The 144,179-nt window shown below is 42.6% G+C and overlaps 2 protein-coding genes and 1 long non-coding RNA gene across 10 annotated transcripts; 1 reads left to right on the top strand and 2 right to left on the bottom strand.

The window, feature by feature from the left end:
* Positions 1 to 181: 181 nt before the first annotated feature.
* LOC147602684 (microtubule nucleation factor SSNA1-like) lies at positions 182 to 3,893 on the bottom strand. 2 transcript variants are annotated; one of them, XM_086797734.1, is made up of 5 exons: positions 3,871 to 3,893; positions 3,486 to 3,568; positions 2,970 to 3,169; positions 667 to 734; positions 182 to 342 (listed from the first exon to the last, which is right to left on the bottom strand). In XM_086797734.1, the coding sequence occupies exons 2-5, from the start codon at positions 3,559 to 3,561 to the stop codon at positions 279 to 281; spliced, it is 408 nt and encodes a 135-aa protein (XP_086653860.1). In that variant the 5' UTR covers positions 3,562 to 3,568; positions 3,871 to 3,893; the 3' UTR covers positions 182 to 278. The 2 variants fall into 2 exon arrangements, with proteins under 2 accessions (XP_086653860.1, XP_086653859.1); XM_086797733.1 differs by lacking the exon at positions 3,871 to 3,893 and having other exon boundaries at positions 3,486 to 3,856.
* Positions 3,894 to 44,971: 41,078 nt separating this feature from the next.
* On the top strand, positions 44,972 to 108,978 carry LOC147602683 (uncharacterized). 7 transcript variants are annotated; one of them, XM_086797510.1, is made up of 17 exons: positions 44,974 to 45,106; positions 57,325 to 57,408; positions 57,502 to 57,558; positions 57,740 to 57,796; positions 57,906 to 58,110; positions 58,214 to 58,276; positions 59,715 to 59,775; positions 59,908 to 59,947; positions 60,034 to 60,096; positions 60,336 to 60,379; positions 92,357 to 92,419; positions 101,000 to 101,115; positions 107,640 to 107,753; positions 107,879 to 107,925; positions 108,015 to 108,042; positions 108,243 to 108,346; positions 108,428 to 108,978. In XM_086797510.1, the coding sequence occupies exons 1-17, from the start codon at positions 45,050 to 45,052 to the stop codon at positions 108,506 to 108,508; spliced, it is 1,284 nt and encodes a 427-aa protein (XP_086653636.1). In that variant the 5' UTR covers positions 44,974 to 45,049; the 3' UTR covers positions 108,509 to 108,978. The 7 variants fall into 7 exon arrangements, with proteins under 7 accessions (XP_086653639.1, XP_086653636.1, XP_086653634.1 ...); XM_086797508.1 differs by having other exon boundaries at positions 60,324 to 60,379; XM_086797509.1 differs by having other exon boundaries at positions 59,899 to 59,947.
* Positions 108,979 to 128,310: 19,332 nt separating this feature from the next.
* Positions 128,311 to 130,192, bottom strand: LOC147602682 (uncharacterized). The gene is made up of 2 exons (XR_015265744.1): positions 129,362 to 130,192; positions 128,311 to 129,178 (listed from the first exon to the last, which is right to left on the bottom strand). It is a non-coding gene; the product is annotated as an uncharacterized LOC147602682 (long non-coding RNA).
* Between the last annotated feature and the right edge of the window lie 13,987 nt (positions 130,193 to 144,179).

Here is a 144,179-nt window from a genome sequence, read left to right as displayed (position 1 = left end):
TTTCCATTTGGATACTATTCTTAAAAAATAGAAAGTTTGTGGTATGTTTACTCTAATTTTTGGCTAAAATACTCTCGTATTAGTTAAAGTTTATATTCTTAAAAAATAAAAAGTTTGTGGTATGTTTATTCTAAATTTTGGCAAAAATACTCTCATATTAGTTAAACCATACAAAGCTTCAATACAATAAAATGGTCATCAAATTCACATTTTTTAAGATAATGTTGTTTGATATTTATGATAAATTTTGTCTCAAATGATATTCTTAGTAAGTTTTTCTAATAAGGCAGCTCATTAGGAACAGACAATCTCTTAAGATTGCGATCTCGAGATGGTGAAATCCTGCATAATAAATTTTTTTGAATATAATGGAGAGATATAATCTTTTTTGTATGTTAAACATATGCATACAAGGATGCATACACATACACATGCACATGCACATGCACCATGACATATGTCTAGGTGCATGTGCACAACACATGTAGAGAGGTGTGTGCATGTATGCACACATGCATTCACACATGTAGACACTTGGGGACACACATCTGGATGTGCATACATGTGCACACATGCATCTACACACACATGTATGTGCACACATGTATCTCTACTTACACACACATACACAAACTTAAATGACATTAAATTGAATTACATGCATACCTCTTATTGGTGATTTGAATTGTTTCTGTCTTGAGAACATGCAAGAGAGCTTGAGAACTCTCCAATATCTGCACAAACGATTAATGATTAATTTGTTTCCATTTAGCTACTTGATCAATATTAAGAAATGGAGCCAAATGTATAGTATGGATATACATATTTTTTCTACAAATATACAAATATAGATATATTTTCAAAGGTATATCCTATGTCTCTTCTATGTGTAAACATATAGAGTTTTTGGGTAAACTTGTCTCCACACTGTTGATATGCTACACATGCATACATGTGTGTGATTGATGAATATTTAGGTGAAATATAGGGAAGTCATGGGCAATCAATTTTACATATATATTTAAAAGTACACCACTTCATTAAGTTCATTTGCATCTACCTTATGATACATTGCTTCAATATACGCCTATAAAAAGGACATATCAAATTTCTAATATTCACCTTTCCAATCATCTCCCATTTCTAAATTAGCCTACTAATTGGTTGGCACATTAGATATTAATATAATTTATATTGTACTATGAGTCCCTTGCATTTATAATGTACTCTAAGTCCTTTGCATTTATAATCATTGGTAGATATGTCACATAGAGGTGTTTTCTTGTGAGTTCACCTTTACGAAGGTAAGGTGCTCGTAATTCAATGGTCCTCAAGATACTTTTTCTTTGATAAAAGCTCAATAAAAATTATATCACAAGGTATTTTTGGTGGAATCCAACATAATTTTATATGTTTTATAGAGGCATTTGTTGTTTGAGGAGGAGGTTTATAATGTGAAGGAAAAAATAAACTACCTAGCCACATATCTCCTAGTGCTTACCAATATGAAATAGGGCACCCAAAGAAATGCATTGGCTGATGTTGTTTATCATTACACACAACAATTCATATTGTACCATATAAGTTTAGCACTTGGGCCCCTCATGTTCCAAAACTACCATAAACATGATTAATCACCCTTTTCATCATTTTCCATTTTTGGCCTTGAAAAGCCCCTGACAAAAGATTGATGGATGCCCATGAGGTAGGAACCATGTAGGAGATAAGCCACCTGTCTTTTTGGGTGGTGTTAACATGATAAAGGCCATGGTAAAGATTCATTGATTACTCACATTGTATCTTGCAAAGACCTTGGTGTTTCTTTAGGCAATGTGTAATGTGCCTAACACATGTGTGTGTATGCATTCCCATGGAATGAGCTGGCATGATGTGATTGGGGAATTTCTTTTGATCTAAATTGCTAGCTCATTTCATGGGAATGCATACACATGTGTGTATGCGAATTTCCCATGGAATGTTCTCGCACAATGTGATTGGGGAATTTCTTTTGATCCAGATTGCCTACATCTCATTGGAGAACAAAATGAGGCCCCGCTTCACCTACTAAGTATTTGACCTTGAAGAATATAAGTGATCGCTTTACCATCATGGTGGCTACATCAATTGTGTGCATGTTGATTAAATATGAGTTAAAAGAATGAGAAAAAGTGGAGCCTCAACAAAAAGTGGTGCCCATGTGGTGGGGTCTACACGTAGGTCTAGTTGAGTATGTTAGCAATAAACAGACCCGACATAAAATTATCCTCAACACATAGTGAGGTTGGGGTTGATACTTTAGTGCCTTTCCATGGGCATAGTAAATAATCATGGAGCATCAGGTGTAGTAAACATTTTTTCTAACTGTCTTGAATTGGAAAATTATGAGTGTAATTTGGCTAGCACGTCATTACCACTCTCTTACCACCTCAGCTTGTATGCATGAGAACTTAGAAGAGAAGAATCGATTCAGAATAATCTCTCCTATAATGTGCAGACACACAATTATTAAGAGAATGCTCAAAAAAACAACCACTTTTACTCGCTAAAATTATGAAAAAGTGCCTAAGATTTTTAGTTGCCCTCATTTTTCATGTATTTTAGTTATAAAACTGGCATGTAGTATACATTTTGTGGGAGCTAAAATCGGGCAGATTAAGAAGTTGTCTTTATTTAGATTGGTTGAAAAAAAAGTCTTTATGGAGCATTGCTTCAAATGTGCATGTCGCCTTGGAAGTGAAAAAGTTATACACAAAAGAGACAAACCCACGAAGAATGAGGTGACATGGGCGACTATGATAAAGTGTGCATTCCCTATCCTTAAAGGGAAGGAGTATACTTGATTTATTATGATAAAGTGTGCATTCCCTATCCTTAAGGGAAGGAGAATACTTGATTTTTGAAGGGCACCCTTGCCCTTGGGTTAGTTGAGATATTAAAATTTTGCATGCCAAAATCCTCGCAACCCCTACCTTAGCATAGGCAGCCTCGACCTCCTCGATAGTCTTGTCATAATTGTTGGCGAAGGCATATTTACGGGATAAACTGTCGTCGATCTCAGCTAGCCTCTTGGTCAGTACCACGACGTCCTTTTGGATGCCCGCTTTCTCCTCCTCCTCCGCATGCACCTGCACCTTCATCTCCTCCCTCTCCTCCCGCAGCTCCTCGATTCCTGCTGGCCGCCTCATCACATACAATTAGCATATATATATGCTTAATATACTACTCGATCATCTATTATGAATCTCCCTCTCCCTCACACGCGCACACACGCACACAGAGACACGTGCAAACGTTGAAGCAGCAGCTCAATTGTTGGGGGACACCCCTTTCATCATCACATAGAATTAGCATGCTTATACTCTATTATGAATCTCAATCTCTCTCCCTCCCCCCCCTCTCTCTCTCTCTCACACACACACACACACTCTCACACGTGTACACACGCGCGCGCGCACACACAGAGAGAGAGAGAGAGGGGTGCAAACTTTGAAGCAGCTCGCCGGTGCAATTGTTGCCTTTCATCGTGAGCCTTTTGTTGGTGCCGTTGCACGAGCACTCCATCAGCGTCCTATCAGACATTATGCCCACAAATCTTGTGATCAAAGGTTCATGCGCGTCTCCATATTCTTCCCCACTCAGTACGTCATATTATATAGGATGTGTAGCCCACCACCATCCCACATGATCGCCACAAACACAAACTGTTTCACGAGAATGGCGCAGACTTAAGAGCTTCTAGTCAGTTGATGAGAACATCCGCCTCTGGTTAATGGAAGCACATCCCTGCTTTGGTTTTAATCGGTTTGCTTTCGAGACTGCGGTTTAATTAGTTTGCATACAAGATTGATGATAATTATAATTTTGTCTTACCACGCGGACCAGCGTCTTTGATACGAAAAGGACTAGCCGCCCTTCGATTGACCCATTGGTTAAGCTTCAAAAGAAGCAGGTATGTGCAGGGAACGTCGCTTCCGCAACAAAAAGCCAGGCCCGACCACGCAAAGGTTTTGCTCATTTGTGTGTGTGTGTATAGTCGAAGAGACAACCTGCCTTTCCACGAAACGTCAAAGAACCGTTGGACAATGAAATATAAACGTGTGCTTACGTTGATTTTCTTTTTATTAGCCCGAACAGAAGTTCCGTCCTAAGTGAATATGGTTGGAAAGAAAGGTGAAGGGGGGAGGTGTCACACTCTTTGGAAGATGTGGCTTCAACGTTTCACCTCATACATATCCTGGTAATAAAAAGAGGTAAATCAAGGAAAAGAGGTCATACTTGTTGATAATGGAGATGTCGGGATGGATTATGAATAGTTAGAAAAACCAACAAATTAAATATCTCCACAACTATCAATGATTGAAAAATCATGCAAAGGCCTTCTTATTGAGGGTAGAAGTGAACACATGAAAAGAAGTTACAAATAGTTGCAATGCACAATATGCTTTGCCCACCTCCAAAACCCTCCAATCTCTCCTTGTGCTATGGGGAAGGGATATGAGGAAATAAGGGAGAAGAAAAAGAAAGGAAGGGGGTGGGGGGGTTAGTGAAGGTGAGGGTGAGGGGGGGAATAAGGTGGAAGGTGGAAAGTTTTAGGGCAAGAGGTGCACACATGTCAAGATTATGGGCAAGCTAGGAGGAAAGGATAAAAGGGGGAATCTTAGGTTGGTAGGCATAGGCAAGGGGTGGGGGAGGGGAGTGTACCTGGTGTGTAAGGACTGTGTAAGGGAGAAGTTAGCATGATTCTTACAAGGGTTATTGATTACAAGACCTAACATGCAATGAGTGAACTTTGGAGCATAATGTTGTTTGCAAATCCTTCATAGATCTACTATTCTACTAGGTAATGCCTCCCACATACTTAGAAAAACACTTGCAAAAACCTTGTGCACCTCGAGTCACTTACTCCACAACCAAGTGATAAAAAGCCATGTAATATAGTTTAGGATTCTCTCTACTCTCTCTAATCTCACTAATCTAGCATGTGTGGATGCGATTAGGATTAGGATTATGAAGTTCATTCGATATAGTTTAGTATTCTCTGTAATCTAGCATGCATGGATGTGATTATGATTAGGATTTGGGCACACTTTACATCTCCTCTTACTTATCCTTCTCTTCCCTCTTTCTTGAGTGGTTAGGCATGGCATAGTGATCAACTTATGTGAGTATTGCTATTATGAGCTTTTAGATTGGTAGTTACACCACCCATTAGAGGAAGATCAGCATCAGGTGACAATAGTGCAAGAAAAGTGCGGCAACAAGGAGCTCTCCATATGCAAGTGTGAAGTTCTTGAGCTCAACTAGCAATTCTCTAAATTCCCCACATGATCCTTGCTCCAACAAAACTAACCACTTTTGGTTAACGTGGTTCTTCACCCGACAATGTTTGTAAACATTGTTTCGAGGGTCTTCACAGACAACGTCTATAAACATTGTTCCGAGCATCTTCACATATATTATAATTCTTATCATTTGAAGTTATCCCAAGTCTTATAGTTCAAGGTCATAAAATAAGGAACTCAACTAGAAAGGCCAGCTAAACACTTATAAAAGCCAACTAGAAAGGCCAACCAAACACTTATAAAAGCCTTGTAATTAGTTCATGAGTTCCTCGAGTCACTTACTTATAAGTGGCCAAGTGAGAAACGGCTTATGATGTATAAAAGCCAACTTCTCATATGTGTAAAAGGAATTCTCCCCATTCATACATGAAGTTTAGTGTTCTCTTTACTCTCTCTTGGATAAGATCCCTCTTACCTTATACCTGATTTTAATGTAAAATTTATCAAACTATGTAATTATTATAGAGAGAAAGTGTGCAAAGCAGTGTGCTTTGTATTTGTAGATATACAAACTCTTCTCAAAGTTTAACAATAATTTATTTAGCATGGAAAGATTAAAAATGAGAGAAAATACCATGAATTACATGCTGATAAAATAAATAAGGCCTTGGGAACCTACGTGCACATGTGTATGCATCCCCAAGCATTAATAAATCCCAATTTAGAAAATAAAAAAATTAAGTGAAATGACATGCACAATTCCCTAATACAAATTTTAGGGCTAAAAAATATTAAGGTTCGCATGCTAAATAAATAAATTAGGGCCATTATAGGTGTGTGCACATTATTAAATTAATTGGCAAAGGGTTAAATACCTAAGGTTAGGAAAAACCATGGTTTTGCAAAACTAAGGGTAGATTTGGATTGGTGTGGTAAACAACTTGTGGTTTTTGGGAAGTGTAAGTGGTCAATGGTTTGCCCAAAACTATGTGTGTTGTGCCTATCTTTATTAGTTAACTTGGAAAAAGGAAGCTCACCCATATCCTAAGGTTTAGTCTAGTCCACAAACAACTCAAGCATGGCCTACAAAATCTTGAGTTAATTGAACCATGAGGAGAGCCCACCATTTTAGTCTAGTTGCCCACAATTAAGTATAGTTGAATGGTAGGCTAAACCATCCACTTGGCATAGGTGGTTGTGCATGCTAGAGGTCTAAGTTGGGTTATAAAAGGATCCCTCTCCCCTTCATTTTTCCCATAGCTAGTTCTAGAGCCTAGAAGCTATCATTTTTATCATCATTGTGATCTACACTAGTACGCATGGTACTTTACTTCGCATAGGTGCTTGCTTCATAGTCAATTGGCTTGTACACATCTTTACTGAGCCAATTTTGGCTCTAGAAACCAAGCAAGAAAAACTCATGGACTTTTGGAGAGCTTGGAGGTCTACATATCACTCCCTTGTGGCATGTGTTGTTAGCAACCCAACCCAAGTAGGTGAATTCAAGCATGGTATTCTACAAACCATATGAAAATGATGGTGCTTTTATTAAAGACCATGGAGATTCTACTACAAAGGTAGTGAAGCTATTGTGTGTAAGCAAGGGGGCTAATATTCTTACTATTACCTTTGTACCAGAAATTGTACATATAACATGCTTTTATCTTTCATATACATCTAGCCTGTAAATACCATGAGATAAATTACAAGAAGTAACAAGTGTATTTCCATCACTGTGATCATAAACAATACATGTGTTATCCATAAACTAAACCACTAAGCTAGCCTTAGTAATGGCAAAGATAGATAACAAGTTCTTCTTGATCCTTGGTACATATAATACATCTAAGAGAGGACGATTATTCCATCATTTGTAATAGTGAGAACAATTTTACCAACTCCTTTTATATGATATGAGGAGTTGTTTACACATGTAACAGTTGTTTCCATCATTTACAATAGTGAGAATAATTTTACCAACTCCTTTTATATGATATGAGGAGTTGTTTACACATGTAACAGTGTTTCCCTATAGAGAAGATTCAAGTGATGTGAACAAACTGTGATGAGAAGTAAGATGCTTACTAGCACCACTATCAAAATACCAAACATGTACATCATATCCTTATACAAAGGGTCAAAATTATATTGCACACTGAAAGCCCAATCATCATGTGCATAGTTTGTAGATTCGTTGTTTTTTGCTACATTAGATGTTAACGCATTAGCATAGCCATGCCTAAGTGTTTAATTTTTTCCTTCTCCAGCAGCCCACTTCTTGCACTCATTAATGTAGTGACCAAGTTTCCTGTAATAGTTGCATTTGTCCTTTTTCTTTGGCTTATCTACAGGCTTGCTTGATGATTTTGATTTCTACTTGTAACAACCTTAAGGAAAGAATTTACCTTTTCCTCTTTGTTAACTGGCAACAAAAGCTTGATCTCCTATATGCATGATAGATCTATTTTGCTTGGATTACTCTTCTTTGCAAGAGCACAGAAACCAACTCCTCAAACTTCAAGACATTTGGATTGCCTTTCATCATGAGTCTGATGGTAGAGAAGCAAAACTTTGATATGAGTCAATAATGTATTCAAGACAGTAGGCACTAAAATGATGAACTATTAGGATATACTTCATCAACACTAGCCAATTGCTCCTTAAAATCCTTGATTTTTGTAAGGAATCTTTTTCCATGGAGTCTCCATTATTTATATGCTCTAACTCTAATTGCTTACATAGATAAGCAATGTGTGCTTCATTATGTAGCTGTGGTATAATGACACAAGTGCATTCCAAGCATGTTTAGTAGTCCTACATGATTGAATGTGCATAATAGTACTTCTCTTAACTAACAAAGCAAGCAACGCATGTGCATGCGCATCTCTTTCATCCTACTTTGTTTGTTCCTGTGTATGAGGTATGCTATCTTGTGGTAACGTGTACCATGTGAAACTAAGTTTGTGCATCATGTTCATTAGAGGAACCAAGACATTTCTTAGTACCAACCACAACGTGCTTTATTATGTAGCTATGGTACAATGACACAAGTGCATCCCAAGCATGTTTAGAAGTCTTGCATGATCGAATGTGCAGAATAATACTTCTCTTAACTAACAAAGCAAGCAACGTATGTGCCTGTGCATCTCTTCCATCCCACTTTGTTTGTTCATGTGTATGAGGCATGCTATCTTATGGTAACGTACCATGTAAAACTGATTTTGTGCATCATGTTCATTAGAGAAACTAAGAAATTTCTTAGTACCAATCACAACATTCTATAGCCCTTTAGATACCATGGTATACATGCCACATCATATAGGAGAATAACGGGTAGTTGGTCCCAACAAGCTTATCCTCTTAACGGATAACATACAAAATACATCATTGTCTGCCATTCTTGATAATACTCAAGCAAGTAATACTACAAGTGCTAAGTGATCCTTTAATGCAACCAAGGTGGCCGCTAATAAGTCCACTGATAATGGATACCCACAAGGTGTATGAAAGAAATGTGAAGTGAGTATAAATTTTACTTGTAAGATGTAGATTGCTGAAGTGTGGCTCATAGACAAGATCCAGTGTGGTGGTGAGTGTCTGATGGTGTTTTCACATGTATCTACACAGTTCAAGGTCCTCTTTATTCTCCCAGAAGGGCTCCTTGATCCAATTCAAGAAGAAGATAGGTGACTCAGGGTGAAGTGTAGGCAATAACACAATAGGGATGAGGAGCTATGCTCTGATACCAAATGTTGGAAACAGGGTTGTAGGAATACACACACACACACACGCACAGTGGAGAAGATCAAGGGAGCACACAATGAGTTATAGATAGATAATAAATGTGTGATGTATAAAGATGATAAGTATACCCCAAGACAGGTGTGCTGTACAAGGATGCTAAGTATACCCCATGATAAGGATACTAGCACAGGGGAAAAAACCTCCTAAACAGGGAAAAACTACCTCGACTAAATATGGCTACACAAAGAAGGTAATGGAAGAGTGGAAATAGTCATGTCTTTTTTGTTGGGAGTAGAGCTTACACCATATATAAAAATTTATGAAGGCATATGTGAGGAATGAGCACCTCGCAATGTGTGAAAAATGGAGGTTGTGCAAGACAGAGGAGAACGCCACCTTGCAATGTGTGAAAGATGGAGGTTATGCAAGACAAAGGAGGAGGCCACAAACAAAAGCAAGAAAATCAAAAAATGATGGCATTCAAGTAATGTCCAAGATAATAATACTTCATCAATGGACATATGGTTGAGTTGGTGGGAGCTGCAAGTGGCACTTTGGCGGTAAGATTCATGACCACATCTTTCATGGTATTACTTTAAAAATCTATAAAATTGACTAATATTTTCTCTTGTTAGTAGGTGGTGAAGAGTTTAGAAGATACATGTACTCCAAGAACAATTCTAGCCCCGAGAGCATGCATGGGAGCTGGCTAGGAAAGGTGGTGAAGAGTTTAGAAGATACATGTACTCCAAGAACAATTCTAGCCCCGAGAGAGCTGGCTAGGAAAGGATATAAAACTAAGATTACTCTCTATGATGCATGTGTCTATGATATGGCCTTGATATGGCAAATGCCATATTATAAAAGTGCTAAGGACTATGCTTACATGATGGGTAGGCATGTTGGTGACAGTCCTAGCTTAGAGATCTTAATTCAAAGAGTAGCATCAAGAACACCAACTCCACCATAGGTTGTGTGCATAGTACATGAAGCAGTGGCAGTGGCATGTACCCTTATGTTCAACAGGCCAAGACCTCTGCATGGGGATAGAGAAAAAATTTAAAGGAAGAGCAGATGCAGACAATAGCTCGCATATCACCTAGGATATATTATCAAAAACCAAGTAAAGAGAACAACTGAGGAAGGTTAACTTCCAAAGATAAGGAGAGAAGAAGGTGGCGTGGCTAGTGTAGAAATTCAAAGGGGTAGCCAAATGGGTCTTGTTGTCGAAGAGATGGTCCATAAAACTTTTTGGGCAATTAGAAGAATCCCACCCAAATCAAAGGTCAAGTGTTTTAGCTTGATAGATGGGAAACTAAAGTGCAGACCGATACATTCAAAACTATGCCAAAGACATGTCAGCTCCTTACTTCTACTTTAAGAGGAAGCACCCCCAAGATCATGAGGACCTAAGACACAAATGATGTAGTTTTTTAATGATGATGTTATACATACTTGGCACATAGATCATAACATCATACATGTTCTCGAAGAAGTTCCATCGGTGTGGAAGGTGGAGGCAAGAATAAACATCACAATGATGGAAATAAACACCTTAGTCAATGGAAGTTTTAGAATGCAAATGATAAATTATTCCACTCCCCCTCCAAGAGCATCAAACTGTGTACAACATCAAGGACGTGCATCATTGCCAAATGATACATTTTTTTCCAAATGATGCACATCATGGACCAACATCAACACCCGTGACTAATGGAGCTAGCCATAAGACATCAACACCCGCCGTGACTAATGGAGCTAGCCATAAGACAACACGATGCTCAAGGTGGACACCTATGATATCCAAGGAGGCTGAAAAAAGAATCAAGAATGCTTAGGATATGTGAGATGCTATCATGGAAAAAACTATAGTAGAACCTACACAACACGCTATCTTTTATGTGGCCACATTTGGCTCTCAGAACAAGGGGGTTGTATATGAAATGTGTGTAAAGACGGAACCATTGTGCATATGCGTAGATTTCTAGAAAAGAGAATCTTCCAACAAACCATACCTAGCATGCCAACATTCGTATTACATTTTCTTATGTGTCCTTGGGCTTAAGAAAAATGAGCACATGTTCATACATCAGCTTATGCTTTTAGCTCCAGAAGTTCATTAGCACTTATTTCAGCTACAAAAGTTTCATTAGTACTTGCTCATCCTACAAAAAATGTTTAGTGTCAAAGACCAAATACCTTGTTGCTTAAATTTTGTTATCAACTCTTACATCTCCTTGTCTATGAAATAACCATTAATATTATGTAATCGTCAATCTTGGTTATCCTTTAGCTAAGTTTTGGGTGTCTCACTAAAAATTTTGGTTTTAAAATACATCATAATATAAAAACATGTACATATGAGTATGATTTTTTTAATAGATGGATCATGTAGGTAAGTTGGCAAATTCCAAAAAGCTCACAAGAAAAAGCTTGCGAATTAATCTTGTCTGGTAGGCAGTGATTAGAAATGTCTACGTGTATTGAAAAAGTTCTACGCCGACAAAATGAAATTTGTGTGGGATTATAACTAATTGGGGGCTTGAGATTAATCTCTCTTTTAATCAGCTTGATGCTGATGAAAGCCTCATTTAAGCACATATTTTCTAACATTAAATCTACTCCTAATTCTAGCTAGTTCTTAAAGAAGCTTAATCTGCTCTAACAAGCTATAATAAATCCTTTGAAGAAAAATGGAAGCATCCACCAAATCCCTCTTCTATTGGCCTACTAATGGATTTAAACCATTTTTTAGCTCAGACTTTGCCAATGTAAACACAAAACAAAGTACAAAAATCAAAGTATAAACACACACAAAAAAACTTACAAAATTAACATGAAAAACAAACAAAAAAACTTCCAAATTTATGCTGCAGAAACGTCACTATATATATTTAGCCTTGTTGGAAAAAGGGTCATATGGGAACTTACCATATCGCCAAGTTGCTTGAGCCGAGCTCAAGCACTTCACCCGCGTATCTTTGATGTCATGCTTCTCCCACACTCATTGTCACCCCAAAGTGGATCTTTCTATAATGGGTGGTGCGAACACACAACTGCTCTATTCGCAATGGTTTGAGTGGAAATGCTCATGTGAGACTATTGCTATGCGATGCCTAATTGCTCAAGAAAAAGGAAAGAGAGAAAAAGAAGGAGAGCCAAGAGAAGACAAGCCAATTAGTGCAAAGCAAGCCCAAACCCTAATCTTAATCATATCCACACATGCTAAATTAGAATTGCAGGATGTGAGACTCCTACCTCTAATAACTATAGTGAAAGACTATAACAAGGGTAGAGCGACTCACTCAAGACCTCCATACATTAATCTCCTATTGCTTACTTTCTCAACTTAACTGGACTCGAGTAGACCTTACAGTAGGAATTGAGTATGATTCCTCCAAATCAATGACTTCTTCATAGTTCTCACAAATAAGAGTCATCATCAGCTCCCCTTGGCTCAACATAAGGTCTTATTCCTCGATTATGAAGTTTACTATTCTACCTTATTTTTAGCTTAAAAATGTGTTACAATCTAAAACTAATTCCTAGTTCTTCCCAAGTTTCTACATTTACAGACAATTTTGGTCTCAATTTGGAAAGCACCCATAATCTCAGGTGCACCAACCACCCGCTTTCTGGTGTTTTAGTCTTTTAATAACTTCAACCATGTCCATAGGTTAAGCCTAGCCCCTTCCAATCCCTTGGGTCTACCTTGTTGCCCTTCCACTAGGCTTATGGAGTTGGTGCAAACTCAGAGATTCTCTTTTTCGTTACTCATATAAACCCTAGTTTGTTGCTATCATTTGTAAGATCCTTTGAGTTTCTTGCATTCTTGGGAAGATTCTTGGTTGCTGTACAATTTTTTGTGAAAGATTTATCAAGGAAGACGCTAATTATCAAAGGAATTAGAGACAGATTGTAAATATTACAGATTTTGATACAGTTTTCAAGAAGAAACAATGGATTGAAGACCTCTTACAGAGTTATTATAGTTTTCTTATAGATTTGAGTAAAAAATTCAAGATCAATGCAAAGTTATTGTTCAGATTACAATTATGTGCAGATTATTGCCAATGTGCAGATTTACAGTTGTGTTACAAATTTTAAAAGTTTATATTGCAGAATTGTAAAGATTTCAAAGCAAAATTCAGATTGGAGCAAATATTATGTACTCTTTGAAGCTTTGAAGAATATTGCTACATATTTATAAAGATTACAAAGGCATTGTGCAAATCGAGTTTTATGTATGGATTTGGAGTAAAGTTCTACTACAAATCAAGTCTACAACAATTTCAGCAAATGAAAAGCTTGAATAGATTTCAAATCTTTGCTTAAAAGAGGTGTAAACGTCTAATCTCTACTGCCTATTACCACTTATGTTAATCTGTGCAACATCTTTAAATCTTGATAAAAATTCAGATACAAAAGCTAATATAAGCAGTTTGTGATAAAGAAAGTGATTACAATAAATAATAGATTAATGTTAATCCTTGAAAGATTAGCAATAAGCATGATAGTAAAATCAAGATTGAGTTCTAGAGCATAATATAGGAGCCTTTTCATCATTGAGCTCTGGCGAAGCTCTCATTAAAAGAAGACAAACAATTGGACAATGGATCTCTCTTGGAGATTACTTAAGTTTATCCACTTAATACTGTGTTTAATAACTTAGATGATGTACTTGAAGACATCAAAGAGGCTGGTTCATTGCCTTCTAAGAGGCTAAACAGATTGAAGATAGCCATTTGCTGTGCTTCCTGGCCCTTGCTTTGCTTCACGGGGCCATGCTTATGCATAGACTGAAAGGTTAGGAGAACGAGAGAGGCTTGTGATTGCTGTGGAAGCCAAGCAGATGACATCTCTTTTCACCTTGCAACAAGGTGAGCACTGATCGGCCGTTTGATTTGAGGAAGGCAAAACAAACAACAGCTTCATTTTGGCTCTGCCACGTCGGCTCAGTCAGCTCCCATACGAGAGCAACCAGCAAGCGCAGACCATCACTCAGGAGGACGAATCGTGCACAAACTAGACTGCTTTCTTAAGCTCAGCCAGCATCACTCAGGCCAACTGGTTACGTGAGAAGACCACGAGTGCCGCTTCTCTGAGGTCCAGCGGCGCAAATGGGTGAGTCATAATCAGCTTGCAATGGCCCAACTTTACACAAGAACTTGACACTAGGACTGGACTAACTGCCTGCCAACACCATTACAGAGCTTCTATCTCATGTTCAAGCTCTCAGTTCCAAGCGCAGCTTCTGGTGTTTTTGGCTCATAGTGTTTCAGCACAAGACAAAGCTAAAATCAGCGCACCCTTGCTTGGTCTCAAGAGACAGAAGGCACAGCACGCAGTACCCATAGTTTTGTGAGCGCATCAGTTCATTACATTTAGTAGCACATCAAGTTCAGCAGATCATTCATTACATTCAGCAGCGCTTCCTTTGTCGTCTCTCTGTTTCACTCATGGAAGTGGAGACTGAACTAGGCAGGCTTCATCGCCTTTCTTTTGGTTCAGCCAACGCAACAAACCACCTTTCTTTCAGCTCAGCCAACGCAACAAACCAAGAGATCATTTTCCATTCAATCCAAGTGGTTAGACGGCCATTGCTTTAGAGTCTACATAGCTTGGATTTCTCTTTTATCGAAGTGGATGTGGATGTGTAGATTACCTCATCTTCTGCATAACACTCATATCTTTTTCATTTGATCTGGGAGGGCACTCGAATAGCTTCGTCATCGACTATGATCCCCTATCTTTTCCATTCGACCCTAGAGGATACACGGTTAGCTTCATCATTGACGATGGTTTCTCATTCTCTTCCCTCCATCCAGATTGTTTGCAAAACCATTGTCTTGGAGTTCACATGCCTTGGATTTCCACGTGATCCAGGTGGATACTTCATTAGATGGTTTCTCATTCTCTTCCCTCCATCCAGATTGTTTGCAAAACCATTGTCTTGGAGTTCACATGCCTTGGATTTCCACGTGATCCAGGTGGATACTTCATTAGATGGGAGTCCCTCATCCTTTCCATTCTACCCTAGGGGTCACATGACTATTGTATTCATATCTGGGTCTCCCATGACACCGACACTATGCCATGGGCGTGATTTTTGGCTTTTTTATATAGCCTTTATGTTTGATTTTTGCATGACCACCCTTTGATTTCAAGGACGAAATCATTATATGAGGGGATGGTTTGTAATGAAGCAACAACTTTAGATTAGGTCTAGGACCTTGGTCATGGGCTTTAGTATAAAAGGGGGCTCAAGGAACATCGTTGTACTTTTTTGATATCTTATGATATTTGGTCATCTTGACTCTTGGAGCCTCATGGCTTTCATACCTTGGCTTGTAGAAGGATATTTCCATCTGTAAGATCCCTGTCCCCCTCACGCAACGAATTCAGGGGTGCTAGCAGCGGAAGTAGTACTTCTTGCACGGGGTAGGTTCCCACACTCGGGGCCTCACCCACAGATATCCGGACAAGAGACTAATCCATCGGTTCTTCCAAAACCGAACTCGAAAAAACTTTCCTTGCCCGGAAAGCACGGGCGATTCCTCCAGGATAACTTTTCTCTAACGTAGTCAAAAGTTTTAACTAACAGAACTGATCTGACTGAACCCGTAAGTCCCATAATCAAATCAGGGAAAAGATTACACTTGGATCATAGAGACCAACGCTTTTTTCCTCATTGAGAGGCACAGCCGTTGATTCTTTTCTATAGAATAATTACTATCCGGGATTTACTTTATCTATCGTATTATAACATAATTGAGTCTCAATTTATGGATCCATCAGCCTAGCCTTACCCCATCCAGTCCCATGGGTTAGCCAACCGCCCAACCACTGTAGTGATGGGATCCAATTTAGAAATTTGGTTAGGTTTTGTCCCGGGTACCAGAGAAAAGAGTTCCCAGGCCCCCTAGCCAGATATTCATACAAACATAAAACTAGTCACACCACTTACACACCCAATATGAACTTGCCTTTTTCTCAAATTCAACAATCTTTAATAAAATAATCATTTAATGAAACCATAGTGTTACTGATCATAATCTTCTAATTATCTAGTTGAATCCTAATTTTTCATTTCTTTCCTTCATCGGTGTTCCTATGGCATCATTGGTAACCATTACGCTCATCACCTGTTTACGCAAGGGCCTTTTTAATAGTTCCTAGCTCATAGTACCTGATAATATAATCACATAGAAATATCCAGATGGAATCTCCGTTGAAGATCAGCAAAATCAACCAACAGTTCCATATAAAAAGAACCATGGACTCATTCGTTGAGGACCAGCAAGGTCAATCAACCGGATCCATGTCCGAATTCAAAAAACAACTGTTACTCCTTGTTCCAATATCTTCCCCGACGTACTCGTGGGTATCTTCGGCGACCCTGAGTTCGAGCACCGTATGGTCATCAGCACCCTCTAGGATCCTTCGCAGGTCACCTAGCGCTTCACTCATAGGCCGTTTCCTTGGTCCCTCATCCACTATACCAGAAGCTCACCATTTAAATCAAACCGAGGCTGTCAAGACCTCGGCCGACCTTGCTACGCGAGACATCCTCCAATGGCTCTCCGTCATCAGTAGTTGCAACTTTAACAGATAGGTCTCCACGACCTCATTCACAAGACGGTCAAAAATGCTTCCCCAGCATTCTTGACATAAAACAGTCATTTAAAAACAGATTTCACATACAATTATAGTTCATACAATATTTCCATCTTTTCTCATTACTCCATATCTTTTCACACTAGACCCCATCTTTTTTTTTCTTACCATAATTTTATTTTCTTCATCGATCCCTATCACATCACGTTATTCCCACATCAAAATCACATTCAATCATATCATCCACGCATTAGTCCACATCATCCATACATCATCCATATCATCAACATCAATCCACATCATCCATGCATCCATCCACATCATCCACATCATCCATACATCCATTATCATTCACATCTTGATTCTCATACTACTAACACATTCATTCACATCCTATATCATTCATTCACTTCCCGATTCACATGTTTACATCCTGATTCACATGCTATCACATTCATTCACATCCCTTATCATTCATATCTATCCAATTTACATCACATTCGCCTCAATTCTCATTCATATCCATCACATTTACATCCACATATATTCTCCCACATACATCCATATCCATACTTATCACATACACATCCACATCTATCCTTTCACATACATCCACATCCATACTTATCACATACATCCACTTCTATTCTTCACATACATCCCCATCCATCTTTTCACATACATACATCCACATCCATTCTTTCTCATACATCCACTTTCATCCTTCACGTACATCCACATCCATTCTTTCACATCCATCCTTTCTTTCACATACATCCACATCCATCCTTCACATACATCCACATCCATCCTTTACATACATCCACATCCATCCTTTCACATTCATACATCCATATCCATTCTTTCACATACATCCACATCCATCCTTTACATACATCCACATCCATCCTTTCACATACATACATCCACATCCATTCTTCACATACATCCACATCCATCCATCCACATCCATTCTTTCACATACATCCACATCCATCCTTTACATACATCCACATCCATCCTTTACATACATCCATGTCCATCCTTTCACATACATAAATCCACATCCATTCTTCACATACATCCACATCCATCCTTTCACATACATACATCCACATCCATTCTTTCACATACATCCACATCCATCCTTTACATACATCCACATCCATCCTTTCACATACATACATCCACATCCATTCTTACACATACATTCACTTCTATACTTCACATACATTCACTTCTATTCTTCATATACATTCACATCCATTCATTCCCATCTTTCTAATTCGCATCAAATCTCATCACATCTATTTACCTCTCATTCTCATCACATCTATTTATAGAATGTAAGAGAATTCTTATTTTTATATAAAGATTCTTTACACATCTATTTATGCATAAGAACAATTTCAGTGGGAAATAACATTTTTATAAAAATCCATTTATGCATAAAATCAATTTTAAGGAGAATAACACTTTCAAATTAAAAATAAATTTCTTTATGCATCTTTTTATGCATAAAATCAAAATTGATGAGAATAACTCTTTTGAAATAAAAATAAATTTCTTTATGCATCTTTCTATGCATAAAATCAAAATTGATGAGAATAACACTTTTGAAATAAAAATAATTTCTTTACGCATCTTTTTATGCATAAAATCAAAATTGATGAGAATAACTCTTTTGAAATAAAAATAATTTCTTTATGCATAAATTCAAAATTGATGAGAATAACTCTTTTGAAATAAAAATAAAATTTTTTATGCATCTTTTTATGCATAAAATCAAAATTGATGAGAATAACACTTTTGAAATAAAAATAAATTTCTTTATGCATCTTTTTATGCATAAAATCAAAATTGATGAGAATAACACTTTTGAAATAAAAATAATTTCTTTATGCATCTTTTTATGCATAAAATCAAAATTGATGATGAGAATAACTCTTTTGAAATAAAAATAAATTTCTTTATGCATCATTCTATGCATAGAACTTTGTACCCACATCATCAATGTCACTAATCATCTCTTTCTCATCTTCATACCTGGCTCTTGATAGCATATCTGCAACTGGATTATCTTTTCCCGCAATATGCTCAAACTCAGGATTTAGTGACTTGATATAAGCAATCCACCTAAGCATAGCAATATCTGGAATTTAAAACTCAATTGCACATGTGAATTAGGCACCTCCTTGAAGGGACTCCCCTTCCTTACACATGTGTCAAAATGGAATCATTATACCCAAAATATCTCATATTTTTAGTAATACTCATAGTCTTTTACTAATAAACCTTGTACATAGTCAACTCTTTATCTTATGTGGGCATTCACTCATTTTTGGGTATCTTCTTTTACAAATTGGATTTATCTCCTCCACACACATGGATTGATCCTATTGGCCCATAGGAACCTTAATTGGACCATAATCCAAAAATTTCTGAAAATCTAGACCCTTAGGCTAAGGTCCTTTATACCTATTTCCAATTAATTCCAATTGCACATTGGAAAGTTCTTTTTGAATTTTTGTTTCAGGGAAACCCATTTTAGACACTAGGAGGATTTTTATATCCAAAAATATCTCAATTTTGGACTACCTCTCTCTAGACATTTTCTCTCTCTAGGTCAAAACAGGGTAAAATAGAATCTTTCTTTTATTTCAGAGAGGGGAATAATTATAAGATCAGAATGGGAGGTTCTTACACCTGCACACCTCAAAAAGCTGGAGGGAGGAATCTTACACCATCCTCTTGGTGGTGGGAGGTTAACTCACTTAGGCATCATGGCCATTGTGTGAGATTATCTCCTTAATCTTGCATTAATCCATGGTGATTGTTTCTTATCTCAGCTTTATGATCCCTCACTCCATTTCAGTGAGGAACACCAAGTCCTAGTAAAAGTTGAGCTACAATTTCTAAATCAAAAAGGTGTAAGCAAAAGAAAGCCTTGGCTAAGGTAGAGTAGGAAACCAAGAAGATGTTAGCCCAAAAGGAGGCCAAGGAAGATGAAGTATTGAACCTAAGGCCAGTCCATGATCAGCATATATAAGTGATGAGCAGACAGTTGTTCACCTTAGAGCTCAATGCTCTAAGGAAGGGTAAGAGGGGATCCCTTATGATGGACCCGTTAAAGTCAAGGAAGTGGACCTAGTTGACCCTATAGTGGAGGCCAATCCAGTATTCATTACTAAAAACCTAACCCTCAAAAAAGAACAAGAACTGGTAGAGTTGTTAAAGGAATTTAAGGATTGCTTTGCCTGAAAATACAGGGACATGGAGGGTACAATACATGTGTTGGTGGTACAATACACAATTTATATCGATGAGGGATCAAGGCCAACCAGGCAAAGGCCTTATCAAATGAACCCCATGTATTCTGCTATTATGTAGGAGGAAATTAACAAGCTTAGTGTAGTAGGATTCATCTATGAAATTGAGCACACTGACTCGGTATCACCCATTATCATTGTGTCAAATAAAGATAAAAAGCTATGAGTGTGTGCAAACCTAGAAAAGTTCAATGTGGCCACATGGAAAGATTACCCATTGCCATATGCAAACACATGTTGGAAAGAGTAGCTAGCAAAGAAGCCTATAGCTTCTTAGATGGCTTCTCTAGATATAACCAAGTATTTGTCACACTTAAGGACCATCACAAGGCTGTATTCACAATAATGGGATACATGTTTCCCTATTGAGTTATGCCCTTTAGACTAACTAATGCTTTTGTAACATTCTAGTGGCTAATGTGTACAACTTTTAAGGATTATCTATAGAACTAGTTGTTGGAAGTCTTCATTGATGAGACGACCTGTGTGCTCACTCTAAGTGGAAGGACCATCTAGCTTGCTTGAGAAAAGTATTTCAAAGGTGCAATTGTATTGAATATCTTTGAACCCATTGAAATGCTAATTTTGAGTCAAGCATGGTATTATATTGGGACAAATTATGTCCAAAAATGATATCTCCACAACAAAGTGAAGTTGATCTTAGAACTTTTACCTCCCATGAATTTTAAAGGAGTACAAAGATTTATGGAACATGTCAGGTACTACATAAGCTTTATAATATTTCATGCTGAGATTACACGGCCATTGTATCGACTACTTATAGTCTTTAAATGGACCAAGGAATGTAGCAAGCATATGATGAACTCAAGAAGGCTTTGGCTAGAGCACCAATTTTGAGACCCCCCAATTGGGACGTAATCTTGTGTATACTGATGTATCAAACTTTGTCATTAGGTGTGTGCTAGCACAATGAGGGGAGCACAAGTTGGACTACCTAGTTTGTTTTGCTAGTAGGCAACTCAATGAGGTGGAAATGATCTACAATACCATAGAAAGAGAAGGGTTGGCCATTGTATATAATGTTGTGAAAAAATAGAGATACTATCTTTTAGCCAATAGTTTTTTTTATTTGTGGACCAGGAAACCTTGTTATATCTTATTAATAAGCCTTGTAAAATAAGGAAAGGATTACAAGATGGTTGCTCCTACTCTTGGAGTTTGACTTTACGATTGTTTTATGAAAGGAAACACAACTTGTATTGCCTAATCATTTGTCTCACGAATTCCTAATGATGAGCCTACCATAGGAATTGATGATGATGTTTCGGATGCATGCTTTTTTCTACATTAACATTGTAATGAAGCAACAACTTTAGAGTAGGTCAAATGTGCATGGATTGAATTAGGGTTTTAGGTTTCTATAGAGGAATTATCAAAGTGACTCCAAGTAGACTCCAAATGTCTTCGAATTGCATTAGGCCATCCTCCCTTGCATCATTAGCATAATGAATATTCCAAAGCACATCATAACCACCATATTTCTCCTTTAATCCCTGTTGTGCATAGAATTTTTGGAACAATTTCGACATGGTATCCTTTGTAATTGGAGCCAAATCTGAATTTTCCTATTGCATCCAATCCAGTATTCAATCAATCATCAACTCAATAAAACCACAATGGCATGTAAATGTCCATGAATGATCTTATAAGCATATAAATGGCTTCAATATGTAATCCAAAACATCAATGGTGCATCCATAGCATGTATTGTCTTTTCAACACATCATTCCTTTTACAAGTGACAATCCATAAGCTTGAAATTCCATTCAATGATACCACAATAAGCCAAATCTTGTCCAAATGTCCAAAATAAAAGCCTATCTAAGCATTATGGCATCAACAATACTTCCATTAGCCCTAATGAGTTCCCAATGATAAGAGGGAATGGCCAATTTTTGAGAGATTAGGGTTTCTTGAATAAATCCCTAAATGCCATGGAAACTTGCAAGAAAACAACCATGGAATCAAAGTTTGGCAATAGCTACTCACTAATGGTCCTTAGGCATCACTAATGCTTAGAGTTGATGAAGATTTACCCTCTCTTTGTGCTATTCTCTTATGTTGTTCACTTCAAGAAAGCTCCCAAATCTCCAAGATCTTCAAGAAATGCACCAAGAGTGTTCCATTTGGCCTTCCAAGATCATTAGAAAAGCCACCCTTGCTTGCACTAAGCAAGTTTTTAATGAAAACAAAGCTCCCTGTAGGGCAAAAATTGCTACCAGCTTCTATGCTCCTTTGAAGGAGTTGCACAAGTATATCATGCTCCTAAGGGTTTCCCAGTGAGATGAGGGTAGAAGATGTGAATGAAAGCCTTTGATCACTTTGAAAGCTTGGGAGTTCCATTTCTAGGGTTCCTTGCTTGAACACATGGGAAGAGGGAGAAAAATCAGATAATCCACCTTTAAAATACCTCAAATGGTGCTCTATGTGTAGCTAAAAATGTCCCCAGCCGAAGCCCCAAGGTTGTATGTGCAAATGGCTACTATATGATGAACCCTAGACATGGAAAGCTTGAGGAAAAGTGGAAGAAAATTTAAAATGTGATTAAAAGAAAATTAACAACTAATCACTCCCACTTAGTTTAAATTTGGTCCACAGCCTAAAAGGGATTTGGTCTTGTGCTCAGATTTGGTCCAAGAACCATAGTTCTAACCAAAAGTGGGCAAAAATCAATGGAACCATGGATCAAAACACAAGAGCTGTGATACCAATTGAAATGGAGAATCACTAATACAAGATTAAGAAGCTAAGTATGGGATAAATCATCATGTAGATTAGCATCATGCAATCAACAAGAATCACACACATATCACACATAATGGCTAAGTGGTTTAATTTCCCACCATGAGAATGGAAATAGTCTTTCATAAGCCAAAGTGTGGTAGCTCAAGGCTCCAAGGTTCATTTAAATGTCAAATGATCAAAATATGTAATAGTAGCCTATGAGCCCCCTTTTATACTTGAGCCCATGACCATATTCCCTAATTCTAACTAATGAAGTTACTACTTCATTACACTCACTCGAAAATGTGATCTCTTACTTGTCTCTTACTTAAATAAATCTATGGTACTATGAGTGTCCAATTATAGAAATCAAACTCCTAGATCTATGATACTATATGCCTAGTACCAAAGCGCTCAAATCGAAGTTTTAAAAATGGATATCATATGCTCAATGTTAAAGTGCTCAAATCAAATGGATATCATATGCTCAATGTTAAAGTGCTCAAATCAAATTTCCATTTCTAAAATACAATATCAAAGTTTCCAAAATATATATCATGTGCTCAGTACTAAAGTGCTCAAATCAAAGTTCCAAAAATAGATCTTATACTCTCAATACTAAAATGCTCAAATCAAAGTTCCAAAAATAGATCTTTTATTCTTAATACCAAAATGCTCAATCAAATTTTCATTTCTTGGTTTATATATTCTTCCAAGAAAGATGATTCCTTGGATCTTGTAATTTTTGGAGAGAGGTGAGCCAACTCCACCTAAATCAATTTGTGGTTTTAATAATTATGTATTGATTTTATGTAAATATACACACAAATTTATTCGTGTGTTTTTATACTTTGGATTATTCATGCAAGGATTCCACTTAGTGTATATTATCACATGATGCATGCTCAAACTTTGAGGCTTAAAACTTACATCGAGGATAGAGTGGCACATATCCTTGTAGTAGTGGATAGCGAGAGTATGCATAGTTTTGTCAATATTAAATCCTTGCAAAACCTGAAAATCTTTGGACTCTTTATATATAGTGAAAGTGGCCAATGGGTCAAACATGCAATGTAAAATGTCATGTCAAATGTGGGGTTAATATTTGACAAGGATTAATCATGCATGCAAAGCTAAATCATTGGTCATGCATATGGGTCCAATTGACCTTATCTTGGGATGTGATTGGCTGGCCAATCTTGGTTCATTCACCACCATTAACATACAATAAGGATTTATGACATCCTTGCATATGCTGATAAGATATTTACCTTGAGAGGTTCATGTGGGTCAAAGATGGTAATGATAAATGCCATACAACTCAAGAGGGAGATAAGTAAAATGGGTCAAATCTTTGTATTACAGCTTTGCAATGATGAAGGCAATGAGGAAGATAAGAAGGTTTTACATAAGGACATGGTAAAACTTTTGAAGGAATCCAAAGATGTATTTGACATGCTAAAGTGCCTACTACCAAAGAGGAAATTAGATCATGCTAGTTAGAGCCAAAGTGAAGTTTATCAATATACCTCCATATATGCCTTCTAAGGTGAAGAAGGATGAAGTGGCTAAACAAGTTCAAGAGTTGATCAACATGGGTTAGGTCAAGATAAGCCACTCTCCAATCGCTTCACCCATTCTACTTGTGAAGAAAAAGGATGGCACTTTTTCCATGTGTGTGGATTTTAGGAATGTGAACAAGGTTATGGTTAAGAATCATCACCCTATTCAAGGGATAGATGATCTCATTGATGAACTCAAAGGTGCATGCTTCTTTTTTAAGACTGATTTGAGATCACTCTACCATCAAATCAGAATGAAGGAAGGGGATGAAATCAGAATAAAGGAAGGGGATGAAGATTGATTTTTTAGATCACTATACCATTAAAGGAAGGGGATGAAATCAAAAAAAAGGAAGGGGATGAAGATTGATTTTGAGATCACTGTACCATTTAATCAGAATGAAGGAAGGGGATGAAATCAAAACAGCATTTAGGATTGAGAGAAATCTATTTCACTACATGGTGATCCCTATTAGTTTATGCAATGCTCCCACTACCTTCCAAGCATTGATTAATGAGATGCTTCAACCTTATTTATTTAAATTGATGTTAGTATTCTTCGATGATCGTCATATTGGTGTATCGATATATAACAAGAGTGAAGAAAAGCATGTGAAGCATGTGCATGAAGTTTTGGAAGCTTTGAGGACCAATTAATTTTATGCCAAGGAGAGCAAATGCACATTTATGTCACAAGAGGTGGAATACCTTGGGCATATTATTGGCATGGATGGTATTAAGGTGAATAGTAATAAAGTTGAATGTGTCAAGAATTTGCCAACACCATCTAATATTGCATAAGCAAGAAGTTTCTTAGGTCTCTCATCTTTTTATCAAATATTTATTTCTTGGGCTAGTAAGAAAGTGGAGTGTTTCAAGAGTTGGCCAATACCATCTAATACGTTTCTTGGGCCTCTCATGTGTTTATCAAAGATTTATTAAGAGAGATGCATAAATTATAGCCCCATCTAAATAAGTTGAAGAGATTCATTTTTTTGGTATGCAATGGCAAATAAGAGTTTTGAAGACCTTAAAAAGAATGCTTACTTCAGCCCCTATTCTCGTATGCTTAAAATTTTCCAAGCCTTTTTACCATAAGGGCGGATGCATGTGGAAGAGGGATTGGTGTTGTTTCATATCAAGATCATGGGTAAGAGCTTATCCATTTTATACACATTCTCCAACTTCCATCCTTCTTGTGCTTCAAAAGTACCGATGCTCCCCAAGGAGATTTACTCTTCCCATCTAGAGATATTTTGACAACTATCGAGCAATATCATCCTCTTCTAGCTTGTAAGGCACAATGCTCATATGGTGAGACCCTAGAATTAACTTAATCTTATGATCAACCGACCTATTGTGTAGAAGAACATGAGGTAATTCAACAACATCGACAAACTATGCCCTGATACTCTCTAAAGCATGTGTCTCCCCATACATGAAGACTAACTAAATTAAACTCACAATTAGAATCAGATGAACACATCGAAAAACTTCATAATTAGAATCCTTTACTATATTACAAGGCTCAACTAAGTTTATAAAAGTAGTGGATGGGACATCAAAATCAACCTGTAGATAAAGTTGGACACCATCCATGATGAAATGTAGCATATAACCCTTCCAATTTACAAAAGTAGTAGATGGGACATCAAAATAACCCTGTAGATAAAATTGGACACCATCCATGATGAAATGTAGCTTATAACCCTTCTAGTCTGCTATTTGTACATCTTGGTTATGGAACCACTCTTTTCCTATAGTAACATTTACTCTCTCTAGATTCATAATCATGAAATCTAGTGGCTCTGAGTAGCTCTATATAGTTATCAAACCACTCGTGTTCCTATAATAATAATATACTCTTTTTCTATGAAAAAGAATGGTTATGGAACCACTCTTTCCCCATGTAATTTCATCTACTCTATCTAGATTCATAATCATGAAATCTAGTGGCTCCAAGTAGCTATGTATAGTTATAGGCAAATGTGACACCTACCAATCCTAAAATATATGTGCCCAATGGCATGTTGACCTAATTACACTAATCAACTTAATTTATCCTATGGAGGATGAAGCCTAATTACAAACATAATGATGAACTAATTGAACTAATCAAGCTTCACTCAAGTTCATTTAGGTTACAAGATGGAAACTTGTACTCATAGAAGTAGACCATCTAGTTTTAGAAGTGTGGCCTTCATTACTCAACATTTTTGGCACTTCAATACATAATCTTGGACATCCTTATCCACACTCGTTCGGAAATAAAAGGGTCTCTTTAGAAGAGCATAACTCTTTTGTATTCTTGAATGTTAAATGCTCGGACTATCATGACATTCATGTGGCACCTATTTATCATGATCACGTGGTATACACTTTGTAGAGAAGATACCCTTCTTCAATGGGTATCTTCATATTCAATGGGTACTTCTTCAATAACAATTGCAAGTGAAGATGGAATCGAATTGAAGAAGTACCCATTGAAGAAGATACCCTTCTTGAATGGGTATCTTCATATTCAATGGGTACTTCTTCAATTCGATTCCATCTTCACTTGCAATTGTTATTGATGCAACTTCACATCATCTTTGGATAGTATTGTCATTTACATTTATCCTTGATGTAACTTCTATAGGATTAGTATCCATCCTCGATGCTTTCATGGGGGCCTCTTTATGACTTATTTCCAACCTTCATAGTAGATGGCATCAAGCTCACATCTACCCTTTTGGACTTAAAGAATTCACTATGAAATTGAGTGAAGCTCAGTTCATTTACCATTCCCATTTAGTTAAGGGAGTGAAGTTCATTTCATTTACCATTGCCATTTAGCTAAGGGAGTCGACCCACATTATATCTCCATTTCCACTACTTATGTTAAGGATACCCTACCCTAACTGTGTCGTGGGAAGTTGCCTATTTGTTGAGCTCGAGCATGGCTCAAGAGCTCCACCATAGCCGCTTGTCACCGTTGTTCTCCCACACTCGTTGTCACATTGAGGCGATTGCTCTAATCTAACGGGTGATGCAAGCTCTCTCACGAAGATCATGTGGGATCTCCACGGAAGAGGATCACGTTGGTTAGCCTAATCACGAGAGAGAGAGAGAGAGAGAGAGAGAGAGAGAGAGAGAGAGAGAGAGGAAGCAAGAGGGAACAAAAGTGATTAGCACTCCCAAACCCTAACCCTAAGCACACCACACATGCTAGATTAGCACTCCCAAACCCTAACCCTAAGCACACCAAACATGCTAGATTAGAGTTGCAAGAGAGAGAGGGAGAGAGAGAACACTCCACTTCTATTGCACAAATGGGAGAATGAGTTACAAACAAGAGAAATTTGCTTTTATAGTTCCAAACCTTTTCCCACTCAGCTGCCCGGGAGTAAGTGACCCGTGGTGCCCAAAACATAGTTACAAGGCTTTTCTCTATGGTTTGGCCAACTGACCAAGATCCTCCTCCTTTGAAGCTCCATACTTGGGAGTAAGTGACCCGTGGTGCCCAAAACATAGTTACAAGGCTTTTCTCTATGGTTTGGCCAACTGACCAAGATCCTCCTCCTTTGAAGCTCCATACTTGGGAGCGTCTTTAGGGCGTTTCCCTCATCACATGACATGATTTACAATATAGCACGGGTGCCCATTACATAAGTGTGCGGTTATAGTTGTCATAAGAATGTGAACCAATATGTGGTTAACATATACTCCCCGTCTTGAAGTCGATCGCATCCTTGTTGTGATCGATGAGGGGATGTTGAGGCACGCAGGGAAGTGTCGCACTGGGTTGGTTCTCCTGTCTCTCCGAAAATAAGAGGGGGTGACAGAGTTAGTGAGATGGAAAGAAGTTAGTGAATTACTGACAATTAAGTACCAGCTAGTCTGATAGGCTCTTATGAGTTTGCTTTATTGTATGTGCCTAATAGTACTCTTTATTTTGTTTTTGGTGCTTTTTTTAATCGCCTTTGTGGCAAGACATCCTCATTAGAGGAGTCAGAGTACTTGAATGAGTAGACTAGCACGAAATACTTAATGACCAGTATCCCTGAGGGGTGGTAGGTGGTATGATTAAAGAGGAGTTCGTAAAAAAATGGGGTTAGTAATCAAGTGGTGAGGGGGGGATTTCGGAGGGACAAGGAGGCAACACCACATGGAGACTGCTTGCGCTCCAAAATGTTATATGTCAATGGCAATGTTCATGAAGCTCTAGCATCTTTGTTAAGACACCGTGATGGGTACCTTAGCTCTCGTGGATGTTGAGACATCAGGTTGCGGTGTTCTCTCTTTTCTTTTTATGCTTTGTGTTCTCTCGGAGATCTGGGATCCTGTGCTGATAGGAGTGGTAGTTGATGGCAAGGATCCATAGGTGTTGAGACGAAGAAGAAGTTTTGGGTAGGATTGATTAGACATAAAGCATAATTATTCAGGTGCAGTAGGGGTGATTAAGAAGATCCAGGCGATGGGGTGTACCATGGACCGGGCTTGCACCCACCATGGTCCCCCCATCTAGAGATGTACCTGGATGGCTATCGATGATGAAGCTTTATACGGTGTGTGCACATAGGACAAAGCCCAGTGAGATTTGCACGTGTTGTGCATGGGCAAGGGCAAAAGGTGTGCTCGTGGTCCTAATCACCTAGAGACTCTCTCTCTCTTTCTTCTTCTTCTTCTTTTTTGTTTGACAGAGGTGTTTATTAGTCAGCACCCCTAAAGAGGGTTTTGTACTAAGTGGCCCATGTGGCTAGAGTTGTGAGCGTACCTTTCAGTGGTTGGATAAGCTCAGCCATTTATAGCACTGCCCCTTGGTTTGGTGATGAAGTCAAGGGGTGGGTTGGAGTGTCGTGGATGAGGCTCTGTGGGTTGAAAGTGTTGGGCGAATTAAGCTTTAGAGTGCCCATGGGTTGGGTGTGGTCAAGTCCGGAGGATTTTGTTAAGGAGGAGGGGGCTTGCCTACCCATTGGTCGCCAAACCATCTTTGTCAATTGGACAGGTACTGGCATGGTGGGTGTGGTTTAAGGGGTATGCCTTGGGAGCCAAATGATTGAATTACCATCATGAAAGCCTTAGGATTCTAAGAGACATTTGGGCACCCAACGCTGTCAAGTGATGAAGGTCCGTGGTTGGCGAGGCTTCTGGCTTTTTTGTTGACGAGGCTTTAAGCTATGAGGCGGTTGTCAACGCAGAGAAGAGGCTTTTGATTGTGGCTAGGGGAGCCACAAGTGTGTGTTACCTTCATGGAAGCCTTGTGCTTGGAGCACATTGGTAGGCACCCAGCGTTGTTGGCTTCACTGTGCTTGGGGTTGCCGAACTTGTTGTTGTGGGACCTTTTGTTGTGGCTTCTTGGGGAGTTGTGGTGGATGAGTACAAGCAGCATGCTTGGGTAGCCAGAGGCGAGTTTTACCTTCATAGTAGCCTTGTGCTTGTAACAGGTGATCGAAGGACTAGCCAATGTTGAAGCTTTGTCTTAGGGTTGGTGTGTTGGCTTAGTTGACTTTTTACGCTTGGGTTTTAGAGATGGCCATCTGGGGATCCATAATTCTGTGTAGCCATCGTAGAATCCCTCATCAGTGGTAAGAAGATTCTTCAGCACCCACCATTGATTGTCATGATAAAGATATGAGGTCGGGGTGCTTGTAGTGTGGGTGGTCAAGGATGTAGAGTTGAGGGGCAATGTTGACGACGACGAGGCTTGTTTGTCATTGGTGGGTGGTGTCGACAGTGGCCAATCAACCAACTTAGGTGAGGCATCGATAGGGGAGACTACCGGTGATGAGGAGGGGGCGTGAGAGGCATCAAGTGGGGGAATAGGGGAGACTGCCGGTGATGAGGAGGAGGCGTGAGAGGTGGAAGGGCAGTCGGGGGTGAGGGTGTGTGTATGATTTCCTCTTGGGGACACAAGAGGATGGTGGCCTTTTCCCATTGATTTCCGTGGTGGCCATTTGTTTGTGCCAATTGATTTGGTAGTTAGTGGCATCAATCCACTCCTTTCCAATGATAATCCGGCCTTGGAGTGCTCCTACATCTATAACATGAAATCTGCACTCTAACTGGTTATTTCCAATAGATATTTTAGGAATGAAAGACCCAACACTCATTAAATGCATTTCATGTGAAATTTGAATATAAGTGTTTTCTTTTGTTAGTGTGGGTTTTCCAAGACCTTTCCATGCCTCCAAGAATATGAGATTGGGGTGGACCATAGGATATATGTGGGCTTGCCACCGTTGTAGACCATTCTCGGTCAGAAGTCCAATCCATAGGCGTGGTGGGTTGAGTTCTAGTGGTAGTTCAGGGGTAGTGGAAGACTTACCAGTTATTGTGGGGGGTGAGGGAGTACCCTTTGTGGAAGCAGTTGGTGGGGGTAGAAGATCAGAGTCGATGCACTCCCAGAGGAGCATTGTTACCTTACCCTGGGGAAGCTTGAGAGTAGTTGTGTTGTCAGCGAAGTTGATTATACTTATAGCATTCTGGACCCAGATTCCTCCCAGGATGACTACTTATTTTATCTCACGTGTGGGAACCACATAGACCTTACAAGTCAATGGGTTAGATACAATATGTATAGTTTGTGTAAAAGACCCAAGGCTTTGTATGCGTTGTCCACTAGCAATTGAACTTTGGCATAGGTAGTTTTAACAGAGGGTTTGCCCAGAGAGACCCATGTTTCACATGGCAAAAGATTATGGCTACTATGGGAGACAGCAAGGCATGCTTTCTTTACATGTTTGTACCAAAGGAGGGGAAATCTATCCAGACCCAAAGGGTGGTTGTTTCAGATAGTGGAGCTACACTTACACTCAGGGTGTTAAGCGAGGCAATGGCTTTGTAGGGTTCATGAAGGGTCTCGCCATTTGGAAGCACGAATTCTGTGTCGAGTTTGCGACCTTGGAGGGTGGTAAGTGTATCAAGGGTTTTAAGCCAATTGTGGTCGACTTCGTCACTACTATTGACAGAAGCAACTGTGCATGGCACCCACATATCATCAAGGGCTTGATGACAAGCATCGCAAACCAAGAGATCATTGGTCCTGGCAGTAGTCACAGAGTCTTCAACAAGGGGAGATTTGGCCATGGGATGTGAGTGCCAAGTATATAAGTTGACTTTAAGGCTCAGATTCATATGAGGAATTTGGAGCTTCCTCGTCCACATAATCATGTAGTTTGTGTTCCATCCAATCTCAAAGGTCATTCCATAAATTCAGACTGCCTTTTAACAAGGTTCCAATGGGCATTTGGATTTGGGAGGAAAGGAAGGCAGAGAGGCCGGCCAAATCGCATTGATGAGTAGAGGCTTCTTGAGGAGTAGAGCCTTAATCATAGAATGGACCAACAATAGTATATGGAAGTTCAATTTGGTCCTTATTTGACATGTATGGAGGTCGAGAGGTAGTTGCAGTAGGAGGATAAAATACCTCAGCAAATTTGGTGTGTGGACCTCGTGAGTCTCTGTCAGACTCTGTGGTGTCAGTGTTCGCATTCGAGTTGTTCGATATGTGAACATGGGATTTGGGCTTGGCCGTTTGTGGAATAGGCATAGGAGGATGAGGAGGCACATGAGGGGCAAAATCGTCATTTGTCAATATCATGTTGGCAAACGGATCTTCCTTAGCTTGGAGCGGTTGTGGGGGCTCCTGCCTGACCTGGTGCGGAAGTTCAGATTCAACGGGAAATGGTGCACTTAGGCATGGGGTCAAAGGTTACGAAAACAAGTGACGGTTTAAGTTGAGCTTGGTATTACTCTACCAGTGCTTGGGTCTCCTAAAGACGTTGCTTCTCAAGGATGGCAGCATTGGGATATTTGGCTAGCTATTTTTCCCGTTTGGTGAGTTTTTGCTAGGTTGTAGGGGGGAGTGGCAGTTCGACACGATCATCACTACCGGAGGAGGAGGATGTGGTCTTTGTTGAGCCCGTCCAGATGCTAACCTGATCGTCACCATGGCCAACGTGCTTAGAGCATTGTTTCTTTTGGGATGTGGCTTTCTTTAGCTTGGCCTGAACTGTGTGACAACATTCAATGGGGCAGTGGATATCTTCCCATGTTAAACACTACAAGCCAACGCCCCATGGCTTTAGTTTGGAACGACCGTGGCAAGTGTGGAACGGTTGTTTGATTTTTTTTTTTGAAAAAAAAGTTTTTTTTAGTACAACCGTACGCTCACAAGCGAACGCCCGTGGCTTTAGGTTAGAACAGCAATTCAAATTATTATTATTATTATTTTGGAAAAAAATGTTTTTTTGGTACGGCCATATGCTCACAAGCGAGCGCCCATGGCTTTAGGTTGGAACGGTCATGTGGCAAGTGTGTGAAATGGCTCTTCGAATTTTTTATTTTTTATTTTTAAGGAAAAAAAGTTTTTTTTGGTACAGCTATACGCTCACAAGTGAACGCCCGTGGCTTTAGGTTGGAATGGCCATTCAAATTGTTTTTTTTTGTACGGCCATATGCTCACAAGCAAACCGTGGCTTTAGGTTGGAACAGTCGTGGCAAGTGTGGAATGGCCATTTGAAATTTTTTATTTTATTTATATTTTTAAAGTTTTTTTTGTACAATTGTACGCTCACAAGCAAACACCCATGGTTTTAGGTTAGAACGGCCGTAGCAAGTGTGGAACGGCCATTCAAATTATTATTATTATTATTATTTTGGTACAATCGTATGCTCACAAGCAAATGCCCATGGCTTGAGGTTGGAACGACCGTTGGCAAGTTGGAATTTGAATTTAAATTTGAAATTTGAAATTTCAATTTCAATTTCAAATTGGAGGGAAGTGAGTGGCAGAGACAACTAAGACGCCCTCATTAATACTAGGTGGGTGGGATAGGACTAAAGCTAGAGGCTACCTCTAAATTAGTGAATTTTGACTAATTTAGAGATTCTCTAGCTTAACTAAAGATTAATTCTCTTAATCCCATTGTTAATCACTCCTTAACCCTCTTCTTTGCCCTCAAATTACTCCTAATTAGTGAGGAGTTTAAGCATGGGGATTTGATAGGTGGATTAGCAAGGTTTATGCTAATCCAAACATGTGATTACTCCAAAAGAATTTCACTAATTAAGTCACTACTTAATCCACTCAAAAGAGAGAAAATTAGGTAAAAGATACCAAATTAGTGCTAATTCTTACAAATTAAGGCCTAATTGGAGTGAACTAAGCATAGATTTGAGTCAAGGAAAGTGTTTAGAACACTAATGCCACTCCAATTAGTTTAATTGAAATTAATTAAGCTCAATTTTTTAGTTTTTTGCTCTCTTTAAGTCCACTAATCACACTAACCAGTAGGGTAGTAAAAATTAAGAGATAGTTTAAGTTTTTTTTTGTTTTTTTGTTTGATTAGTGTTATATCTAGTAATGCTAACCTACCTATGCAAATGAATTAAACAAAAGAAAAAGATTACGCTACAAATTTAAAAAAGAGTATAGGTTTAAGCAAAAATCCTCTTGATTAGGTTCTCTAATCACCCAAATCACAAGTTTTTTCACTCAAATAAGTAATAATCCTACTCTAAACACAAAGCTATATATGAATCTTAACAAAAACAACAAATACAACAAAAAAAATATCAAAATATAATAAAATTTCAAAAACTGCATTCCAAAGAACCTACCTAGCACCAGGCTATGGGGGCTCCGTCGGATTCGAATCAAAGATGGCGTAGACAAGTAACGGATGGCGCTCCCCGACAGCGATGCAAAAAATGCTAAGGATACCCTACCCTAATTGTGTCGCGGGAAGTTTGCCATCCGCCAAGCTCAAGCATGGCTCAAGCCACTCGTCATCACCATCCTCCCGCATTCGTTGTCACATCAAGGCCGTTGCTCTAATCCAACGGGTGATGCAAGCTCTCTCGTGAAGATCGTGTGGGATCTCTACGGAAGAGGGATCACATTGGTTAGCCTGATAGAGAGAGAGAGAGAGAGAGAGAGAGAGAGAGAGAGAGAGAGAGAGAGAGAGAGAGAGGGAGGGAACAAGTGATTAGCACTTCCAAACCCTAACCCTAAGCACACCACACATGTTAGATTAGAGTTGCAAGAGAGAGGGAAAGAGAGCACACTCCACTTTTATTGCACAAATGGGAGAATGAGTTACAAACAAGAGAAATTGGCCTTTATAGTTCCAAGCCTTTTCCCACTAGGCCGCTTGGGAGTAAGTGACCCGGGGCGCCCAAAACATAGTTATAAGGCTTTTCTCTATGGTTTGGCCAAGTGACCAAGATTCTCTTATCTGTCCTTTTAAGCTCAATACTTGGGAGCGTCTTTAGGGCATTTCCCTTATCAAATTACGGGATTTACAATATAGCATGGACGCCCATTACATAAGTGTGCGGACATAGTTGTCATAAGAATGTGTTAACCAATATGTGTTTAACAACTTCATTCAAAAGAAAACTCTTATAACATCTTAACATGCATCTGGCCTTCTTGCCCCACGAAGGTTAAGCCGATTTGATACTTTCAGTTAGGATTTTAAATTTGATACTTTCATGAGTGATTAATTAGCATTTCAAATTTAGCACCATACCAATAGCTTCTCTCTTTATTCAAAACATGAATGATTTTAAAAAATGATATTTTTCAAATGCTATATAATTTTATTATGTGCGGATTAACTTCTTGCTTTTAAAAGTAATTGGTCTTTCTCTTTGAATAAGGACAGCTCCTAGATCATAACTACTAGCATCATCCTTTCCATAGAGAGAATTATCTCTAAGCAATTGAAACACAGCGCGGTTTTTAACTTCTTGCTTTTAAAAGTAATTGGTTTTTCTCTTTGAATAAGGAAAGCTCCTACTAGCATCCTCCTTTTCATAGAGAGAATTATCTCTAAGCAATTGAAACACATTTCTTAGATTTCCAATATGCTCTTTCTTTTATCTTCTATTGTAGATTAGAATATCATCAAGAACCACTACAAACTTCCCACAAAATGGCCTAAAATGTTATAGTAACTAGCCTTGAACTCCAAATGTCCATATAAAGTCCTAAATGTTGTTTTGGATACATTCTTAATTGTAACCATCTTTCTTGGAAGGGGTGCATAAAAAATATTCATGCCTTTTTTGTTGGGGAAACTAAGCCAAGCCTTAGCAAGGTGACTATGGGGAGTTCACATGGGCATGGGCGACCTATATAGATGAGCGAGTGTATGCCTTGATGTAGAGAGGAAAACAGAGGACTATATAGTAGGCCCAAAATCGCATGTAGGGACTACAATATTGATTAAGCATGCCCATACATGTAGGGACTACCATCATACTGATTATGGTGGGTGGGGCTATGGCAGGTGAGGCTTAGAAGAGATACATGTAGGGACTACCATACAAATTATGGTGGGTGGGGCCATGGCGGGTGAGGCTTAAAAGAGATACATCTATTTTCTCTAAAAAGCATGCTTGTGAAGCATACGTGGGTTCTATTTTGAGGGCATAAAAATTTAAAGCTTAAGTTTTGAGCCTTTTGGTGCCAAAAAAGGATCAAGTTGAACTCATAATATTTTTGGCTTTCGTGAGTGCCCATCTCAGCCCTCTTCACTTGAAGGAGTGTAGGTTGTGGGGTTGACCAACTTGGGTAATAAAGAGCACATGTTTCCCTCTTACAACAATGGGCAACCTTCTTCTATAGAGACCATGTTTTTTTGCTTCTCATGCACGCTTCATTGTTTCAAGCTTGTGCTAGTAACCTTCATGCACTATTGGGACTATTGCCATGGCTAAACATTGAGGTGGAGTGGCTATGGTTGTGGACATACAAGATGGTCTCAATAGGTTCAACCGCATGTTCAAGAACTTATGGGCAAGGTTGCTACTCAGGCCAAGTGATTCTCAACAATAGTCCCAACAACTTCAAGTAAAACCCCAAATGCAATTACCTTTTCGACCACTCAAGTACCACTCAAGTACCATCTCAATACATAGGAGAGCCGGTTTATGTGGTGATGTTGGGTAATGACCCTAATGTTTTTTTCATACATTTACTTAATATTCTTAACTATATTAGTAATATATTGGATTTATTCAACCTCCTCTAAAATGTTTTTTTACTTAATATTATTAGGCATATCAGTAAAATATATTAGCTGTATTCAACCTCCTCTAATTCAAACAGCCATCATCACCTACTCCTAATCCTTTAGCTTTTACTCAATATTCTTAGCCATATCAGTAATATGTTGGATTTACGCAACCTTCTCTACCTTCAAACAACCATCACCTATATGGAAGAGCCGATTTATGTGGTGATCTTGGGTAGTGACCCTAATGTTTTCCATGCTTTTACTCAATATTCTAGCCATATCATTAATATGTTGACTTTATGCAACCTCCTCTACCTTTGAATATCCATCACCTACTCCTAATCCTCTTGGATCCCCTTCATCTCTTGTGAATATGTTGTATTCCACCATTCTTGATTTGCAGAAACAATTACAAGAGATATGCTTCCAAGCTCCCTAAGCAATAGTAAACTCCCCATGCAAGTGTCTTTCTACCTAGATCCCTTTTCAGGAAAGCGGAATGAGTGTGAGAGACTTTACTTTTATAGTTGGCTTGGGAAGTGGAATTCTTTTTTTGATTTATATAGATACAATGATGATCAACGTATCAGCTAGATATACATCATGCTTTAACATAAAGCATTCACCTAGCATAAAGGTCACAAGCAAACACTTATGGTTTTTTTTTTGTATAATCGTACGCTCACAAGCAAACACCCATGGTTTTAGGTTAGAATGGCCGTAGCAAGTGTGGAACGGCCATTCAAATTATTATTATTATTATTATTTTGGTACGGTCGTACGCTCACAAGCAAATGCCCATGGCTTTAGGTTGGAACGGCCGTTGGCAAGTTGGAATTTGAGTTTAAATTTAAAAAGTTGAAATTTCAATTTCAATTTCAAATTGGAGGGAAGTGAGTGGGAGACAACTAAGACCCCCTCATTAATACTAGGTGGGTGGGATAGGGCTAAAGTTAGAGGTTACCTCTAAATTAGTGGATTTCAACTAATTTAGAGGTTTTTTAGCTTAACTAAAGATTTATTCTCTTAATCCCATTGTTAATCACTCCTTAACCCTCTTCTTTGCCCTCAAATTACTCGTAATTGGTGAGGAGTTTAAGCATGGGGATTTGATATATGGATTAGCATTGTTTATGCTAATCCAAACATGTGATTACTCCAAACATGTGATTACTCCAAAAGAATTTCACTAATTAGGTCACTACTTAATCCACTCAAAAGAGGGAAAATTAGGTAAAAGATACCAAATTAGTGCTAATTCTTACAAATTAAGGCCTAATTGGAGTGAACTAAGCATAGATTTGAGTGAAGGCAAGTGTTTAGAACACTAATGCCACTCCAATTAGTTTAATTGAAATCAATTAAGCTCAATTTTTTAGTTTTTTGCTCTCTTTAAGTCCACTTATCACACTAACCAGTAGGTTAGTGAAAATTAAGAGATAGTTTAAGTTTTTTTTATTTTTTTGTTTCGTTAGTGTTATATCTAGTAATGCTAACCTATCTATGCAAATGAATTAAACAAAAGAATAAGATTAAGCTACAGATTTAAAAAAGAGTATAGGTTTAAGTAAAAATCCTCTTGATTAGGCTCTCTAATCACCCAAATCACAAGTTTTTTTACTCAAATCCTACTCTAAACACGAAGCTATATATGAATCTTAACAAAAGCATCAAAAACAACAAAAAAACATCAAAATATAATAAAATTTCAAAAACTGCATTCCAAAGAACCTACCTAGCACCGGGCTATGGGGGCTCCGCCAAATTCGAATCAAAGATGGCGTAGACAAGTAACGGATGGCGCTCCCCGACAGTCCCCGACAGCGATGCAAAAAATGCTAAGGATACCCTACCTAACTGTGTCGCGGGAAGTTTCCCATCCGCCAAGCTCGAGCATGGCTCAAGCCACTCGTCATCACCGTCCTCCCGCATTCGTTGTCACATCGAGGCCGTTGCTCTAATCCAACGGGTGATGCAAGCTCTCTCGTGAAGATTGTGTGGGATCTCCGCGGAAGAGGATCACGTTGGTTAGGCCGATTGAGAGAGAGAGAGAGAGAGAGAGAGAGAGAGAGAGAGAGAGAGAGAGAGAACAAGTGATTAGCACTCCCAAACCCTAACCCTAAGCACACCACACATGTTAGATTAGAGAGAGAGAGAGAGAGAGAGAGAGAGAGAGAGAGAGAGAGAGAGAGAGAGAACAAGTGATTAGCACTCCCAAACCCTAACCCTAAGCACACCACACATGTTAGATTAGAGAGAGAGAGAGAGAGAGAGAGAGAGAGAGAGAGAGAGAGAGAACAAGTGATTAGCACTTCTAAACCCTAACCCTAAGCACACCACACATATTAGATTAGAGAGAGAGAGAGAGAGAGAGAGAGAGAGAGAGAACAAGTGATTAGCACTCCCAAACCCTAACCCTAAGCACACCACACATGTTAGATTAGAGAGAGAGAGAGAGAGAGAGAGAGAGAGAGAGAGAGAGAGACAGAGAGCTGCAAGAGAGAGGGAGAGAGAGCACACTCCACTTTTATTGCACAAATGGGAGAATGAGTTACAAACAAGAGAAATTGGCCTTTATAGTTCCAAGCCTTTTCCCACTAGGCCGCCTGGGAGTAAGTGACCCGGGGCGCCCAAAACATAGTTATAAGGCTTTTCTCTATGGTTTGGCCAAGTGACCAAGATTCTCTTGTCTGTCCTTTGAAGCTCAATACTTGGGAGCATCTTTAGGGCCTTGAACTCCAAATGTCCATATAAAGTCCTAAATAGTCATGCCTTTTTTGTTGGGGAAACTAAGCCAAGCCTTAGCAAGGTGACTATGACCAACGTGGGGAGTTTACATGGGCATGGGCGACCTATATAGATGAGCAAGTGTATGCCTTGATGTAGAGAGGAAAACAGACGACTATATAGTAGGCCCAAAATCACATGTAGGGACTACAATATTGATTGAGCATGCCCATACATGTAGGGACTACCATCATACTGATTATGGTGGGTGGGGCTATGTAGGTAAGGCTTAGAAGAGATACATCTAGGGACTACCATACAAATTATGGTTAGTGGGGCCATGGCGAGTGAGGCTTAAAAGAGACACATCTATTTTCTCTAAAAAGCATGCTTGTGAAGCATACGTGGGTTCTATCTTGAGAGCATAAAAATTTAAAGCTTAAGTTTTGAGCCTTTTGGTGCCAAAAAAGGAACAAGTTGGACTCATAATATTTTTGGCTTTCATGAGTGCCCATCTCAGCCCTCTTCACTTGAAGGAGTGTAGGTTGTGGGGTTGACTAACTTGGGTAATAAAGAGAACATGTTTCCCTCTTACAACAATGGGCAACCTTCTTCTATAGAGATCATGTTTTTTTGCTTCTCATGCACGCTTCATTGTTTCAAGCTTGTGCTAGTAATCTTCATGCACTATTGGGACTATTGCCATGGCTGAACATTGAGGTGGAGTGGCTATGGTTGTGGACATACAAGATGGTCTCAATAGGTTCAACCGCATGTTCAAGAACTTATGGGCAAGGTTGCTACTCAGGCCAAGTGATTCTCAACAATAGTCCCAACAACTTCAAGTAAAACCCCAAATGCAATTACCTTTTCGACCACTCAAGTACCACTCAAGTACCATCTCAATACATAGGAGAGCCGGTTTATGTGGTGATGTTGGGTAATGACCCTAATGTTTTTTTCATACATTTACTTAATATTCTTAACTATATTAGTAATATATTGGATTTATTCAGCAACCTCCTCTAAATTCTTTTTTTCATGCATTTACTTAATATTATTAGCCATATCAGTAAAATATATTAGCTTTATTCAACCTCCTCTAATTCAAACAGCCATCATCACCTACTCCTAATCCTTTAGCTTTTACTCAATATTCTTAGCCATATCAGTAATATGTTGGATTTAGGCAACCTCCTCTACCTTCAGACAACCATCACCTACATGGAAGAGCCGATTTATGTGGCGATCTTGGGTAGTGACCCTGAATTTTTCCACGCTTTTACTCAATATTTTAGCCATATCATTAATATGTTGACTTTATGCAACCTGCTCTACCTTTGAACATCCATCACCTACTCCTAATCCTCTTGGATCCCCTTCATCTCTTGTGAATATGTTGTATTCCACCATACTTGATTTGCAGAAATAATTACAAGAGATATGCTTCCAAGCTCCCTAAGCAATAGTAAACTCCCCATGCAAGTGTCTTTCCACCTAGATCCCTTTTCAGGAAAGCGGAACAAGTGTGAGAGACTTTACTTTTATAGTTGGTTTGGGAAGCAATAGTAAACTCCCCATGCAAGTGTCTTTCCACCTAGATCCCTTTTCAGGAAAGCGGAACAAGTGTGAGAGACTTTACTTTTATAGTTGGTTTGGGAAGTGGAATTCTTTTTTTGATTTATATAGATACAATGATGATCAACGTATCAGCTAGATATACATCATGCTTTAACATAAAGCATTCACCTAGCATTAAGGTCTTTGTGTAAAGCTGACGACATGGGTTGATTTTCAACTTGTCTTTAAGGCAACTTTTGTTTCTATAGACAAATTCAAAAAGTTATTTAAGCTTGAGATGAGGAGGAAGAGCCTTGACACCTATTTCCAATAATTTAAGGATTGCAAGGCCTTGGAGGAACCTCACGTGTTGGTTTATATGCTATATATTTGTTCTTCCTCCAGATTACCAAAATGAGCTTCTCAAGAACAAGATTTATTGACTGGATGGCATCTATCACTATGGAAAAATAACTTTGATGATACCCTTGTTGTTAAATGTAGTGGTGAGTATGTAGGAAACCCTGTAAGAACCAAAACCCCTCGAAGAACAAAAGCCCCACACTGGATGGTTAACCACAATACAATCCCAAGCACCACTCAAAGGGAAGTAAGAAAAGATATGTGATGCTATCCGTGATGTTGTGATTTGTGAGGTGATGTGGTAAAGGCGCAGAAGGATGATCTATGCTTTGAATGCAACCAACCTAGTCATCATCAACGAACTACGAGCTAACTCTTTGATCCGTGAGGTGATGGTAAAGGCACATAAGGATGAGCTATGCTTTAAATGCAACCAACCTAGTCATCATCAACAAACTACAAGGGGTCTCTTTGATCTCATCTATTAAAAGTCATCATTTGGATAGTACTAGAGCTACCAAGGTCGTCAAATAGTAAATCTGTCTTTGCTTACATGATGATCTCCTCCGAGCTCAATGATCTATGGGCGCCCCCATCGATTGCTGGTTCTATTTGACAAAATGGTTCTATTCACAAATTTTATTTCTTTGCATTTGTGCAGACACGCTCTAATAACTACCCACGATGGCAAGTGACCATCACTATGTGGTTAGGCTTACCATGGGTGCAGATATACAAAAGTGTCAAATTGAATGGTGCCTAGGTTTAAATTCAAGACTACCATGAGGCTTTGGGCTTCCACATCATAAGCCTAGATAGGTTCAATGTTATATTATGGATGTCCTGGTTTTTTGAGAAGAGCAAGATGACAATACTAGATTATCATTCTCATGATTGTTAACCATTCCGATCAACATTGCCTTACCTATCCATCTTATCCATATATGTAACAAAAGTTATCGTTTATGATACAATGCCGGAATATATGAAGCGGCCTTACTCTGTGCTTAACACCAAATGGGAAAGCCTATAACTTTGTATACACACTTGATTAAGGCTAGACATAGTGACCATGGACTAATCTTAACTTAGTGTAAACACTAATTTATGATCGGTCAAGTGTGAACACTAAGTTATGATCGATCAAGTGTGAACACTAAGTTATGACTGACCAAGTGTGAACACTAAGTTATGACTGACCAAGTGTGAACATTAAGTTTTGGCCAACCAAGTGTGAACATATAGTCATTTGTATATAAGGTATTTTTTACATTAAGCAATACACAATCATTCCCTTTGCAATAGAATACTTGTGAGTTGTCTTTCCTCTTCTCCCCATTCTCTTGCTTGTGTTTTATTGAATTCATTCTTGCTTGATGAATGCTTCCTTGAATTCTATTGAATTCATTCTTGTTTGATGAATGCTTCCTTGAGTTCTATTGAATTCATTCTTGCTTGATGAATGCTTGCTTGGTGTTAGAGGTGTGGGCTAATTATGGCTCTTAGTTTATAGGAGGCGTATATAAGTGACTTTTAAGCTTTTTAGACCTAGACTCGAGGCCAATGCAAGCATACACTAGAGCCGTACACCATAGTGATGTGGTATGGAACACTGGGGCTTTGCATATGGAGCCATGTTTTTCTCTTTGAATAAGGACAGCTCCTAGATCATAACTACTAGCATCATCCTTTCCATAGAGAGAATTATCTCTAAGCAATTGAAACACATTTCTTAGATAATTTTACTATGCACGGTTTAACTTCTTGCTTTTAAAAGTAATTGGTTTTTCTCTTTGAATAAGGACAGCTCCTAGATCAGAACTACTAGCATCCTCCTTTCCATAGAGAGAATTATCTCTAAGCAATTAAAACACATTTCTTAGATTTCCAATATGCTCTTTCTTTTATCTTCTATTGTAGATTAGAATATATTGTAAGAACCACTACAAACTTCCCAAAAAATGGCCTAAAATGTTATAGTAGCTAGCCTTGAACTCCAAATGTCCATATAAAGTCCTAAATGTTGTTTTGGATACATTCTTAATTGTAACCATCTTTCTTGGAAGGGGTGTATAAAAAATATTCCCTTTGCAATAGAATACTTGTGAGTTGTCTTTCCTCTTCTCCCCATTCTCTTGCTTGTGTTTTATTGAATTCATTCTTGCTTGATGAATGCTTCCTTGAATTCTATTGAATTCATTCTTGTTTGATGAATGCTTCCTTGAGCTCTATTGAATTCATTCTTGCTTGATGAATGCTTCCTTGAATTCTATTGAATTCATTCTTGTTTGATGAATGCTTCCTTGAATTCTATTGAATTCATTCTTGCTTGATGAATGCTTCCTTGAATTCTATTGAATTCATTCTTGTTTGATGAATGCTTCCTTGAGTTCTATTGAATTCATTCTTGCTTGATGAATGCTTGCTTGGTGTTAGAGGTGTGGGCTAATTATGGCTCTTAGTTTATAGGAGGCGTATATAAGTGACTTTTAAGCTTTTTAGACCTAGACTCGAGGCCGATGCAAGCATACACTAGAGCCGTACACCATAGTGATGTGGTATGGAACACTGGGGAGCCATGTTTTGGATGCTTCTAAACCTCCATGCTTAGGAGGAGTGAGCCTGGTTGGCTCTATGGTTGGGCGGCGGGCTATGAACTAGATGCCAATGTCTATGTGTTCCTTTGTTTTGCTTACTAGAAGTGGGTCTTAGCATTAAGATTGATAACCATTGGTCTAAACCCTTGGGAAAAGCAAATAGGTAAACTTTTTCGGCATCTTTTTTTCGATGAAAGTAAACTAGGGAGAGGGTTAGATAGAGAAAACTAGTTAGAAAAGTAAACTGGGGAAGTAAACTAGTGGCCTACAATTTAAACTAGGATTTGTTAATAAAAAAAAGAGGGTTGACAACGTGGTGGTAATAGTGAATTAGTTAGAGCTTTGCTCTTTAACCTTGGGGTCTCGAGCTCGATTCCTGGTTACACCTACCAAATGTAAACTTTACTCTTTAAGCTTGGGGTCTCGAGCTCGATTCCTAGTTACACCTACCAAATGTAAACTTTTTGGATTTTGAGATTTGTGAAAATTTTTGGGCTATGCTCGACTTGGAGGTAAACTAGGAAAAAAGTAAACTAAACTCCCTAGTTTACTTTCCTAGCTAGTTTACCCGTGAAAAAAGACACGTCGAAAAACTTTATTGGCCGCTCTTAAGTTACTTTTTTTAGATTCGACAGCTCTAAAATGGTAGCGATACGCGACGGAATGTGAATATGTCCCTTACATGCTCTTTTTCTATTAATTAATCGAAAACAGGTTACGGAATTTATTTTTCTCAAAGGGTTTACCCTTTATTCCCTTTTTAGTAGTTTTTCTCAGAAATCTAGAACGTTAGATATGGCTTCTCTCTTTCTTTCACATGTGTCCTCCATGCTGTCTAAGTTGCCCTTTCTACCTTACATGGTGTCTTCAATTATAACCCTCCCTCTTTGTTCTATGTTTTGCACACCTTCTACGTCTCTTCCTATCACAGTAATGGCCACCTTCTTTGTCTCTCTATAGGTGATGCGTTGCAAACCTTCCACCTCTATCTACATACATCTTCTATGTTCTATCTACATACATCTTCTATGTTCTATGTACGTATGTCTTGAACTGAGGACATGTCCTCCCCCCCCCCCTCTCTCTCTCTCTCTCTCTTGATCACCATCTTTATGTTAGGATGGTGACGATAGGAGGTGCGAGGCAGCCCTGTGAGGGCAGATTCTAGCTCCTAGAGGCAAGAGAGAGAGTCCTGGCCTATGATTCAGGCAAAGGTTCATAACCTTTGATTAGCTCCTAGAGGCAAGAGAGAGGGTCCTGGCCTATGATCCAGGCAAAGGTTCATAACCTTCGATTAGCTCCTAGAGGCAAGAGAGAGGGTCCTAGCCTATGATTCAAGCAAAGGTTCATAATTTTCAGTTGGGTCCTAGAGGCAAGAGAGAGGGTCCTGGCCTATGATTCAGGCAAAGGTTCATAACCTTTGTTTTGTAAAGTTGCATTTAATTAATGCATACTGAATTAGTATTCTGAATATATATTGCTGAGGCTAGATGATTGGATGGCACGCCCACGACAATGGCGAGGTACTGGGCTTCGTGTTCTCCAGGTTTACAATTTGCCCTCATTGCAGAGGTATCCCGGTTTTCCTTTCGCATCTTTTTTCTGGAGAGAAAGCGAGGATCGTATGTTCGCCTACATTGCTGTCTGCCTGTGCAACGCTGTTCTTGTTGCTGAGAAGGCGGCATCGCGTGCCAAAATCACCAAATTGTCGTTCATCCTCTTGCCAGAATTTTGTCTTACACCCGTTCCTTGGCCAGAAAATTTGAGAAGTGGGGTTAGCTCGAAGTCATAAGTGGGTAGATTGAAGGCGTCGGTGTCTGCAGCAGGGCTCCTGTTGACTCCTCACTGAAGTGCGAGGTTTGCTATATCATGGACTTGTAAGCTGGGAGGAGATTTTGATCATCTCCACGGGGTCCGAGAAGGGCTGAATTTTGTGACGCACCCGAAGAAGGCGTAGTCCACAGTCGGCCTTTGTAGAAAAGCCAACCATCGCGTATCAGAAAGTGGCATGGTCCTGTGGCATCCAATGCCTGTTCCCACTGTGTATCGAATTCCTCGGAATCCGCGTACGTGTGCTTTATGTCATCAAGTCTTGTACCAACAAGATCAAGTCTAGTGGTCTGAATCGTAGTCACCTGTCTCTTCCTGCTCAAAGCATCGGCCACTGGATTGGCCTTTCCTGGAAGGTACTCAATCATACCACCGAATTGCTGGAATATTTGACTCTAGCGGTGTTGTCGATCACTCCATTGTGCACTTGGCATTGTCTAAATCCAGCGTAATGCCTGATGGTCAGTGCGAACCTCAAAGCACGGCCATACAGAAAATGTTTCCAATGTTTCAAGGCCTGTATAATTGCTAGGAGTTCACGATCATAGACTGAGTAGTTTTTCTCTGCGGGCAGTAACTTACGAGACATGTAAGCTATTGGATGATCATTCTGTTGCAATACACCTCCAATTGCGATGTTACTCGCATCGGTGATCACCTGAAATGGTTCGTCCCACGAGGCAAGTGCTAAACAAGGCGCTTCTGATAAAGTCACCTTGAGGTTCTTGAATGCCTCCAACGCTCGTGGAGTCATTCGAATCTTTTACCTTCTTGTCTTCACTTCCTTTAGCAGATCGGTGAGATCTGTCGAGAGGTCAGAAAACTTGTCGATGTGGGTGGAATATGCCTGGCATATACCCACAAATGATCTAATGTCATAGGCTGTCTGAGGTATTTTCCAGTTGACAATCGCGGTCACTTTAGCCGGATCAAGTCGAATGCCTTCAGCACTAATTATGTATAGTCAGCTTGTTGAGTGCATGATAATCGACACACAAACGGGAAGACCCATCTTTCTTCTTGACAAATAAAATCGGTGCTGCAAATGGCGACACGCTGGGGCGGATGAAGCCAGATTGCAACAATTCTTGGAGTTGGCAGTCCAACTCCGATTCCATTGCTTTTCCTTGGAAAGGTGATACGGAAACTTGCTCGGGGATTCCGAGCCTGGGAGGAGGTCAATCTTGTGGTCCTCCGGTCTGGATGGGGGGAGCTAGGGAGGGAGGCTGTCCCAAAGAAAAATCTTCTGGAACTTTTCATGGAGAACCGAGTACTTCTCGGAAGCACTGGCCACCGTCTGGGCTGTCTGGATGTAAATCATCGCACACTGTGCGCCTTTCCTGACTGCTCGCTTAGCTTGCAAGTGGCTTATGAGCGGAAAGTTCGGAATTCCTGGCTCACACTTAATGGTCACTGGACATTTGACACATTCCGATTGATCTGGAACGTGTGCTTGTCGCACTTGACATCAGGAAGAAACTTGTGAAACCACTGAATGCCCAAAATTATGTCTGCTCCTACAAGAGGGGCAACCATAAAATCACGCACAAATTCTATGTCCTTAATAACTAACTTAGCACCTAGAGCTTCATACTTGACGCCCGTTGTCATGCCTGTGCTACAACCCTCAACCTGTTTGTCCACCGAAGTCAGGTCGAACCAGGCACGCCTAGCGGCCTGTTCCGTGACCACATCCTCCGTGCTGCCGCTGTCAAACAAGACAACGACTCTCTGGCCCCCTATGTAGCCAAAGGACTTGAGCAATTCGTTGCGCTCATACTCCAGGTCATGGGCGTCCTTCTGCTTATCTTCGAGCTCCCGGCTAATAATTGCTTCTGAAGCACCGGGGTTTGAAGAACTAGGGGTAGCCGCTGGGGTCTGTGTGGGAGCTGAGCTCACCATGGAAGTTGTGGAGGCAGCGGCGGCGGGCTTTGGAGGCTTCTTAGGACAATCCTGAGAAGTATGTCCTTTTGTATGACAAAAGAAACATCTACCCTCCTTCTTGTACTGAGAAAGCTCCTTAGCACTCAACTTGCCACCTGTCTTGCCTGCCTCCGCTTTTTGGTCTGGAGTAAGCTTAGATGTATTGTTCGAGTTCTTGGAGCCAGAGGCTCCCGGGCTTTGTCTTGGGAAAGACCTCGTCTGGTTCTGGCCTTTGCCCCCCGAGGCGGTAGCCCTGGGAGAAGCCGGCTGGGAAGTCTTGGGCTTGCCACCATTATGTTTCATTTCTGCACTCTGCGCAAGCGAGAGTGCGTCTTCAAAGGTGGCTAGCCTAAACATACGCACCTCCCATTGGATTTGCGTATCAAGGCCATACAAAAACTGCCCTTTCTTGTCCGTATCAGATAAGCCTAATTGCAGACATAAAGTCGAAATTCTATTGGCAAACTGAAGGACTGGTTGTGCATTCTGACGCGCTCCCCTGAACTCGTCTTCGAGTCGCTCAAGGTAGTGGGGCGGTAGAAACCGCTCCTTAAGGTCGCGGACAAACTCGTCCCACATAAGCTGCCATACCTACTCTGGTGTGGGCATGAGCCCACTGAGTCCACCAAGGAATGGCCTCACCTTTCAAGTACCAACTGGCTAAGATCACTCTGTCAGTATCTGTCTTTCTAACTGCGGCAAAGTAAGCTTCAAATTGATGCAACCGTGAATAGAGAGTTGTGGGGTCGAGTTTACCATTATACTTACTGAAGTTCTTTTTCTCGGGAAAATGATTTGAGGGCGCCGCTGGTGTCAATTTGGTGTCCAAAGCTTTGAGGTAACGCTCGTGTTCCACGTGTCGCATGGCTTCGTCTTCTCGTTGTTGGATCTCCAATGCACGCATCTGCAACTCAAGCAAAGAGCTCGATTGCGGCTGTGACCCCGCGAGAGGGTCCTTGTGTCGAGGATCTGGAATCTGGGATACGGAAGGAGAGGGAGGAGGAGATGGAAAACGCGATGCTGGAGAACGGGTTCGCTCTTCCAGAGTCAAGATCTACGCCTTCTGCTCGTCCAACTTGGTTGTCTGTTCTGCGATTGCTCACATCATTTGCTGGAACATGTCTGTAACACTCAAGCCTGGTGCCCTAGCTGGGCTGCCCGGTGCACTCTGGTCCCATGGTTCTTGGTCTCTCTTGTCGTCGAAGCTCGCCATAGTAGGAAAATGCACTTCCTTTCCGGAACGCAATCTGACCATCCACTATCTGTGTGGGAGACGTCCGGAGGCTTCCGGAGGCTGAAAACCAACCATCCTTCGAGGGACAGGAGAGGGTAGTCCACCTGCGTTTGAAAACCAACCACACGAGCGAGAAAAAATTCTGGTTTCTTTGCTGAATCTTTGCACTTGAAGTAGGCTCTGATACCACTGTAACATGTGGAAGCTTCGGAGAAGAATCGGTAACTTCAATGCTCAAAAATCAGCACTCTTTTCACGACGGAATTAATGCACAAAACTGAATGAAGATGTGCAGAAAAATAGAGAGAGAGAGAGAGAGAGAGAGAGAGAGAGAGAGAGAGAGAGAGAGAGAGAGAGAAATGAAATGAAATGTTATATTAACGTCTTCAAAAGGCCATAATGACCTATGAGACCAAAAGTTACATCATGGTGGATCTGATACAATGTCTGGATAAAAAAACCCAGAAAATGAAAAATAAAGATGATACTACTGGCACCTAGAAAATGAAACTGGAACTGGAATATAGTGAGGGGAGGGTACGCTATGGAGGTGAGTGGAATATAGTGAGGGGATACAATATCATGTGGGACGGAGGGGTACACTATGGAGGTGCCTCCATCTCATAATATGTGCCGCATCGGACACTGGCGGATCTCCTCAATATCCTCTGTGGTCAACATCCTGACTGGGTGTCCGGCATGCCTCGCAAGAATAATCCGAATCTGCCGCTGCAACCTCCGTCTATGCTGGGATGCCCTCCTCCGTAGTCGTGGGCGTCTGAACCACCCAAGCTCAGTCGCACGATCAATCAGTGTACCCCTGGTGTGGGCGGTATCCATGTCCTGCTGCTGCTGTGGTCCATCTGGCGCAGTGATGGCTGGACTAAAGAAATCTGTAATGTGCCTCTGAGTCTAGCTCTCTGTGCGCCTAAGCAGGCTATCTCTATGTCTCCGCAGCTCCAGCAAGAACAATCCCAAACACCTCTGGTCCTGGTACCCCATGACTCTGGAAAGTGGTCCAAAACCCTCTCTGAATAAACAGTGGAAACGACCACGTATCTCATAGTATGCAGTACAATGGCATATATAATGCAGCTCTGTCTCTGGCTCCCCATGGCATACTCGGCATATCCTGGCCTCAGCTGGTATACCTCTATATCGGCCAATCTCAATCTCAAGCTGGTGTGAGGATGTGCGAATCTGACCAATAGCGCATCGTACTGCATGAGACAAGTGTACATCCATGTAACTGGGTCTGATCACAAAACCATCTGCTGTGAGCTGAAGAAAATGCTCTCTGTAGAAAGCCATCTTCGTGCCCAGCTCCTCAGTCGGCTGTATCCATGTCCTCCTAATGTCCAGCTGAACTAAATCCTGACGGATGAGTCTGGTAATCTCTGTCCGTGTGAGAGTGAGAGAGGGTGCCTCCAGAGAATACTGAGAGAGAGAGAGAGAGAGAGAGAGAGAGAGAGAGAGAGAGAAAACTATATTAACGTCCTTTAGAGGCCACATCTGACCTATAGGACTAATCAGATACATCCATGTGATTACATTCCACTTCGGGGGCAACAAAATGAAAATAGAGATAAAACTAAAAATAGTTCAAATTCCCTACATGACCAAATTCCCTACATGACCGTAGGAGAATCCTAGATAACATGAAGGATTTCTCTAGCAGCTACTCTTCATTACTACCATGTTTGGTTGTCCTGAAATCTGCAATAACAGCTCTACCTCTACGGTAGACTACCCATTTTCCTTGTTTCCTTGCTTCGTATACTTTATTGAGTTCTTGTTTCTTGTTTTTTAGTTGTGTGGCTATGAGTTCATCCGCCATCCACACCTTCGTTCCCTTAAGTGACCTTGTTTGCTTCATGACTTTAATTTTGTCTTTCATATCTGCGTACCTCAAAATCACATGTTTTCCTTTGATTGCCACTGAGGGATCTCCAATGTCGATGAAAGGGATAGCTCTGCACAGCTTTCTTTGTAGAATCTCGCATTCCGGGACATAAGTATCATTCGCAATCTCCTCGTCCTCCAATACCTCCACCTGTTCCCAACCCTCTGACAAACCACCCACCCTAATTTCTTTTGCAATCCATTGCTGCTCGTTCTCTTCATTAATATGTGATATTACTTCTTTAATGAGAATTTCTTTAGGCTGTGGATCAAGTAAATTTACCTGTGTGATTTTCTCCCTGTTTTCTTTTTCGTGTTGTTGTTCCTTAATCTGTTTCTCCAGGGTTGAAAGATGTTGTTTTGTCTGATGTAGTTCATTTTGCAAGGCTGAATTTGTTTGCTGAAGATGTTGAATCATGCTCAGGAGGTACCGCTCCCATGGTGATGGTTTTTCATTGGGTTTGGTAGGAGGGGAGATAAGGGTTTCGGAGAAGGTTTTCTTGCTGGCCATGTCAAACTGCTGGACTGTTTGAGAGGTTGCTCTTCACGAACCCCACCCCCATGAGGTGCAAGCCCTTACCTGCTTGGAGGTGGGTTACAACCCTACCCTACAACTAAGGTGCGTAGGTGGGCAATAGGTGCACAGGTGCGTATGTGAGCAGCAGGAGAGATGGGGAACGGGAAAGAGAGAGAGAGAGAGGGAGAGTTATGTTGCTGCCTTGGGGGCCTGAGCAAGGGCGGGTGGTGGAGGCGAGCGGCACTAGCAGCAGCAGCGAAGAGAGGGAGAGAGAGAGAGAAGGCGCGCACAGAGAGAGAGAGAGAGAGAGAGAGAGAGAGAGAGAGAGAGTTATGTTGTTGCCTTGGGGGCTTGAGCAAGGGTGAGTGGGAAAGGGGGGCGGCACCAGCAGCAGCGAAGAGAGGGAGAGAGAGAGAGAAAGCGCGCAGAGAGAGGGCGGGTGGGAAAGGGGGGCGGCACCAGCCGCAGCGAAGAGAGAGAGAGAGAGAGAGAGAGAGAGTGAGAGATTGACTTGGGCGATGAGCGCAGCACGACAGCAGTGAAGAGAGGGAGAGAGAGAGAGAGAGATGGAGAGGACACAGTATTGGGTCCCAAATACCCTCTGTAGGGCCCCCACCACGGATGGTGTATTTGCTTTATTAGAATGATGTAAATCTGAAAGAAAATACAGAAATCCTTGACCTTTCTTGGCTAGAAATTCCCTGCCCTTGACCTGCAGTCCTTCACCCCTTTGCTTAGCACCTTCTTGGCTTGTCTAGCCTCTTTATGCTTGAGCTCTTGGTGAGAAATGAGATGAACAATTGGGATTATGGACTCTCCTATTTATACTACTCCATCTAGAGCAGTCGGCGAGTTCTAACCAGGTGGCCAGCATAAAATACTCCCACGACTGAGTTTTCAGCATTTAATGCTGAAATAAATCACATAAAATGCTGTGTTTTTTTCCTAACTGGCTGGGCATCATGCGCGTGCTTTTGGGTGGCTGGACAGTGCTTTTGCAAACCTCTTGAGGGCTGGGCAGCCTGAATGGGCTGCCCCATACCTGCCCTACAGCCACACAAAGGCTGTATCTCCTGAAATGCAGTGCGTTTAGCTTGCCCCTAGGGCTGTCCTACAGCCCCTCCATGGTTGGTGGGTTCAGCTAGGGCCTTCGTGGCCCTCATGGGGGTGGTTCCACACTATCCCCATGCCCACACAAAGACCCGTATGGGCTGGCCCCTTGTTCTAAACGCAAACCCTAACTAACTACTCAGTGATCTGGCATCCGGTACCATACCAGATACACAGAATCACTGACATCATTCCAAAGGGAGACACACAGCGCGGACTGGCACTGTTTGATGTGCAGGACAGTGCACACCTGACCTTCGGACAACTGAGATGGATCCTTGGCTGACTCGTCTCGGACCGGGCTCACATGGGACCAGTTCACCATCCCAGGTCCTGCACCTTCTGTATTGATATGTCCACGTGGCATCCAAGTGCGGGATGCACGTGACAAATGGGGCCACGACGTACGGCAAAATCATATCCTAAAGGGTCCTCCAGCTGTATAACGATGCACTGATGATGAGCCATCTTGTCACCATGCACTATAGTGTAGAGTGCATGTGACACCCAAAGCCTCAATCATGCAAAATCTGAAGGTTGATGAGAAAAATTGATTTAAGCCCAATGCTTGCAATGGAGAAGTGTATTAGCCGTTCAGAGCAAAAGAAGTAACCGAGAATATAGATGCTTAGATGTGAAGAAAAATAATACATGAGCTACTCCACTCTAGAGGAAAATGAATGTATGGAACTACTACATAGCAAATAGCTTTTCAACAAGCTTGGGGGCAAGCATAAAATCAAGTTTGGGTACTCTTGTTTGATCCAAGGTATGGAGAATCATCATATTGTAGTTGTCTAGACTCCTAAGGAGCACAGAATGGATGGGGAAGTGGACCTTTTCTTCTCTTTCGGGTTGTGACGTCTGATGCTGTAAAGGAAGCCAAAATTGTGATGTCCAATGTTTAGAGCTTGGGGCATGATAGCTTAATGGCACTTAATTTTCTTGTTTATCAATATGGAAACTCCTTCACGAAATGGGATTGTCACCAACTTAGACATAATCCATGGCTATGCCAGAGTTCAGATTAATAGAGCTTGGGTCATGACAAATTAATGGCACTTAATTTTACTATTTATTAATATGGGAACTCCACCTAATGGGATTGTCACCAACTTAGACATAATCCATGGCCATGAGAGATGCTCATAGAGTTTTGATGGTTATCCAGACTAGGGTTCACACATGTGGATTGGCTGGACTCTCATGCTAGGGTTAATATGGCCAAAGTTCAGATTAATAGAGTACAAGCTTGGAAGGTGGGAGATTGTGCAATCAACAATGCGTTTGCATTAAGCATGTTTGTGTCGGAATGACTTGCACGTGTGACACTTGGCCGACAAAGTAAAACAAAGCGACCAATAGCATTGGTTCATATAAACATGTGGTAGCCAATCATCATAATCATCTACTTTCCTTAGTGTTGGACTTCACAAAGTCTTCAGAGGGGGCTACTAGTTCCTAGTTGGATCTTGTGGAAAGGTGCTTGAGAGAGCACATGGATTGCTTAGCTACAGAGGTTGTTTGAGACATAGCTTCTTTGAGGCAGACATGGGTCCCCCCTGCACGAACAAGGAGGACAAGCTCAGCGGTTCAAACTATGATCACTGGAAGCTACAGATGAAGGTCTGGTTCACACACAAGGGACTCTGGGAGATTGTTCAGGGCCACGAACGAAAGCCCGAACGCCCTACCAGCTCTAGGAAGTCGACTCAGGACCAGGAGGATGCCTTTCTTGCAGAACTTTCAGCTTGGGAGAATCAAGACTCAAAAGCTCACTCTGCACTTGTACGAGCCATCTCACGAGAGGTCTCCCCCACCGTGCAAACATTGGATTGTGCTGCTTCTATTTGGAGAAAGCTGACAGATCTATATGCATGGGACTCTACAATGCGATCTGTCAACCTATTGGGTCAGCTCTTTTCTCTAGAGTTTACCGCAAGGACTTCCATGCAGTCGTTTGTGATGAAGGTTAAGGTAATCCATGACCAATTAGTGGCAATGGGTACTGCCTTTACCTCTTCTCAGTTGCTGCTCTCCTCCTCATCAGGCTTCCTGCAGATTATGACATGGTTTCCTGAACTTTGAGGGTTCAGATCACAACACGTTCCCTCGAGTTTGTTGATCTGTGTACTCTCCTCTTGGAAGAGGAATCCATCCTAGTTTCACAGGGGAAATTGAAAGTTTTATCGTCTATTGGACCTGATCAGGCACTCGCGACGGTGCAGAAGAAAGTTCGGAGTCAGTGTTACAAGTGTGGGAAGAAAGGCCACCTGTCAAAGGATTGTCAGTCAAAGGACAAAGGCAAAGCCAAGGACAAGGGCAAGTCTTCAAAAAAGGGCAAAGACAAGTCACAGGACACTGACACAGACTCATCTAGTGATAACCCTAGCTCTCCCAAGGCCTTACAGAGTGGAGAGAACATGACTGGTGTCCTGCTCTAATCCTAAGGGCACCCCCCCGCGTGCTGTCTTCCAGAAACGGCTTGTTGGCGGGAGAGGGGGCTTTCATAAGCTCTCTTATATTAAATCTGGAGCATGGGACCCGTGTGTCAGAGTTCCAAGTATAAAGACAAACAAGTTCACTTGATGGTCCGGATGAGTTCTAGGATCAACCAAGTTTCCTTCATGGTTCGGATGAGTTCCAGAACTATTGGTTAGGAGAGACTATGGACAGGATGTGTTCCATGTTCATTTGTTTGAGGTTATTAGATGTAATGTGTTCACAGTTCTACCTGGAGTTTGGAGCCAAGTAGATTTTCTTTTGCTCTTTACAGTGGCATTATGTTTTGTGAAGAAAACAAGCTGACATGTGCATTTTCCGAGGTGTACTCAGTACTGGCCATGCTGAGGTGTCATGGTCGCACCTTCGTCATCAGTTTTTTTTTGACTTTTTGCACACTTCAAGATGCAGAGGGGGTGTTAAAATATTGCATCTCTTTTGTATGCTTTTATTCATTGTATCATCCAATAGTGCCCTATTTGCTGGCTCTTGTACTCTGTAACCTCAAGTTAGTAAAGGTCTTGTTCTTGCTTGCAATCTTTCTCTCTCTCATGTTTATTTGCTTCCGCTTGTGCACACACTCTCACACTCTTGGTCTGGCAGTCATCATTCTACACTTGCACGTAGTTAGCATGAGAGATGCCGTTTGCGTCACACCAACGGTCTCCTTTGTGGAGTCCTTCCATCGGATTCATTGGATATTTTCCGTTTGCGAGCTTGATGTCAGGGTACTACTGGATTGCCGAGTTCTTTGTCCATGCCTCATGAGGAACGAACTCAGTTATTGAAGCTTCTAAAGCCTCCCAAGTTCAACGGGAAGATGGATGGAGAAGTCGTCACCAATTGGGCCGGCGAGATGGCTGCCATGTTGGTGGCAACAGGTGTTTTTGATGTTTTCAGCTCCATTTGGTGCATATGGCTTTGACAGGTGCCACCCTCTATTGGTGGGAAGACCACCTTCGGCACCACTCTGCTACTTGTTGGGGTGATTGCCGCAAGGCGGTCTTGAAGCAGTTTATTGCTGCGACTATTATCGTCAGCTTTGTAAAGCGGCAATGGGAGCACTTTGCCCAGAAGCAAGGTGAGCAAGACTACCATGCACGTTTCTAGAAGCTTCTGCTCATGATCTCGAGTACCATTTGACAGTTAGATCAAGTTGAGCGCTTTGTGGATGGTTTGAAACCATCCTTGCACATAGATGTTCGTGCATATCGGTGGTGTGATCTTTTGGACATAATTTTGTCTTGCTATGACCCTCAAGATGCGGGAGAGTTCCAAGTCTGGAACTTTGCTGAAGTCCAACAGAAAGAGGGCAAGGAGATTCTTGAAGATGGTGCTTCTCAGGCCATGGAGCATAGCAATAGTTCTAGTGGAGAAGAGTCGTAGACATGACTCCTCCAGGAGGAGTTCCGAACCAAGCGAACGGTCAGTGTTTCGAGTGTGACTCGACCGAGCACATCGCGAAGGATTGTCCAAGGATCTTGGAGGAGCAATCCGAGGAGGGGGCTTCTTCATAACCGGAGGAACAATCCGAGGAGGAGGCTTCTTCATAATTGGAGGAGTAGTCTGAGCGGGAGGCTTCTTTAGAACCAAAGGATGAGTGTGAAGGAGATGCATAGTTGTCAGGTACGATACCGTACGGGAAAATATGGTACGATATAAAAAAATGTCTTATCGTACGATAAAATACGGTGTTTTAAAAAAATACTTATAAACTTAGGTATTTCCAAGTCCAGATATGGAGTATTTTAGAAAGGAGGGAAGCATCATAGTACAGAGGAAGCTCAAACAGCCATAGATAAGCAAAAAGACCATTACCTCCCAAAAAATTTTTTTTTTTCGGGAAAAATTTGATTTTTGAAATTTTTTTTTTGGGAAAATAATTATTTTTGTTTCCGAAAAAATCCATATGGTACTGTACCATATTCCGTACGATAAGCCGTCGTACGCCGTATGGAAACAACCTTGAGGAGATGCATGGGTGTGCGTCTCATTTTTTTCCATTTCTCAGGTTGAGCACACACCAAAGGTGCTTCATTGCATTAGGCCATAGGCATGAACGGAGGAAGTATTCAGCTAGGTCTATGAGAGTCTTCATAGTTGCCGTGTGCGCTAGGTGGAGAATCTTCTTAGTGGCGGTTGCTTCAGTTTCGAGATCCATCATCAGGCAGGAGAGGGTGGCCGCAAGATCTGAAACAGTGAAGAGAGGCTGAGAAGAAGAGGCCTCCATCGTGCATCGGTGACGTGTAAGGATCACATCGATGAAGAGAGAGAGAGAGAGAGAGAGAGAGAGAGAGAGAGAGAGAGATGTAATAAACTCAAAAGGGAGAGAGAGACAGTGATTTGCATGACTCAATGATGCTGTTGATTGATAATGAACCTTACATCAAGTACATGCTTTTATAGGCTTAGAAGCTTTATCTTTTGACACATCACATGCATGGGGCAACGACACATGGCTAAGCCTATGACATCACTGCTTATCACATTCACACATAAACAGCTATAAGAGGTTTTTCACGCACACGTACTCACTTACTCACATAAGTGAGTGTTCACACACACATGCAAGGGCTGTTCACATATAGACACAAAGAGGGGTACGCATACACAATGGAAACACACATATGTGAGTGTTCACACACACATACAAGGGCTTCTCACATACAGACACAAACAGGGGTACACATACATGATGGATACACACATAAAGACTCCAACAATAGATGTGTTCAAGTCAATGTGCAATAACTTTTCTCTCATTTGTAGCAGCTGCAAAAATTGGAACATACTGATATAATATGTGATTCCTTGATTCTTGGAGGGGTGGTTTTCTCAACATTATCAGAACCAACGGTAAGGATTTTTTGGCTTATTTACTTTGATTTGAAAGGTCTTACTGTTACATGATTTGATATTCACAATTTGTGGTCCATATTTTTTTCTCAGGAAGTTCTCAAGTTGCGCTCTGCTGATAATGTATATGCTTTTGTTGGAAATTTTCAGGTTATCCTGTTTTACTTGGGAAATTGCATATGTCTAGACACACATACAAGTGTATCAAGAATTGAGTTGTAGAGTATCAGATAGAAAGTTCAAGACTAATGATTTAAAAGGCACTTAACACATTGAGGTTCATGAATTCAAATATTGGAGCTTAGAATTATGCATTTCCAAATTTCTACAGGGTCTTCCTTTTGAGAGAGATGCTGCAGTAATCTACCTAAAAGAATTATCAGGATTGGTAAGCAGAGATAAAGTGCATCAAGACAATGAATTCCTTTTTTATCATTTCAAGAAATTATGATAATCTAATCAAGCACTTGAGTGTAGTGATTATTTTCCTTCTGCAGGCTGATTGGAAACTCCCTTTAGATCTATTTTGGAAGTGGAAAAGTCACACAAATGAAATTTCACCCGAAAAAGGCAAATCTTTGCTCAGCACCGCAATGATTAAGGATAACAAGGTGGACTGTAAATCAATATCATTCCGTGTAAGCTGTGATAGAGCATGCGTGATGATGAAGAAACATGGCTTCACATCTATGGAAGCAGCAGGTTATATTTTGCCACTGCGCACTATCTTACTTGTGTCTTGTTTTTTGAAACAACTTTGAGTATAAGGGCAGCTATATTCCCTGACTGTTTCCCTCTTCAACAGCTGCTTTAGGCGAAGGTGTCTGCGACCGTTTTGGATGGCCTGGAGATATGCGCTGCTATGATCGTAAGTACATTGGTCAAATTCTGAAAGAAGAAATTAGGCTTAGATTTTTCTGGCCGAAGGCATAGATCGAATTTGTTGTCTTTTTGATGGTCTTTGAATACTTAATAATGATAATGCTTTTCAAAAGAAAAGGACTTATGAAAGGGATTCAGAACAACAGGTCTTGCGTCTCAGAGCTGCTGCTAGATACTGCCCTGTATTTGACACCTCTCCGCATGCTATATATTTGATGCACAATGCAAGCGCTGCCCCGCACGCAAAACCCAGACCCCCCACCATAACCCACCCACCCCCCCCCCCCTCCCCCGCCGGCGGAACCCACACTCCAAATGTTGCCCCTCCCTCCCCTTCTTTCTGCCTTAACTGTCAAATCCTGTGAGAAGATTGAACATTTGTGTATAATAACAAGGCAGTGTACCAACAATATGAGAAGAGCCTGGTGGAGTTGAGATCCATCTCAGATGACACACGTGTCAAATTAGGTGAATGAGAGTTCTTTGATCTATGATGTTCGAAGGGAAAATGCATTTGAGAGGCATTTTATTTCCTAAAGGACGTGCTCGTGCTTATTCGAAGAGATTGCTGGTTGACACAGCCAATAAATAGAATTTAGGGGCCTTGGTTGGGATTGTTGTAGGAGGAGCCATCCCAAGATTGGATGCTCCTTTAGTGTTCGCCAAGTTTGAGGAAACAGGGGCTTTTTGTTGGTGAGGAAAACATAGTTCGAAGTATTAGTGGTGTAGTCATGGGAAATGTGGATAAACAGCACTTTTAGGGGACTGAAATGGGGAATCGCCGTGCCAACAAGGATGACTCGAGCATGGGGCACGGAAGGAGGAGAACAAAGAATGGAGAGGAAAGCAAAAGAGAGGAGAGGAACGGAGGAAGGTAGAAGTCTGTAAACAAGTTACTTGACCTAAACTGAACTCAAAATCTTTACTTGACCTAAACTGAACTCAAAATCTTGGGTACATGGGAGAAATGGAACGCGTTGATAGAAAAATGTAACATCCAGCTACATACAACTCTCTGCTTGCTCCCTGAATACATCATTTGTAAAATGATGAGGTAAAACATGCCAATGCCATTTTCTTTAGTGATGATCCTAATTCATGCTGCTGTTGTAAAAAATCTCAATTACTTGGTTGCGGGCTAGGTGTAACTAGTGATTGCTTGGTACATCTGGGTAATGGAGCAAATAGAATATGACCAATTGTCAAGGTTATCAAGGTTGCAAACTGTGTGCAAGCTATTGATGTGAAAGGACCATGGCATATGCAATGGTTCCTTGCTTCAATGAATAGGTTTCAAAATTATGAAGGTAAAATAAGGAAATTGTTGACAAGCTTCAATTTTCTTTTAAAGCCTCAAGGGCGAAGCATTTGGGTCAAATTGCAGATACAAATTGTTGAGAGGATTTTAGTTCATGACCCTGCAGTGGAAGTATTGGCTTGGATTCGAGATGATGAAGTTGTTTTGGCCTTGGCACTTCTATACAGGTAATATTTCAATGCTCATAACTTACTTTAATATGATTGCCAATTGTGCTTAGTATGACTAAGTCAACACTAGCGATGTTGAAATGATTTTAATTGTTTTGGCAAAATCCCCTTGTTTCAAAGCGACAACAGGAAACTAAACAGGGCATTGGTGCACGGATTAACACAAGGGGTGAGTGAGAAATGTTTCAAAATTGAGGTACATGAAAGTTTTTATCTTGTTTAAGAGAGGTCCGTAAAACCAATGACTTTGCACAGCAAGACGAGAGTTTGGGAAAACCACTCAAAAGATCTCCTCGAGCTAGTCGTGCAGACTCTCAGGTGGTTATTATATATCCTTGATAGGAATGTCACTTATTCAATCTAAAGGTCAAGGAATCAAAGGTCTTATTAGCTAGCCATGCAAAGTTTCTGGTGTTTTTAACATACCTGCCAAAGGACTTTAAAGGACATTACTATGTGAATATACTATGTCTTTAAAGGACATTACATGTGAATATATACTGTCTTTATTTGTTTCATGTACTAAATTAAAGTAATGTCTTTAGCTTTATGCACAGAGGCAATATCGGAAGGCACTTGTGGGTACATCTCTCAAGCCAAGGTAAAATAACTTGTATTCTTGGTCGTGTTGTACTTTGTAACCAAAATCTGTTGTTGTATTGTTTCCCTTTTGAAGTATGGCACACCATTGCAAAATAAGACTAAACTGCAAATTAGCAACAGTGATACATGGTATACTAACAAATATAGAACAATATCTCAGATAATACCACAGCCTTTTGACCTGTGTAGACCTTAGTAGACATGGCACATGTTGCCAGCCGAAAAGAGTAGAAGGGGGGACAGCGGATACCAATACACACAATCATAGGCAGCCATACTGATCTCCCTGAGCGAAAGAGAATCTTGAGGGGGTTCAACCTCACGTGCTCCCATCTAGACCCTATAATGAGATCACTTTCTTATGTTGCCAGAGCACAGGTTTGCCAAAATGCTAGGGTACTTAGGGGTTCACTTGTCTCATGCACTGAGGGTTGCATGTAGACTCACAAGGGAGTGCAGGGAGCTCCACATGAGATAAGAGGAACATGGGGAGAGGTTCAGTCCTTTACATAGAGTCATCAAGTATGAGGTTGAGAGATGTGTGGCTCTCTTCTTGCACACGGTTCATATGCATGCAGAGTAACTCTTGAAGGAGAAGCATAGGCTGGAAGACACCAGCCAAACACTCCTTCTTTTCAAGGATTGGTCAAAAGAGATCAAGGGAAACAGATGACACCAGCCCACAAAACCACTCAATCAGAGCTCAGGCTTAGCTACACCCACATTGGACTTGTCTTGAGACTCGCAACATCCCGTTGACCCAAGATTTCTGGAGCCACACATACATAACCCTGAGGAGATCATAGAGAGTCAAGCCAGGCAGACAAGGATCATGGACACATGGAGGGTTTCATCCTCTAGACCCTCAAAAAATGAGTTCTTCACCAGCTCTATTATCATATTCCTTTGACATAGTGCACTTGAGCTTGCGGCCTTTGCACAGGAGCATATGACCAAATCCAATTAGTACTTCGCAGTGCTTTTCTTGGATGCACAATTCTCATTTCTTTATTGCAATATTATTTAGTGGCATCTCTTATATAGTCTATACATAGAGTACTTTTTTGGTCTCATGGGCCATTTTGGCCTCCCATAGACATTAATAACCGTCTCTCTCTCTCTCAACGTACCCAAGGAGTCATGTACGTCCCCATCCTAAGAGATCTAGACCCTCCATCCACCAACCATAGATCTAGGACATCCTCAGACGCCATAGAGGTGTACTGCCACAGGAGGTGGACATTGCTGCACTGTACACCATTCAGGAGGAGGACATTTGATGAGCTTTGATTCTCTTCATTGTATACATGGATCCATGTAGTACTTGGGGCCATTTTTTCTTTGGTAGATGTTTCTTTTCTCATGCTTCTACCATCCAGTTTTTCTTGAATCACGTGTACTCCTTCTTAGTCTCGTAGACTCTTTGGGTCTTTTGTAGATGTTTATTGTACAATCTTTCTTTCTGAGCCAGATTTCCACAGCTCTTCACAGATCTCTTCTCGATCGTGGCTTTCCTTTCACAGCCAGTATCTTCTCGATTGCGGCTTTCCTTTCACAGCCAGTCTCTTCTTGATTGCGGCTTTCCTTTCACAGCCAGGGCGGACAATGCCGCTCAGCTTTTATTGCTGACCAATGAGACCTGCTTGCTAGCGTCAGAACAGACACTTGATTACATGGCAACCCCTTTCATGGGAGTACACTTGTATTCAGTGCCCACACAGGAACGTCTCACAGCACATGAGCACCAGATAGTTTCTCACTAACACACAATTAATCGAATCTCACAGATCAGGATTTCGTACCGCAGTTTTGGTTTGGGCCATATCTGGCCTTTATGGACGATAATATATGATCATCATCATCATCATCATTGTCTCTCTCTCTCTCTCTCTCTCTCACAAGGCGTTAGCCTCCCCCCCCCAAACCCACCACCCCCAGCTCTACCCTCTGCTCGCTCATTGGTGCCCTGTTCTGGCTGCACTGCTGTGTCCGCGCTGCCCTGTTCTGGCTGCATAGCTGCTCCACCCTGCTCTGGCCATGCTGCCGTGCTCTGCCTGCGCAGCTGCTCTGTCTGCCACCGCCCGTGCGCTGCGCGCATCCCTCCACACCCTGCTCCAGCTGTGCCACTCTGCTCTGCTTGCGCCACTGTGTGCGCTGCCGCCCACGCGCTCTGCGCATCTCGACGCGCTGTGTGCATCCCGCCGCACCCTGTTCAGGCTGTGCCGCGACCCTCCGCCTCCTTTTTCCCACCCACCCTTGCTCAGCCCCTCAAGGCAGCAACATAATCTTCTCTCTCTTTCGCTTGCATCAAGACGAAGAGATTGCCCTGCATTCAGAACTTAATACAATCATTAACAAGATGGAGAAACATGTGCTTGCTAGCTCGGAGAAGCCTGAGAAAGACCCCTTAGGCGGATGTGCGAAAGATGGGTTGAAAGCCCCTGATAACTTTCAGGGACGTATCTTCCTGATATTTTTGGAAATGGGGAAGTGGAAAGCACAAGTTGAAGACCCCAAGGAGGAGTTACATGTATGCAAAGCACATATGAAAGAAGAAGGGTCCCTCTCTTGCCTGGGAGGTTGAAAGCCTGAAAAATAAATTGCAGGAAGGTTTAGTGGCCACAAAGAAGATGGAGAAAGGGTGGGCCGCAGTGGTTAAGCAAGAATTAGAGAAAGAATGTACAGAAGTGGTAAGAAAACACCCCACCCCCACCCCCATTATACATGATATCTTGGAAGAGGAGAAGAGGAGGAAGTTCCGTGCTCTTCATGTGAGGGTGACAGGACTAAAGGCTCTTTATGTGAGGGTGACGGGACTAAAGGAGGTGGAATCCCCCAAGGTTGATGCTGTAACCCCATGCAAGAAACTCAAAGTGGAAGGCACCCCTTATGTGTACACATGACGTGTGGAATGGGACACTCACGGGAGTGCCCCCTCATCTTGAAATTCCCGGACCTTGCTAGCCGAGAGGCCTTCATGGACACACGGACAGCTCTTCGAGGGGAGAAGATATACCTAGGGGACGATCTTACCCAAACCCAAGATAGACGAGCGAACATGCCCAAGGTGCATGAGGCCCACAAGGCAGGGAAGTGGGCAGTATGCAGGGATGGGCTAGTCATCATCACAAAGCGGCGTCCCAAATAGGGGCGGTGGTTCTGTGGGACCACACCTGGAGCTGGCAGTTTGGAACTGCATTAGGATACTTTGGTCGGACATTGGGGGACTAAGGGAAGTTTTTACAGAGAGGGACATCATCTTCTTTACACCAGAGAGAGACCCACCAGAGCTTGGAGAGAGGGCTACCACACATTTTCTGGCTATGAGTGGGCATTTGCCTATCGAGAGGAGACACGCACATACGATGGGGTACGTGGGTCTTGTGGATTGGCGATGCTATTCAGGACACACCTTCAGTCTATGGTCACCATAGTCTGCAGGGACAGAGAGGCACGCTTTATGTGGGTGAGGTTGCATGTCACAATGGAGAGATGTATACACATTCCAATATGTTACTTCCCACCTAGGAAGTCCTCATATGCTACTCTGGAGGAGGGAGAGCAGTTTTATCCCCTCCATGCAGACATCATTGAGTTCTGGACTTCAACGCCAGGACTTAGAGTGAGTAGGCATCTGTATATGACCAGGGGGAGCCGACCATGCAGGAGACAGACTCGGAGGAGATTGGCATTGAGTGGGCATCACAGGACAGAGGGGACATTGTAGCATTAGGGAGAGAGTTTCATGTGCTTGGGACCACACATGGCTTAGCCATCTTCAACGGGATGTACTGTTGGCCTTCTTCCGGAGCTCTCACATGCTTCCCACATGGTGGGGGTTCGAGTACAGTGGATTACCTGCTGATGGCATCTCCAGCTTTACCCACGTCCATACATGCCTTCACCATTCCCACCTGCCCCCTTGGAGCCGACCATGCCTCTCTCTCCTTCAGCCTCAGCTTTTCCGGACCATCCTCACCACCACCACCACCCATCTCCCACTACACCTAGATTCACTTTCACCATGACGGGGACTCCACGTACTCCGACCATCTCTACCGACACTCCAATCTCTCAGCTCACCACAATCTTACACACCTCTGCCATGGTCACATTTCCATCCACCAGCCGATCCACCGCCAGACCCCCTACCGGCACCATGCCTCAGAACGATTGGTGAATGCCACACAACATGTGAGGGTCTCCTACGCGAGGTTGCAATTGGCCACATCCAAGATTGAGATGCTCAAAGGATTAACCAATACACCCCAGACGTAAAGAAATGAGCACATGTTAAGAACTGGGCATTCACAAGAAGCTCTCTCCCAGGTGCTCGCTGAAGCTCACGCTCCCCCCCCTGCTCGCGCTGCTGCCTGCGCGCCCTCCCCCCCTTCCCACCCACGCGTCTGCTCCCCCTCCCGCCTGCCCTCACGCAAGCTTCCCCCCCCTCCTCCGCCTGGCTTTCTTGTGCGCCCCACCGCACCCGCCCCCTGCTCCTCTCCTTCGTGCCCCACCTCCCTTCATCAGCACCCCGCCCCCCCTCTGCCAGCCGTCGCCCTCTCTCCCCCCCCCCCCCCCCCTTTTTTCACGCTGCTTCCGCCCCCCCCCCCCCCCCCCCCCCCCCCCCCCCCCGGGCGGGTTTTTTTGTCTTCGCTGCCTTATCCCCCCTTCCCCTTCTTTCTGTTTTTTCGTCCCCTGGGGTTTTTTTTTTTTGCCTTCGGCCTTCCCCCTCCGCCCTTTGTGCGCAGCTCGGTTCTTGCAGGACTCTCCGCATTCTCTCCGCCTTCGACATAGCTTCAGACTCTGATGGAGGCTCCTCCCGCCCCACCTCAGAGGGACTCTCCCGCAGCCCCCTCGCCCGCCCCTGAGGATACCCCCATCAGGCTTTCTCTTTCGCCAGAAGAGGAAGCGACCCTCGCCGCAGAGGTGGAACGCCTCCAGGCACATTCCACCATCTGCCGTATAGTCGGCACTCGCCCCAGCAGAGGGGAGATCCGGGATCTTCTCCAGGCCCGCCTTCTTGCAGATGTGGGCAAGATCCTGAACGTTCAGCTACTGGGCCGTGGACACTACCAGATCGAGTTCGAGACAGCCCAGAGCGTGGCCAAGGTCCTAGCCATGAGTCCCCTTGACATCAGGGGTGCTCGGGCATTCTTCAGACCTTGGCATCATGGCTTTGACCCAGCAGCGGCCGAGCAGGGAGAGCGCCTTTTCCATGTTACAGTTTGCTTCCCTGGGCTCCGCCGTGAGTACCTTCCGCTCCTTTCTAGGCTAGGAGCATTGGTGGGTTCGGTGCTTGAGGCTGGCCCCACAGCAGCTTCAGTGGTGGCCAGAGCAGCTGGATTACCTTCGGTCAGAGTTTTGGTTCCTGACATCTTCTCCCTTCCGAAGGTCATTCAACTACCTAGGATAGGGGGGGGATGGATTGATCAGAGAGTGGAGTTTTTGGGGCTCCTGAACCAGTGCTTTATCTGTAGGCAGGTCGGCCACCTGGCCAAGGCCTGCCCTCGTAGGAGACCCCGACCTTCACCGCAGCAGCCAGCAGGCCCCCGATGGCCCGCCCACAGATGCGGCTCGGCAGGCAGCCTCCGAGACACCTGCTCAGCCCACAGAGACCTCGGAGTGGCAGCCCTGGATAGGGGCGCCGTCGAGGGAGACAACCCCAGCAGCACGCCCGGAGACCGATGCAGTAGCAGCCACAGTCTTAGCATCACTGGGTTCTCGTGAGGAATAGCTTTGCTCCCCTACAGGAGGAGACCCCAATGCCGAATGAGGACCAGGAGATGCCAGCACCCCACCTTCGCCCCCACCCCCCCTCCCCCGTCCCCCCCTCCCGCCTCGCTTCCACCTTCGCCTCCTCCCGTCCCCGCTCCGGTTTTGGCAGCGGCTCCTTCTCCACCCCCTCCTCCCCCCCCCCCCCCCGCTCGCCTCAGCTCCCCGAGAGGCCGTGGCAGTTCCCTGGCGCTCACCTGCAGTCCGCGGCGGACACTGAGCACTGACCTTGCTCGAGCACCGCAGAGGAGACTTACCATGCCGATTCGGGCTTCACGGATATCTTCTATCCGCAGTCGGCTGAGTCGCCTCGACACTAGACAGCGCTCGAAGGCTTTTGATTATTCCTTCACACGGCTTTTTGGAGCGGAGGGCCCCCATGAGCCAGCACCCATCAGAGTTCATGTGGTGATACCCTCCGGCCCGAGGGGAGGAGGCACTTGATTCAGCGGTGGCCTTCTCATTCCCTCTCTGTGGCCCTAGCGACCGGGAGTGGACGATGGATCTCGCTCTTAGCACTTTGAAGACTCAGGCAATTGAGTTTTCTCACCATGTGATCGATCTGGAGGTGACAGATGTGATAGGCCGACTATGGGATTTGGCTCATTTTTTCCTTGATCCCGGGAGTGTGGATGCCTCCGGGATTCGACATTTGGTGGTTCGCATAGTGGCAGACTTAGCACGCGACCTTGGATATGTATGCATACACGAGGTTGCTCTGTCTGAGCGGGAGGCATCTCCATGGGACACAGCCACTGGCGTCTGATCCGAGATTCTTGCAGCACACCGGGTGGGCAGATTCGTAGCCGCTCGGATGGGGACTATTCTCCATCCAAGCCGCTTGCGAAGGCCCGCCGTACGGCTGAGACAGCATCCACCTCAGCAGGTCATCCATGAGGATCATCTCATGGAATGTACAGGGCCTTGGCGGCGCACACTATATACGTTGCTTGAGGCAGGAGCTTCAGAGATGCCTGGTTGGGGGCAGTATTGATATTTTGATGATGCAGGAGCACCATTTGGGTGAGAGCAGGATCCGGAGATACGGTTCGGTGATGCCTGGTAGATGGGACACCTTTTGGTCTGCAGGGTTTGGCCCCTTGGGTGGGCAGGGAGGAGTATGTATGGTCATTGCGGATGTATGGCGGCAGGCCATTGGTGGATCGCGGGATCATTGTGCCTGGTAGAGCACAGTATGTCATTCTGAGGATGCATGATGAGCTCTTTGGCGTGCTCAATGTCTATGCGCCCAACCAAGCTAGTGCCAGAGCAGAGTTCTGGACCCAGGTTATGGATGCATTGCCAGAGGCCGCACATTGGTGTGTCGGGGGAGACTTCAACATGCTTGAGAGGACCCGGCCGATAGGGTGGGAGGCAGTCATGTCACAGTGCACGGCACGGAGCTTGCAGCTGGGGAGCGATTTTGCATGACACTGAGGATCACTGATGCATGACAACATGAGGCTTTCTCCCGCTCTCAGGACAGTCTTAGTTTCTCTCGGTCGGATCGCCGGCAAGGAGGGACTAATCTATCACGGATTGATCGCTTCTATGTGGGCGACAGGTTAGGGGAGCGAGGGGGCTCCGTTGGCATTCTCGCTGGCACCTCTTTTTCAGACCATGCGCCAGTTATTTTGACACTTGAGGAGAGGACACGGGAGACCAGCTTGCAGTTGAGGATCCCAGAGAGGATACTTACAGATCCCAGTCTCGCTGAGGAAATTGAGAGGATATGGCATGTAGCCAGAGCTCTGACCAGGATGCAGCAGGCCAGTGTGCCCAGGGACTCATTGAGCTCAGCTCTTTTTTGCACGCTGCAGCCTTGACACGCGAGCGGGAGCGGCGGTTGAGACGTAGCCTTGCTTCGCTTCAGCGCCTTCAGGAGCAGCAACCTACATGTGAGTAGGTGGCGTCCCAGCTGAGCCAGGCACGCCAGGAGGTTAGAGAGGCAGAGGAGCAGAGACATGAGTTTTACTATCGTTGCGAGGCCTCTCAGTGGACGCAACTTGGTGATAGAGTGACTGGGGAGTTTTTTGAGATTACTGGACCTCGCCATGCTCGAGCAGGAGTCTGCCAGCTCAGGAGGCAGGACGGATCGGTAGCCACTGAACCCGGGGAGATCAGAGCCATTGCCACTGAGTTCTATAGAGACCTGCTTTTAACGGAGTCAGCCACTGAGGCTCGGGATGCTTGCAGACAGACTGTGTGGGCCCATGTGCAGAGGAGGGTCACAGATCGTATGCGTACAGTTCTGGGTGAGCCTCTTTCAGAGGTTGAGCTTGCTGAGGCCTTGAGAGTCCTTTTGCGCCACAGTTGCCCTGGGGAGGACGGATTGACGCCTGTCTTGTTTATGCGATATTGGGACCTTTTGGGGCCAGCCTCCGCAGGGGCTTTCAGTATGTTTTGGACACTTGGGTGATGCCACAGAGCTTTTCAGAGGGCTTGATCTTTCTTATCCCCAAGGGGGAGGGAGTATCAGATGATATTCGGCATTGGAGACCTATTACGATCCTCAATACTGTCTACAAGGCCTTAGCAAAGGCCTTGAGTTTGAGGATCCAGCCCTTCTTGGGGGAGTTGATTCATGCTACCCAGACAGGATTCGTCAAGGAGCGTAGTATCCTTGACAACATTTTCACCTTCTGGGAGGCGACGGGCCGAGCTAGATTTCTCGGTGAGGACCTGGTCGTGATGCGTCTCGATTTTGAGAAGGCATACGATCGAGTCGATTGGAGTTTCTTAGAGGGAACGATGCTTCGCCTGGGCTTTGAGCCAGTTTGGATTCGAGGAGTGGCGGCTCCATATTCCACAGCTCGTAGCCCGGTGCTGATGGTAGGAGGACGGGGGCCGAGTTTTGAGTTGACCAGATCAGTCCGTCAGCCCCGTTTCTTTTTCTCTTCTTTGCTGAGGCTATGAGCATGTATCTGACGGTAGAGGAGGTTGGTTTGAGAGGACTCCAGCTCCCAGTCCGGGGGGAGGACCTGCTCGATGCTGAGTTTGCTGATGACACGGGTTTATTTTTGCATGGCCAGGAGGCCAATCTTCAGAGGGGCAGAGCAGTCGCTTCAGGTTTTTAGTGCAGCTTCGGGAGCATTGATCAATTGGCGCAAGACAGTGGCCTTTTGGATCAGTAGCGCTCCCACTCCGGCATGGAGCCCAGACCCGGGTTTTTGATGGATTCCTCCTGGCATAGCAGTGCGGTATTTGGGATGCCAAATTGGACTAGATTTGTCACCTGAGCAGCAGATTGCCCCGCTTCTTTTGAGCATTCGGAGGAAGCTTTTGTATTGGAGTACAGCTCGGCTATCATTGGCTGGGAGGGTGGTGGTGGCGAATTAGGTGCTTTTAGTGACCATGTGGTACATCACGTCTTGCTGGATCTTCTCGAGCTCTTGCAGCATCAGCCAGGTACAGAGGCTGATTAGGAACTTTCTTTGGTCTGGGCGGGACGGTCAGTCAGCCCGGGCTAAGGTCGCTTGGGCAGTTATTACACTTCCGCTGGCCCAGGGGGGCTTGGGCATTATAGATCCAGTTGATCAGAGTAGAGCCTTATTGGGGAAGCTTATTGTTCGGGGGTTGCTTCCAGGCGTTGAGCCTTGGAAAGACCTTCTTTTGCAGCGGCTGCAGGCTCGGGCTCCTCCAGTAGGGGGCACTTGGGCACCGGAGATACGATGGATCTTCATAGAGATGAGGAGGACAGGCCTCGGTAGAGGATGGGAGGATAGATTTGCCTTGAGCATCCTGCGAGCTTGGGAGTTGCTGAGACCGGGACTCTCTCAGAGACCTCCTTCTTGTGATGAGGAGCAGGCCAGACAGCCGCTCATCTGGAGCCCAAGGTTCGCACAGAGCAGGGTCATATGCTGGGTTCTCGGCCTCGTCTAGCCTGGGGACCATTGGAGGCAGGCCCAGCACGTAGTTTTGGAGACTGGCAAGCCTTCTGCAGTCTCCCAGAGGAGATCCAGGTGGAGAGGCTGAGCCACTTCAGAGGGGGGCTGATTATGAGGGATGACATTCAGGAGGCACGCACAGAGGAGTGGTTCACGCCTCTCGAGCCAGTGGCCCCACGGTGGATGGGAGCCTTTACACAGTTGGAGATCCTGATTGCTGTCAGAGCTTGCACTGAGGATGGTAGATGCCTCTACTATGAGATCCAGGATGAGGGCAGACTTCAGAGAGTGGAGGTGGAGTCGCCTTTGGTTGCAGAGTGCATTTTTCAGAGGATACGGGTAGTGGCCGCCGCTTCTCGGAAGTGGCATATTGACCCAGACCCTGCAGATGTGGACTCTGATTGGCGCATATGGGCTTATGCAGTGCGCCCCTTGGCCCGGCTCCAGTGGGACCCTGGCGAGTACGAGTGGCATGATCCTTATGCATCCCCCGAGGCCACAGAGATCACCTTTTTCTAGTATACTGTTCGGTTGGGGCGACATATTTTGACGGTGAGGAGATTGGTCTCTCCAGCTGCATCGGAGCATTGGCGGCTACAGGGACTCTCACAGGAGTTCCTGGAGGATTTTTGGACCAGGCTCTGGGCTAGTCGACAGGCACGCAGGATCTCGACTTTCCAGTGGCTGGTCGCCCACAGGGGCTTTGCAGTTGGCACCTGGCTTGTCTACAGCAGTCTTCCAGCGGCCTGCGGCGGCTGATGCGGCCACCCTATGGAGACACAGAGACATTGCCTTTGGGACTGTCCTCAGGCGCAGCAGATTTGGCTGCGGATGCTGCACATTCTGGCCCCCCTCTCTCCAGAGGGTATGTATACGTGGGGTGCCGCTGCTTGGTCGACTTCGTCAGGGCCTGCTATGGGCTATGAGACGGAGCAGGACAGCCAGGCCATCAGATTCATTAGGGGCCAGCCTCGCCTGGTTCCTTCACCGGATTTCTCATCCGTCGGCTGGACAGAGGAGAGGGATATACGATGGGAGCTCCTCAGTAGCCTCACCATATGGTTCACCTGGAGAGCCTGGTGTTTCAGGGCCTTTGAGGGGAGACTGGAGCCACTAGTAGAGACTGTTCGGGGGATTTGGCAGGAGTTGATCCACACTCTGCGAGGACAGTATGACCGCATCCGGGGTGACTCGGATGAGGCGATCTTGCGGCGCCAGGCCTTCCACACCACTTGGCGCAGCGGCCCCTTCTATGCCCTACACGCGGGTTCCCCCCGTTGGCACTACAGGCCACCTGTGGGGCTTTTCCCCCCTCGTGTTGTATGACATAGCCCCTCAGTCTTTGTATTGATATTTGTATTTCTGCACCTAGGGAGAGTCTCCCTAGCTGCCTTGCTTGGATCTCTGCTTTTTTTCTTATGAGCAGGAGAGGATCTTTTGTAGCCCTACGGGCGTTTTTATATAACTAATGAAAGGATCTTTTCTCGGAAAAAAAAAATGAGCACATGTTAAGGGCCAATACAAGGATTTATACCAATCTCTTGAAGCTGTGAACTGTAACGAGGCTGAAAGAAAATCCGGGAGAAATGCCCACCCACACCCATCATGTTTCCATCCATATGGCACCATCTCATCCATGTCCCATCACATCCACCTTTTTCACACCCGCCATGGTGGCCTGAGCCATCCAGAGACTCAAAAATGGTAGATCACAGGACAACCAGAGCCTCTTGGTAGAGCACATCTCCCATGCAAGGGAAATTGTGGCACCCCTCCTGAGGCCATGTACTCAATCCATGAGGAGGACGACACTTTATGAGTTTTTGTCTGCTAGCTAGTTTTTTCATTTTTCATGTTGTCTTGACATCTAGTTTACTCATGGATCACAACATATAACATCTTTTTGGTCTCATAGGCCCTTCAGGTATTTTGTAGATGTTAATAACATGTGTGTGTGTATGTATGTCTCTCATCGGGCCTTTGGGTATTTTGTAGATTTTTAATACAAACTTTCTTTTTTTTTTCTTCTTCCTTCCTCTCTCTCTCTCTCTCTCTCTCTCTCTCTCTCTCTCTCTCTCTCTCTCTCTCTCTCTCTCTCTTCGCTTCCGCCGCCCTCCCTCCCACCTGCTGAACCTGTCGCCTCCCTCCCTCCCGCCGCCCTCCCTCTCTGTTCGTTTCCGCGGCCCTCCCTCCCGCCTGCTGTTCGCCCTGCTCGCCGCCCTGTCTCCCGCCTCTCTCTCTCTCTCTTCGAACCTGTCGCCTCACTCCCTCCCGCCGCCCTCCCTCTCTGTTCGTTTCCCTCCCGCCTGCTGTTCGCCCTGCTCGCCGCCCTCTCTCCCGCCTCTCTCTCTCTCTTCGAACCTGTCGCCTCACTCCCTCCCGCCGCCCTCCCTCTCTGTTCGCTTCCGCCGCCCTCCCTCCTGCCTGCTGTTCGCCCTGCTCGCCGCCCCCTCTCTGTTCGCTTCCACCGCCCTCCCTCCCGCCTGCTGACCTGTCGCCTCCCTCTCTCTCTTCGAACCTGTCGCCTCCCTCCCAACTTTCTCTCTTCGAACCTGCTGCCCTCCCTCCCGCCTGCTGTCCTGTTCGCTGTTCGCCGCTTTCTCTCTCGTAGCCACTGCAATGGATCCCTCAGACTTGATGTAGGTGCCTTTGAGGACAGCTTTAGAGATAGAGATATAGTCTTCTACTCGGAGACTCACCAGGCCCCTGGTTAGATGATGCCACAGGTGACAAGATATAGATGGGAGACAGCTTGCAGAGTAGGGACGAGATCAGTACACAGTAGTAGAGGATCAGGGGGGTGGCAGTTCTTTTCAGGAAGGAGCTGCAACCGCTTCTACACATCGTTCAGAGAGATGATCAGGCCAGATATATGTGGGTGAGACTGAGGGCCGACACAGGCAGATTCCTGTATATTGCCATATGCTATTTTGCTCCTAGTACATCAACATATGCAGCACCTAGAGGGCAGTCTCCTTTCTCTGTGCTAGATGATGACATGGGAGTTCTCTAGGGATGGAGGCATCATCTTGTTAGGGGACTTTAATGCTCGGACGGGCAACCGCCAGACAGCCTTTTATGATACCTCAGAGGAGATGCTGAGAGAGCTGGACACTCTGGATATGGGATTAGACAGACGCTCACAGGATGTGGAGTGCACAGAGTATGGGAAATATTTGGTAGATATGGAGACTGCACATGGGTTGGCCATACTTAATGGCTTGCAGAGGTTTCCGTCAGCAGTTGGATTTACTTGCTTTCCACATAGACATGGTGCTAGCACAGTGGATTATGTTATGGCTATGCCGAGCTTTGTTTCATGCATTGAGGACTTCACAGTTGGATCTCGGCCCATTGGGGTAATAGTGGATCATGCATTGTTGACATTGACCATCTCTTTTCACTTTACCACAGCTCAGAGGACACGAGGGGCAGATCACACTCGATATACTTTTACTTCAGAGACTGATGTTGTTTACAGAGATGGGATTTATAGACATTTGTACACAGAGGAGCGAGGGAGACCTTTGGAGGAGCTGACCCATATACTGACAGAGACTTTACAGGATGCAGTGAGAGAGGCATATCCACATACTCAGCCTCGACAGAGACAACGTTTTGGGTGTATGCCCTAGAACAGCTGGTATGATGAGGAGTGCAGAGAGACGAGCCCGATTGCAGCGGGAGGTTGCTTTGGGAGTCACTACTCACCGACAGTCACGTATTGCCTTCCGGCGCCTTGTGCGAAGGAAGAAGCGGGCCTTCCTTGCTCAGCTAGAGCAAGAATTATACCAGCTGTTCTTGAGCCAGGATTCGAGGGAGGCTTGGCATTTGTTTCATGAGTCCTCCCCTGCTTTGGCCATCACTTCTACAGAGGTCTGGGGTAGTTATGCAACATCTCTATATACAGTTCCTGGACAGACACCTTTTCCTGACCCGCCAGCACCATGCCCACAGACATGTACTTTCTTTACCGCAGAGATGGTAAGGAAGGCCATTGATAGGATGAAGACTGGGAGAGCATATGATCATGGTGGATTGGTCGCTGAGCACTTTATTCATGCGAGAGACATGCTGGCAGAGCTTCTAGCAGTGATGTTCAATCGTGCTATGTGCGAAGGCTTACCCGAGACTTGGAGTATGTCCACCATCGTGCCTATCTTCAAGTCAGGGGACCCTATGGAGCCAGGGAATTATCGCACTATTATGATTGGTCACACACTAGCACGATTGTATGCATCCATTCTTGAGCATCAGTTGAGCAGATGGGCAGCGAGAGAGGGCATTCGAGCAGAGGGATAGGCAGGGTTCAGGAGAGGTTTCTCTACTCTTGACCACATCTTGACTCTGCGGGCCATTATTGAGGAGGGCAGGTCGCATTGGCGACGGATTTATTGTAGCTTTGTGGACTTCCGCAAAGCATTTGATACAGTGCCCAGAGCCAGATTGATGAGGCGATTACAGGAGATGGGGGTACCAACAGAGCTCATATGGGGGATTATGGCTTTATATAGATCAGTTGCAAGGACAGGTACGCACCCCAGAGGGGGTCTCTACTTTGGTTCACTCCACTATAGGAGTGAAGCAAGGTTGCCCGTTATCTCCTTCATTGTTTGGTATGTATGTGGATGAGGCTTCTGACTACATTGAGAGATTGGGGGACAGAGGAGCCCAGCTAGCAGGTACATGGATCCCACTATTGTTATATGCTGATGATATTGTGTTGATCTCTGACTCCCTTGAGGGTATGCAGCGTCATCTGGATGCTTTACATGAGTTTGCACATGATAGTGGATTGTCTGTCAACCTTGGCAAAACCAAGGTTATGGTGTTTAACACCACGCCACAGTGGGTTAGGCGATCAGCTCCCACATTTACATATGGGCAGGAGATTGTGGAGTATACAGATGCATATACATATCTTGGGGTAGTATTCAGTGGGCCAGTGTTTTCGATGAGGAGAGCAACAGAGACTAGATTGACTAGAGCACATGCAGCCCTGGGTGGTTTGGAGAGGATGTGTTCGCAAGTTCAGTTTCAGGAACCTCGAACGAAACTTTGGCTTTTTGACACTCTAGTGACATCAGCTATGCTTTATGGAGTGCAGATATGGGGACCTTCAGTGGGCCGCAAGCGGGCGGAGAGGTATGGAGAGGCCTTTGGTATCTATGATTGCTAGGATTATTAGAGCCAAGGCCGTGGTACCTCATGAGATTATTCGAGCAGAGCTGGCGGCTTGCCCCTCTGGTGATTGAGGCTCTTACGAGATTAGTCTCCTACATACATGGCTTGTGGGATCTCCCCCGAGACAGGTTTGCACGCCTCGCCCTTGAGTCCTCCCGACAGTTAGCTTTACAGGGAGACACGGCTTGTTGGTATGGACAGATGACATCTTGGTTCCAGGCACATGGTTTTAGCATGGACAGATTGCCTCCCTTCCAGTATTCTCTGGAGGCACCCTCTCTCACTCTCACACGGACAGAGATTACCAAACTCATCCGTGAGGATTTAGTTCAGCTGGACATTAGGAGGACATGGATACAGCCGACTGAGGAGCTGGGCACGAAGATGGCTTTCTACAGAGAGCATTTTCTTCAGCTCACAGCGGATGGTTTTGTGATTAGACCCAGTTGCTGGGGCGAGTGCCAACTATACGGCAGATGGTGGAATGTGCCTGGAGGCGTTCCACCTCTGCGGCGAGGCTCGCTTCCTCTTCTGGCGAAAGAGAGAGCCTGATGGGGGTATCCTCAGGGGCGGGCGAGGGGGCTGCGGGAGAGTCCCTCTGAGGTGGGGCGGGAGGAGCCTCCATCAGGGGCTGAAGCTATGTCGAAGGCGGAGCAAATGCGGAGAGTCCTGCAAGAACCGAGCTGCACACAAAGGGCGGAGGGGGAAGGCCGAAGGCAAAAAACCCCAGGGGACGAAAAAAACACAGAAAGAAGGGGAGGGGGGATAAGGCGGCGAGGACAGAAAAGAAACCCAGGGGGGGGGGTGCGGAAGCAGCGTGCAGAGGGGTGGGTGGGGGGGAAGAGAGGGCGATGGCTGGCGGAGGGGGGGCGGGGCGCTGATGAAGGGAGGGGGGGCGCGAAGGCGAGGAGCAGGGGGCGGGCGTGCTGGGGCGGGCAAGAAAGCCAGGTGGAGGGGGGGGGGCTTGCGTGAGGGCAGGCGGGGGGGAGCAGACGCGTGGGCGAGAAGGGGGGGAGTGTGCGCAGGCAGCAGCGCGAGTAGGGGGGGAGCGTGAGAGCTTCAGCGAGCGATCTTCCCTTAAGTCATGATATAGTTACTGGAGATCTAGTTTGGTCGGTGTTGGCCAATCTTTGGCACATGCCACTTTCTTTGGATCCACCCTTATGCCAATCTCTCCCACCAAATGTCCAAGATACTCCACTTCATTGACCATGAATGTGCATTTGCTCTCTTTTGCAAAAAGCTTGTGTTTTCACATGAAACAAATTCTTCTCCTTGTTCTTGCTATATATCAATATGTCATCAAAGAATACTAGCACAAACTCGAATAGAAATAGAGCTAATACTCTATTTATCAATGCTTGGAAAGTGGCCGCTACATTTGTTAGACCAAAGAACATGATCATTAAATGAAACAATTCCCTTTTGGTCCTAAGTGCGATCTTCTCTTCATGACTCTCCTTCATTCTTATCTAATGGTATTGCAAGCTCAAATCAATCTTAGTGAAGAATTTTGTTCCTTTGAGCTCATCTAAGAGATCATCAATACGTGGGATAGGGTACCTATTCTTAATGGTGACCTTATTTAAGTCACAATAGCTTTTAGCAGTCAATCGCTGAGATTAGTGATGTTAATCACTAGATAATCAGGGATTAGCAAAAACTTGCTGATTTGGGAAAAGTACAATGTCAAGATTTAAGAGGCAAAATGAATGAAGCAAACTGCATATACCTCTTCCCCTTGGTAGGGTTGATTGCCCCAAGCACTGATATGAGGGAAAACACATTTTAGCAGCTAATATCCTCAAATAACAGTGCACTGCTGTCACAGAGACGATTTCGATAAAACTAGCGTTATGAGCGTGTTCAGCACCCTTGAAAAACCTCAGGGTTGTTTCCTTGCATTCTAATTTGAAGGGGATGAGCAGAAATCATGGTTTTCCCCAAAACAGTAGTCACCGTCTGCAACCTTGTTTTCATCTGATGCGCATGCAGATGTGATGAACTGAGGTGATGGAGAGGGTCACCCTTGAGTGGCTCCCCCTAAAAGAGTTAGAGCTAGAATCACCAATGAAGTGAGAATTGAACTCTTCTTTGCAAGGGGGTACTACACCAAACCCAGACTTCGGGTGAACCCAATCCGAAGAAGGAACAAAAGCACCAACAAACCCTTCAGAACATTAGGGAGCGAAGGTGTTTCTCATGCTGTCAGAAAGGCCATTTGAAGGAGTCAATGCACATACGAAAGACCCCATCCTTCTTCTTCACCAATAGAATGGGAGAAGTAAATGGAGATTGTGAGGTTTGAATAAGACCCATGGAAAGTAAATCTTACACTTGCTTTGCTTCTTCTTCTCTTTCCATCTTGGACAATCGATAGGGAGGCCTGTTGAGACGGCCTTTGCATTTGGTTTAAGTACAATGGTATAATCAATCTCCCTCTTGGGTGGCAAACTCTTTGGCACTTGAAAAATGTCTTCAAACTCCTTAAGAAGGGCTGCCTCTGTCCACTACTTTTCATCCCTTCTTGGACAAAATGCAACACATAGATAGTACCAAGAGTCTTAAGTTCCCTTTTTAGTTGTTTTGGAGTGATCAAAGAGAGCTCCTTTGAATGATTTCCAGCAAGTACTACTTGCTGTCCATGATGTTTAAAGCTCATGATCCCTTGTTGAAGGTTCATATGGAAGTCACCAAGTGATGACAACCAATCACACCCCATTATCACGTCATTAGGACCCATGTCCAATACCACTAGTTTACCTTCCGAAGTGTATGAAGAGGATAAAATCACCTTGGTAGAAGGCGTAGTTGTTAGGTATGAAAAGTTAGATTCGGTACGGAACGTTCAAATACAGTCTCTAAACGCACCGCTAAGCTTTGAAAATAAAAATACGGTGGAGGTACGGTCCATCAAGAAATACTTATAAATATAAATATAGATGCAAACTTAGAGAAGTTACAAGTTACAACTTACCCAAAACATAAAAATTTAGAATGTTGCAACTTATAGAAAATGAAAGTAGACAAATGTACATGTGACATGTCAAAGAGTCATGAATATATATAAAGCCGCAAAAGTCGGCATGCCGCATGGGTAAGTACAAAATTGTGAGTACGAAAATGTAAAAAGCCCATAGGCTAAAAAACCCATAGAGGACTATAGAGGCTAAAAGCCTATGTCACCATCTATGTCAGGACTCAGAGCTATCGCTAGGCTCTTCAATATCCTCACTAGAGGAGGACACCTCAGAGCTCCCACCAAAATCCCCATCGCTAAGAACGTTGCCCTCATCATCATATTCGGACTCCCTAATATCACCATGAACTGCCGAAGAAGACTCCGCAATGGAAGCATCCTCAACTCTAATCGCTGCGGGGTAGAGCTCCGACTCGTGGAGCCACGTTTGACATAGGTAGCAATTGGGCAATCAGAGTCTCGGGAGCCAAAAGTAAGAATAGGCCGAACCTGTACTCCACCTCTAGCTCAGCGGCCATGACGAGTGCGAGAGACTCGTCTATCAATCTTCTCTAGCTCTTTGTAGAGCTCTGCATATATGGCCTCCTCCTCTGCATTACGCTCCTTGTGGACACTTTTAAGAGTGTCTACCGTCAACTTGAATTCGTCGACGTTTATCTACAAGTTTTATAATTGATATTAGGGGCTAAATAATAAAACATTGAAAGTTATGTAAGTCTAACATGTTACATAACAATATACCTGTCTAGCTTGAGTCATATCATGCATTGCATGAACCATGCACAAGTTATTGCGGCAATAGACCAACCGCTCTAACTGTCTCATGCTCAATTGATTGCGTAACTTCGTGTATATAAGTGAGTAGGAACTCTAGTTCCTCTCACATGCACCCGAAGAGCAATCCTAATCCACAATAAAAATAAACAATGTTCAGGATTCTAGTATCTACTCATAATTTAGTAACTTGGTGTTAGTAACTTGGTGCCAAGTGGTTAGTGGTTACTTGCGCTAGAATCCCCAAATCCCCTCTTTGTAGGTGAGGTTTGGTAAGCAAATGACTTCCACCAAAAGAGAGGCTTCACCATAGAATCTCTACAGAATCTCTCCTCCAACATAACGCACTGGCGAATGCGGGGTCCCTCTGATCATTATAGTTGATGAGCTTCTGTAAGAACTAAAATCGCCCATTCTCATCATCGAGTAATGCTTTCGGTAAGAAAGCATCCCTAGCTGAAAGCAACTCTTGATCAGTGAAAAGTGAGTGCTTTGTAAGCAGGATGCAACAAAGCAGCAAGGCCATGGATACTAGATAGGCCTCTTCATCCACTTCCATCTCTTCTCCACGAGTGCCAAGATAGCATCGCGTCAAGGAGTAGTCTCAAGGGGATCACTATGAATTTTAAAATAAAGAAAGAATATCTTATATGAGAAAAACGAAAGAATAAGTATTTAGATTCAACATTCTATTTTAGTTTATTACTTATTCTTGAATCTTATTTACCTTGTTAGCATATAATTTGGATCAAGCTCATCGAGGGCTGTGGTGCAGGTAATCTCGGCAATGGCCTCTCTCATAAAGTGAGTGAGGAGCCCCATAGTAGCCCCCTCCATGTATGTCATGCGTAAAACCCTATACAAGGGAGTAACTGCAATGACTAGGGTGCAGACCTAGTGCCAAAACTCCTCTCTCAAGCATAGCCATTGAATGGCTCTTGCCTCATCGACACGCGAAGGTATCTCACCTTGTATCCATTTCTACCACGCCGGTGAAACCACTGTTACTTGGAGCTTAGGCATGACATCATAAAGGCGGTCTAGAAGAAGCCACATGTAGGCAAAGCAAGTGGAGGATGGCTTCTTCATCTCCAAGTCGTTGTGATGGCGGAAGATAGCAAGGGCCTTGACTTTTTGATTGAAAAAAGTGACAATCTGAGTGGCTTGTGTCACCAGAGTCTTCACCCACTCTAACTTGCCTATGTCCTCCATAAGCAAATCAAGGCAGTGAGAGGCACAAGGAGTCCATACTATAGACTTAAACTCCTCCTCAAGCAAGCGGCCCATCTTGCGGCAATTGGACGCATTGTTCATAATCACTTGAACCACATTTTCAGGGCCAACCTACAAGGATTATGGATGCATGAAAAAGGAAAATAAATAAGACTTGAAAGTTGAGTAAAAGGCAAAGGCTAAACTTTCAAGTTTCAAACTAAAAAATTAAAATTGTATCTCACCTCGATTATGGCTTGTCGAATGTGGCGATAGATAAAATTGCCTGAGGTTTTCTTCCTTGCCTTTCCGGCATCCACGGTCCTCAAGAAGTAAGTTCCAAGAGGGCAAGATACTAGAATGTTGAGGATGCCTCTCTTCTTTCTATTGGTCCATCCGTCGGAGAGGATGAAACACCCATACTTCACCCATCCCGCTCGGACGGGCTCGAGGGTCTTGTTGATTCTCTCCTTTTCTTCATCAAGTGCCTTCATGCGCATGTCGTTTTGTAGGTGAGTGTGTGAGTCCAACACCCAACATTTGGTATCAGAGCTGGGAGCTGACCCTGGAGTAGTGCCTGTGCAGAATTTGCAGAAAAAAACAGCGAAATTCCGTCGACGCTGTGTTTTTTCGTCGCCTGCGAATTTCCGTCGACGCTGTGTTTTTCCGTTGACGTCCGTCCGTCCATTCCGTCGTTGCTCCGCCGTCCGGCCGCTAGAAACGGGCGGCACTAGTGGGGAGCCCACCACCTCCGCCTAGCCTCGCGGGCGGCAGCCTCATTTGTGGTCGGTGTTCCAGCGGCGGCTCTGCCCAGGTTTGACTCCCACCTTCCGTCCGCCCGCCGGTGCTCGGTTGCCAACGTCGACTACGTTCCGGCTGTCCAGACCCGTCGCTCGACGGTCAACAGTTCTGTCCCCATCGGCTCCGTCCATCGGTCTTCTGTTCCAGCTGCTCATCGTCGCCCGTTCGTGTTGCTGCTTCCTTCCCACGGCTTCCGGCCGTCGCCTGCCGTGTGTACCCTTCGACCTTCCATTCCGGCCAGGCTGCCTCCGACTGCCGTGCGTGCCCGTCGACTCCGTTCCGGCCAGACTGCCTCCATCGACTCCGTTCTGGCCAGAGCCCGCCCGTTGTGTGTTCCGCTACCGCCGGGTCCCTGGCGCCGCCCCAGCCTTTGCCTGCTCGACAAGCCGACTCCAGCGCCGTGCTGCTTCCGCCTGCTGCTTGCTCGACACCTGCAGCTGGCCCCGACACCTTGAGCGCCGTGCTGCTTCCGACTTGAGCGCCCGTTACCTGCGGCTCCTCCACACTCTGCACGCATCTTGCTGTCCCGTTCACACACCCGCCTGCAGCTCGTTGAGGCTCCACCAACAACGTCTACACCTACTGTGCTTCCATACTTCCCGACTGTGCTTCCGTACTTCATAAGGTACCTTTGTTTCAGCAAACAGAAAAAAAATAAACAAAGAAAACAAAGGAAGATTTGAAAGCTTGCAGTGGTGGATTCAGGCAAATTGGGGGATTTCTCAATTTCAGGACAAATTGAAAAAATTGGGCATTTTGCTTTGCCTGCAGTTTGGGGGTTTTCAAAATTGAGGTCAAAATTGGCAAATTGAACCTCTTTCACTTGCAGAAATTTGGGGCTTTTCTAAAATTGGCCAATTAGATGCACATTGAAGCAATTGGAGTGCATAAAAATTGGGGATTTTCAGATTGGAGCATGTAATTGGGCATTATAGCTGCGATTTGTCGCGTATGTATACACATTGTGTGTAATTGGACAATTTGGTGCAGGTTTACACTTGCTTTGGTTTGCAGGCATACATTTGCACAGGACATTTGGTTGCCTGGGAGTGCACATTGGTGCTTGGTTTGCTTGCAGTTATACTTTGTTGACATGGCACAAAATGCTACAGATGTATTTGGTGTGCTCACCCAGGAGGACAAGCTAGATGGATCTAACTACTCCCTCTGGAGTTTCATGATCCGTAATTTGCTGGTAGCCAAAGGGCTTTGGGGCATCGTGTGTGGTGATGACACACGCCCACTTACCATACAGCCAGCCACGCCTCAAAGGGGAGGTGCTCAAAGAGCTCCTGATGTAGATCCTGCTCCCACACAAGAGCAGAAGAGATGGGACTCTAGAGATGCACAGGCCATGTCATTGATAGCCCTTTCAGTGAAAAGGACTATTATTCCGCACATTCGTTCATGCAAGACATCGAAGCTTGCATGGGACACATTGGAAGCAATGTATCAGGTACGCAACGAGGCAAGAGTTGCCTACTTGAAGAGGCAATTGGATCTTCTTTCTATGGATGAGGGTGACTCCATGGCAGATCATCTCACCAAAGTGAAAGATTTGCATGAACAATTGCTCAACATTGATGAGGTTATCCCAGACAGACAGATGGTCACCAGCACTCTTCATTCTTTACCGCCTTCCTACTTGGGCTTTCACACCTCTCTCAACCTCTCAATGAGAGGAGGTGGTGATCCCGTCACTTTTGAAGAGCTCGTGGGTTTACTCTTGCAGGAAGAGCAAATAAGAGCAAACTTATCGAGCAACCGTGGTGGAGAAAAGGCATTTACAGCCAAGGATAAGGGTAAAGCAAAGAGCTTTAGACATGGGGGACAACAGTCTAGCAAGGCTGGTCATGGACAGCTCTCTTCTAGTGGTGAAAAGTCTGACAAAGGAGATGCAAACAAGCCCAAAAAGAAGGGCAAATGTCACTACTGCCATAAGCCTGGACACTACATCAGTGAATGTAGGAAGCGGATTGCAAAAGAGAAAAGGAAAGAAGCAGGCAATGCAGTAGCAGACTCTTCTGATGACAAAGCACAGCAATCAGCTAATGTAATCCAGGAAGAGTACACTTTTTTGGTCACATGCACTAGTGACACACCAAGTGCTTCAGACACTGATATGTCTTGCATTGCATTTGACAGACAGAATGCATCATGGTATTTTGATAGTGGTGCTTCAAGCCACATCACTTCATGCAAAGATGTATTTCAGCACTTGGTTTATGCTTCAAATGGCCGCACTGTATCATGTGCAGATCATACCACATATCCAGTAAAGGGAATTGGTAATGTCATACTTATTGCAGCCAATGGTGCTAATATATGTATGAAAAATGTATTGTATGCTCCAGGGATAAAGAAAAATCTGCTCTCGGTCTCAGCCATAAACGACCAAGGTTTAAAGGTTGAATTTGAAGACAGGAAGTGTTTGGTAAAAGACCCATCAAAGGGTTATGAAATAGTCACTTCTGGAACACGATACAAAGGCTTGTATAAGCTGGACAGCTATGACAAGCGCACTTATGATGCAAATACAGTGGCTGCCCACACTCCTGCTATGCATGATGCAGAGCTATGGCATGCTCGTTTTGGGCATGTAAATTTTCAGAGTTTGATGCTTTTGCAGAAGCATCATATGGTTGATAATATGCCGCCTCTTGAGTCTCCACCAAGACATGAAAAGATGCAACGAAAACCATTCCCCAAAGATGGAGCTGTTAGAGCTGAAAGTAAATTACAGCTCATACATAGTGATGTATGTGGTCCAATGCGGACACCATCCATAGGGGGGCATCTTTACTTCGTCACATTCATTGATGACTACTCCAGGTTTGCTTGGGCTTACCCTTTGAAAGCGAAAGCAGATGTATTTACATGCTTTCGACACTTTGTAGCAATGGCTGAAAATATGTGTGCATGTAAAGTCCAAACACTCCGCTCAGATAGAGGTGGAGAATACATGTCAAATGCATTCAAGGATTATATGCTTCAAAGGGCATCAAACACCAATGTATTGTGCCTTATACACCACAGCAGAATGGTGTAGGTGAAAGGAAAAATAGATCTCTAATGGAGATGGCAAGATGCATGGTGAAAGCACAAAAGTTGCCTCACAAATTTTGGATGGAAGCTATAATGTGTGCAACTCATGTGTTGAACAGGTGTCCAACAAAAGCTTTGAAAACCATAACACCATTTGAGGCTGGGTATAGTAGAAAGCCAACAGTGGATTATATGCGTACATTTGGGTGTTTGACATATGCACATGTGCCAGAACAACTCTGAACAAAGCTAGATGACAAAGCAATTAAATGCATTTTTGTGGGCTACAGCAATGAGAGCAAAGGATACCGTCTTTATAATCCAACTACACGAAGGATTTTTGTGAGTAGAGATGTGGTATTTGCTGAAAATTCAGAACAGCCCATGGTCAGCTTGTATAAAAGCAATGATACAGGCTTACAGGACATGTTTGAAGGACTTTTACCCATTGCAATTAGGGGGGATTCAGACCAGCCAGCCCCTACACAAGAAGCACATGTAGAACATGTGGACCAGCCAGCCATTCAGCCCCCTTCTATGGAAGAAGTGGAAGATCTTGTCAGGGAAGAGCAAACAGCCATAGACACAGCCAAGTCAGTGCCAAGATGGTTGCTGAAAACTTTGCAAGAAAGCAAACTTGCAGCTCCACTCACAAGTAGAACAAGGGCTAGTTCCAACCATGCTTTGAATGTACATTGTGGGGAGTCTGCATTCGCAATGGGTGGTCTCTTTGATTCAGAAGAGCCTTCTTCTTATGAAGAAGCACATGAGAATGAGCATTGGTTGCAAGCTATGCAAGCTGAAATTTCTTCTATCATGAAGAATAATACATGGGATCTTGTGGAATTGCCTAAAGGCAAGCATGTAATTGGAACAAAGTGGGTGTACAAAGTCAAAAGAAAGTCTGATGGTACTATTGACAGGTACAAAGCAAGACTTGTGGCAAAAGGCTACTCCCAGAAAAAAGGAATAGATTATGAAGAGACTTTTGCTCCTACTTCGAGAATGACCACAATAAGATCAGTGATTGCATTGGCTGCCCATAAAGGATGGAAAGTGCATCAATTGGACATCAAAACTGCATTCTTAAATGGGGATTTACAGGAGGAAGTATATGTAAATCAGCCCATTGGTTTTGTAGTTCCTGGTGAGGAACATAAAGTATGCAGGTTGCACAAAGCATTGTATGGGTTAAAGCAAGCTCCAAGAGCTTGGTATGATAAGATACATGCTCATCTAACCAGCCAAGGTTATGAGAATAGTCCAGCTGAAAGCACACTGTATGTGAAGAAAACCGATGCCAATATTCTCATAGTCATCTTGTATGCAAATGACATTCTCATTACAGGTACAAGCAAAGCACAAATTTCAGATTTCAAAGCTGATTTGAAAGCTGAATTTGATATGTCAGATTTGGGGCCTTTACACTACTATCTCGGCATACAGTTTATGCATACAGATGATGGCATTGTTATGCAGCAAACTAAGTACATAAAAAGTTTGCTAAAAAGGTTTCACATGGATGAATGTAAGCCCATTTCTACTCCGGTAGAACCAGGTGTACGGCTTACTATGCATGATATTGGAGAGCCTTTTGAGGCCGGCATTTACAGCCAGGCAGTGGGATGCCTCATTTACTTGTGTAACACGAGGCCAGACATATCTTTTGGGGTGTCTTTGTTGAGCAAATTCATGCACAGCCCAGGCACAAAGCATTGGCAAGCAGTCAAACGCATCTTTCGTTATCTTAAGGGTACCCTGGATCTTGGTTTGTTCTATCCCAGGGGGGCAGCTTGCAGCTTTATGCATACAGTGATTCAGATTGGACTGGTGATGATGATACCAAACAATCCACCAGTGGGAATTGTTTTTTTCTTGGCAGTTCATGCATATCTTGGTTGAGTAAAAAGCAACCCACTGTTGCTACATCTACTTGTGAGGCTGAGTACAGGGCAGTCTTTACAACTATAGTAGATTGTGTATGGTTGAGGAGACTATTGGCTGATCTTCGTGAGTGTCAGCAGACACCCACCACCATTCTCACTGATAGCCAGAGTGCTATGGCTGTGGCACGAAATCCAGTATTTCATGCACGTATCAAGCACATAGAGATTCATTATCACTATGTCAGAGAGAGGCTACATGTAGGGGAGATCAGTTTATCTTATTGCCCTACACAGGATAATGTTGCAGATCTATTCACAAAGGCTTTACCTTGAGAAAAGTTTGAAGCTTTCCGCAAAGCTTTGGGCTTACTCTCATACAGAGAGTGATCTGCTACCTTGTACAGGTTCACACTTCCACTACAGGGGGGATTTGTAGGCATATGCTCACTTATGGTAGTGCTATGTGTGAACACGGCTTAACCAAGGGCACTTTTTCTCATGTGGTTTTTCCCCTTGGACATCAAGTGTGAAAGGACATTTTGTACTTCTATATTATATGGATGTGGCACACATGCAAGGGTTGACTTGCATTTTGTGGATACCACACTTTTGGCTCTCTCTCTCTCTCTCTCTCTCTCATTTCTGTGTGTGAGCTTCTCTACCCTGCACCTAACCCTAATGTGCAGGTTTGTGTGTGTGAGTGTGTGAGTCCAACACCCAACAATGAGAATCCTCTTCTTTATCTATGAGAATCATAGTTCCCACAACTTTCTTAGTTTTGCATATATGCGGAGGTGACCACCTGTCTTTACACTTAAAACATAAGCCCTTGCTTCTTAACTCTTCAATCTTTGGATCATCCATTCTTTGAGTCTTGTTGAAGGTTTGCGAAGGCTTTTTGTTGAAAGTATTTCTCTTCTTTGAATCAAAATTAACTCTTCTCTTGGGCTGTCCAATGGTGGCGTAGGAAGAGAGTTTCTATTCATGTTAGAAGAAGTAATAGGTGGCTTATGTGAGTCCTTCATGAATGAAATAGGCTGAGATTTCCTATACTTAGGCTCATAAAGCTCTACCAATCTCATAGCCTCCTTGAGAGTATTTGGCCTTTGGGCTAATACATCCGCCTTGATGAAAGAATATAACCCATGCATGTACTTCTTTATCTTCATTTTCTCATATAGGCCCTCCACATACATGGAAAGCTTCATGAAACTCTGGATATACTCTCTCACCACCATGTCCTTTTGAGAGAGTTCATACAATTGTTCGTGGTATCTATCAAGCACCAAGGGTGAAGTGAGCCAAATTTATTTCCTTTTTTAAATCTTCCCATGAGTGCGGAATATTTCCTTGTTTGATGCCTCTACCATTGGTGAGAAAAATCTTCCATATGTAATGAAACAAATTGTACCTTATCTTGCTCACTCTCGGTGTAAAACTGAAAATATGTCCCCGTCTTGGTAATCCACTCCTCCAACTCATGTAAAGCTGAACCATCACCCTTAAACTTGCAAAGGAAAACCTTGTTCTTGACATCCTTTGAAGTATTATTAGAAGATGGAGTTCCATGATGGATAGAGAGTTTGTACTTTTGCATTTGCATGTAGGAGTTCATGAATTGGGCAAAGTCCTTGTACTCCTTTTTGATGAAAGAAGGTAACTCCATCCATCTATCATGTACCTCCCTTTGCCTTTGTGTGAAAGACATGTGTTCCCAATCATGCATAGGTTCTTCTTCATCCCAATACATCTCCCCATCTACCACTATGGGCTAATTTGCCTTTGGATGAATGGGTATCCTCTTGGCCTCCCCAAAGGATGATTCCATTGGCTTGCGTGAAGCTTGTTGTTGCTTGTCATTCAAGCGAGATGGACTGGACTGAAATGAAGATGGCCTTAGATCCTTTTGGTCTTGCTTCTCACTCTTGGTCGTGATTCTAGTCCTTTGCGGGGTCCTTTGTGGAAGAATGCTTGTTCTCCTGTTGTAGGTGCAACTCTGGCTTTGATCCTTTGGTATTCCTCCATGAGTGCAGCTTTCTCTATGCCTTCAAGCTTTGGACGGGAAGATTCTTCAAGGTTGCCACCAATGGCCCAAGCTCTACACCTAGCATGCTTTTTAATAGGATGCTTTTTAATAGGATGGCAATGGCATCTTCTTCTTCTATCTCAGACACAATACTTGCTAGTTGTTGCATGATGCTCTTCATATTGTTGACACGTGCAAGAAAATAATCATTTACTTTGATGTCCAAACCAAAAGAAATTTGAATTTTAAGGTTGATTTTTGAGTTTTTTTCACCCCAAATAATTTCTCTAATTCACCCTATGTCCTTTGGAGTTCTCCTCCAATTTAATGTGGTGTATGAATGCATCACTCAATCTCAATGCAATGATGGATAGAGCTTTTTCATCTCTATTCTTCCATCTATTCATCGCAACCCCAGACTTCAGACACTCCTCTCTCCCATTTACAATGCCTTAGAAACTCTCTCATGAGTAGATATTTGATTTTCACTTGTGATGTGTGGTTTGGTTGATACCAACTTTGAAACTCGCAAGTTTGAAGTAATTAAGATGGATAGTAATGAATTAGGCTCAACATTTTGGCATAATCTAAGTAGAGAAAAGTAATTAGCACTCATGACAAAGTAATGTCAATGCTAGAGAGTTCATCTAGCGCACATAATTTTCATTAGATGGGGAGCCTTTAAATAGGTTGATGTACATCATCATTAGCCCATGGCTTAAGCTTAATACTCACTTAAACATTCCCTAATCATCTCCCTTGATTCTACGTGTTAATATCAACTATTGAGGGTTCATTCTTAGGTCCTGCATCATTTTAGCACTCCAACATTATTTACAAGCTCAAATCACTAATCCAAAACAGGGTATTTTTTGCATTTTTGCTTAAAATAAAATTAGTACATAACTAGTGAAATTTGGGCATGCTTTGGTCTTATTTGCACTCATATTGAATGTACAAGGGAAGACACTAGCCTTGACATCATTCAAGTGCTAAGACCCCTTCATTTGCATAATCATGGCCATGGGATTGATAGTAGAGAAGCTCACGGGTGAGGGCTTCCATACATGGTGAGTAAAAATCAAGTATCTACTCATGAGAGAGTTTGTGGGAGCATTGCAAATGGGAGAGAGGAATTGATAGTAGAGAAGTTCACGGGTGAGGGCTTCCATACATGGTGAGTAAAAATCAAGTATCTACTCATGAGAGAGTTTTGTAAATGGGAGAGAGGAATGTTTGGAGTTTGGAGTCTGGAGTTGAGATGAATAGATGGAAGAGTAGAGATGAAAAACCTATATCCATCATTGCATTGGGATTGAGTGATGCATTCATACACCACATTGTATTGGAGAGCTCCAAAGGGGTGTAGGATGAACTCGAGAAATTATTTGGAGTAAAGGGGCATAAGATGAATTGGAGAAATTATTTGGAGCAACGGAAAAGAACTCTAAAATCAGCCTTAAAATTCAATTTTCTGGTTTGGACATGTCAACAATATGAAGAGCATCATGCAACAACTAGCAAACATTGGCTTCTGCATAGAAGAAGAAGATGCCATTGTCATCCTATTGAAAAGCATGCCAAGTGAAGAGTTTGGACCATTGGTGGGCCACCTTGACGAACCTTCTTGAAGGCATAGAAGCTGCATTCATGGAGGAAGACCGAAGGATCAAAGCTAGAGTTGCACCTACAAATGGGAGAACAAGCATTCTTCCACAAAGGACCATGATCATGACCAAGAGAGTGAGAAGAAGTGTCACCATTGTGTAAGATGGGACATATAGCAAAGGACTGCTGGTATGACTCCAAGCCGAAGCAAACATGATAATCGAAGAAATGGAGCAGGAGAAGACTTCCCAGGAAAGAAGTCAAGACTCAGAAACTCTTTTTTAAAAGAATGTAATTAGGGCATGACTCTCACCTCTACTTGTAACCCCATATTTCCACCTATAGTTTAAAGTCTCAAGTCAAAGGCAACATTGTAGCCCAAGAGGCAAGCTAAGATGGACCACTCTAGCAAATGACTAAGAGTGTAGACCAATACATGTATGATGATAGGGATTCAACACTTAAGGGGGAGTGTTAGAAAATAAGTGATGAAGGATACTTGGAGGGGGAGTATGCACCTGTTGCAAAGGTTATAAGAAATTGCACTAGTAAATGTTAGGAAGCATTGTAAACCTCAAAAGGTGTTAACCAGGCATGGTAGGTTTCCAAAAGTCTCCATGAAGTTGAATTTACCTATGATAGTTGGACTGTTCATGATGTCTTCCATGTCTCCTGGTTGGAGGCTTATGTTGGACCATCCTTGCAAGAGGTTCTGGATGAGCAGCAACCTGAGGGGTCGATGAAGTAGAGGTTATTGAGTCCGAGGAGATTCTCTTCCACAAGTGGAAGCATGGTTTTGGTCGAAGACTCAGACAGTTCTCACCAAGTTCAGAGACTGAGGCACGCTATTTGGCTCAACAAGGAATTCTCCCGAACTTCCAAGAGTACCCATAGTTATTGGCAGACTACTTGGAGGCAATGCAACTACCGCCAAGCTAAGGAGGATCGAATGTCACATGCACCCATGCACTAGGGTGCCATATGACACACTGGCTAATCATCAGTGCCGTACTTGTACAATGTTATTACCTTTTTAGGATTATTTGTCGTATGCCGTGACACCATTGCGAGCCCTAGTCCAGGGACATGTCAAGCACGAGCTACGTAGGTCTTTCCAAGCCTTAGGTGTCAAGAGTCTTTTACTTAACCCACTTGGAGAACAATGAGTTCGTGTAGGTCATCCTAGCATAGGAGTCCATAGCAAGCATGCAGAATTATGTAGGGCATAAGGCATAAGGTTTGCCTTATGGCCAGCCTTATAGCCTTGTTCAGGAGCAGCATAGCCATGGAAGCCTTGCGTATGGACCATCCAAAGGGCCAACAATGGTCTTTACCCCAGTCAGCCAGCTCTACAAGGGTTTAAACTACCAGTCAGCCAACTTATGCTCCTGTCGACCAGCAGCAAAACAACCGTCTTACATGTGTGGGAAAATGACAGCATTAAATGCTGATTTTCTGCAGTCGTGACTTGTGAGCATTTAAAACAGGCCGACAGCCGTTTCTGATAACGCTGGGTATTCATATAGAAGAGCCACTCAATCCCAAGCATAAATCATCTCATTCCCACATAATTCAGCAGTCAGACAATAGCAGAATTATGTGTGCCTAAGTCTTTTGCTTGTGCATATGTATCTACAGCCAAGCACTTCCTTGTGCTTCAGTCCAAGGCATCCGAAAATCTCCTTCAGCATTCAGCCTTCATTCCTGCATCTCCCTCAGTAGATCTGGGTGTGCATAAGGCTTCCGAAGTGGCTTCACAATTGTCTTCAATCTCTTTGATGGTTCAGCTGATGTTTGGCCTACATCGTCCTTGCGTTTGGCAATCCTCAGTCAACCGTCTTCATTAAGTTTTTTGCATTGCAAAGAAGTTCTCCAAAGCAATAAGCAAATACTCCTGCTTGCGGGAGGGGGCCCTTAATTAAGTGGGTAGATTGGAACCCAATTTTGTGTCGTCTCTACATTCCCTCTCTTGCTGTGTGCTACACGATCATACTAGTTTGCATGTTACAGGGCAAGTCCCCCATTGCCCAATGCTTGCTATGTTGTCAATTACTGCTATAAGTCTTAATTCCCTTTTGGCCTTTAACCTTATTCATCAATCAATGCCTCTGTCACCTATGCGTTTTCTCTTATGTCGTGCTCGTGCTCGTGCTCGTCCACGCTCACTAGGATCCCGACCACAACATCCTCACCATTGCCAGATCAGAGCCATTATTGCTCGGCATTGGAGGCGCCTACCTCGCTTCTACGACCTCTCCATTCTAGACAGCCCCATGGGTGGCGGAGATACTTGATCTAAAGAGAGGGCAACACTTCAACCGATCAGCATACATGGATCTACCTGATATACATTTTTCAGTATTTTCTAGTATTTTCTACTCAGTATCATCTCGGAGTCTTACAGTTCTGTTCTTATAACTATAGGACAACCAGTTTATTGCACTTTTTAGTCTCATTTAGTTGTTCTCTTTGATGAGACACCAACTTCAGATGTACTCTCAATTTTGGTCTCATAGGCCACTATGGCCTCTTAGAGACGTTAATATATCATTTCATTTCATTTCATTGCATTTGTTCACAAGGTTGGCTTAGAGCAACAAAGACTTAGATTTTGAGGAGTTAAGAGTAACATAGCAAGTGAAGCTTTCCTTACTTTTTTTTTTTTTTTTGCATTTCTTGCTGGTGCAGATGCCTTCTTTTTTATGAACTTAAAGCTATGAACATGTTTAGCTTCAAATAGCTATGAATATGTTTAGCTTCAAAGTATTGAATTTCTTATAAGTTCAATGTTGTTTTGCAGTGTGGCCCATGCTCTGTTACAGCTTGGAGGCATTCTTCCCGGAAATGTGATATTGGATCCCATGTATGTCTAAAGCTGCCTTAAGCCCGAGTGGGTAGCTGAACTTTTAAGCATTAAACTTTATACCATCAAGATCAATATAACCCTTCTCGTGCTCTCTCTTAGATGTTAATATATCATTTCATTTCTCTCTCTCTCTCTCTCTCTCAGATGCATATTGCAGTATGCTACTTCCCACGAGAGAAGTCAAAATTTGCATGTAGGGTGACAGAAAGGGGAGACCCCATGTCCGCCATTATTTACACTCCCAACAAGGAGAAGTCCTCTTGTTTGGAGACTTTAATGCACGGACAGCAGGGGAATAGGTATGAGCATATGACTTCTAGGGAGATGATGTTGTCAGAGATTGACTTGGCTGAAATGGGCATCCAGAGGGCCAACCAGGGTATGAAGAATGCAACAGCATATGATAGACACTTCTTATGGTGGCTATGCATGAGTTGGTTATATGTAGCGGTGTGTTCAGACATCCTTACATGTTTCACGCATAGCGGAGGTACTAGCACGGTGGACTACCTCATGGGTTCTCTTGCTCTCATACCACACATCCTAGACTTCACCGTCCCTCCCGCCATACTAGCCGACCACGCATATCTTTCTTTCACGATTTCATAACCCGGCTTACCGCCCACACCCACACTCACACCCACACCCCGTGCCACCTCTTTCACCCGCATCCTTTTTCATCACGATCTTGACCACATCTATGAGGACCACCTCTCCCACCACATTTCAGCCCGAGACTTATCCCTCCCTATCTCCACCATTACATCCAACTCTCCTCCATCCATCACATTGCCCATGCCAACTTCCCCCTCCATCAGCTCTAGACTTATTCCTCCCTATCTCCACCATTACATCCCAACTCTCCTCCATTATCCATGATAGTGGCGCACACCAATTTCCCCCCCCCTTTTTTTTTTCCTCCTTGGCCTTAGGCCCAAGATCCTCCCACAGTTATCGTTTTTCACTGCCTGTAGGCGATGCCACCGAGGAACCACCTTGTGGGATTTTGAACCGAAGACCTCTTGGTCCTAGAAAAACACCTTTACCACTTGAGCTATCACGTCATTGGCATGACAACTTCCCCTATATCACATTCCTCTCAATAAGTTTGCCAGTGGGCTTGCAACCCCGGAATGGGTGGTATGATGAAGAGTGCAAAACCACCAGGCTTTGCCTCGTATGCGAGTGGGAACATGGGCTGATTTCAGCATGTGAGATGCAACACATCTTCCGTAGACTCGCTCATTGACAGAAGTGCGCATTTCTTGCTAGACGACAACAAGAGTTATAACAACTCTTTTTGAGTGAGGATAACGCAGAAGCTTGGCATATTTTTGAGGAAAAAAGAACCCCTACATCTATCATAGACCCTCGCCTTTGAGAAGCCTATGCATGACAATTGTATGATGTGCCAGACCATTTTACACCACAGATGTCACACATCCCTCGGCCTACATCATCGTACCTCTTCGATTCTTTCAATATCACTAGGGCTCTTAAAAAGCTGCATAATGGGAGAGCAAAAGATCGCGAGGATTTTTTTTTCCCGGGAAAAAGATCTTTCAATTAGTTAAAGAAAAACAACCACAAAGGGCTAATACAAACTCGCCTCATTTAAGGGCGGGAATCAAATGATCATAAGGGGAAGAGACACTTCTCCTCCGGCTGGCCGCTCTGTAAGGAGAAGGCTATCTCATACAGGGGGGGAACAACCACACAGATGGTGTCTGTAATGCGCAATGGGGTCACCACCTCTATGTGTGAGGAAAGGGCCAGGCCCTCAAAGTCTTAAGAAAGCTTCCCGCCTCTTCCGCATAACCTCCCTGTAACTTCCCCCACTGATCGTGGAGGGTGTGAATGATATCAAGCCATATGCTCCCGCCGATGGTCTCCACCGGCGGAGTGTGGGTACCCTCGATGGCCTTGCTGCATCTAGCACGCCAAATGTGCCAGGTTGCTATGCTATTGCAAATCTCCCATCTCTGGCATGAGCCTGGCTGCCAGTCGCCTGTAGGTGGGGCTGTGACTGTTACTGTTGCAATACGATGGTGAGAGACCTGAAGGCCTAGCGGCTAGCCCTCCCCCATCCTCCTCATAAGCCCTAACCACTCGAGCCTTTGTGGCCCAACCGACAGTGCCCCGTGTGATGATCTGGGTCGGTGCCCTGTCCAAAGCGAAGATGCAGAGAATCCGCTGCCAAATCTGCTGAGCCTTCGAAGTTCGGGCAATCCCAAAGGCAATGTCTCTGAGTCTCCTGCGGGTGGCAGCTGGTCAACCACCAACTGCCAGCCAAGTACCGATTGCCAAACTCCTAGGTGCCATCAACCAAAGAAAGAGGGTGATCTTTATTGGCCGAAAGCTGTCCCATAGTCTCTTCTAGATTTCTGAAAGGAAACACTGTGAGAGACCCTGAGATTGCCAATGTGCTATTGCTGCTGGTGTGTCATCTATCTTAGGCATCTAGATCATGCGGCCTATGCCGTGCAGTATATGCAAAGAAGGGGGCATCCAGAGTCTCCTCCCGATCCGCTGGATCATGCGAAGTCCATTCTCCTAGGTCCCACTAAAGGCGTGTGAGAGGTCGTCACTCCCATATCCTCCATAGCCGCCATAATCTCTCCCTAGCCACCTTGGCCGGTGCTGGATCAATATGCCATTCTCGTGCCCGAAAACCAATCACCCTCACCCTCTGCAAGGTGTAGCCACTAAAATCCTCCAAGGGAAGCTAGATGTTGCATGAGCGGAAGCCTTGCTGTACTGATCCACAACCCTAAGCATGATTAAGAACATTGATACTAATTAACTTATGATTAAGACATAGAGGAGAGAGAGAAGATAGAGATTAGGTCTCAGGTTTTCTTTATTACTATGGTACAAAAAGGTAACTGATATGCTTGCACCTGATTCAGGCCTGTGGTCAGCCCCGTAGGGGTGACCTGGCCCCCTTCTACATATGTCCTACATTGAGTACTATGAATGAATGATGAGGAAATACTGAATATGACTTTGCTGAATTATGTGAGATGCTTATATACACTCGAGGAGTGCTGGTCGCCCAGCTATGGTGCTGTCGGCCAGTGGCACTGGACAAATATTCTTTAAAATCTTCATTTAAATGCTGTGCTTTAATGGATGCTGTCCAACCTGATTCTGGCCTTTAACTCATGTTGCTGCCTGTTGTATGGAGCTCTGCTGCCAGCCGACAGGCCCCATACCTCCTTAATTGGCTGCTGAAGATGTCAATGCTGATGAAGATGTTAATGATGACTCCAATGCTACTGCTCTAATCAGGGATTAAGACAGTTCATGCTGAAGATTAAGCCATGGCATGGTTGTGCACGTGACATTCCCTTCTGCGAAACTTGATGACGGGGTGGAACTCTGCCGTCCTTCCTCCCTGGACTTGACCTTTAAACTGCTACTGCTTTCTGACTTTGACTTATACTGCTTAATGACTTCTTTTGATTGATATTTTTGGGTCTGAACACCTTCACTCCTGATCTCCACTTCCAAGTCTTTGATGAAGAATTGAGCATCTATTCACTGCTGTCCCCATGCCTGCTTTCCCTTAACCTTGACACAGCGGTGGGTCACCTGCCAGAACTAATCATGCCTGTTGCTAGGCCTTTGGAAATGATCTGAGGTCTTAATGAGGTATTGGGTACGCGTACCTACCCTCAGGGGATGCTTCCTCTAGCTTCACCTGTTGTAGACCACTCCATCTGCTACCCTGTTGCATCCTTCCTGCTGGAACTGCGCACCTTCCTTGTATATAGCTTAGTGGGCTGAGCTTGAATGCTCTGATACCAATGTTGCATGCGCGGAAGCCTTGCTGTAGTGACCCACAGCCCTAAGCATGATTAAGAACATTGCGGTCGGGCCCCTAGCATGTGGCCACTGGGTAAACGGATCAGGGGGTTCCAAACCAAAGGCTGCCAAAGCCGCTCCTTTGAGGCAACTAGAGCTATCTGTCTGAGGGCTGCTGTCTGAGGGCTATCCTAAGATGATCCCAAGCACGAAGTAAACTGACTGCAAATTTGTCCTCAAAAGTTGGGCTAACACCACGGGGATTCATTTGGTACTTTGCGGCCAAGGGCCCTCAAGACTCGGGGTGCGGGCTGAAATCCGGGCCAATAGGAAATCCTTCCAGGGCTCACCACCGGGAAGGAGGCCTCCAACAATCAGCTTGGCCAACAGGGCGCGGCTCTGGATAGCAGGGTCAATGAGGCCTAGCCCCCCTCTGCGACGTGGCTGAATGATCACTCTCCATGCCACCTTGGCCTTGGCTGGCCTCCCATCACTTCCGGCCCATAAGAAGTTTCGGATCAATTGCTGTACCTAGCCAATACATGCCCGAGAAAAGGCCCAGCACGAAGTGATGTACCACATGGTGGCAAGAAGTACCTGGTTCGCCACGACCACCCTGCTTGCTAGGGAGAGCCTCACCGAGCTCCAATATAGAAGCTTCTTCTGAATATTCAGAAGAAGCGGGGTGAGCTGCTGCTCGAGGGAGAGATCAATGCCAACCTGGCATCTGAGATAACGAACTGGAGTGCCACTCGGGATCCACTAGAAATCCTCAACTGGTCGCTAAGTCGGGATGGATGCTGGGCCTACCCAAAAACCACACGCCTTGTGCCAGTTGATCTGTGCTCCTGATGTGCGGCAAAAAATCTAGATCGCCTCTGCAAATCTCTGTAGATTTCCCACATCTCATGCAAGGAAAGCTGTTGTGTCGTCTTGCAAACTCTGAGTCCAGGAGCTCCTCCTGCGTGCGGAGGGGAAGACGCAAATCCTGTTTCCTTAAGCCCGGTCTCTTGGGTGGAGAGAAAACTACTCATGGCCTCGGTGACGAATAGGAAGAGGTAAGGTGTGAGAGAACAACCTTGTCTAACTGAGCGGGAGAGGGTGAATCTGTCGCCATGGGCTCCCTAAATGAGAACCTGGCTGTGTGAGGCTAAGTAAAGTCCTGAGACTCCACGAATCCACTCCATGGGAAATCCCATCCGGCTCATTGTGTCCTCCAGAAAGCTCCAATCCACCCTATCATAAGCTTTCTCAAAGTCTAGGAGTAGCACAATGAGGTCCTATTGCCGCATCCCGGCCGAAGTTGTCGCCTCCCAGAAGCTAAAGATGTTGTCCAGAATGCTCTGATCCTGAACAAAGCCGGTCTGAGTGTTGTGGATCAAGTCTGGGAGAAAAGGTTGAAGTCTCCTGTTGATGGCCTTGGCCAAGGTCTTATAGGCTGTCCCTAGAAGAGTGATGGATCTCTAGTGCTGGATCTCCAATCTGTCACCACCCTCCTTGGGAATCAAGTGAATCAAGCCCTTTGAGAGCCTCTCTGGCATGGCACCTATGATCATAATCTCATTGAAGGCAGCTCGAAGGCCACCTTCCATGAGGTCCCAATGGCAAAGAAAGAAGGAGACTGGAAGCCCGTCTGCGCTCGGGCATTTGCCCCTGGTGGGCAGTGCCGTGTTGAGGAGTAAAAGTGATTCTTCAAGCATAGGCCAAAACTGCAAAAAGAACTCCACAGTTAATCCATCCCATCGTAGAGTCTTCCATTTACCAGGCGCCTTTAGTGCCATGTTTAGTTCCACAGCTGAAAACATGAACTCTGAATCAACCGCTTCATCCATATCCACAATGTTAGAAACACGAGACAGAAGCTCTTGCCTAGCCCTACAAATATCGGGAGTCATCTTGGGCGATGTTGCAAAAACATGTTGAAAATACATAACACATTCATGCTCTAGCTGGTATATGTCCTATGTCCGATTGCCATCCTCTTTCATCACTCTAGATATACATTGTTTTTGTCTGGAAACATGTAAGCTTTTGAAGAAAGCTTTGGATGAACAACCCTTATCCAAAAGGGGTTTTCGGCGTGATCTAACTTGCCATTTTTGCAATTTCCGATGATCATTGAGAGGCCAACGCATGCTTTGCATAGACAATATGATCCTCGTCTTTCTGAGATAGCATGCAAGTATGATTGGCCTCCTCCAGGAAGTGCAACATATTCTTCAGTTAATAGATACATTGTCTTTCATCCCCCAAATACCATTTGCCATATTCATTGATAAGAGTTTGCATACGGGCAGTAAAATGATACCATGCAATGTCTATGCTCTCATACATTTTAGCCTGTAAGGCGTCAATAACATCAATAGTCATATCATGAAACAATGCATGTGAGAGATAGGAATTGTTCACCAATAGAAGCTGTTTAGTGGGTAAGGAAATCTCATCAAGAGGCATATCAAAGTACAAACCCAACCAAACCGGTGCATGATCAGAAAGGTTTAAAGAGTAATCAATTTACATACGACACAGAAAAGTGTCAACATGATCTGCATGCAAGAGATACCAGCGATCCAATCTTTGCAAGCATATGTGAATGACCCCGATTGTTGTCTTGAGGAGGACGGGAGTTAGTAAAATCCCCACAGATATGTGCATTGGACAACCAAGGATACCTACTCATAAAATGCCACAAATGAGTTTGATGGGCTGAAAGTGTAGGGGCATATAGAGAGCCAAACTCATAGAGCTTCCCATTGAGCATGCATTGCAAAATAATCAATCTGCTATCTGGATCATTAAAAGCCATTGCAAGCTGTAAAACTTGCTTAACCAGCACACAAACACTAGAGAAAGAACTTCCACCCAAACTGGACAACAATGCCGCACAAGCGCTTGATACTCAGTAGTAGGGGTCCAACGTAGCACATGGACCATCTGCTGACCATAGAACAAAGGAGACTTTTGAAATTACTGCTGCTTGAAATCGGGCTACTTGAGCACCACTTCATAAAAACCACGGGCTGCATAGTAAACGCCTTCTACATGTAAACCTGCAAGCATTGTGTTCAACCACTGTCCAAAATCCTCTGCAAAGGGCACCGGCCCGGAAAGAAGAGAATTACACCCTGTTTAGAGAACTTTTTTACTTTGGGGAGAATTATATTCTTCGGGATAGTGCGCTTTAGTGTAGGTTTGGGCTTCTTCCACTTTGCACCTTGAAAATCCTGATGCAACACATCATAAAGAAGCTATGCAGCAGGATCCTCATGTCTTGGCTTCTTGGAATCTATGACGTGAACAGATTTTTCATGTCTTCTTTCATAGTGAATTACGTGTTCTTGCTGTCTCATGGTGTCAAGAGAAAAACCAGCCGCATCCATAGCTGACGGAGAGCACTTGGAGAAGATGGTTGCAACAAAAAGAGATGAAGCTGAAGATCTGCGAACTAACACCCCCTATTGGGCACTGATGACGTTAGTGGGGATGTCGTAGTATCTAGTCCATACTATGCATGATGGAGTTGATGGTTTATTGTCTTGTGGATGACTACCATGAGGTTATAAATTGCACTTTCTTATAAGGTGAATTTGGGCATGTTCCTGGATTCGTATATCTTTATGTTGTATTAGCGGACATGCAAATTTCACATTGTGAAGTTTTCGTCCAAGTTGTAGCCAGTTGATATTGTGTTAATTCTTTCTATCTTTAGTGGTGCATATGCCCTATCAACTACCTTTTTGTTGTAATAATTCTTTCTATTTGTTATGATCCTTAGTGCTAGGCTTCATTATGGCTGAGTCTGCCCTATATCTCCGGAGCTCTAACAGAAACACAGTACACAGACCTTTGTATGAATGTATGCTCTTATGTGTGTGTGCGTGCGTGGGGGTGTGTGTGTGGGAGCATATATTGATACCAAGTTCTACACCCACTATTGGGCACTGATGACGTTAGTGGGGATGTTGTAGTATTAAGTCCATACTATGCATGATGGAGTTGATGGTTTATTGTCTTGTGGATGACTACCATGAGGTTATAAATTGCACCTTCTTATAAGGTGGATTTGGGCATGTTCCTAGATTCATCTAGGTATATCTGTGAACTAACAGCTCACAGAAAACAGAAACAGAGCTATAAACTCTCGCCGATATCACACACAGACACACACACACAAGGCAGCCAAGAGGCTGAAGAGAAAGCAAAGACAGAAGCTATGAAATAAGAAGAGGCAGCGAGCAGCAAATAGATGGAGCAGAATAGCAGGTGACAAAGGCACACACATGAAAAGTGAAATAGAAGAGCAGGGGAGCCTCACACAGACAACAAAACAAGCAGGCGAGTAAGCAAACAGTCGAACAGAATCATAAGGGGGGGAGCAGGCGAGTGTCTCAGCACACACGCAGACACACACAAGGGGCGAGCAGGTCGATCAGGCAAGGACGTCGAAACAGATGAGAAGGTCGAGCAGGCGAGCAGGTCAAGCAGGTCCACAGGCAAGCAGGTCTACAGGCAAGAAGGTCTGCAAGCGAGTAGCTTCAGTAGGTCCACCTGTCTCTCCGCACACTTTTTTTTTTGGGGTAATACGACACACACACATACATGTGCGTGCTCATTTGCTCACATATTTGAACACAAATCAAGGTGTGATGCAAAATATTTGCAAGTACCAGAAAGTTAACCTTATCTAGTTCGCTTAGTTTGTCTTCTGCTCTGAAAACTTGAAAAATACACTATCCTATGTCTTGGAATTATTGTGGTTTGGATGTGCAGGTGTGGATGTGGTACAATCCCATTGGAGGCAGTAGATTGGCTTGGCAATCAGGTTTTCTGTATGGCAGGTGATATTGCTACCAGAGCCGTGGATGCTACCTCAGAGAATGTAAACGGTGCGCAGAATTCTGGCCAGGGTTTCAAATAGTCAAGTCCATGTGGTTCCTTTTATGTCTCTTCAATGTTCTCTTAGAACCACTTTATTGTTCAAAAACAACCAGTCACAATTATAAAGTGGCAAAGGACCCTGAAATATGAAGTCATCTATTGAAAGAGAGAAAGGAGACCATTTTTTGCCAGTGTGAGGAAACTAGGAGAAACATTGCATTATAATCAAAGACAAAAAAGACTTGTTGGAGACAGAAATACAGCTTGTGCTTTGATACTCCCTTTTACTGGATACATTTGGTGGCAGAATTAGCAGAGCCTTGTGGTAGTTTGATCTCAATAGAGACCAATGAGCAAATTTCATCTGGTGTAAGAAGCACTCTGTTTGCAGTCAAAGCTGATGTGGATACTTGTAGAATTTCTCTAGCACATAGTGATCGTGTTATCTGCAAATGAATCTAGCTCAAAGCATTAGAATCCGAAAGAAGAGGTCAAAATGACGGACACTTTTGGCTCTTCTCCTGTTTGCCACACGTTAGAAAGGCTAACTCATCGTAGCAAATGGGACATGTAGAGGCTCTATATCTTTTGGCTAAGTCATGCAAGATCACTTACCAAGCCACAACTCTGATGTGTGGAAGGCTGCAGAAGTTCTTTTTTCCAGGAAAAGATCCTTCTATTAGTTACTGAAAAAAAACAGCCACAAAGGGCTAAATACAACCACGAAGGGCTAGATACAAACTCGCCTCATGTACAGGGCGGGGATCAAGTAATCAAAAGAGGGGGGATAGACACTTCTCCTCCAGCTGGCTGCTCTATGAGGAAGAAGGCTATCTCATATTGGGGGGGGGTGGGGGGGGGGGGGGGGGGGGGGGGGAACAACCACGCAGGTGGTCTGGACTCTGTAATGCCAAGTGGGGTGACCACCTCTATATTTGTAAGAAAAGGGTCAGACCGCTAGAGCCTCAAGAAAGCTTCCGGCCGCTTCCGTATGTGGTCAGAACCACCCTACAACTTCCCCCACTGACCGCAGAGGGTATGAATGATGTCGAGCCAAATGCTCCTGATAGACTTAGCAAGCAGAGTGTGGGTACCCTCCATGGCTTCGCTGCATCTAGCTCGCCAAATGTGCCAGGCCACAATGCTACTACAAATCTCCCATCTGCGGCATGAGCTCGGTCGCCAATGGTCGGTAGATAGCACTGTGAAAATGCGGAGGTGAGAGACCTGAAGGGCTAGCCCCCCACCATCCTCCTCATAAGCCTTGACCACCTCAGTCTTAGTGGGCCAAGCTACAGTGTCCCATGTAATGATCCGGGTCGAGGCCCTGTCCATCATGAATATGCAAAGAATCCGTAGCCAAACCTACTAACCCTTCAGGCAATCCCAAAGACAATGTTGCTGAAACTCCTGTGGGTGGCCACATCTCGGGTAGGTTGCTGGCCGACCTCCAACTGCCAACCATGTGCCAACCGCCAAGCTCCTGTGTGCCATCAGCCAGGGAAAGAGGGTGATCTTCCTAGGCCTAAAATCGTCTAAGAGCCTCTTCCAAAAATTTGAGAGGAAACATTGTGAGAGGCCCTGAGACTGCCAATGTATTGCTGCTACCAGGGTGCCATCAATCTCTGGCATCTGAATCCTGTGGCCTAGCTGCGCTGTATATGCAAAAAGGGGGCATCTAGTGTCTCCTCCCAATCAGCAGGGTCACGCCAAGTCCACTTTCCCGGTCCCACTGGAGGCGCGTGAGAGGATGGCTCTCCCTAGCCACCTTGCCAGGTGGGGGGTCTATGTGCCACTTCCGTGCTTGAAATCCAATCACCCTCACCCACTATAAGGTGCAGCCGCTGAAATCCTCCAAGGGGGGCTCAGATCTCTCTAATATGCCATGTGAACCAATAGAAAAAGTTAGCAAACCACTGCCCTCATCCACTGCATGGACTGCCAAAAGAATGTCATGCTTGGTAAACACGCCTAGCCACAGAGGGGGAGTCAGGTCTGGGATAGGGGTTAGCCACTCCTGAGGGATAGCAGAGTCGATGTCAATGTTGAGCCTATCAGGCCTCTCTCCTAAAGCTCCGGGGGTTACTACCTGTGTGCAATCCAGTCTCCAAGGGACCTGGCAGGTCCCATGCTCAATGCACCCCATGATACATGATGTCTGGCCCTCTACATATGGCCATTGAGTAAACGGATCAGGGGTTCCAGACCAATGGCTGTCTGAGACGCTCCTCGGAGGCTACCGGAGCTAGTTGCCTAAGGGCCGGCCTGAGGTGATCCCAAGCTGGAAGTAAACTGGCTGCAAATGTCCTCAAAGGTTGGGCTGAATCCACGAGCCCGCATCTCTGTGAAAATCCATCTGGTAATCTACGGCCAAGGGCCCCTAGGCTCAAGGACAGAGGACAGGCTTGCGGGACCGAGCAAGAAAGGGGGAATTTGTCGCCAGAGGCTCCCTGAATGAGAACCTGGCTGTGAGAGGCTAAGTCAAGTCCTGAAACCCCACGGATCCACTCCGCGGGGAAAATTCGGCTCATAGTACCCTCCAAAAAGCTCTAATCAACCCTATCATAAGCTTTCTCAAAGTCAAGTAGTACAATGAGGTCGTGCTGCTGCATCGTGGCGGAAGAAGTGGCCTCCCAGAAGGTGAAGATGTTGTCTAGAATGCCCCGATCGTGAACAAAACTTGTCTGAGTGTCATGGATCAAGTCAGGGAGGAAAGGCTGAAGTCTCTGGTTAATGGCTTTGGCTAGAATCTTGTAGGCCGTCCCAAGAAGGGTGATGGGTCTCCACTGCCAGATCTCCAATCTGTCACCACCCTCCTTAGGAATCAAGTGTATCAGACCCTCTGAAAGCCTCTCTAGCATGGTACACCTGTGGACATAATCTCATTGAAGGCAGCACGAAGGCCGCCTCTCAATGCCTCCGCTAGCTCTTCTGCAGAAAAGGGAGTCGGCAAGAAGGACCGAAGGGCGAGGGGAACCACCTCCCTCGTGTGCCGCCCAACCCTCTCGCGCGCGTCCATCACCTGTGGAGATAATGGGGCACTCGTGAGGAGAGACGAAAGAAATCAGTGGTGGCAATGGCTCTCTTATGGGGTGGGGGGGTGGGGGGGTCAGAAACAATGTCTCCATCCTAGCCATGCAACCTGCGAATACCATCTCTCCTCTTGTGGGGACCACCTATCTCAAAGAAGTCTCCTGTGACTCTATCGCCGGCCTAGGTCTTAAAGGAAGTTCTGGCATGGTATCTGTACTCCACCCTCCTCTCCTTGATGGATCTGATCTCCGTATGGGCGGCAACCAACCGACCCTCGATCCAAGGGCTATCGGGGGAACTCTCCTGAAGTTGTTGAAGAGAGGCAAGACCCCTCCTCAAAACTCCTCTCCTGCTTACGAAATCCTTCCAATCTGCTCTAAGTTGCCTCCTGCAAAAAGCTGCTGATCTCACCAAGGCCCGCATCCAAAATGCACACAGCAAAGTTTGATGTAAAATCGAATTCTGTCTAAATCTGCTCTATCTTGCTGCAGATCTCAAGGTCTTGAATAAGACTGTCCGGGTCCTAGAGCTTGGGTCGTGCCTCCAGGGGTCCTCTAGTGTCATAATAATCGGAGCATGATCCGAGAAAGTAGTGCCCGCTCATCCACAAAATCTAGAGATTGGGGCCGGTGCTCCTCCTATCAGACCGCGAGAAACACAGGCTCCTAGGGCTGCGTCCAAACTTTGATCTTGACCCCTGAGTGCCATGATCAACTCCTCCCATGCAGAGTACTCTACGCTTGAAACTGTGGTCGTGCCTCCTCCAAGTCTGCCCTCTGCTACCTCTATCATGTTGAAGTCTCTGCCCATGCACCAGAAGTCAGCCTAAGGAAGGCGTGCCAAGTGGGCGCGGATCCTATCCTCCATGTGTCACCACTCTGTCCGAGAACGAGAGTAGGCATACTCCGACTCCATCAATCACAATGGAGGTATCTATAAGAGGGGGGGAGGGGTACTGTGAGATATGCAGCAACACAAAAAGTAGCAGCTCTAGGATGGAGGCTACCACCTCCCCGTCCTTGTCCCTATGGCGTGAGCCTCCCAGCTCCATCCTATCCAAGGGCCAGAGGCGGGTGAGCACATCAGTGATGCGAAGAGCGTGGAGATGATGTGAAAGCTCGACTGCTTGTCCCTGAATGGTGGCACCCACTGACTCCAAGTTCCACTCCATCTTCAGGGCTCAAAGGAAAAGAGAAGATCATCGCACCACTCTCTGGTGTAGAAGGTCTGGAATGATGGAACACCACACATATCCGAATGGGCGCAACTGTCTGGTCAAAAATATATGTCTCTTCCACCGGAAGGTAGCGGAAGAAACTGTAGTCCACTGGAAGCGCCAAGATCCGAGGGGGCCCACGTGGGGACTTTGGTGGGAGTGTCCTCATCGGGAAGCGGCAATGGTTATCTCTACCGGCTTCGAGAATCTATGGATCAAGCGGCGAACGGAACTCACCAACTGCCTCCGCTTCGGGTCGGGCGCTGCTGGAGGGCAACGGGAGTGCACTGGAGAGGCGGAGGGAGGGGGGTGCTGGCTCAAAGGAAGAGGACGGGGTAGAGGGGACCGTTGCAGGAAAAGTTGGAGGTGAGGGTGGGGGAGGAGGCGGAGGAGGTGGGGGTGGGGGTGGGGAGGTGGAGAGGAAGGAGAAGGGAGCGGCTAGGGGAGATCTGTCGAAGAGGGAGATTGCTGAGAGGGCCTCGCCGGGGAATTAGTGAGGTCTATTGGCCTCACTAGAATCTCAAAACCGGAGGAGGAATCTCGGCAGGGAAGCGGCCGCCAAACCGGGGGGGTCGGAGGGACCCACTCCGTGACTAGAGGGGGCCCATCGCTAACGGGTGGGATCTGAGATAAATGCTCATAACGGTTCTCTGACAATACCGAATCCTCCTGTACTTTGCCAGCCTAGCACGCACGGCAACAACGCTCAGCTCTGGTAGTCGGTTGACAGCCTGGGCGCGGGCCAACTGTCCGCCACTCTTCGGTGGCAGGGTCGGCCGGATCTTGGTCCTCCGTTGCCTGAGAGCTTGCCTCTCTCTCTACCCCCTAGTGAGGATCTGCACAGGGACCTGAGGGGGGACCATTGGAGGCGGTCTCCTAGCCTGGCGTCGAGCGCAAGCTTTGGCAAGGTGACCTATCTACCGGCAAATGAGACACTGGCCTGGGAGGCCTGAGTACTCCACTCTCTGAATGATGGGGTCGCCCTAGAGGCATAGTATGGATATGACATGAGGCACTGTCTACGGCGAGGCAATACAAATGCGAAGGGATGGAATCCCGCCGCCCGTGCAGGAGATGAGGTAGGAGCGGGGGGGGGATTCCATCACTCCTCCAATGGCTCCACCAATCACCGGGAGAAGAGGAAGGTACTCCTTCCTAAGGTCTGGGAAGCAGATTGTCACTGGGAAGCCCGACATGCCAGCCAGTGGGTCGAACATGGGGTCGAAGCCGTGCTACCATTATGCAAAGAAGGCCTGTGCTGTATGCAATGCAACGGGGCTCAGCTGCATGACTTGATCTGACACCGCTAGCGAGTCGAACTGAACCTGATAGTAGCCACGTCCCAGAGGATGAATGTCTGTGATCTTTGCAGGCCCACCGATGAGGCTCGCCTGCAAAAGATCTCTGAGTTGTCCACGCGCTGGGCGGCTACCGACAATCTTGCATACCAGAGTGGAGGCCTCTAGCGATGCAATAGTCGTAATAGCGAGAAGCCGAAGATCCGCTTCCGAAAAGGATAAGCAAGTAACAGCGGCCTCGGTCAGGGATGACGGAGCGGCTGCCATGGAGTCCTCTTGAGGGTAAAGACCAAAAAAAAAAGCCGAGACTTGCCAAGAGAAAAAACCCCCAAGAACTGAGAAAGACTGCCTGAAGACGACATGAGGGACGAGGTAAAACGGAGGAGAGGCTACCATATGGGGGGGGGGGGGGGGAGACGGGGGACACAGACGGAGAGGGGGAGGGGGCAGGCGAAGAAGGAGAGGGGAAGCAAAAGGGGGAGGGGGCAGGCGCAGGCAGAGAAGGAGAAGGAGAGGGGGAGGCGGAGGGCACGCGAAGGCGAAGAAGGAGATGCGAAGGGAGGGGGGGAGCGGGAGCCGCAGGGCAGGAGGGAGAGAACAAAGTGGAGGGGCAGAGGGCGCAGGCGGAAGAATGCAGGAGGGGGGGGAGCTAGAGCTCACGCTCTGGCTACCTTCAACCTGATCCAGAAGTTTACCTACAGAAGGATCTCTTTTTTGGACAAGAGAAGGCTGCCTAACAATTGTATTAAAGAATGCACTGGAGCTTCCATGAATTCCTTGTACCTATGTCAAATTGAATTTGTGCTTTGAAATCATCAGTTTGGTTTTCAAACATCTTTAATATTTGTACCTGTTAAGAATCTTTTTGCTTTCATCCATGTCTCTTAAAATAAAAAAGTGGTGTAATTTCATGAATGCGACATGAAAGCAGAGATGATGCAGACCAGAACATTTCTATCAAGTGAACTGTTTCAATTGTGTGCAGCTTCTGGAGGTGTGTTGCGGTGTGATTTATTACGATGGGATGCATCAAACTTGCCCTTGCGCAAGGGTGTTGTCGATCAGATCATATGTGATATGCCATTTGGTGTTCGATGTGGTATGCTGTTACTTTCTGACAAAGTGAATGGGGTTAATGTAAGTGCTGTTTGCTCTAGCCGTTTTGGCAGCATATGAGTTTTGGAGTGAGTGAATATTTAACATGCTTTGTTTAATTTTGAATAGGCACCTCTAGATCTCGGGAGTCACTCTGCCCTAAAGTACTGAAAGAGGTAGGAATGCCACTACATGTTATGCGAGCATATCAAATCGATTGCAGCTTGTCAGAGTCCAGCTCAAATCATCTAATTTGTGGGTGCAGGTTGTCCGGGTTCTTCAACTTGGAACAGGTGATTAACTAGTTTTGTTAATTGCCCAAGCAGTAAGGGTTTGAAAGTATGGTTAGTTACTGGCAACAAGCAGGAGGCAAATTGGTTGATGTAAGATTGAAGGAAACCAAGAGAAGAGTGAAACTTCATTTCCTCTTTTGGGCTCAAAGAACGCATAACAAGGAATTTGGTAGTTCAAATACTCACCCAAGATCATGCAGGTGTTGCTATTCTCTTGGGCCAAAGCAAAGCTGTCAGACACGAAGTTGAGACCAAGCAAAAGCCCTTTCTAAACCTTTTACATAATCTTCCTATACAGATGGAGGTAAGATGAAATTGACCATGCTCATGAATTGACTAATTTCTATAGCTTTGAGGCCGTGATCCAAAGTTTTGATATCTTCAGGGATTGCGGGTGGAGATTCTTGTTGTTCAGCGAACTATGGAGCCTTATTCCGCTCGACTAAGGTCAGTCGACAGTGTCTGAGAGGCAAATGCCATAACTGATGCTCATGAGAACTTGTTATGAATATCTCACCAAGTTGTGCCCCCGCCCTCTCAAGCCCCCACAATGATGACTACTTGGCATATTAGGAGAGGTGGTGGTGAGATGTAAATCTTCAGTCTTTGACTGCCGACAACTGTTTCCATTTTCTAGATAACCAGTGGGGGTTATACAGAATCTGGTGATCAGGGAAAAGAGAAGTTTATGCAAGAATTAAGTGTATAATCCATGTAGGAATCTTTCAAAAGAGAAGTTGTTATTGTAGTGTACAATCGATTGCTTGTTGAAACTGTGTGTGTGTGGCCGTTTCACATGAGTGATGAACACGAGCTGTATACAGGTCAGCATGACTTGTGACTTGAAGTTGCAGTAATTCTATTTGATTGTAGGTTTGGCAATGACTATTTTGTGTAAAGACAGGTGTTGCTTTCAATCCATGGGATCCTGGAAAAGGTGTGACATGCACGTGTACACACACTAACGATTTTTAGGTGGCCATTCGACTATGCAAGGCCATTCCATTGCAAATGATGAAAGGCTGGAGATAGGGCATTCTTAGCCTCAACTCAACCCTTGAGAAATTACACTTGCTTATTATTTCCTTCTCCAAGACTAGCACAAATTCCTACATATATCCCTTGCACACAGAAGTAAAAGTGGTGCAAAATTAAGACATCAAGGACCAGAGATATCTGAAATTATGGCAAAGAGATCGTCCAGACTACTATTTTGGAAGTGGAGCTCCAAATACCAGTTTCTTTCTTTCTGTCTGTCTGTCTGTTGTAGATGCAAAAATGATAATGCCACGTTGTTTGTTTGTTTGTTTTTTTAATAACAATAATAATAATTTTCCCAAGGGATGGGCCCAACTTTTACATTGGCGACAATCTTCCTTACCTTCAGAGTTAGGCCAAGAAGGTTATTTTATTACTTGAAGTCAGAGAGAGCGCGCGCTTGCCTCAAGAGCATACACTGAAGCTGCGTGGTTGGCATCATACGATTCACAGCCCCATCATTTGGTATACGTGGTGGTAGAGGTTTTTACCTCCTTGAAAGGACTTGAGAGCAGCGGCAACAGGGACATTTCCAATTTACTCTAGAGAGAGAGAGAGAGAGAGAGAGAGAGAATATACTTGAACGGAATCTAGCAACTCTCTCTATTTGAATGTTGTTGTTGGAAGGGTAGGTGCATTTCAATGGTGCGAAGGAAACCTACACTATAAGTGAGTGAGCTTTTCTCCATGATGGTGTGCTTTTCAGAAGTACCAATCAACCTTCTCCTGTGCTAGTCTTCTACCCCTCCCTCCCAAAAAAAAAAAAAAAAAAACAGTCCCCTACAACCGTGTAGGAGAGACATGGCTTGGTGCGATAGTGTGCCATCAACACCACATCGAAAGTGAGTATTATCGCTTAAGGCAACGGTTTCTCATGCATTATGTCGTTGCATGCATTTATAAAAATCATAAAACACCACAATCGTACACTTAGTGCGATTGCCAATCACAAAACCATGCACAATATGAACCTCTATCCCGTAATGCAAATGAAAGGCAATCAATTTCTTTACTGGTGCAACCAACTGTTAAAAATGTGTCCTAACTTGCTTGAAATACGACACAAACAGGCATAATAAGGGTTGCAACCCCTATGAATCTAATGTTGATTGAGAAGTTTACATCTATTGGCATATTTAACATCATACTAATAGAACACAAGCAGATAGAAAGGAAGAAGTCCAAGATGGGAGGCTACAAAGTATGAATATCATGAGACAACAAAAACACAAAGTGCTACACCTAGACCAAGTTGCTTTTTGGCCCATAATGATGTATTTATTTTAGTGTTTCAAGCTAGATCTTAAAATCAATGTAGGGGCATAAACACCTAACAAAGCAATAGCCATTCTAGTGCTATCATTGTCAAGGCCCATATGCAGTGGAAAAATGCCTAGCCATGTGAATACTCTCCCTAATCTGCCATCTAAGGCCACTACCATATCTCACATTGATAAGAAGCTTGAAATCTCCTTGGTGTTCTAAAAAACCATGAAGGGAACTCAAAAAGAAAAACCCATGTTACGGATTAGAAGTTGGATGCATCATAAAAGTAAGGGAAAAAAACCTTATTTTTGCATGTTTCCTATGATGACCTAGTAGCCCCTCTAAATGAGAAGAATAGATTGAGTGAAAATGTCGACCACCCCCATGTGACCTACTATACTCTTGGCTACCACTTCACCTACAAAGAAACACTATGAAGTCCAATGTTGAAGAAAGCAGATGATTATGACAATATGGCTACCCATGTGACCTACTGTACACTCTTGGCTAGCACTTCACCTACAAAGAAACACTATGAAGTCCAATGTTGAAGAAAGCAGATGATTATGACGATATGGCTACCCATGTGACCTACTGTACACTCTTGGCTAGCACTTCACCTACAAAGAAACACTATGAAGTCCAATGCTGAGGAAAGCAGATGATTATGACAATTTGGCTAACCAATAGGTAGGTGATTAGATTGAATAATGGAGGATAAGACTTGGGAGAAGACATTAAGAGGTGAGAAGAGTTGCAGACTCTCTCTAACCTAGCTTTCTAAGATGCAAAATTTGCTACCTATTAGACTAGGTAGATAAGACTAGGTAAAATTCTTGGAGAAAGAGATATCAGTGAGGTAGAGTTGACTTTCAAATGAGACCATTGTTTCTTTTCTACTCCCTTAATCACTTGCACTATCTCTTCAAATTTGTCTAAGTAGAATTCCACCATGTTAAAATCTCTAGTTAGAATGGGCATAAAGTTAAAGTGACAAAGGGAGTGTCAATTTCCAAAGTTGAGGTCTAGTACTATGAGCTCCAAAAGTGCATGTATAATCGATGGAGAGAGTACCAAAGGTGAATCCATGGACACTAACACCCACCTATTTAAGTGTCACATGAATGGTCAATCATAGAGTCCTTCCATTTAGAGTGAATGCCAAGGGCAACACCCCTTTCTATAGTGAAATACCAAGTATACTCTTTGTTAATACAGAGAGCCTAATCTAAAGGTCAACCCCACCCACCTTAAGTTCATGGAAAGCAATGAAATCAAGCATAAGACCTATGTTATGTAGGCAAGAAGAAATTACTCCTAATCTTAGGGGATCAAAGAGACCATGAATGTTATAGGTCATTTTTTTAAGAGAATTCATGAATCAGCTTTTCTTTTTTGGGAGGATAGAATATCCTATCTTAATAGAGGAAGAAGGAATTGGATCTTTCAAAGCTTGAAGGAAAGGAGAGAGTTCCTTTTAATCCTTATTTTTGCTTTTAGCAATTGGTCAAGGGGAAGGGGGGTCTTCAACCTTGAATAATCTCCTTATGAATGTTTTTAGGCAAGGAAAGAAGAGGAAGAGACTTGGAAGGGGGAGAAGCGACTTTTGAGGTTTAGTTGGGGGAGAGCCCATATGAGTGGAGGGGACATAGTTCTCTTCTCTAGTGTCAAGTTCCTCTATTATTGAAGTATCTTTAGGTTGTTCTGGAGTTAAAGAATCAAAATCGTCGACTTCTTTTTCAAAAATCTCATGGAGTTTAGGAAGTGAAAGGGTTACTAGTTCCTCATTGCTCAAAACTTGAAACATGTTTGAAGTGAAGGGAAAAATAACGTGGAAGGATAGGAAAGGTGATTGGTCTTTAAAAAAAAAAAAAAGAGATTGTGTTGAACCTTTAAGGGTCAGTTGAAGGTTGAGGTTGAGGAACTAGAAGCTTGAGCTAGAAGTATTTTTTTTTTGGGGGGGGGTGGTGTAAATTTGTGTAAGACTTGGTTGTCAATAGGAGGGGTGTTAACACAAGTGCTAATATAGAGGAAGTCTAACAAAGGCTCTTGGATATTGACTTCCATGTGTACCTAAGAGAAAACTCTAGGGATAATTCCATCAATAAGTTTGAACCCTAAAAATTTTCCTACAGGTTTGGATGTAAGTTTAGTATAGGGATAGAAAGGGAGAGGTAGATTAGGAAATTCAACCCACATAGGGAAATGGGTGGCTCTTGGTTTTTCAGTATAGAAATGGGGATATAGCCTTTAAGAATACTCTTCATGAACTGCCATGGGCACTTTTGTCCCACTGGGTTTTTTTCCATGGCCATCCAGGTGTGAACAAGCATTTGAGGGTTAGCTAGTATATAAGCAACCTCATCCTTAGGTTAGGGTTGTTATTTATTTTGTACTTCATTGTACCTTGAGCTCTTGTTCCTAGTGAACTAGCCTTCTACAGTCTCTCTCTCCCTTATGTTCTCTTTGATCTATGAATATTGAGTGAGTGCATGTTTACAGCTTTGCTTTCATTAAAGCTAACAAAATGGTCCTCAATACCTATCTTTTCACAACCCTTGGCTTTTGGATGCGTCAGTTATGGTGAAGAGCCTTGCCTTCTCTAGGTGGATCGCTTTGGGCCCATTCTTCATCATTATTGTTGATTTTTTCCCAAAGACTCATACACTATAGACTCAATCTCTAGCTCGATTTACAAGGCAATGGGTACTTCTAAATGATTTTGTGGGATCCTTAATTGGACTGCCAAGTGCGATTCCATTGTTTGGTGACTTTGATAGCGATGAATTATTCTTTTGCTTTGTGTCTAAATTTGACCCAACTTTAGAGATTCACATGGTTGGACCTTGATGTACTAAATTTGCTCTTTTTTAGGTTGTGGTTTACTCATCCAATGTGGCTAAATCATGTATGTGAATGTCTTATTGGCTATCCTTTCCCTTTGTGGATTCACTATCACAATACTCTCTTGAATTGGTCTATTTATTGGATCCAAAGATGAGTGATAGTTGTGTTATTTTAAACCTCCTACCATGGCAATAGATTCTTGGGGCATCAATCATTGCTAGCTTGTGCATTCAATTAAAATGCTCATCATTACATCATTTGATGACACTACTATGATAAATCTACTTAGTTCTTTTTGTTGTGTTTGATGTAGTGTCAAAATCCACAAGTGCCATAGGATTTGACACTCATGTGTGTGAAACAACCTTGATTACACATTCCTTGTTTTGTAGCTACCCTTGCTTCTTCCCCAATCATGGGGAGGATTACCATCATTTTTGTTTTAAGCCATGGTCTTTCTAATATTGCACCAAATGATGAGGGAATCCATGTCTTTGGAAGACTATCAATAGCATCTTCATGTACCTTAGACCCATAATTCAAATTAGTACCTCTTGTTAGGGTTAGGGATGCACACAGACATGAACACATAGAGAATGAACAGCAACAAGCACTCTCAAGAGAGAGATGGTGATTGATACTCACACCAAGAAGATAGCATACAATGTGTGGAGATTGGGGGTTGACTCCACAATATCAAAATACAATAACTGTGGTGTTCTTTCACACCTAATATATCCAAGGGGAAAAACCCAAAGGGAGAAAAATGCCCTTGGTTAGCCCATGTTCACATGTGGCACTACTCATAGCATATGTGCCAATATATCAAAATACAATAATTATGGTGTCCTTTCACACCTAATATCCAAGGGAAAAAACCCAAAGGGAGAAAAGTGCCCTTGGTTAGTCCATGTTCACATGTGGCACTACTCATAACATATGTGCCAATAAATCCCCCCTATAGTGGCAATGTGAAACTGTACAAGGTTTGCAGCAGATCACTCTCTGTAGGAGAGCTAAAGCTTTGCGAAAAGCTTCAAACTTCTCTTGAGGTAAAGCCTTCGTGAACGGATCTACAACATTGTCCTGTGTAGAGCAGTAAGATAATGAGATGTCCCTTGCATGAATCCTCTCCTTGACATAGTGATAATGAATCTCTATATGCTTAGTACATGCATGAAACACTTGGTTTCGTGCCACAGCTATAGCACTCTGACTGTCAGTGAGTATGGTGGTGGGTGTTTGCTTGACACCCACGAAGATCAATCATCAATCTCCTCAGCCATACACAATCTATTGTGGCTGTAAAAAGACTGCCATGTACTCAGTCTCACAAGTAGATGTGGCAACAATGGGCTACTTTTTGCTTAGCCATGATATGCATGAATGTCCCAAAAAGAAACAATTCCCCCTAGTGGATTATTGTGTATCATAATTACCATCCGAGTCAGAATCACTGTAAGCGTGTAATTGCAAGCTTCCCCCCTAGGATATACCAATGCAAGATCCAAGGAGCCCTAAAGATAGTGGAAGATCCACTTCACTGCTTGCCAATGCTTTGTACCTGGGCTATGCATAAATTTGCTACAATGGGAAACCCCAAACTGAATATCCAGGCATGTGTTGCATAAGTATACGAGGCAGCCCACTGCTTGGCTGTATAAACACTCATATCAAAAGGCTCTCCAACATCATACATGCTCAATTTCAGTCGTGGCTCCATTGGAGTAGAGATGGGCTTACAATCTTGAAATGTAAATTTGTGCAACAACTTTCGAATGTACTTTGATTGATGTACACAAATCCCGACATGTGTCTGCACAAATTGTATGCCCAAATAATAATGCAACAATCCCAAATCTATCATTTCAAATGACGTTTACAATTCAACTTTGAATGCTGAAATTTTATCCATATCATTCCTAGTTAGCAACATGTCATCCACATAAAGAATGAGCATAATCAAAGTGCCATGATCCCCTTTCACATAGAGGGTGCTCTCTGTTGGACTATTGCAAAGTCACTACGTTGTCAAATAAGTATGTATCTTCTCATACCAAGCTCGGGGAGCTTTTTTGAGACCATAAAGTGCTTTTCAAAGCTTGCATACTTTGTTTTCATGACCATGCATCACAAAACCAATGGGCTGATTTACATACACTTCTTCTTGTAAACACCCATTGAGAAAAGCTTATTTTATGTCCAATTGATGCACTTTCCATCCATGATGGGCAGCCAATGCAACAACACATCTAACTGTGGCCATATGAGAAGTAGGTTCAAAAGTCTCATCATAATCAATGCCTTTTTGATGGCCGTATCCTTTGGCCACTAGCTTGGCCTTGTACCTATCAATGGTACCATCATACTTTCTTTTCAACTTGTAAACCCACTTTGTTCCAATGGTCTTCTTGCCAGCAAGAAAGTCTACCAAATCCCATGTGCTGTTTTTATGGATAGAATCCATAAAATGAGATGGATAGAATCCATCTCATTTTGCATGGCTTGCATCCACCACAATGCTCATCCTCATGAGCCTCTTCAAATGAATCTGGCTCATTTGCATCACAAAGTGTACTCATGCAAGCAACATCTGTGTGTTCTCTTGCATTACGTGAACCAGCCCGAGTCCTGCTACCAAGTGGAGCTGAACTTTTGCTCTCCTGTAAAGTACGGAGCAGCCAACGAGACACAGCTCTAGCCTCTTCCATTGATGTCCGCTCTTGCTCCACTGCTTCCTCCACATTTTAAGGTGTAATGAGCCTATTCAAGGACTGATTTTGAGCACCCAATTGCTGTCCACTAGGCAAAGTTGATGGCTGATCTATTGAGCCATCAATTCCTAAGGGGAGAAGTCCTTCAAACATGTTAAGTGGGCTCAAAGGTGCCTGTCCAAAAAATTCAGCCAATGGTTGGTCTGAATTTTCAGCAAATACAACATCTCTGCTATTGAAAATTCTTTGTGTGGAAGGATTAAAGAGACGGTAGCCTTTACTGCCACTACTATAACCCACAAATATCCCCAAATTTTCCTTGAATCTTGCACTGAGATGTTGCCCTCTGCACTGCTGCTTGCACTCGATTTTTGCAACAATGAAGCAAGAAAATCAAAAAAGCCCCATGATTTCAACCAAAAATCAGTTACCTGTGTTTGTTAATTACAGGACTATGGTACATGGAGATTAAAATATTTCACAAATTGAAATAGAAGAAATAAACCATCATCATCATAGCATAAAACAAAAACATAAAAATCAAAGCACACAAGATTGGGTTGAATCTCCACCGCGACGTGTGTGGCTCCACTCCCACACATGGTATTTAAATCATATTCATAAATTTAGCCCTTGGAGCCATAAATAGCATAACTTTTTCAAAATTGGGCTTTTACAAAATTGAACCTTAGTCCAACGCTTTTAAAGCATCTCATCAAAAATAAACATTGCCCAACATATGTACAATGGGCCAAATTATACAAAATCAAATATTTAGCATACATGGCTTTTACAAAATTGAACCTTAGTCCAAGGCTTTTAAAGCATCTCATCAAAGATAAACATTGCCCAACATATGTACAATGGGCCAAATTATATAAAATCAAATATTTAGCATACATGTGCTTGGCTAGATAATCTCATCCAATGTCCACCTTGGTTGTCTTGAACTCATGATCTATACTCAACATAGTCCACAATGTTAGATCACAATTACTTTGGAATCACTCATAAAAATAATTCTAACAAAAATAGAAATCATTCACTACCATGCTTCACACAACATGAACCATGCATGCATCACACATAATTAATTGGATTCACTCCCATGATAAAATATTCTGAAAAATCTCACTCCCATGATAGTCCTCTTGTTTGAGAAAGACAACCGTCCTCAATTTTGTAACTGTTAGCACACACGAGTGATCAACCACATTAATCGTTCCCACATTAGATTCACAATGTCATTATGTATTTAAGTGGATTCACTCTCACATAACCTTTACACGCATCACACGTGTCTTGAGTTGATCAAAGTCACTCCCAATCAAACTCGTACACGTTGGATTCACTCACAATGTTTTCATACACGTCACACGTATTCACAAACTATACCACACATTTCACACGTGTCACAGCTGGTTGGATTCACTCACAACCAACTAGGGTCACCCTCATCAAGAATTAATTCAAAAGAGTTGATTGGATTCACTCACAATCAAACTCACACATTTCTTACATACGTGCTTGGATTCACTCCAACCAAATTAATCACACTTGGGTCACCCAAGATATTCTTTTCACTTATTGGATCACCCAATAATAAATTAATTATCGTAACATTCCCTCTTGTTCGGGTGTTGCAATTGACCTCAGTTGCATATTTAATTAGCAAGTGAAGAGAGTCAAAATATAATATCCATCACAAATAGAATACCTCTCAACACTAGATTGTAATAAGTTATCCGTTCACAGATAAATCACTTAGATTATCCATCACGGACATTAAAAGAGTATCTTTCACATACACCAATACGAGTATCTTTCATAGACACTAACACAGGTATCTTTCACAGACACCTGGTTAACCTTATTTAAAATAGAAAAGAGAATAATTTGAAGAAAGTGTATTAAATGGGGTGTTAAAGTTTAAAGGTTGAATGTGATAAAAATACGTTACATACATTCTTCGGTGATCAGTCGAAATGAGCATGCCAGACTATTATTGGGCAGAAGCGTGTGCCACAGCAGTGTATGTACTTAATAAGACACCCACAATAGCCATACATGGAAGTATGCAATGTGTCTTACAGGTTTCAGGCCAGACATTGGACACCTCAAAGCGTTTGGTTGCATAGCTTATGTGCATGTTCCAGATAAGAGAAGGAAGAAGTTGAATCCTAAGGCAAAAAAGTGCATTTTTGTTGGGTATGCACAGGATTGCAAGGCATATAAATGTTACAATCCACAAACTAGGCAAGTGGTTATCTCACGATATGTGGTGTTTGATGAACTTGCTAGTTGGTACAAGGCAAAGGATGAGGGTGTCATTGATTTCATTGATGCTGATGTTCATGTGAACTTGCCACAAGCAAGTTCTATTTAGATGGCTTCCCTCTATGGTTAGGCTTTGATAATACATTAGGGTTTGCTCCTGTGTGTGTGTCTCCTCTCCCTCTACCTATTTTTCATCATGGTATCAGAGCCTGGTGCTCGCTACTAGGATTTATGAGTGAGTGAGAGAAGAGGGAGAAGAAGATATGAAGAAAAGCTGTGAAGCTTGCCATTGGAGCTGAAGCTTGGAGCACACCGATTTTCATCAAATCTGAGAGCTTGGCCTATCGGGTAAGGACTGCTAAACATCCTCGAGTGGATTGCAGGTACAAAAACACAAACAACACCAGATTTGAGTTGCCCAAAGCAAAGAAAAATTTCTGTTTTGCAAGCTCTCCATTGAAGCTTGAGTGTGGTGAATGTATGAGGCAAATGGTTGCAAATCTAACAAAGAATCATGTATCTGGCAAATGGGAATGTATTGGCAACTCATGTGCAAGCCCTACATTGAATTTGGAGCAAAGTTGATGCATTTAAGTGATTGGAATTCACTGTTTTGAAGCCGTCACAAAAACAGAGAAGAGATGTCCATTGTGGATGAAATTAAAGCTGGTTTTTTGTAAAAATCACCTCATTGATGGATTGTGCACATGCCTTGGAGTGTTGGGTAACTATATATGCCCTCAATTATCACAAAAAGCCTCTCAAATCACCCCTACAGTAGGCGGCATAGACAGATGGGAAGAAACAGAACAGTTTTTTCATCCTCTTGTGGAGGCCAAATTCTAGTTGTGTGATTGATTAAACCCAAAACTTGCTTAGCAATTTTGTGGTACACACACTTGAGAAGGTTGCTATGTGGTTGGTTGAAGCAATTATGCATTATGGAGCTGATTAAATAGGCTGTCTATAGTGATTAGTGAAACAGAGGGTCATTAATCGGCTAATTACTCTCTCGACTTTTACATTGGTCTAATTCCTTTTATACATAGAGTTAGTAGACATCATTGCTAAGATAATAAATTCCTGGTCTCTCAATTTGGACAAGAATCGAAGGAATTAGAGCACTTTTACTATTGGTTTTTACTGGTTTTTCTCAAAACAGAGAAGGGGATTTGATAATTTTTGTATGTACGCACCTTGGTTGGTGTTGATATGCAACATTGAGCTTGTTTTGGTGTCAATGCAAGTTATACAAACTTGATTGAACCACTACATTGAATTTGAAGCCTTCGAAAGTGCATCAGAACAAGGTACTTTGGACTGCGTATGCTAGTTCAATTTATCAGTTTAATTTTCTACATCAACAGTGAAGTTCGTTGAGTACTTTGGAGTATCTGGAGGAACACTTATTAGAGTGTGGTTTAGCCGAGGAAGGCTCATTTACAAAATTGGACGTGTACGGAAGGTGCATTTGCATTGAGCAAATATGTTTAATAACCCAGTACAGATTGTGGGTGAGAAGTTGGATAGAAAGGACTTCCAGGCTTCAGAAGTACAGGATTAAAAGCTTTCTGAAAGAGAAAGGATTTTGGAACCTTGTTACAGGTGCGGAGCCAGAGCCACAACTACCTTGATAACCTACACAACAATAGGTTGTAACCATTGCTTATGAGCTACAGCCTGTTGTTGTGTAGGTTATCAGGGTAGTGCCAGATCTGGCTCTGCACCTGTAACAAGGTTCCAAAATCCTTTTCCTTTCAGAAAGCTTTTAATCCTGTTACGTGCCTGGAAGTTCTTTCTATCCAACTTCTCACCCACAATCTGTATTGGGTTTCTGACATATTTGCTCAATGCAAATGCACCTTCCGCACTCATCCAATTCTTTTAACGAGCCTTCCTCAGCTCAACCACACTCTAATAAGTGTTCCAGATACTCTAAAGTACTCAACGAACTTCACTGTTGATGTAGAAAATCAAACTAATTGCATTCAAATGTCCAAAGTATCCTGTTCTGGTGCGTTTTCCAAGGCTTCCAATTGCAATGTAGTGGTTCAATCAAGTGTGGATAACTTGCATTGACACCAAAACAAGCTCAATGTTACATATCAACACCAACCAAGGTGCGTACATACCAAAATTATCAAATCCCCTTCTCTGTTTTGAGAAAAACCAATAAAACCAGTAAAAATCAGTATTAGTAAAAGTGCTCTAATTCCTTCGATTCTTGTCCAAATTGAGAGACCAGGCATTCATTAGCTTAGAAATGATGTCTACTAACTCCATGTAAAAGGAGTTAGACCAATTGTAAAAGTCGAGAGAGTAATTAGCCGATTAATGACCCTCTGTTTCACTAATCACTGTAGATAGCCTGTTTAATCAGCTCATAATCAGCTCCATAATGCATAATTGCTTCAACCAACCACATAGCAACATTCTCAAGTTTGTTTACCACAAAATTGCTAAGCAAGTTTTGGGTTTAATCAATCACACAACTAGAATTTGGCCTCCACTTTGCAAGAGGATGAAAAAACTGCTCTGTTTCTTCCCATCTGTCTGCGTCGCCTGTTGTTGTAGGGGTGATTTGAGAGGTTTTTTGTGATAATTGAGGGCATATATAGTTACCCAAAACTCCAAGGCATGTGCACAATCCATCAATTAGGTGATTTTTACAAAAAACTAGCTTTAATTTCATCCACAATGGACATCTCTTCTCTGTTTTTGTGACGGTTTCAAAACAGTGAATTCCAATCACTTAAATGCATCAACTTTTCTCCAAATTCAATGTAGGGCTTGCACATGAGTTGCCAATACATTCCTATTTTCTAGATACATGATTCTTTGTCAGATTTGTAACCATTTGCCTCATGCATTCACAACACTCAAGCTTCAATGGAGAGCTTGCAAAACAGAAATTTTTCTTTGCTTTGGGCAACTCAAATCTCGTGTTGTTTGTGTTTTTGCACCTGCAATCCGCTCAAGGATGTTTAGTAGTCCTTGCCCAATAGGCCAAGCTCTTAGATTTGATGAAAATCGGTGTGCTCCAAGCTTCACAGCTCCAATGGCAAGCTTCACAGCTTCTTCTCCCTCTTCTCTCACTCACTCATAAACCCTAATAGAGAGCACCAGGCTCTGATACCATGATGAAAAACAGGTAGAGGGAGAGGAGACACACACATAGGAGCAAACCCTAATGTATTATCAAACCCTAACCATAGAGGGAAGCCATCTCCATTCTCACACAATGCATAAAGCCATAATCCATAATCTACAACACACTACATGTGTTGTGTCCACACACAGCTAACCCTAGCTAATGTCCACACACTATGACCAGCTGGACGCGGTCATTTATGTCTCACACATGTTACTACCTAACATGCCAGCACATAGTGCAACTGGCATAAGCTGACATTGAGCTTGAATCTCAACAGCCCCTCTCAAGCTCATGATGTACTGCCATAGATGACGATGTAGATGAGCTTGGGCTATCAAAGGTCTCAACACTCCCCCTCAAGCTCATCCCATGTACTCCCAACATAGTACGGAAGTACTCAAACTTCTCCCTACTAAGTAGCTTTGTAAAGATGTCGGCCACCTACTCTTCAGTCTTCACATACCGCAAATCCACTGTACCATCCAACACTTTCTACCGAGAATCTTTAACCATACTCCTTCACATGTAGCAATGGCTGCACCCCTGTATTCAGCCTTTGTACTAGAGAAAGCAATAGTAGGTTGCTTCTTGCTGCTCCAACTCACCACTACACTTCCAAATGTAAAGGCATAACCACTAGTAGACCTCCTATCATACGAGCTACCTACCCAATCTGCGTCTGTGTAGCCGTGTACGTCCAAGCCTTTACCATGCTCATAAAGAAGACCATAATGTGCAGTGGTCTTAACATAGTGCATAATGCGTCTCACTGCATCCAAATGAGTTTTCTGGGACTTTGCATAAATTGGCTTACTAGCCCCACAACATAACTGAGATCCGATCGTGTGATAGTTATGTAAATAAGACTGCCAACCATCTTTCTATACATAGATGGATCATCCAACTCCACCAAATCAGCCCACAGCTTCACATTTATTCTGCTCCAAAGGTGTACTCATTGGCTTACACCCTGTCATCCCATATTTTACCAATATATCCAATGCATATTGGCGTTGCACTAACCATGTCCCTGCATAGTCTTTGATCACTTCAATCCCAAGAAAATATCTCAATTCACCCAAGTCTTTCATATCAAACTGCCCACTCAATGCCTTCTTGACATGCATAACATCTGTAGCATGATCTCCTGTGACAATCAAGTCATCCACATAGATGACAAGTAAGACAATCCCATGATCTGTTTTCTTCACATAGAGTGAAGAATCTACTGAAGAAACCTGAAATCCAAGGGAGATAAGATATCGGCTTATTTTATCACTCCAAGCACGAGGTGCTTGCTTCAAACCATATAATGCTTTCTTTAACTTGCATACATGAGTGGGGTACCTCGGGTGTACATATCCTTCTAGCTGTGCCATATAAACTTCCTCTTGTAAATCACCATTTAGAAATGCATTTTTTACATCCATTTGATGCATTTTCCAACCATTTGCTGTAGCCATAGCAATGACTGCTCTCACTATTCCCATCTTTGCAACTAGGCTAAATGTTTCATCATAGTCCAAGCCTTGGGTTTGTGCATAACCCTGCGCTTTATGGCGTTCAATGGAACCATCTGATTTGTATTTCACCTTATAAACCCATTTGCAACAACCAATGACATTTTTGCCTTGTGGTGGTAAATCCCAAGTGCCATTTTGAACCAATGCATCCATCTCAACATCCATTGCCTTCTCCCATACATGCTTCCCAATAGCTTTTGTATAGTATGTAGGTTCCACATGCTTCACCAAAGAGGTCATATATGCGTAATGCATAGCAAAGTCACGATATGTCAACTTGTCAACAACTGGATACTTGACCCTTTGGGACCTCCGCAATGCATGCGGATCACTCTGAACACCTGTCACTCTAGCATGTGGAGGCACATATCTATCCTGCCTTGCACGTGGTGTGTGTACAACTGGTATGCCAAGCTCCTTATCCAAACTTTCTGAACTTGACGACTCATAACCTGTAGTAATACCAATTCCTTTAACCTTCTTTTTCCCTTTATCCATAGCACTACTCCCAGTGCTCACACTCTCATGTCTCAAGTGTCCTGAATGACCATGGACGTATAGTGCTACTCTCTGACTCTGTTGGCCCAGACATAGAAATAGAACTTGCTTGTGCCAAGTTCACATGAACATCAGCATCAACAGAATCAATGACACCCTCATCCTTTACCTTGTACGAACTAGCAAGTTCATCAAACACCACATCTCGTGAGATAACCACTTGCCTAGTTTATGGATTGTAACATTTATATGCCTCGTGATCTTGTACATACCCAACAAAAATGCACTTTTTTGCCTTAGGATCCAACTTCTTCCTTCTCTCATCTGGCACATGCACATAAGCTATGCAACCAAACACTTTGAGGTGTCCAATGTCTGGCCTAAAACTTGTAAGATGCATCTCTGGCATACTTCCGTGTATGGCTATTGTGGGTGTCTTATTAAGTACATACACTGCTATGGCACACGCTTCTACCCAATAATAGTGTGGCATGCTCTTCTCATTGAGCATTGCCCTGGCCACATCACAAATGACTCTATTTTTCCTCTCAACAGCAACACCATTTTGCTGAGGTGTATACCTGCAAGTTAACTACAGGTGTATACCTGCAAGTTAACTGCCTTCTTATGCCATGCTTTCTCAAGAAATTCTCAAAAGCATGTGAGGTGTATTCACCACCTCCACATTTGTCCTCAAACATTTTATCCAAGAGCCATGTTGCTTCTCTGCAAAAGCTTTGAAGTCCATAAACTTTCCTAACACTTCACTTTTCTCTCTGAGAAAGTAAATCCAAGTCATTCTGCTGAAATCATCAATGAATGTCACATAATACAAGCTGCCTTTAATAGATGGGTTTTGTGTAGGACCCCATACATCACTATGAACTATCTCAAGTGGCCTGCTACTCATGTTGCCTTCTCAAGTGGCCTACTACTCATGTTGCCTTCTTTAGGAAATGGTAACCTTGCTTGCTTTCCAAACTGGCAAGCATCACAGACATGCATATTCCCATCATACTTGAATCTAGGTAGCCCACTAACAATACCTCTTGCGCCTGCATGTTCTTTAACCTTTGTATATTCACATGTCCAATCCTTTTATGCCACATGTCAATGTCCTGTACCACATTTCGGCTTTTAGAGAAAATGGCTGATTTCAACTCAAGAATCCTAGCATCCAACTTAAATAACCTACCTTCTTTCTTGCCTTTGGCAACAATGACTCTACATCCATTTTTGAAATCCTCAACGAAACAACCATGCTCATTGAAACGAACCTGTAAACCCTGTTCCACCATTTGACCAACTGAGGCTAAACTTTTTGTAATAGAAGGCACATACAAGACATCTACCACCAATGGTACACTTCCAACATGTGTGATAGCATGTTGGGTATCATCTCCTGTCTCCACATTTGACCAACTGAGGCTAAACTTTTTGTAATAGAAGGCACATACAAGACATCTGCCAATGGTACACTTCCAACATGTGTGATAGCATGTTGGGTATCATCTCCTATCTCCACATAGCCTTTCACATTCATAGGCTTCATATGTTCAAACCATTCACCATGACAAGTCATATGGTTTGATGCTCCAAAGTCCATATACCAAGTGTTATCACTGTCACCATTTGTCATCATAGATCCTGCGACATGTTTCATGGCAAACAAGTGATTTGCGCTGCCATCATTACTGCTTGATGCAAAATTTCCACCATTTGCATAATTTTCACCATGTTGTGCATAATGTCCACCAGGTTGTGCTCTACCCCCTCTTAAATCATTTTGTTTGCGGAAACAATCACGTGCCATATGACCAAATTTCCCACAGTAATGGCATTCCACATTTTGCATAGATGTTTGTTGGCCTTGCCAACATCTTCTTTCATGAGGATTACCTCTGCTTCTCTGAGGTGTATATTCTTGACCACCTCTAGCACCATATGTAGGCTGAAAATTCTGTTGTGGTGACCTATCCTACCATCCAAGACCTCGTGATGCAAATCTCCCCTTGCCTCTAAATCCCCTTTGTGAATAGAAAGCCTGATTTCTGCCATTATCATCATGGCTAGTAGATGCATCATGAAAAGAGTCATTGAGTTTGATTTCCTCAACAAGCAAGAGTGAAATCAACTCATCAAAATCTGGTAAACCTGTACTCCAAATAGAAATAGACGTATCAAAAGACTTGTACTCCTTGCCAAGACCACGCAAGGTAATGTCTACCAAATCATCATCAGGCATGGGGGCATTGATAGTTGCCAATGCATTTGCATACTTCTTTATCTCTTGAACATAATCATGGATACTCCTTTCTTTCCGCTTCACATTATGAATCTGTTGTCTCAACTGATACTTACGAGCACTAGTATCTGTATCAAATAGCTTTACCAATGTATCCCATGCATCCTTGGGATTCTCAGCATCATGTATATGTATGAATATAGCATCCGAGATACATATAGACAAGTAATGCAAAACTTTGTATGCTCTCTCTGACCATTGCTTATGAGCTACAACCTATTGTTGTGTAGGTTATTGGGGTAGTTCCGGCTCTGGCTTCGCACCTATAACAAGGTTCCAAAATCCTTTTCCTTTCAGAAAGCTTTTAATCCTATACTTCTATGCATGGAAGTTCTTTCTATCCAACTTCTCACCCACAATCTGTACTGGGTTGTCTGACATATTTACTCAATGCAAATGCACCTTCTGCACACATCCAATTCTATAAACGAGCCTTCCTCAGCTCAACCACACTCTAATAAGTGTTCCAGATACTCTAAAGTACTCAACGAACTTCACTGTTGATGTAGAAAATCAAACTGATTGCATTCAAATTGAATTGGCATCATACGCAGTCCAAAGTACCCTATTGTTCTGGTGTGATTTCCAAGGCTTCAAATTGCAATGTAGTGGTTCAATCAAGTTTGGATAACTTGAATTGACACCAAAACAAGCTCAATGTTGCATATCAACACCAACCAAGGTGCGTACATACCAAAATTATCAAATCCCCTTCTCTATTTTGAGAAAACCCAATAAAACTAGTAAAAACCAGTAGTAAAAGTACTCTAATTCCTTCGATTCTTGTCCAAATTAAGAGACTAGGAATTCATTACCTTAGCAATGATGTGTACTAACTCCATGTAAAAGAAATTAGACCAATTGTAAAAGTCGAGAGAGTAATTAACCGATTAATGACTCTCTGTTTCACTAATCACTGTAGATAGCCTGTTTAATCAGCTCCATAATGCATAATTGCTTCAACCAACCATATAGAAACCTTCTCAAGTGTGTGTACCACAAAATTGCTAAGCAAGTTTTGGGTTTAATCAATCACACAACTAGAATTTGGCCTCCACTTTTGCAAGAGGATGAAAAAACTGCTCTGTTTCTTCCCATCTGTCTGTGCTGCCTGCTGTAGGGGTGATTTGAGAGGTTTGTTGTGATAATTGAGGGCATATATAGTTACCCAAAACTCCAAGGCATGTGCACAATCCATCAATGAGGTGATTTTTGCAAAAAACCAGCTTTTATTTCATCCACAATGGACATCTCTTCTCTGTTTTTGTGAGGGCTTCAAAACAGTGAATTCCAATCACTTAAATGCATCAACTTTGCTCCAAATTCAATGTAGGGCTTGCACATGAGTTGCCAATACATTCCCATTTTCTAGATACATGACCCTTTGTCAGATTTGCAACCATTTGCCTCATACATTCACCACACTCAAGCTTCAATTCAGAGCTTGCAAAACAAAAAAAATTCTTTGCTTTGGACAGCTCAAATTTGGTGTTGTTTGTGTTTTTGCACCTGCAATCCGCTCAAGGATGTTTAGTATCCTTACTCGATAGGCCAAGCTCTTAGATTTGATGAAAATAGGTGTGCTCCAAGCTTCACAGCTCCAATGGCAAGCTTCACAGCTTCTTCTCCCTCTTCTCTCACTCACTCATAAACCCTAATAGAGAGTACCATGCGCTGATACCATGATGAAAAATAGGTAGAGGGAGAGGAGACACACACTGAGGAGCAAACCCGAATGTATTATCAAACCCTAACCATAGAGGGAAGCCATCTCCCTTCTCACACAATGCATAAAGCCATAATCCATAATCTACAACACACTACATGTGTTGTGTCCACACACAGCTAACCCTAGCTAATGTCCACACACTATGACCAGTTGGACGCAGTCATTTATGTCTCACACATGTTACTACCTAAGATGCCAGCACATAGTGCAACTGGCATAAGCTGACATCGAGCTTGAATCTTAACACTTGAAGTGCGTTTACTTGATCTTGGATAGTAGGTGGTTGTGAATAAATTGCCATTGTAGAAAAAAAAAAGCAGTAAAATAATATGAAAATGCAAAAATAAAATAGAAAAGGTAGCAAGCTTATCTGACTCTTGTGTATTTCGAAAGAAGTCTTTTTGAAGCACTCGAAGTCGATGGCATCCAACCAACGAACAACAAGAATAATAACCCAATGTGGCCTTGATGTCAACAATTTGGAAAGAAGTCCCGAACACTTGTTTTTGTACCAAAATTAAAACATTGGAAAGTCGTTGGATGAAGAAAAATTTATGGCATGGAAACTCCCTCTATCTCCATCTTTGACCAAGAAAAAAATGAATTTTTGAAGCTCTCTGTTATTTGGTGCAGAATCTAAAATTTCAGCGCAAAAAGGGAATTTTGTAGCCTTTATTTCACTTGGGAAAGCATGGTTTTGAAGCTTGAATTTTGGAAAGGTTGAAAGGTTGAAAGCTTAGTTGTAAAGCTTTAAAGAAGCTATTTATTCTAGATTATAGCTTGGGTAGGTAGCCAAGGCTTAACCTGGGCTTATTTAAGCTTAAGATAAGCCTAAACTTAAGCATAAACAAGGATAAAACTACCTGTGAGTCTACTTCAAAAAAACATGGATTTGCAGATACTTGTGAGCCCTCTAATATATAAATTGAGTAGATAGAGAACTTAGCAATTCTGAAAATAGTCTAGTAATCTCCTCAATGAGCTGATTCCATCCATAAAGATGGATTATGGAGAGTTTTAGAATTGATGAAGGTGGTTTTGGGAGAACAAGGGTGATTTTTCTATATAAAAAAGTGTTTTATGCATAAAGGTGGCTTTAGCCCTCAACCCTTGATCCAAATCTTGATCTGATAGCCCAAAAATTTTCCATAAACCATTGAATCTTTGCCCAAGGGTCTTCCACACCTTCTCTTCTTTATCTCTTGGATTTTTGAATAAATCTTGTCTCTGTCCAAAGTCCTTGTACCCTTGCTACAGATTCTGCTCTTCCCGTGCAAGTACTTTGAATTTGTTGAAAAGCTTTCAAATTTTCTCCAAGCCAATAACCTTTGAGTAAAAATCAATTTCTTGATTTTTCTTCAACTTTCCATGACCCAAATTCAATACTTGAATTTGTCGTGCTCTGATACCACTGTTAGGACCATGGTACATGGAGATTAGAATATTTCACAAATTGAATAATAGAAGAAATAAACCATTATCATCATAGCATAAAACAAAAACATAAAAATCAAAGAACACAAGATTGGGTACAATCTCCCCCCTGACGTGTGTGGCTCCACTCCCATATGTGGTATTTAAATCATATTCATAAATTTACTCCTTGGAGCCATAAATAGCATAGCTTTTCCAAAATTGGGCTTTTACAAAATTGAACCTTAGTCCAATGCTTTTAAAGCATCTCATCAAAAATAAACATTGCATACAAAATCAAATATTTAGCACACATGTGCTTGGCTAGATAATCTCATCCAATGTCCACCTTGGTTGTCCCGAACTCATGATCTATACTCAACATAGTCCACAATGTTAGATCACAATTACTTTGGAATCACTCATAAAAATAATTCTAACAAATAGAAATCATTCACTACCATGCTTCACACATGAACCATGCATGCATCACACATAATTAATTGGATACACTCCCATGATAAAATATTCTAAAAAATCTCGCTCCGGTGATACCTGTATAGCTGTAACCTTGATTTTATAAAATTTTAGGTGGGCAGTTGGGTAGATAAGGAGGCGGCGATGTCCACTGTTGTAGGTGTTGACTCTCTACTGGCAATGGCCTATGACCAGCGGCGGCGGACGGGTGGTAGGCTATAATAGGAGACGATGGCAGGGGTTGGCTATAGTGAGCAGGAGGTTCAAACGGCAGCAGGGGTCGGATATGGCGAGCAGGGGCTTCAGACCATGGCAGGGGTGGGAGTCAACGACGACGTTGTAGGTAAAGCGTGAAGTCTGACGATAGCGCTACAGCGAGACGGAGCACGAAGTCGACGGAACTGTGGGTTGCCAAACCGCCAAATTGGTGGCCGATGACGAAAGTTTCTCCCAAAAAAACTCACAATTTTGTCAAATGCCACATCAGCCACCACAAGTGTGGTTGAGCTCCGCCAACAAGTGCCGCCTCCCATGATGCGAGCACCACCGAGGCGCTGGGCAGTGGTGGAGCCCTCAGCACTAGTGCCACCCAGATTAGAGGCTGAAAGGAGCGACAAAGGGGCTAAGTGTTAGGATGGACGGCGGCGCTGAAGAGCAGGATTCGGCGAGACGGGAATGCCTTCCGGGCGAAACTGCACGGCAGCTAGTCGGCGGTATGGAACTGCAGAACTGGTCGACGGGGACAGAACTTCTAGGAACATGAACCTCGCATGCAGTAGGTGGGAAACCTTGCTCTGATACCACACTATTAGGGTTAGTGATGCACAAAAACCGAAACACATAGAGAATGAATAACAGACAAGAAGCACTCTTAAGAGACATATGGTGATTGATGTTCACACAAAGAAGATAGCATACAATATGTGGAGATTGGGGTAGTGACTCCACATATCAAAATATAATAATTGTGGTGTCCTTTCACACCTAATATATAATAATTGTGGTGTCCTTTCACACCTAAAATATCAAAATATAATAATTGTGGTGTCCTTTCACACCTAATATCCAAGGGTAAAAACCCAAAGGAAGAAAAGTTCCCTTGGTTAGCCCATGTTCACATGCGGCACTATGCATAGCATATGTGCGAATACCTCTCCCATCATTCTAAGTGGTCTTACCCTTGCTTGAATTATTGATTTTGTGACAAAATCTAACTTTTCTAATCCTTTGTTAGCTCCATTTGTAGTAGTATAAATCCTTTGTTAGCTCCATTTGTAGTAGTATAAATCCTTTGTCAGCTCCCTTTATAGTAGTATAAATCCTTTTTTAGCTCCATTTCTAATCCTTTGTTAGCTCCATTTATAGAAGTATGAATCCTTTGTGATGGCACCAAAGCCTCCATCCAAGATGGTTGTGACCCTTGAAAGATTTAATAGTTTATTTGTAGGGTTGAATCACTCTCTAATAGCTTTAGTTTATCATATACATCGCATTCACTTTTGATTCCCCATAAAAATGTTCACGTCTTCTTCTCCATCCATTGTGGTTTCATCTCTTTCTATCCATTGCTTTACTAATTACCACAGTTCTCGGGACTAATTTAAAAAGTAATACCATCAAGATGATATTAATTATTGAGCTAATATAAAGCTCAAGCTCCCTTATTCTCCTACTCAACACCTTCCCATGGTGTGTAGGATTTTGTACCTTGTTGCATCTGTGAAAAATAATTTAGTTGTGTTGTCTCGCTTTCTAGAGTCTTCCATAAGCTTCATTTGACTTTCCTTGATTGTTTCTAACTCCTTAAGGATCTCCTTCTGCACCTTGAGGTATCTCTTATTCTTAATACCCACACGCTCTAAGGATCTTCTTCTAAGCCTTGAATGTTTCTAACTCCTTAAGGATATCCTTCTAAGTCTTGAGGTATCTCTTGTTCTTAATACCCACTTGTTAAGGATCTTCTTCTAAGCCTTGATGTATCTCTTCTTCTTAACACCCACTCCTTAAGGATCTTCTTCTAAGCCTTCACGTATCTCTTCTTCTTAATAGGGTCACCAACTTAGGATATGCTCCTCTTAGGTCTCTTCTTTTCTTGTTTCCTTTGGAACTTTGCCTTTATCTCTTTAGCCAAAGAGCTTGATCGGGATACTTTTCTTCTTGCTGTATCGGCTCCTCTAGTTATGGTGCTTGAAATCTTGTCAACACTAAGCATTACACTTCTTTTTGCTTTGTTTCTGACACCTTCTCTACATGTGACATAAGTAAATTTAGTAGTGTAAACTACCTTGAGTAGCCTTGTGGTGGAGGAGAAATCAAGGTGGTGGACGCCCACATTGGATAATTTTGATAGAAGTGGTTCACTTTACAATCTTTACATATGTGTTGGCATTGCACTTATAGCACCTTGTTTAAGTATTCATCAATGTTGTGATTTTCATTTCCCCCAAAACAATCCTTGGGTTTCCTTGGTGCATAATGTATGTAAGTATACACTGGGAAACAACCTCCCCTCTCATCTTTCATGTAGGACAAGATGTTACTTATTTTCCCCTTAATCTTCATAGGCACTTCATTTTCTATGCTTGTGGGTAGTACTGGTGGTGTTACCTTGGGTTGTTGAGAAAATACTAGTGGGGAAAGACTAGTGTAGACTAGTTCTCTTTGGGGGTTTGATAACATATATCATGGATTAGGTTCATTGGACCTTGGTATGGATTTTGGGAACTAAACCTCGTGGCATTACAACACTTGGTATGGAGCTATCATGGCTACCTCATAGCCTCATAAATATAATTTTAGGTGCTACCCACTTATTAAATATTTTACAATAATATCTCCTAGATCATGATTCTTCTTGTCATACATGGTACTCTAAATAATAACACATTGGTGTTAGACTTACATCATGGTCACTAGGTGCTTTCTTGCCTTAGCCATTTTATCTTGGACCTCTGTCTCCTTCCATTGAGCTTGCTTTTGGTTTCTAGACCTTGATGTTGATGAAAATGCTTCATCATTTGTATCAAATTCATTATCATCTAGTTGATCTTCCGCTTGGACATACTTCTTGGAAGTAATCATCTAGAGTTTTGAAGACTCTCACTTCCTCCATCCTTTGCACGTTTTCTTTTGTTATTTTCCAATGTGGTTTTGAACATTTGTGAGGTAGTCTCATATTTTGTCCTATAGGCGAGATTCTTGTGGTATTAGATGCAAAGCTTCATCTAGCAATTTTAGAGTCTGCATACTTAAGGACAAATACCAATTCATGTTATGCATGCATCTATACAAAATTTCATCTTGGCCCATCTTGTATAATTGTCTTACTATCCATTAAAGAGGACTACCTTGTTTTATCTTGCATTGGGCTCTATTTTGATTGATGGATCTTGTGGAAGTCAAGGTAGTGGTGAATCTCCTCATTCCATTTAGGAATTATAAATATTAGAGCATTCAACAAAAAATATATATACTACTATTGGTGGCTCATCACTTGTAAAACAAGTGGTGGTGGCATGAATATGTTGGAAACACTTATACACAATGACTATAAAATAAAATTCCATAAGAATAAAATACCATCTTGTGATTATTGCACATGGCTTGTTTAAAAGGTAAAGAAGATCTTGATGATCCACAAAGAAGCCAAATTTGGCTAAGAGATAATATTGATATTTTAGAACCCACATAGACAATGCCTAATCCTTCTCTCTTAGTTGTGTAATATCTTTTCTCTATCTTATCAAGTTGTCAACTATAAAGCTCGTATTTTACTTCATAGGTTGTGCCAATGTATTATAGTATAAGCAAAAGCATCAACGTGCACATGAATAACAATGTCTTAGTCTCACAAAATGGATGTGCTAGCTGATGTCTTTTGTATACATGTTAATTTCTATGTCTATCGAAAGATAATTACTAGCCTATAACTATGTCACATATAGGATGATAAACCTTTTGTAATAGCCTATATGTCTCATAAACCATTGTACATCCTTGTAATTGGTCGGTGGTGGCAATACTAGAATTAGATTTATCTTGCTCTTATTAACCAAAAACTAGCAATTTAGGAGATTAAGAAATATTATAATTGGCATCTCTTGATTACCTAACTAAGATAAGACAAATGCACTTTTCATATTAAGTTGACACCACAAATATCATCCATGACTACTTTAAGAAAGTCTTCACGAGCGACGATAGTACGTAAGCAACACACATCAACCTTTAAAATATGGTTAGGTCATTACTAAATCGCATAACTTCAAAAGAACTAACACCCTATTTATTACCAAATCTCATCTTCCATTATCTTGAGAATCCATCCAAGAAGTTATATGCCTCCTTTTTGGCCACTCTTTCCAATAGATTTCAGAAAGAGATGGTAGTAATTATGTACAATAGTAGTGTTCACATCTTAAAATTGACACACACTTTTGACTTTTTCATTCTTCTTCAGCATCATCACTTTGGGTGAAACCCACTTTTTATGTTAAATCTCATATAAAAAACCCACTTTTTATGTTAAATCAATCCCTTCTCTATTAGCTTTTATAGCTCTCCCCCATAATAATTTCTTAATATTATGGATTCATAAGAAATGTTTTTTGTTTTATAGGCCAAGATTGATCTTTCCATGATGCGGGATTATATGTTTAACCACTTTTTATGTTCAATCTCATAAAATAATTATATGTCTATCAGCTTTTGTGGCTCCTTCATAACAATTTTTGAATATTAGAGATTTTAAAGAAATGTTCTTTGTTTTATAGGTCTTGCTCTTTCCATGATGTTATATGTTTAACTCGCTTATAAGCACTCCTAACCTCCACATAACAAAGAACACTTCAAGAAAGAGAATGCCTGCAAATTCCTGTGAAACCTTAAATCAAACAAGCCATGGAATGCTTGAAAAACTTGAACAAAGTCTGAAGCTTAGAAGTTAGAAAAGCAAGCTATGGAGAGCTTGGCTAATACCATCATTATCTAGATAAAAGCAAAGCTATAAACACTTACTCACTCAATGTTCACAAATTAAAGAGAACACGAGAGAGAGAGAGAGAGAGAGAGAGAGAGAGAGAGAGAGAGAGAGAGAGAGAGAGAGAGAGAGAGAGAGAGAGAGTAAAAGGCTAGTTCACTAGGAGAGCAAGAGCTCAAGCTATTATGAAGTATAAAATGAATAACAACCCTAAAATGAGGATAAGCTTGCTTATATACTAGATAACCCTAAGGTTCCTATCCACACCTAGACGGCCATGAAAAAAACCCAATGTGGGGTAAAAGTGCCCATGGCATAAGTGCATGACCTCATAGTGTAGTACTACCATATATTTAACACATGTTAGAGTCTTAAAAACTAAGAGATGGTACTAATTTTTTTCAATGTTAGGTGCCAAAGAAGAAAAGGTACCCCTAAACCAACTAACAATGCCACAAGCTAGGGGGTACCATTTAAATAATGAACTTCAAGTGTCCAAGTGCAAGGAAATGTAGCATTGTGGCTTATCTAATCCAAAGTAGATTTGGGTGCCAATGGTAGTGCAAATGAGGCAAAAGGAGGTAGTTACCAAAGAAAAGGAATCTAAAGAGGACCAACCTAATGATAAGGTTATGTGCTAATAAGTCAACAAGCAATGGTCTCAAATTTTAGCTCTGTAATGTTCGTCCAAAGCCAAAGACTTATAAGAGCATTAACCATTAAGGAGACCATCAAAGAGACGTGGTTAAGTGGACCAAGAATTAAATAATGGAAGTTGTTAAGTCCAAACTCTGAAGCTTGGATTCAAAACCCATACAACTTGGTAATCTAGCTAGATTTTACCCATAAATGTAAGGGTAGAAGAGTGGAAGATGTGATCTCGATGAAGAAAGGAATGAGGGAAACTCAATCACAACCAATGAAGTCAAGTTAGAAGATAAGGCAATGGGGATATATAAAGAGGAAGTTTAGATAGTCAATCTAGACCTACATGATCTTTTTTTAATTGATGGCTCAAGTGGCATTTTGTCACCCTCAAAAGAGGATGATGAGTCTTGGCTTAAGTAGCATTTTTTCACTATCATCACCCTTAAAAAGAGGATGATGAGTCTTGGATCTATTTAGAGCAACTCTTGATGGTAACTTGTGATTTTGTAGATTGCAGAATCACGGTGGTGTGATTTTGTAGGTATCAACCAAAAATCACTGATGATTAGGGGTGTAAATTATAATTTTTCTAGTTCAGATTTTCCAGATTGTTCCCCTGCAATATGAATATGCAAATTACATCAAGCAATGAAATCAATGGCTCCTTTTTTTTAAGATTTAAAAAAATGTAGCAAATGGTTGTTCCATGCACTATCATGGTCATAATGATTATGGAGTTCTCGTCATGCAAGTGTTGATGCAAATGCTTATTTTGTTGCTTCCCTAACTTTTAAACAATGTAAATGCTTATTTTGTTGCTTCCCTAACTTTCAAACAATGCAAATAATAACTTCAAATGCTAAAACAATGCAAAACAATCCTTATTTATCTCTTCTTTTCTCTTTCTTTCACAACCTTAACACCATTCCTCTCCTAGTGCAATAGACAATGCTCACCTTAATTTGCTATGGGGAACTTGCCGATATCCAAGCTTGTATCTCTGTAGACTCCAAGCTTTGCTAGTGGTAGCTAGCACCACTCCCTTGGCCACCTCCTCAAGCTGTCACCGCCGTGATGTTGCCTTTCTTCATACAAGGACACTCACTCCTCTCTACTCTCACACTCAAGAACACAAGCATAAGAGGAACATGTACCAAGAATGTAGCTCTCTCTCTCTCTCTCTCTCTCTCTCTCTCTCTCTCTCTCTCTCTCACACACACACACACACACACTATAGACACGCAAGAGAAAGGAGATAAGACTAGACTCAATTGGCACAAAGGGGGATTATTTCTTGCATTATGAGAATAATGTTATTTATATAATTGGCTCTTATTCACTCTTGGGTGCCCAAACTTAATGAAAGATGAACTAGAATCTTACAAGTTACATAGTTTTGTGGCATAGCCAACTATTCTCAGAATTACAATGTTTAGAGTGCCGTTTTATGACACTTATTGTGCTCTCTCTAGTATGTAAGGCTTTCTGTGAGCACCTCATGCTTCTGGGACTCCAGTTGTGTAAGGAGCTCTTGCACTTCGGTGGTGGTAAGGGCATGGTTGGTATCAGATATTTCTTTTTACCTTTTCTCAACCTCTTTAGTTACCTAATTTATCTCTACCACCATCAGTTGCGCATTAAGCTTTGTTATTGTGTTAGCATACACTTGAGTAAGTAGTGGGCAGAAGCCTGCATATGGAAGTTGCGCTCCATCATCTAGGTAAAGGGGATGCTAAGATCATAGACATATACTTCCATTTCATAATCTTCCCGCTCGTATATATTCATCCACCCTGTTATATTTTGGTTGCAAGCAGTCGTGGACTACGACTCGCCTTGCTGTAGCATCCATGTCCTCTAGTTGTAGTAGGAGCAGCTTGAAGCTTTCTTCTTCTTCTATTCTTCCTCCCACTCTTTTTTAAATTTTGCCATAGTGTCCACCTCCTCTCTGAAACTTACTTAAAGGCTCTCTCATGCATGCTTCTTGGAAGACGATGGTTTTGCGAAGGCTCGAGTTTAAACTTGGGTGATTAGGACTTCTAATTTGAATGGGTTAGCAAAATCCCAAGGAGGTCCAAATGGGGTTGAATGGGTTAGAAAAATCCCAAGGAGGTACAAATGGGGTTGGATATTGTGGTAGAGACAAGCTTTCCGGTTATCTTTGTACGGTGCTTAAAACTTCGTGCTTCTATATTGGCACGCTAGGGAGAGTGGCCTCTTCATGTACTTCTAGAATGGCCGATTCTTGTGGAGTTGGAGAAGGTGGTGGAGGAGGATTAGGGACTTCTTTGGCATTACTCTCTTGTCCCTCACCATGAGTTGAAGTCGATGGGAGTGGGGAACAAAAAGGGGGCATCTAAAGGTGGTTTTTAATCTCTTCTTTGTTGGCTATTCTCTAGAGAGCCCAAGCTGACCTTTTCCATCAAATCTTTGGTCTTTGTTGCTATGACTGCGACTAAATGTTCTGCTAGACCCTCTTCAATTCTTGTTTTTCTAGTGGTGGGCGTACTTCGGGTTCTTCAGGGTGACCTTCAAGGCAATAAGATCCTTATAGCATGACTCAAAACTTTTGTAAGGATATAGGGATTCATCACTTTGTTTTGCCATGCTTGCTGAGGTAGTGTGTGAAATCCTTGTGGATCATGCTTGCCCAATCATCCTTTCCTCCCTTCTTATATAATTTGTATACCTTGTGCATGTCCATCCTGTTATACCGGTCTCCTCCTTAACTTGCATAATCATGGAGACAACCCTACCGACCTTTACCAACTTGGGATCCTTGAGAGCAGCAAACTCTACTCCATTATTATTTACCTTGTTGGGTGGGTAGATGTTAGAGAAATCCAGCTTTTTGGAGAAGGGTGTGGGTTTGGTTCCTAAGGGTAGGCGAAGGGCATCCCTAATGAGCTTCTTGGTAAGGATGGGTCTCTTGGTTCCATCAATACCTATGACCATGCCTCTCTTGGAGCCCTATTGGTATGATACTACAAACTCTGTGTAGAACATACCCTGCACTACATTGTCTCTGCCAAATTTGCATGTCCTGCTTGGTCCAGCTTCTCCTTTACCTCTGTGTAATCATTAATTTGTAGACATTAGGGTGAATGATACTAAAAGTAAACTTTCTTGTTGTCCACCTCCACTGTCTCAGTGTGGCTCAGGATGGTGCCCTAGCACTGGTCCATAAGTAGTCCTAGATAGTTGGTCTTTTGGTGGACGAGCTTTGCCTTTCCCTTGGACTACTTCTTGGGGGTTCTGTCATCTCCTTTTGAGGAAAGTGGTGAACCCGGGTCTTTATACAGTGGGTTTGGGTTAATATTTTTGCCTGCCATAATACTAAAATAGAGAATTTTCATCAGTCCACTGACTGGTATAGGAGCACTGTGTTCCTTTGTTAGAGTTCACATATTAGAATTTTGTGTTAGCATGGAACTATAATGGTATTGGGGAATGAATTTGTAGCTCTTTGGAATTATAGTCAATGATCATGATTCAACAGATTGCAAAATCATGACCTAACAACTTTCATGGTTTTACCCTCTTTTAGCAATAGAACACTGGAGAAGCATCAAGGGTTAAGGAATGGATTGTGCATGAAAAATAAATTTTCGTGATTTTGCAGGCATGGTTGGTGTCATGATTTTGTAGAGATGGCATGAAAATCATGGTTGGTGTCATGATTTTGTAGAGATGGCATGAAAATCATGGTTATGATTTAGCAACTTCCATGATAATGATGTGTGGCAATATGATTGGTAACGTAACAGCCATGATGTCATGATTTTGCTAACTACAAAATCACGATAATTAAATAGTGTGGTTCTTCATCGTGTAGCCACTAGTAGAGGCAAGCAATAGGTGGTTACTCTCTAATTAGTTATGTAAGATTTCTCCCTCCAGCTTTTGAGGTGTGCAAGTGTAAGAACCTCCCCTTCTGGTCTTGTAATGATTTCCCTCTTTGAAATAAAAGAAAGATTCTGTTTTTTCCTATTTTGACCTAGAGAGAGAAAGTATCTAGAGAGAGAGAATCCAAAATCGAGATATTTTTGGATATAAAAATCCTCCTAGTGTCTAAAATGGTTTCCCCTGAAACAGAAATTCAAAAAGAACTTTCCAATGTGCAATTGGAATTAATTGAAAATAGGTAAAAAGGACCTTAGCCTAAGGGTCCAGATTTTCAGAAATTTTTGGATTATGGTCCAATTAAGGTTCCTATGGACCAATAAGGTTCCTATGGACCAATAAGATTAATCCAAATGTAGGGAGAAGATAAATTGAATAATTAAAAGAAAAACCCTCCAAAAATGAGTAAATACTCACATAAGATAAAGAGTTGACTACTAAGGACAAGGTTTATTAGTTAAAAAACTATGAATATTACTTTAAAAATGAGATATTTCAATTTTGACACCTTGGTAAGGAGAAGGGGGCTCTTCAAGGAGGCACCTATTTCACATGTGTGGTGGAGTTTTAAACTCAAAAATGTTGTGATATTTTTATCTCTCCTCTCTCCTGGATCAAACCAAATTAAAAGGGAGCCAAACTAGATCTAAATCTTGTCCAAATTCAGCCAAACTGAACCTGGAAAATTCTAGAAACTAGTTGGACTTGGTTAGAGGCCTCCCTCACCTATAAATAGAGGCCTCCCTCACTTATAAATAGATCCTTAGCCCTTTGTAAAAAAATATGAGAACTATACCATGCCAGTATTATACTGAAATAATTAAAGAGATTGGAGCTTCTCTCTCTCTTCAATCTTCCTTAGAGTCTTCATCAACATACCAAACCAATTGATTGGTTAGGGGCCTCTACTTTGATCAAAGAATCAAGCAATTTAGTAGGTAAAATCTGGTTTATGGTCTTTTTTCTTTAATCTCCAAATGTTTCTCTCTTCTCAACCCCTCTCAAGCTTGAGAAGCATTTAATTGAATGGCTTTTTAATAAAATTGAAGTTCTTTAATGAATTATAGTGATAAAACACATAAATTTTTATTTATACTTAAATTAAATGTTTTTTTAAAGCATGTCTCTCTCTCTCCCCCAAAGAATGGTCATTCCTATGACCTATTCTATATTCAAACGAAGCATCTCATGAAGCAATTCTCTAATCTAAAAGTAATTTCTATGCTTGTCAAATTGAGGCCAACTAAGTGGCTTTTTAATGCTTTATACTATTTAATTTATGCAAAAATTAAGAATCAAGCCCATAATTGGATATTGATCCAATTAATGGTTATTCTAATCATAGGGATATTACTAAACTTTATGCTTTCAAATTATTTGAGAATTATCAGTAATAGTAGCGGAGCTATGGCAAAAATTTTAAAAAATTAACACAAATCATTTTCATTCATATTATGAAAAGAGGACTTCCTGCCATATTCTAAGATTAATCATCCTAGATTAATTGAATGATTCTCATTATAATCATGAAAAATTTAATTTTTATGTTTATGCGTAAATAGTAATTAGCAAAAGAGAAATTTCTAGTAATTCATTTTTATATTAAAAGAGGAATTCCTATGACATTTGGGATTCCATGGAAAAAGAGAAATTCCTAGCATATTGGAATTAATGAGTATTTTAATTAAATTCAAAGATAAAATTTAGATAAATTTATTTTATATATGAGAAATATTTAAATGTTTGTTAAAAGAGGAATTCCTATGACATTTAGAATTCCATCATTGAGATGGGAAAAGAGAAATTCCTAGCATATTGGAATTAATGAGTATTTTAATTAAATTCAAAGATAAAATTTAGATAACTTTATTTTATTTATGAGAAAAATTTAAATATTAAAAGAGAAATTCCTATGACATTTGAAATTCCATCATTGAGATGGAAAAAGAGAAATTCCTAGCATATTGGAGTTATGAGTATTTTAATTAAATTCAAAGATAAAATTTAGATAAATTTATTTTATCTATGAGAATTATTTAAATGTTAAAAGAGGAATCCCTATGACATTTGGAATTTCATGATTTAGATGGGAAAAGAGAAATTCCTAGCATATTGAATTTATGGGTATTTTATTTTAGATGAAATTACTTTATGAGAAATAATTGATGATAAAAGAGGAATACCCATGACATTGGAATGCAATTAATTAAATGCAAAAAGAGGAATTTCCATGGTAATTGAGATCCAAGAAATTAAATGGGAAGAAGAGGAAATTTTAGTATAATTCAATTTATGCTTATTTATCAAAAGTGAAAATATGGGTAGAATTAATTTCTGTAAATCCCATGAATTCTTCTATTCCAAAAGAGGAATATTGAATATAATTCATTTGACAAATTGAGAATGAATATGGAACTAGTCGTCGAGAAAAAGAACCTTTAATTAGGCTAAGCAGTTTTTGGCAGAAATTTAGAAAAAGTCCTATTATCGTGATCAACCTAGAAAAAGCTATTAAATGGGAATAGCATGTGAATGGATGAGATAAGATGAAAATAAGATGCGATAAGATGTGTATGGGATGTGATAGAATGTGAATGGATGTGATAAGATGTGTATGGGATGTGATAGAATATGTCCTCCCGGCTTTTTGGAAACAAAGATGAACGAATTCTTAGAGTTAACCTAGGGGAGCATAACTATTGAAGTATATCACCAAGCGTTTGCTCTCCTCCTCAAATACTCGCCACCGCTGGATAAAGAACAGCTGATGGCCGCCAGGTTCATTCGGGGACTGAATGAACCTTTGAATATCCTAGTGAAAAATGCCAAGCCAGTTTCCATGGCCGAAGCAGTGCGGACGGTGAAGGATTTCGCCAAGGCCTTTGATGTCAAGGTCCGGCCGCACCATCACCTTTCAAAAGGTTTTTAGCTCCAGAAAGTGATTCCAACCTTCCATCGTCTAAGAGATATAAGGGTTAAGCCCAGGATATGGGAAGTTTAGAATGGAAGAAATGTCCTTTTCCCGGAACTCAATCCCTTGGAATTCAACTTCACAAGTTCCACCCTTGAACAAGGGAGTGAAATGCTATAACTGTCAAGGATTTGGACATCGCAGTATGGATTGCCCAACTCCTTTCGCAACAAGGTTTTCAGGGCAGGAAAATCAAGGATCAAGATTCCAGACTCCAGCTCCTTCCTTCCAGAGTAATCAAGTTTCTTTTCATCAAAATCAGAGAAATCCCAGAGGCAGACCCTCTAACCAACCCACAGTTTTAATCCAAAGTAATGCAAGACCTCCGCCTCTCAGAATAGGGGAAGTCAAAGAGAGATGTTCCCAAATCGGCCGTCCACTTCCAAGGCAGTAACGCTGGAAGTGATTGAAGAAGAAGAAGAAGATGATGAAAGAGATCATACTCCACCTACGAGATGAGGACATCTCGCGTTTTTTAAGTGGGATAGGATATAAGATTCCTCCCTCCAGCTTTTGAGGTGTGCAGGTGTAAGAACCTCCCCTTCTGATATTGTAATTATTCCCCTCTTTGAAATAAAAGAAAGATTCTGTTTTACCCTATTTTGACCTGGAGAGAGAAAATGTCTAGAGAGAGGTAATCCAAAATCAAGATATTTTTGGATATAAAAATCCTCCTAGTGTCTAAAATGGTTTCCCCTCAAACAGAAATTCAAAAAGAACTTTCCAATGTGCAATTGGAATTAATTAAAAATAGGTAAAAATGACATTAGCCTAAGGGTCCAGATTTTCAGAAATTTTTGGATTATGGTCCAATTAAGGTTTCTATGGACCAATAAGATTAATCCAAATGTAGGGAGGAGATAAATTGAAAAATTAAAAGAAAAACCCCCAAAAATGAGTAAATACTCACATAAGATGAAGAGTTGACTAAGGACAAGGTTTATTAGTTAAAAAACTATGAATATTACTAAAAAAAATGAGATATTTTGGTATAATGATTCAATTTTGACACCTTGGTAAGGAGAAGGGGGCTCTTCAAGGAGGCGCCTATTTCACATGTGTGGTGGAGTTTTAAACTCAAAAATATTGTGATATTTTTATCTCTCCTCTCAACCAAATCAAAAGGAAGCCAAACTAGATCCAAATCTTGTCCAACTTCAGCCAAACTGAACTTGGAAAATTCTAGAAAATAGTTGAACTTGGTTAGAGGCCTCCCTCACCTATAAATAGATCCTTAGCCCTTTGTAAAAAATTATGAGAACTATTCCATGCCAGTATTATATATGCCAGTATTATACTGAAATAATAAAATTTTCTATTATCCTCTAAAAATCCTCTACAAATTGAAGAGATTGGAGCTTCTCTCTCTCTTCAATCTTCCTTGGAGTCTTCATCAACATACCAAACCAATTGATTGGTTGGGGGCCTCTACTTTGATCAAAGAATCAAGCAATCTAGGAGGTAAAATGTGGTTTATGGTCTATTTTCTTTAATCTCCAAATGTTTCTCTCTTCTCAACCCCTCTTAAGCTTGAGAAGCATTTAATTGAATGGCTTTATTTAATGAATTATAGTGATAAAACACATAAATTTTTATTTATGCTTAAATTAAATATATTTTTTTAAAGCATGTCTCTCTCTCCCCCAAAGTATTTCATTCTTATGACCTATTCTATATTCCAATGAATCATCTCATGAAGCAATTCTCTAATCTAAAAGTAATTTCTATGCTTGTCAAGTTAAGGCCAACGAAGTGGCTTTTTAATGCTTTTATACTATTTAATTTATGTAAAAATTAAGAATCAAGCCCATAATTGGATATTGATCCAATTAATGGTTATTCTAATCATAGGGATATTACTAAACTTTATGCTTTCAAATTATTTGAGAATTATCAGTAATAGTAGCGGAGCTATGGCAAAAATTTTAAAAAATTAACACAAATCATTTTCATTCATATTATGAAAAGAGGACTTCCTGCCATATTCTAAGATTAATCATCCTAGATTAATTGAATGATTCTCATTATAATCATGAAAAATTTAATTTTTATGTTTATGCATAAATAGTAATTAGCAAAAGAGAAATTTCTAGTAATTCATTTTTATATTAAAAGAGGAATTCCTATGACATTTGGGATTCCATCATTGAGATGGGAAAAGAGAAATTCCTAGCATATTGGAATTAATGAGTATTTTAATTAAATTCAAAGATAAAATTTAGATAAATTTATTTTATATATGAGAAATATTTAAATGTTAAAAGAGGTATGACATTTAGAATTCCATCATTGTTGAGATGGGAAAAGAGAAATTCCTAGCATATTGGAATTAATGAGTATTTTAATTAAATTCAAAGATAAAATTTAGATAAATTTATTTTATTTATGAGAAATAT

This window comes from Cibotium barometz, chromosome 66 (genome assembly GCF_041138505.1).
Source record: "Cibotium barometz isolate CiBa-2024 chromosome 66, ASM4113850v1, whole genome shotgun sequence".
NCBI classification, from domain to species: Eukaryota; Viridiplantae; Streptophyta; class Polypodiopsida; order Cyatheales; family Cibotiaceae; genus Cibotium; species Cibotium barometz.
This window is presented reverse-complemented; position numbering and strand designations above follow the sequence as displayed.

Excerpts from the sequence above, each read along its gene's own strand:
- LOC147602684 (XM_086797733.1), bottom strand. The coding sequence starts at position 3,579 with ATGTCTGATAGGACGCTGATGGAGTGCTCGTGCAACGGCACCAACAAA. Across the intron at positions 3,170-3,485 it reads CACCGGCGAGCTGCTTCAAA|GAATCGAGGAGCTGCGGGAG; the intron begins GTTTGCACCCCT and ends GGCGGCCAGCAG. Across the intron at positions 343-666 it reads ATTCAAATCACCAATAAGAG|GATTTCACCATCTCGAGATC; the intron begins GTATGCATGTAA and ends TTTATTATGCAG.
- LOC147602683 (XM_086797507.1), top strand. The coding sequence starts at position 45,050 with ATGGCGAGGTACTGGGCTTCGTGTTCTCCAGGTTTACAATTTGCCCTC. Across the intron at positions 45,107-57,324 it reads AATTTGCCCTCATTGCAGAG|CTGCAAAAATTGGAACATAC; the intron begins GTATCCCGGTTT and ends CATTTGTAGCAG. Across the intron at positions 57,797-57,905 it reads TAAAAGAATTATCAGGATTG|GCTGATTGGAAACTCCCTTT; the intron begins GTAAGCAGAGAT and ends TTCCTTCTGCAG.